At 33.4% G+C, this 129,306-nt stretch overlaps 9 protein-coding genes across 13 annotated transcripts; 5 read left to right on the top strand and 4 right to left on the bottom strand.

Annotated features, from left to right (window-relative positions):
• Positions 1-840: 840 nt before the first annotated feature.
• LOC134229000 (C-type lectin domain family 4 member M-like) lies at positions 841-2,170 on the bottom strand. The gene is made up of 4 exons (XM_062710709.1): positions 2,091-2,170; positions 1,813-1,892; positions 1,246-1,339; positions 841-1,141 (listed from the first exon to the last, which is right to left on the bottom strand). The coding sequence occupies exons 1-4, from the start codon at positions 2,158-2,160 to the stop codon at positions 924-926; spliced, it is 462 nt and encodes a 153-aa protein (XP_062566693.1). The 5' UTR covers positions 2,161-2,170; the 3' UTR covers positions 841-923.
• A 17,348-nt stretch (positions 2,171-19,518) lies between these two features.
• On the bottom strand, positions 19,519-29,874 carry LOC134229017 (cyclin-dependent kinases regulatory subunit 1-like). The gene is made up of 4 exons (XM_062710728.1): positions 29,794-29,874; positions 24,159-24,237; positions 23,763-23,890; positions 19,519-20,092 (listed from the first exon to the last, which is right to left on the bottom strand). The coding sequence occupies exons 2-4, from the start codon at positions 24,215-24,217 to the stop codon at positions 20,013-20,015; spliced, it is 267 nt and encodes an 88-aa protein (XP_062566712.1). The 5' UTR covers positions 24,218-24,237; positions 29,794-29,874; the 3' UTR covers positions 19,519-20,012.
• A 2,836-nt stretch (positions 29,875-32,710) lies between these two features.
• On the top strand, positions 32,711-44,817 carry LOC134229016 (succinate dehydrogenase cytochrome b560 subunit, mitochondrial-like). Its single transcript, XM_062710727.1, has 6 exons — positions 32,711-32,816; positions 33,634-33,684; positions 36,803-36,943; positions 42,790-42,851; positions 43,442-43,605; positions 44,208-44,817. The coding sequence occupies exons 1-6, from the start codon at positions 32,800-32,802 to the stop codon at positions 44,313-44,315; spliced, it is 543 nt and encodes a 180-aa protein (XP_062566711.1). The 5' UTR covers positions 32,711-32,799; the 3' UTR covers positions 44,316-44,817.
• A 2,139-nt stretch (positions 44,818-46,956) lies between these two features.
• LOC134229015 (zinc finger protein 567-like) lies at positions 46,957-50,553 on the bottom strand. Its single transcript, XM_062710726.1, has one exon. The coding sequence runs from the start codon at positions 50,508-50,510 to the stop codon at positions 47,673-47,675; it is 2,838 nt and encodes a 945-aa protein (XP_062566710.1). The 5' UTR covers positions 50,511-50,553; the 3' UTR covers positions 46,957-47,672.
• Positions 50,554-52,638: 2,085 nt separating this feature from the next.
• On the top strand, positions 52,639-68,201 carry LOC134229014 (nicastrin-like). 2 transcript variants are annotated; one of them, XM_062710724.1, is made up of 16 exons: positions 52,639-52,753; positions 53,822-53,920; positions 54,033-54,156; positions 54,497-54,612; positions 54,861-55,003; positions 55,219-55,470; positions 55,765-55,920; positions 56,223-56,411; positions 56,608-56,777; positions 57,014-57,212; positions 57,595-57,688; positions 57,900-58,057; positions 58,144-58,264; positions 60,329-60,435; positions 62,215-62,343; positions 67,123-68,201. In XM_062710724.1, the coding sequence occupies exons 1-15, from the start codon at positions 52,690-52,692 to the stop codon at positions 62,332-62,334; spliced, it is 2,112 nt and encodes a 703-aa protein (XP_062566708.1). In that variant the 5' UTR covers positions 52,639-52,689; the 3' UTR covers positions 62,335-62,343; positions 67,123-68,201. The 2 variants fall into 2 exon arrangements, with proteins under 2 accessions (XP_062566708.1, XP_062566709.1); XM_062710725.1 differs by lacking the exon at positions 62,215-62,343.
• A 10,662-nt stretch (positions 68,202-78,863) lies between these two features.
• Positions 78,864-84,290, top strand: LOC134228999 (proprotein convertase subtilisin/kexin type 5-like). The gene is made up of 4 exons (XM_062710708.1): positions 78,864-79,041; positions 80,098-80,292; positions 80,526-81,464; positions 84,044-84,290. Exons 2-4 carry the CDS (start codon positions 80,145-80,147, stop codon positions 84,253-84,255), a joined length of 1,299 nt encoding a protein of 432 aa, XP_062566692.1. The 5' UTR covers positions 78,864-79,041; positions 80,098-80,144; the 3' UTR covers positions 84,256-84,290.
• Positions 84,291-87,794: 3,504 nt separating this feature from the next.
• On the top strand, positions 87,795-102,104 carry LOC134229013 (bestrophin-2-like). 2 transcript variants are annotated; one of them, XM_062710722.1, is made up of 14 exons: positions 87,795-88,010; positions 92,073-92,322; positions 92,791-92,925; positions 94,259-94,425; positions 98,213-98,367; positions 98,450-98,527; positions 98,624-98,776; positions 98,866-98,946; positions 99,052-99,203; positions 99,286-99,420; positions 99,501-100,139; positions 100,761-100,793; positions 100,989-101,252; positions 101,370-102,104. In XM_062710722.1, exons 2-14 carry the CDS (start codon positions 92,144-92,146, stop codon positions 101,434-101,436), a joined length of 2,238 nt encoding a protein of 745 aa, XP_062566706.1. In that variant the 5' UTR covers positions 87,795-88,010; positions 92,073-92,143; the 3' UTR covers positions 101,437-102,104. The 2 variants fall into 2 exon arrangements, with proteins under 2 accessions (XP_062566706.1, XP_062566707.1); XM_062710723.1 differs by lacking the exons at positions 87,795-88,010; positions 92,073-92,322 and having other exon boundaries at positions 92,829-92,925; positions 94,254-94,425.
• Positions 102,105-102,922: 818 nt separating this feature from the next.
• LOC134229010 (signal recognition particle receptor subunit alpha-like) lies at positions 102,923-114,255 on the bottom strand. The gene is made up of 14 exons (XM_062710718.1): positions 114,061-114,255; positions 110,996-111,079; positions 110,160-110,359; positions 108,855-108,967; positions 108,023-108,176; positions 107,760-107,928; positions 107,487-107,596; positions 107,254-107,363; positions 106,005-106,091; positions 105,564-105,736; positions 105,094-105,307; positions 104,522-104,607; positions 104,108-104,284; positions 102,923-103,677 (listed from the first exon to the last, which is right to left on the bottom strand). The coding sequence occupies exons 1-14, from the start codon at positions 114,175-114,177 to the stop codon at positions 103,549-103,551; spliced, it is 1,923 nt and encodes a 640-aa protein (XP_062566702.1). The 5' UTR covers positions 114,178-114,255; the 3' UTR covers positions 102,923-103,548.
• A 222-nt stretch (positions 114,256-114,477) lies between these two features.
• LOC134229011 (upstream stimulatory factor 2-like) lies at positions 114,478-123,621 on the top strand. 3 transcript variants are annotated; one of them, XM_062710720.1, is made up of 9 exons: positions 114,478-114,650; positions 116,302-116,351; positions 118,549-118,644; positions 118,786-118,868; positions 119,034-119,208; positions 119,380-119,412; positions 120,022-120,159; positions 120,790-120,884; positions 122,526-123,621. In XM_062710720.1, exons 1-9 carry the CDS (start codon positions 114,619-114,621, stop codon positions 122,742-122,744), a joined length of 921 nt encoding a protein of 306 aa, XP_062566704.1. In that variant the 5' UTR covers positions 114,478-114,618; the 3' UTR covers positions 122,745-123,621. The 3 variants fall into 3 exon arrangements, with proteins under 3 accessions (XP_062566704.1, XP_062566703.1, XP_062566705.1); XM_062710719.1 differs by having other exon boundaries at positions 120,790-120,893; XM_062710721.1 differs by lacking the exon at positions 114,478-114,650 and adding an exon at positions 116,073-116,169 and having other exon boundaries at positions 120,790-120,893.
• The last annotated feature ends 5,685 nt before the right edge of the window (positions 123,622-129,306 follow it).

The following is a 129,306-nucleotide window of genomic DNA, read 5'->3' as shown; positions in this document are numbered from 1 at the left end:
TGAGGTCCGTGTTTGCGCTTTTTCTGATTTGAACAACTGGAGTGGACTTTTGAGCTCGAATACTGTTCTGTATCTCTATGTATTTCATTAAATAAGAAACAAATATACTGTATAAACTTGAGTAAGCTTCACCAAACTCATTAATACCGTATAAATTCAGAAGCTGCAATGTATTCAAATCATTCCTCTATTTTCTCAAATTACAATCAAGAACTAATAAGACCTAATATTTTTTTTTTTAGAGTTTTAAGTTAAAAAGCCTTAATGACACTATAATTGATATTCAGATTACTTTCTCTGTAGTTTTCAGTTATAATCGAGTCATTTAAAAAAATAAGAAATAAGTGAATATGATATTGTGTCCATTAAAATGAACTTCAATTCGTTTATTTAAGTAGAGAACGAAGAAATAAATGTTTATGAGAGAATGTAGGCAATATTAATACATTTCATTGAGATTACTTTCCCATTCACAATTTTGCTATATATAACAAAGGATTACGAAGATTAAAAGCGTACTTTTTATTACTCTTCTAAAAAAAACTCTCAGTCCGACTTAATGTTATTGTCCAAACTCAACATTTTCATTGGTTTTAGCTTATATGCTTTCACATTTATTTGAAAAATTAAAGGATTATTCCTTTAATAACAAACTATAGTGAATCAGCATAAATACTGCAGTTACATTTTTCACACGACAGTGGTCTTTAGATCACTAAAACTCCTACATCACGTAACATATGTTAAAAATGCTATGATTTCATAATTAAACAATCTTTTATTGTAATTTTATTCTTTATGCTCCAATGTTTTCAGAAATAAATACATCAAGCAAGCAGAATCGATGCATTGGAATTTATTTATTTCTTTTTGTACATTTACAATTTCGCTCTCAGAATTTGTTTTGCATGTTCTGTATTAATCTACATGAATAAGGGTCGTTCACAAGCAAACCCGTTCTTTGATTCACACGACAGGTCATTCCATTTGCCATCCTTCCATTCAACACAATGCTCCTTACCGGAATTATTTGGTTCTCCCGAGCCCCAATTGTTGAACTGAATGTTTTCGGCGTTGGAGAGTTTGAGAAACTTATTCTCCTTTATTATGTCCGAAACGCCCATCCATACACGTTCCATTCCTTAAAATGAGATTAATAATTAAACATAAAACTATTGTCGGCATGATATCCAGAGGCTGACCCCTACACAACACATTATAAAAGAACATATAAGAAACTTGTACCTCTCAGCTTAAACTGAAGTTGGAGCCATTCTTCTTCCTCTTCATCATGTACTTGAACAAGTCGACCGTCTCCTGTTGCTTCCGCACATTTTATCTATTTTGTATTTTAAGAAAAAAAACTATTTTAATTTATTACCTAATGAGTAATTATACATAAATATGATAATTATTTTTACTTTTTAATTAAGATCCTTTATAATGTTTCACTTGAATACGATCATCTTACATGTGTAAGTTCAGACAAATTGGTAAGTCTTTGTTTTCTACAGTACACAATTTACTAATGATTCACTGCAAATGTGAACAATCGATAGAGGATGATAATTCCTCTAAGGCACCTGATTCCATCACTGGATTTATCAAGGTCCGTGTTAACGCCTTTTCACAAATATTTAAAAAGAGTTTCTGAAGTCGATCACATTTCGATTTCTTTGCCTATTTCGAGTAGATATTTAAAATGAAGGCAGAAGAAAAAATGCCATAAAAATTAACCTCAAAAGTTTTAAAATAGAAAAATTAAACCTTCTTTATTACAATGCATCTCTTTTAAGATGCTATTGTGCTCACCATTGCCTGCTTGAAATTTACTTTTTCTTCGGAAAATAGGTAGCAATTCCAACGATATAATACCCATCCTTTTGGGCAATCTAAAAAATATTTTTAAAAATGTAAAAACATTTTTATTTGTTTTATATCAGACCATTCTTGTTTTCCTAAAGCATAATTATGCTAGAAGACAGAATGCACCTGACTATCTTCTAATAAATAAGAACAATAAAGTTTAAAAATATATAAATAACAAAAAGAAAAAAAAAGTTTGTTTCCTAAGGGTAAAAAGACCTCACCTCTGATCAAGAAATAACCTTGTACGGTCGATACAAGGCCAAAAGCTAAGAACACAGCTAGAGTTAACATCTTTACAAGAAATCTAAAACACAACGAGATTGTATTACAATCTACTAAAAATAAGTGAACAAACAAAAAAGTGTATTATTAAATATCTCAAAGCTTGTGCAATAATTATTGACACAGGCATTCATAAGTCTTTTCAAAATGCATGGCATTGGGTAAATTTCGATATAGCGAGAAACTTTTAGCACGCATTTGCTTTTTCTCTTTTTTCACAGTGATAGTGCTCTTTTGGAGCGCAGAATTTCAAAGCTCGGGATTTCAAAGATTAAAAGGGACATTATTACACGACCAGGAACACGTTTAAGAACGTGCTTAATGTTAAAGGTTTCTTACAACGATACTGTCCAGGAACTTAAATGTGTTCCTGATCGTGTGTTAAGAGCTCTTTAAAATTCTTTTGAAAAATAAGTTTTAAAAAAAATTAAAGCTTAGAGCACATTTTTGCATTTATTTATAGAAGATAGAATTTTGCATTAAGGGTGTTTGGTGAGTACGGATAATGTATGATATTTTAGAAGGGAATTTATCTGAGAAATTATGTTTTTCATGCTTGTTGGTAATTTAGTTATTTGGCATTCATTTGGATTCCCACTTAAATCATTCAGATATATCTGTACATTCTTAATGTAGTCGTAAATTTTGAATACTGTAGAAGTACAAGTTTTTGTGGGGAAAAAATTTCGTTAATTTGTCATCAAAATTAGTTTCGTGGTCATTTAATTTCGTTGTTTTGAAAGTAATACAATATATAGTCACATAGCTTTCGTGTGGGATTTAATTTCGTTGAAAATTGTTAACAACGAAATAAATGAAATTTAATCATAAACGAATATTTGTTCTTTTAAATAATGATTATATAGAGAGTGGTGATAACGGACGATGAAAATAGGGAAAATGCAAAATATCAGAGCAAGTGTTCTTACCTTTGGTAGATTCTTTGAAGCTCTGTCAAAATGGTTCATCTCTCATTTTTAAAGAGAAAAACATTCAATAAAATCGAAGTCTATATTTGCAATAACGACATATGGCGTGTCAAAAAGTTGATCGAAGGAACAAAAACAGGAGGCCGATGGGCAATGACGCTCACATGAGTTTCTTTAACCATGCATTCTTTCATGTACAATTCCTCTATCTATTTCTATGTAACTTTGACCACATATTTGGCCCCACATTTTCCCCTAAGTTTCCTGATTTGAACAAACTTGAACCTACACTACCCAGTTCTTTCTTATCAATATGACGGAGGAATTTTATAAGAAAAGAAGAATTTTTCTGGTTTTTTACTCTTTTTAAATAACTAATTTTGATACTTAGTTACACAGGTCTTAAAGAGGTTTGCTCCTCAGCTTTTGAGCAGATTTTTGTCCTTACCTCTATTTAAACAACAATAGATTTGGATTCTATAATGCTAATTGAAGTATATGCAGTTAAAGGTGCATGGACACCGATTTGAAGTTAATATTTTCTGTATAATTTTACGACTTATATATTTTAATAGCATATAAATTCAAAATCTTATATCATCCAAAAGTTATTAAAACTTCAGATTTTTAGACGGGTTTAATTGACACATCCTTGCACTTTCACAAATTTAGATTTTATTCTTAATATTTAGGAAAAGTGGAAATCTTGTTGTGTATTAATGAAAAATATTAAATTTATAATCCAGAAAATTCAGAGTAGAAATGTTCGAAAGCAAAACATACACACAGTATATTGTCAGTCCGTGCAGGTGTGATGAGCAGACTTTGACAATTGAACGCACCCGATGAATCATAAACATCAACAATAACAGAGCTCGTGCCCTGTTTACAAAAACTGTGTACGTTTCACTGGAGTGATCAGTTTGCTAAACTCTGTACACAACATTTAGCTCGGAATGACGATACTTGTGAAGGAGTTTTGCTTTTTAACATTTCTACTCTGAATATAATTATTTTTCTGGATCAAAGTTTTAATATTTTTCATTAATACACAACAAGATTGCCCTTTTCCTAAGTATGAAGAATAAAAGAAAAATTTGTGAGAGTGCAAGGATGTGTCAATCAAACCCATCCAAAAATTTGAAGTTTCAATAACTTTAAGATGAAATAAAATTTTTAATATATTTTTGTGTGAAATGCTATCAAAATATATAAGTCGTGATATTATACAGAAAAAAATCAATAGATTTCAAATCTTTGTCCATGCACCTTTAAAATTCCATGATTAAACTCCACATAGAAAACATATAGTGAGGAACTATATTTTGTGTGGAACTATATTTTGTGGCGGAAGGTTTTCTTTTTTTAGGAAAAAAATCAATTTTTGTCTTTCAAAGTATTTAGTATTGTGAAGTTTGGATTCCTATTTTTACACATGCAGCCTGCACACAGAGTGATTTTGAACAGTGAATTGTTCTAAATTATATATTAAAATAACTGCCATGTCATGAATTCTTTCATAAATTTAGACTAATAAATATCAAACAAATTGTGTACGTCCTGGGAAAAAAGACAACCCAAATTAAGCTTAAAATTAACACTATTTTAATAATATCTCCAAAAATTAACATCACAGATCCCCATTTTCATTACATCCTCTGAGTATATTACATACAATGTAATTTTAACTATTTTTTTCCTTTTTTACTCTCCCTTTTTTATGCTCGCTAATCAAGAGTCAATGACGATCTCGCGAAAATAAGGTGTCGCCAAAATTTAGTGATCTACAGTAATTAAAATAATAAAATAAAACTAAATAAGTTATTGTAACCCCGTGATAATTAAAGGAATAAAAATCAGACAAAAGGCGATGATCCTTTAAAGAAAAAACTGCCCATGCGTATATGATACATGTACTTTAGAAAATTAATATTGAAGTACTAACAAACTGTTCGTTTTACTCTATTTCAAAAATATTTCCCTGGGAAAATGACGTTTATTCTTCAGTAGTGATTTTTGTATTATGGCGATTGTAGACTTTTTTATAACTTAAAAGTTAAATATGGGGATAACGGTCAGTATTCAAACTCATTGAAAAACAATACAGTTCGGAAGTAGAGTAATGATGGACTTCAAAAACATCAGAGATGGAATGGATCAGGTGCCTCGGAGGAGTGATCGAGCATCTTCTGCTGACCTGTCACATCCGCCTTGTGCTCCTTGTCATGATAGAGAAAAGCATAAAAATCCGTAGACAAGTACATGTAACATTTTAAATGGCCATTATTTACACAATGAGTTAATTGTTTTTTATACTTTCATAAAATAAAGAATAATTAACAAAATTAGAATAAGAAGTACTGAATCTACAATACATAATAATGATCAATGCCTCTATATAAATATAATTTTATCCCATTGTTCAGAACAAGATTTCCTATTCAGTGTACAACTCTTTTTCTGATGAGCTTCTGAAAAGCTACGAAAACAACTAGATAGCTTCTGTAAAAATAATCTGTAAATATTGTAAAAAATGGAATTTAAAGATAAATATCGACAAATCGAAAATATTAATATTCAGTAAAAGTAGACGTGAAGAAAAAATACAGATGCAGTATGATGATAAGAAAATAGATGTAGTAATAGAATTTAACTATCTGGGAGTTATATTATGTAAATCTGGCTCATTTATAATGGCAAAAAAGAAAATAGCTGAAAAGGCAACAAAAAGCACTATACGAAGTATTAAAAAAAAGGAAGATTACATAACCTCTCAATACAGTGTCAACTAGATCTACGAGGGGTGATCAAAAAGTTCGCAAACTAATTGAATAACTTCCATACAAGAAAAATATTTGGTTTTAATGTTGATTATATTTTAAATTAATCCTCCCCGATTTTAATGCACATCAACCATCGTTCTGCGCATGCGCGAATCACGTGATATTGGCGGTCACGTGACCCCCTCCGTAGCGTTCTGTCACAAAAGTTAAAAGATTTTTCCGAGTTTTATATTTCTTTCCATGTGAGTTAATTTTTATGACAAGAACAGTTAATTTGTCAGAAATGGTCATATATCGGCAACAGAATGGGTGGATAATAACATCCTTTCCAAAAATAAGCATGGCGACCATTAAAACACAAATCTTCTGTCTCAGGAGAGACCTTTATTCAAGGTGGATAGAGAATGGGTGCATCCTTTTTATCATATCTAATATGTTTAAAATCTAAAGTAAACGATATCTTAGGTATTTAATACTTATATCATTGTTCAAATATTCAACTATTTTTCAAAGTGCTAATTGAAGGTCTTTGATAGCAAATCGCTTAATTAAAAATATCTATCTTTTCAAACTTGCTTTCACTGGGCAAGATGACAAGTATCATTTTTAACCATCAGCCTTCCTTCACTAAAACGATTAATCCAATCATTAATTGAATTTATAGGAACTCATTTATCTCAATAAACTGTGTACAAATTATTATATGATACTGTAGAGGGATTTCTAAGATATTACAATAAATTGTACAGTCGTTTGTTGAACGAGTTCGACAGAGACAACCATTTTTCGTCACAAGTGACCTAAATAGTGACGTCATTTTCACATTGTGACGTCACAAACAAGGAGAGAAACTTTATTCAGCAATGTGTGTACCGAATTTCATTCTAATCTGAATTGTGGTTTTGTAGATATAGAGATAGTTTGCGAACTTTTTGATCACCCCTCGTATTTGATAAAATTGTGCAAACCTATTTTGTTATATGGATGTGAAGTTTGGGGATTTTCAAATAATGCAATAATAGAAAGGGTTCACCTAAAATTTTGTAAACTTCTAATTCATTTAAAAGATTCAACCCCAGATTTCATGATATGTGGCGAACTTGGCCGACACCCCATGGAAATCCAAATAAAAACGCGCATGATATCTTATTGGTCAAAATTAATCACTGGAGAGGAAATTAAAATTGCAAATTTATGTTATAAATTAGGCTTCATTATAAATCAAGAAATAGGAAGGAAAATTGTTTGACTTGAAAATATTAGAAATATCTTAAATACATGTGGACTCTCAAACGTATGGCTTGAACAAAACCCAATTAATATTAAATGGTTAAAGGCGAAAGTTAAACTCACATTAATGGATCAATTCAAACAAAGTTGGCAATCAATCCTTCAAACCTCACCTAAAGCTTTAAATTATAGAATATACAAAGACGAACTAAAATTTGAAAACTATTTTAATATTTTATCAAAAAAGGACTTAATAACATTCTGTAGATTTCGAACGTGTAACCATCATTTACCAGTTGAAAGTGGACGCTGGCTTAATATATCAAGACAAGATAGAATTTGTCCCCATTGTAATCTAAAAGAACTCGGAGATGAGTTTCATTACATATTAAAGTGCAACTCGCTACAAACAGAAAGAAAACTATGCTTAACAGAAAAACACATAAAATTCCAGAATATAATTAGTTTTAAAAACATTATGAATAACAATAAACACTGCTTTCTAAGAAAATTGTGCTCCTTTGTAAAGAAAATAAATAAAATATGCTCCCCGGCCTAAATTCCCATACTTCACATTTATAGTAACCTTCAATTTTTTTTGGTTTAGTTTCTTATTCACGCATGCCTTTCTAGACCTATTGTTGTATATAAAATCGCCTATATGTTTTTGTAGTCTCTGTACGCTATTGTAAAATGGTGAAGAGATTTAAATAAATGATTGATTGATGTGATAAAGCTCTTTGAGTAATATTAGTTATTTGAACAAACGTGAATTTGTATTTGGAAACGAATGTACTCCACCTGTTCCAAAAAATTTTACGGGCTTCTCAAAAATTGGTAGCCCTCTAATTGAACAAAAGTAGGTTCCCGATATAAAGTGATACAGCACCTTTGTTTGCCAGAAATATGCTGATTTGAAAACTCGCGTATACGCCAAAAACTCACCCGTCAAAAATGGTATTTAAGATTCCGGTTCATGTCAGCTAAAATGAAAAGGTATCATCCTCAAACATATGTTGGTGATGCTGTTTAAAAAACATAATACGGTTAGTCATGCGGTTCTGTAATTGTGTAATTGTTTAAAGATTATAGTTATTACCAATGACAATATCATCTTACATGGAAATTTAACAAAATATTTTAATCTAACAAAAGCAGAAAAGACAGATGACACTTCTAGTTAATAGTAAACATATGTTCGTGTTTTTTAAATTTTATTTTATCAATACATTTTATCTAGAAATAAATTCTGTAGGATGAAGATCATTAATTCAATTCCCACCTTCAAATAATGTGTATGTCCGGTAAAAATCATGCGAAGAAAAAGAGGATGTTTGCAAATTAATGACTAATAATTATCCAGACCCTGCAATTCTAGAGAAAACAATGATACAAATTTCTTTCTTTATCGATTTACATTTCAATGGGTTGGGGCATCCAGAGAAAAAAAATTCAGCTTGCCTGGAAAACCTTAACAAGGTTTGAAAGTTATGCAAAGTCGAAAATCCTTTTACGGGGATGGTGTGGGTTGGGAGGGGGTGTCCTCTACATTACCCTTATTGGACTACGCAGCAACAAAAAGTGGAGATTGGCCAACCGCCTTTTTAATGAACATTTTCATTAGCAAAATGTTATGGTTGGAAATTTAAGAGGCAAGTACCACTTATGCTACGTGCCTGCCTAAAACTGTTTAAATTTACACTCGAATAAAACAGTCAAACATTAATTTTATATTTATTTATAATAATTATAATATTGTTTATATTTGATAAGGTATTAACAATCTATATTAAAAAAAAATGTATGTATATTGTGTCCCAGTTATACCCATAACCCGGTGATTATTTGAATTCAACTGAATCTTTGCATGATGCTTCTGGTGCAATGGAGGGAAAGGGCAAATTTTAGCTTAAATAAATTATATATTTGTTTGCTTTTTGTTATGGACTGAGTCTTGGCAGTTTCTACTGGCCTAGAACAAGCACCAGAACTATCTGCTGGCAGTGCTCCCTAATATACTATAGTTACTAATTTAAAAAAAACGTGCAATTATTTAAAGATTGTCAAGAGCATCTGGAGGGGAAAAGAGGAGTGGTCTCGGCTGAGACTCGGTTGACAATGCTTTTCCTGGGTTGAAGATTTTCAATGTTAGACTAACTTTAAAATAATTTGTGTTTGCCCTTTCCCAACTCTGGATGATAAAAATGGGTCGGAAGAAAGGTATGATAATTTTTTTTTTGAAAAAAAAAATCAATTCCTTTTCGCATGAAACATCTTGTATGCAGTATTTAAAAAATTGCTTCCTGGAGGTTGAAAAAAGTTTGAGACGGGACAGTTAGGCCAGTCGGTCAGGAGAGGGCAACCAAACAAATTTTAAAGATGGTCCTACCATCAACTACATACATTTTTATACAATAAGCTTTGTTTCCTTTAGATCAAATTTATTTTTATCATTACTTTTGCATTTCAATGATAAACTTACATGTTAAGAAAAATTACACCGGACAAGATAAACTTAACAGGTACTAACAATTCTACAAGAATTTTATCTACAAAAATCTTTCAGTTGCGTAATACATTTAAAATTAAATCTTTTCATATTTTTAAATAAAAGTACCATTTTGATAAATTAAAACATAATATATATAGTTTTCCAGTAGACTATGATGACTTCTATGCCTCTAAGATTTGCTCCTCAAAAATACATTTTATATAGAATCGAATAAGGCACTGCATCCATGGCACCTGATCCCACCTCTGATGTTTTAGAGGTCCGTGTTTGATCTGCTCCTGCATGATTTATATTGTTTAATGGACTCGGGGGTCGCAGCCATTTTTAGACTATTTCAACCTCCTTTAAAAGGAGAGCTCCATATAAAGATATAGAAATTGATCAAATTTTAAAACTAAAATTTTTGAATTTTTTCTTTGTCAAATGATAGTTCACAGATAAAGATACCATATCTAAAAAATAAGTTAAATCTGGTGGTTAATTTGGGATTTATTTGTTGACCCTCCAGCCTCCTTAATGGACTTCTGAGCTTCAATATTGCCTGTTATCTCTATATATTCCATTCAACAATTAAATTGTGAACTAAAAATAGTACAGATTTATCTCATACTTATATAATAGATGTACAGGTAAAACATTCATAGAGACATTACAGTGATTAAGATATTATTTTTATCTTTATAAAATCATATCTTAATAAATCTTATTATAAAATGAATTCCAAATACTGCGATACATTTAGTACAGCATAGGAATTGACATTTTTCTCGTAAATATGGAATAATTCAACTTTAAGGTAATGCAAGATGTGTTTGTGAAACACTGATGCCAGATGCCCACGTATGGCAGCTTAAGTCGAAGGTTGAAGTTTTTCAAATGCTAGTAGACTTCTAAAGTCAAAGTCAAAATGCAAAAATTGTTGGTATCCAAAGGAAGGTCTTTTCACAAGGAATACAAATATGAAATATGAAAACATTAGTATATCTGTTCAAAAGTTATGGCAAAGGTCAATTTTTTTACGACATCGATCCCGATACACAGGACATATAACCCACAAACGTACATCCTCTTAGTCACACATCCACTCACCACCTCCCCCTGCACACGATTAGTTTACAAAATCCCCTCCAACTCCGTTGCCAGGGGGATAGTTAGGATATTAATACGACTGTCTGACAGCAGATCGTTACATTCTTTTGTATATATCTAAATGGACATCCAGTATTAAAATCATGGAATAAATTCCAAACATAGATTGAATCAATCTAAAGTTGAATACTTGTATTCAGTATACTGCTATAAAGGCACAAAAGGTTGGGCGGGGAATTTTTCGGGTCTCTTACATGTACTTCATATAGTGCATATGTTAGTAAAAACATGCAATAGTGAAATCCATTGGTCCTTGGTAGGCCAGTGGTTAGTCATACGTATAGAAATGCTAAAAATAAAAATTCATCCGCACGGTTGTATTCGAATGACAATGCGCGCCAAACGAAATAGGTACTTGATGTTGTTCAAAGTCTTCGTATATTTAATGATGATAATTTTAATTACAATAGTAACACAGAGTATAAGAAAAATCTTAAGGATCAGAGTAAAGATATGGTGATTTTCTATGGCATATGGCGTTCAGTTGGTCCCGTATCAAATCCTGATCCCTAGCTATTTACGCACCTTCTCGAATAAATTTTTAAAATAAACATTTTGTAATACTTTGATTGTGACAATTTACTTTTCTTACTTATTTATCGCATCAAAGTCTGATCTTTTCTTGACTTTACGACAGTGAAAATTAAATGTCAATTTCGTTTGCATTGTCATATAAGGGAACACTTTTAAAATGTAATAAACTAAAAATATAAATATAGAATTTAAAAAAGATGTTCCAAGGGAGGAATGACGACAAGCAACAAAGGTTAGTCTTAAGAAGAGTATATACTAACGTGTACTTTACGAATTCAGTGTTCTAAGCTGAGTGGGCAAAGATACACTAAAGTAAATGAGATTAAGTTTTAAATAGAATTGAACATTCAATACACAGGCCACATCTGAGTTCAGACTTGTAGGAGGTAAATTATTAACTACTTGATTAGCATATTAAAATTGGGTAGGACCAACTCAAAGATGTTCATGTATCTTGATGTTAAGGAACTGTGATGACTTTTCAATATTTTGAGTGATGAACACAATGCTGTTTGATATACATGTGTTAAAACATAACCTTTAAAAATTAAGATATACCAAATATATCCAACGGACGTATCCTTCTTGCTCACACACACCAAACTCATTTAGACTATCTTGCAAACAACGTATCTTGCAGTATTTTTTTTTTATTAAAATTTATGACAAAAAATACTTCAAATTACATCCGTTATTTGACCTAACTGCACTTGTTAAAAATTAAACATTAAAAAGCAACAAAATCATTTCAAAGTAAAGACATTTTTCTGAATATTGAAGCAGAATGGTTTAAATCAAATAAAAATTCTTATATATTCAGAAAATCAAATAAAAATTTCGGGCTTTAATATATATATTTTTTTATGATTATTACTTTTATTATTTTTGAACGTGTTAATTTAAAGACTGCATGTAAAAATGGGTTAAAAATACTGAATACTTCGAAAGAGAAAAATTGATCTTCCACGATATATTTGATATATTTTGCTGATGATTCATGACAGTTAATTTAGTATATGTTTATTATTTTTGACCAGCATAGAACATTTTACTGCACAAAATTACTCTGTATACAGACAGCATGTAAAAAAAAAAACAATTTATTAGAAAAACAATTTATTAAATCCAAACTTTTTTAAAGTACTGAATACTTCGTTCAAAGAGAAAAATTGATAAATCATTTTCTAAATTGTACAAACGATTTAATTCCGTACAAACGACACAAAATTTATAAATTGTACAAACGATTTATTAAATTGTACACTTTAATATTTTCCGTATGGAATTTAATCATGGGGTTTTAATTGAATATAGTTTAATGATGGCTCCTTCCTGTCATCAAAAGGATTGTGAATTTTTTGTCAAGTATATTTTTAAAATATACACACATATCTTAATAAAAATAAAAACAAAAATTGGGGGTTAATGTATCATGTTGTAAATTTTGAATTTACTAGGGGGAGGTAAATGTAAAATTTACAACATGATAACTTTTTTGCATTTACCTCCCCCTAGTAAATTCAAAATTTACATGATAAATGTGCATATGTTTGCACTACGGAGCAATTAATATGACCTTTTTGCACTGTAACTAAGTCTATCACATATATAATTTTTCAAAGTTTTTCCTTTGATATTTTTAACCAAATGTATTATTGGGACGAACACAGTCATTTTTCCTCGTAGTCACATTAAATTTGTGACATCGAAATTAGTTTCAAATTACTTCGCATAGTCAATAATTTGACCTTTCGAATTCTGCACTCACAATGTTATTTTTCTGGAGTTAAAATATAAAAAGAAATAAAATTATTTGAAAGTAATGACATTTTTCTAAATTTAAGCAGAATGATTAAAATTCCTTATACATTCAGAAATGAAATAAATAGTGGGGGTCTGTGGTGTTAATTTTTAGATATTATTAAAACAGTGCTAATTAAAAGCTTAAATTGGACTATTTTTCGGAGGACATGCATGATAAATTTGATTTAAGAAATGAATGTAATATTTTTTCCTTTGATCGATGTATCAAAGAAAAAATTGGACGGAAAACTTCATCAATGCGCGTAGCGTTGTGCATTGATGAAAAAGTTTTCCGTCCAAATTTTTTCTTTGATACATCGATCAAAGGAAAAAATATTACATTCATTTCTTATCATTTAATTATGATTTTAAAATTATAAAACGAAACTTTCTTTCACTTTTCTATTAAATTTACGCATCAAAAACCGTGCGCACGAATACATCACAACAACGTTAACGTTGCTGAAATTCAAAATGGCTCTAACAAAAAAAAAGTTCTCAAATAATGTTGTGTCATTACTTGGATTTCCTGAGATAATTTACAGTTCTTTAACACGAAAAACTTACCTGTTGTGTTATCCCAATGGGTATATTTTCCCCGGTAAGTTATCTAAGTTCGTAAATGTAACAAAGGGAAGCTACTCAATATGCCGACCGGTCTCACATGCCGTGTGCTCCTTGTAATGATCAGGAAATAACAGGAAAATCCGTCGTCAATTCAGTGTGTAAATAATAAACAATCAATTAGTATGAAAAACGTCAGTCAGCATTTTACATAATGATAAATTGTATTTGCTGTTGTATCTACCATAGAACTTAAGAAATGATGACTTTAATCGAGACTGCTGATATTCTGGTTTCATCAACTTGTTTGTCAATAATTTAACTCGTTTAAGAAATTGTACATACGTAGAGCATGCTCTTGCGCATGGAATCAACTGAGAGATGTAAACCCCGTATGCAAGTGATGAAGGTATATAGCTGCATAAGTAAGGGAATTTGTCGATTGAAAAGTTAAAAGTCATCACGTGTATCATAGAGCTTGGTATTTAGATTACCATTAACGTCTTTTTCAAGTAAAATATCTAAATATGAAACAGATCTGTCAGACTCCGTGGTATCTTTTATCTCAAGCTCACCGGAATATGTCGTTTCGTCATAAGAATAGAAATAACATTGTTAATTGACAATACGTCGTCGATTTATCTAAATGTCGAGTTGAAGGCCACAGCAAGTGTTTTCTTTTCACGTATAAGATTTTGGATTAATTCTGCTATAAATACAAAAATAGGTCTGCTAATAACGTGCACAATTGGAACCCATGGGAATTCCAATAGATTGTTGGAAGACCTGGTCTCCAAAAACCGCATAGATATTGTCAATCAGAAACTCAAGCATTTTTTTTATGTCAACTTCAGAGTTTACAAAGCTGATGATACGAGTCCAATTTTTATTGAAAAGAAGTTGTCAATGATATCAAAAAGTCTGGACTATGATTTATCGTAGAGAATGGTGGTATATAAATTTGAAAAGTTTTGAGTTTTTAAGCTGCTGATTTTGATAAAATTTTGTGATTTCAAATTTTCCAAAAGTTTCTTGGAATTTTTTAGTGTCCAAATCTTATTTACATCGCTTCTGGAATGTATTGTTACACAGTATACTCTTGAAGTTTCTCATTCATTGCTGCTAATTTCTTAGTGAGGTATAAAGAAAGAGGCTTGGTTGAACATTTACTGGAATCTGCTATGTATCTTTGATTGTAGGGATTATTATGAAGTTTTGGAATTCAATATAGATATGGTATTTCAAAAATCATTTTGGTTGTTAGGAATATTAAAAATATCCAAAACTGACACATGTTTTTGAAGAATTTCTTCCTTAGAAATTATGAGTATAATTTGGATTACCACTTGAATTAAATCCAAGTTCTTCTAAAATACAAGTTACTGAGTATATAATGAGCCTTACAAACGAAGACAATGCTGTTACCTGCTTTGTAAGAATGTGAAATTTGAAAGCTATAGCTCCATCCAGCCAAAAGTTATGAGCAAGGTTAATTCTCATTAGACAGCATACAGGGCAAAAACGATGTACCCCGGAATCTTCGATTAAAGGGGCATAATAATCAGTTCTTATTCCTGTAGAATGATGGGAAAAATTCAAGTCTTAGTTATTATTTAATATTGTAAAGTATACATTTTATGTTACTCTTTGCACTATCAATTTTATCACTAAGATATTTTGGTGGTCGTTGTCATTTTTATAGAATATTCAAAATCCTACTATACTCGTGGTCACGTGTTTGGCCAGAGAATCCACCTGACAATTGTATTCACCGATAGTACAATAAAGGAATTTAGCTAGAGAAAAAGTCCTTTAGTATTCGTAGTAACCCATTATGCAATTCTCATTCAGCTGATTGGTCAGTTAAAGTCACACTGGTGCCTCATTTGCTAATCTGACGCCAAAAAAAATAGTCCCGGTTCCCATGCAAAAACATTTGTCAAAAAAGAAATTTTAATTCATGATAGCAGAAAATTGTATCATAGATAATACTTATTATTTAAATTTGAATAAATTCAAGAGAGATCAATTGAAGTACATTTCTACAGAATGATATTATAATTTATAGGGTGGTGAAAACTAAAATGCAACATAACTTTTCTGTTTACCATGTCTCCACGTGCTAGTCACTTCCTAGCCACATTTCCGTGAATAATTTACCCTATCTCGCTGTAGTCTCGCGAACTCTCGCCAGAGCCACTGCCAGAGCTACTCTGAAATCACCGGGTTTTATTATTTGTAGAACACCGAAAAATAAAAGGTTCCGAACACATTAGTATGGGTGTTATTGGTTATCTTGAAGTCATTACAAATGTTTGAGATAAAATCTTTTGTTTTCGTTTATTTAAATCGATAATAATGAACACAAATCTTCAAAAATTTCTTACATGCTGGTGAACGCGTAAATTTTGGTTATATATCAACGATTTTTTTTTATTTGAATAGTTTTTATTTCTTGTTTTAAACTCCTCTGCAAAGACAAATAAAGCTATTAATGTCTACAGTAAAGACATTCAACTTTTGACATGTCTAATCTTATTACATGTAAAACTTTAGTAGATCTACCCAAGACGTCATCTTTTGGTCTTTTAATACTTTCTATTTCCAAAAAGCTCAAGACAGTCCAATAAGTTCCCCAATCATAAAAAGGAACACCTGTTGGGTTTGACCGATCGGCAGGGGATGCTCACCCCTCCAGGGCACCTGATCTCATGCATTTCTGATGTTTTAGAGTTCTGTGTTTGATCTGCTCCTAATTTGTATTGTAGGAACGGACTTTTGAGCTAGAATACTGTTATCTCCATACTTTCCTAAATCCGTCCAATATTAATTTGAAATTAATAAAAATCAACACGAAAAATAATAAATCGTTATTTAAAACTCATATTTGTTCAAACTTACTGAATGGTTATATTATGGTTAAGTTATTCACAACTCATTCCACTAATTAGGAATTTAAAATTCTAACTCATCATCTAACTCACAATACAAACTGAAACTTAATAATTGTTCCATCAAAACTCTCAAAAACACAAACTTTAATAATTGTTCTATTAAAACTCACTTTAAAAAATCACAGAAACTTACACTTGAATGACTGGACTTGAATTTGATTGAAGTAAATTCCAATTCAATTTGAATAATAATTATGTCACTTGCACCAACGACATAGTCGGGAAAGGGACGTCTTCTTCTTAATTCTACTCACTTTCTACTGAAGAGTACCCTTTGTTCCTTTATAGGAATGCACCGTGGGTGTTTGGGTGGTAGTCTTCATCCGTTAGTTTTGTTTCCGACCTCTCCCTTTAAAAAAGTTAACATTTTTTAATCATCTATCACTTATCATTATGATCTTCCTGGGTATTAAAGCATCAATTTTGAATTCTGCGTTCTAGCTCTGCCAATTAAGGAGAATACAGTCGTTGATTATTTACATTCTGTTCCGTTTTTCACCCATGAAAACTCTTTTAAATTATCTGAAAATATTCATTCCTGTTTCAGTTGCAGAAAATTTTCTATCACTGTTCATATCCTTTCACTGGCTTCATTCTAGTGTACTAGTACTACATGTATATTAAAGTAAACTGTTTAAAGTGCCATGATTTCCTATATTACCCCCCCCCCCCAAAAAAAATCTCTAAATAGTTCATACGGGTACGCCACATCTCAAATCAATGATATTGTATGTAATACATGTATTAGATATGCTCTTCAAACACACAGAGTATGCTTATATATTACTGGTACGTATATGTATGATCCGTATAAAATTCATATTTGTTAAATTTCGTATCCTGCATGTTCTCATCAGCAAATTATATACTGCAGTTTTCGCTGCCAGACTGTGGCCATTTATTGCATGCAATAGAAACTGAATTCATAAAAGCTTTAAAAAAAATTGAAGATATCTTCAATTATTTGGATTCTATTTTGAGCTCCATAAAAGACTTCATGCAATTTTAACATACTTTTTGACTTTTTTGGATTATTATTAAAGGCACAGTGCTTCGGTAGATTCTGTCTATAGAAGCTGAATCAGGTTATATCAGAAACATGACAACCAGAGAAAGTACCCTTACCTTTAAACAATTATTTATTTATATACTAGTATTTATTTCTTATGAAGCATAGCAATCAAATCAGTTTAATTTACAAGAACTTTATTCTTTTGAAAATAAAGTTACACTGAATACATGTAAACATATATACTGTATTTACAAGTGTTTTCTTGTAAAACATTAAAGCTAAACATCATGAAACTGATTTTGATGATTGTTCACTGGCCAATGATAATTTTACATAACCATCCAATCATATTTAACATGGGCCAAAAAAATATAAGGACTTGAATTATTGGATGGTATCTAGCATAAAGCTTTATATTCAAACTCATTTTTTTGTTTTTCCAAACAATAGTTTTTCCTTAAAAAATGGAAAATAAAACAAAACCAAAAGATTTTATATTTTAAAACTGAAGTTAAAAACAAATAACATTGTATATCTGTGTAACAAATAACATTTTTTTTGCCATTTAGAATTTGACAAAGACTTTAATGCACATAAGCAATATAGATTTAGCTTTGTCTTTTAACCAAATGTTTATGAATGAATAATGTAATTAGATTTGCAGTGAACAGGAAACAGAGGCTTAAACATGTGACATATGAGATTCCATAACAAAATTTAAAATATTGAAGCCTTTGGATGTTAAAATTCACACTAAAAATGCCAATAAAAGCATTACTAAATTGCTATAACATGAACACTGACCATGTAAAATTGTGAAAACAACCAAGTGAAACAAATGTCAAAAAGTATTTCTGGTACTTTCACATAATAGTATTCATAAAATCAACTATAGGGATATTCTCTAATCAAAATCATCCCAAGGAGTGAAAAACTTTTGATTTAAAATACACAACAGAGCTTTTGGGATTTACCAGCTTTTGATTCATCATATATACTTTAAAAGCGGTATTACTGTATACAGGGTTATTTTCGCCCTTTCATACTTGCAAACAATTTTGCCCCATTTTAAATTCACCCAGTCACAGGTCTGTTTAAGAAATTATACTGTGTTCTTTGAATTCGTCCTGTTTTAAATTTGCCCATCTGTGGGTAGGGCTAAAGGGGCAAAAATTACACGGGGGCAAAAATTTCCCTGTACACAGTAATATGTTACTGGCTGTTGAAGACACGACTGGTAATATACCAATAACTGGTATGCAGTTTTAAATTTCAAGGGGAGGGGAGGAGGGGGATATGATTAGAATTTTTTTTTATTTAGTAAAATACTTCCCAAAATCAAGAATATTCAATTTCTTAATAAAATCCACAACCAAATCATAAAAAAAAATTCTTTCAGTCATTTTCTAAAAAATATTACAATGTGTACAGGGTTCGAAATTAACTCATGTCCGTAAGTCCGAGACTAGTAAAAATTGTGTCGGACTAGCAGATTTTGTAAGGTACTAGTCCGTACGGACTAGTGCAAATCCAGATATAAGTCTTGAGTTGGTTCACATTTTATTAATTTTATTTCCGAGTCTCTTAGATGTTTGAAAATAAATGAGAAACGCAACCGCGATAAAGCGTTTTCTACATTGTGATCAATAGACAAAGACGTGACCATGTGGAGATTTCTGAAAGTTGAAAACCCTCTTTCTTTCACCACATGCTTCCAACTGATGTGTGGACACATATTTCATTGAATTAATTGATAAAATTTTAAGATTTGTATTGTTCTTTTTACATACTATAGGGCGGACTAGTGGAATAGTTTGCGGACTAGTGGAAGCTAGAAGTCACTAGTCCGTGCGGACTAGTGCTAAAAAAAGTTAATTTCGAACCCTGGTGTATACTCAAGATTATCATAATATTGATGTTACATGCTTACATGATATTACCTAATGTCAAATTCAAATGAAAATATAGAGAACCATTGAATAAATATAAATTTCTGTTAACAAGTATGAAAACAAATTTTGGGAACCACTAGTACCTCTAGATCTATGGTGCAAAGGACTTTGATGAAATAAAGGGTTGTATTAATTACCATTAATTTCTAGCTCCTTTTCAATTAGAAATGCTACATTCAAACATCACTATGTAGCCAAACCCTTCAAAAGACCCCCCACAGCAATGAATTATGTCAACAACCTCCTCTCCATAAAAAAAAGTTTCCACCCCTTCAGACAATTTTCCAGGAAATATCCTTTCAGACAATACACAAAACAACAAAATAATATAACAGCACTAGATGTATACACTAAAATACCACTACTTGCGTTGTCAAATATTAAAAATAATACAAAACAAAAGGCTTAGAATCACAGATCTTTGCTTCAATGACAGGTCCTACTTGACTTTGGTTGCCATGGCTGCTGGGTGTGGGGTTGTCTGTGGCAATGGCCTCCTGAACAGTAGAATGTGAGGTTCTGAAATTAAAATTATACAAGAATTTATAAAAATTAAGTAACTATCGTTCAATAACTGGTGTTGCTAATTAATAAATTTGCCTACTAACACCTGATAGGTTTGCTGCTAGTGGAAGTTTCTAGCAGCTTGACAATTTAAGGGCTTGCTTTGCGTTATGATGAACGTCTGTCGTCATTCTATAGCTGTAGATTACAATTAAATGATAAGAATTTAATATTGAAAGCAGGCCTGAGGGAATTGCCCATCTACAAGAAAACGATGCAAAACATTCAAGAAAAAATGTAAAATATTTTTATTTCCTACATACTTAGGGATGGCAATTCTTAACCGGTTAATCGATTAATCAGTCGGAACGATGCTAATTGGTTAGAACATCTGAAATCGGTTAGTTGGAAAGAATAAACATAGGTAATCAGAGATTACAGAGCTCACCTCAACTATGTTGTCTTTAAGTAAGGCAAAGTCACACAATAACCCAACAAAAAGTGTACATTCAAAATTTATGCAATTGTGATCTGATACTTTGGAATAGACCTATATAAAAACTTCAAACTAGTTCTTTGTCACAAAAATGTGATTAAAATCCAGCATCTGTAGCAAGTTTGAGAGTTTTCATCCCTTGATGCATCATTTGGGCAAGTTTGGTTTATATAAGCCTTATAGTTTCTTGGTAATAGAACTGCACCCATAACTTTTACCTGGTACATTATCTGAAAGATGTATGTTGAATTCAGCATCTAGAGCAAATCCATTAGTGTGCATCCTAAGATGTATCATCCATGCAAGTTTGAACAACATAGGGCTAATAGTTACTAAGAAATGAAACTTGCATGAAAATTTAACCTCTTCACTCATCCAAAAAAATGTAAGTCAGATTCAGCATCCAAAGCAAGCCTGGTAGAATGCAACCTTAGATGTATCGTCCATGCAAGTTTGGTCATTATAGGGCTCATAGTATCTTGGAAATGAAACCTGCACCAAAAACTTTAACCTAATCACTCAACTGGAAAATGTAGGTCACATTCAGCATCCAAAGCAAGCCTGGTAATACGCATCCTTAGATGTATCATCCATGCAAGTTTGGTCAACATAGGGCTTACAGTTACTTGGAGATGAAACCTGCACCAAAAACATTGACTTGTTCACTCAACCGGAAAATATAGGTCACATTCAGCATCCGAAGCACATCTAGTAGTATGCATCCTAAGATGTACCATCCATGCAAGTTTGGTCATTATAGGGCTCTTGTATCTTGGAAATGAAACCTGCACCAAAAACATTAACCTGTTCACTCAACCAGAAAATATAGGTCAGATTCAGCATCCGAAGCAAGCCTGGTAATGTGCATTCTTAGATGTATCATACATGCAAGTTTGGTCAACATAGGGCTTATAGTTACTTGGAGATAAGACCTGCACCAAAAACATTAACCTGTTCACTCAACTGGAAAATGTAGGTCAGAGTTAGCATCCGAAGCAAGTCTGGTAGTGTACATCTTTAGATGTATCATCCATGCAAGTTTGGTCCAAGCAGGGCTTATAGTTACTTGGAGAGAAGACCTGCACCAAAAACATTTACCTGTTCACTCAACCAGAAAATGTAGGTCAGATTCAGCATCTGAAGCAAGTCTGGTAGTGTACATCTTTAGATGTATCATCCATGCAAGTTTGGTCAACATAGGGCTTATAGTTACTTGGAGATGAAACCTGCACCAAAAACATTAACCTGTTCACTCAACCGGAAAATGTAGGTCAGATTCAGCATCCGAAGCAAGTCTGGTAGTGTACATCCTTAGATGTATAATCCATGCAAGTTTGGTCCAAGCAGGGCTTATAGTTGCATGGAGATAAGACCTGCACCAAAAACATTTACCTGTTCACTCAACCAGAAAATGTTGGTCAGATTCAGCATCCGAAGCAAGTCTGGTAGTGTACATCTTTAGATCTTGAGACCTACACCCAAAACTGCACCAAAAATGTTAACCTGCTCCAAAAACATTAACCTGGTCATTCCTTTGCTGAAATTGCAGCATCTGAAACTTTGACTGGTACAATGAAACACATCAGAAACATCTTCCATGCATGTCTAATCAATATAGGATATACTTAAAAAGAAAACTGCTCCAAAAAACTTAACCTTAACCCGGGACGCCGACACCGACGCCGAGGGTATTACATAAGCTCCCCCAACTTCGTGGAGGTGAGCTAAAAATGTATGTAAAATTGAACATATTTTCTTAAAATTCACTTTTAAGAAAGGAAAACATTGCTAAAAGTTCATTTAGCGTTTTTACATATCTTGTAATTAAATAATTTGGACGTATTTATAGCTCTCCTGATTGGGGTCACGGGGTAGTTGGTCAGTTTGTAAAGTGTTACGGACAGATGATACAAACAAAAAATGGATGCCTGGATTGGTTTATATTTTTTGGCCTAATTTCATTGAAAATGATGCAAATAATATATTTCTAGAATATAATGAAATCGTAAACCTTCTATGATGTTCAAAAGTCTGCCTCTCTGAAACTATCCTTATAATCTATACAAATATTTTTCACTTCAAATCCCATTTTTGCGGAAATTTGACTAAAAATTTAAAAACTACGCGGTGAAACTTGTTCAATTTATTCATTAAAACATGACTCAAGTCGTTATTTTCAATTTTGTTGACAAAAGTTTGTTTGTATCATCTGTCCTTAATTGCTGTTTTTTCAAACATCATGTTGTTACCCCGACTGCCCTGCATGCATGTGATTTTTTAATGATAGTAAAAACATCACCATTTAGGGCTTGAAATTAGTATGTCTATATTTTGCCATTATCTATTATTAAGTTTTGTCATATTTTAGAAAAAAAAGTGTAAATAAAGTGAGAGTTCAGACATAGTTTTGATTATGGTGACAATGCAGAATAAACTTCTTTCACATCTGCATTGGACAATTATCTGTGTCTGATTCTCAGGCAAGATTCATGGTTTTCTTCATTTTTTTTTCTTATATATTGAAATTAAAATAAAATATACTCCTATGCACATAAAATATACCAATCAAGATAATTAACAGAATATAACTTCTGAAGTCTTTTTTAGCCTTCTTGTGTATATGAAGAAATGTCAAAATGAACATGTTGATACGACTAACCGATTAATCGGTTGGAACGTCTTGCGGTTAACCGAATAGCAATTCTGTAATCGATTGCTATCCCTACTACATACTTAAAGTATTTTCCCCCTAACTACCTATTTTAGCATATTTCTTCCTTCATTCTTTTGCTCACCTGAACTGTGAATTTAGGGAATTTCCTGTATCACTGGTTGCTGTCATTAAGTGTCAATCTGACACATTTTTCACTTCCCTTGAAAAAAATTGTAGGAAAAAAACACAGCAATGCCATATAAGTCATATTGAAAGTGATGCAACCATGTATTATTTGGATTCAAGTTCAATTAAATAGGTCATGATCCCTTAAGCTACAAAGAGATCTATCATTTGGAAACTATCATTGGGGGGGGGGGGGGGGGGGGGGGGGGTAAGTTCTTTAAAATGTTTGTTTTTTTTTCCTGAAGAACAGCAGGGCCAAGGTGAACATTGTGGCTCATGGGCCTCCAGGCTTTTTTTTAATATCTAGTGTACTTTTTAGTAGCCTTGATTTTCTATCTGATTAGGTTTACCTGGTGTATGCACCATGTAGTGAATCCACCCTGGTGATTGCTGCACCCCTAGGTTTCTCCATTCTGTCTCTGTCATCAAGTGATTCTTGGGAACCAGTTTTGCAATGTCATTTGGAAGAATAACGTGCCTACAATATCAACTTCAATTAAACAAACATTCGAACAAAGACTTGTCAATAAAGAAATCAACATAACTGATATGAAATTCAAGACTACTTTTAGCATTAATCTTGTATGCATGAAAATTAGAGGATATAAAATCTAAAATAAATTTAAATTTATCTCCCCATTGACTATAAATGACAACAAAATGATCAGAATTATTTACTACCAGTACGTCATGATAACAACATAGCGACTTTTAAATTTTCTAAATAAGAAATTCTGGATGATTACCTGTACTCATACTTCTCATCGTTGTACTTCTCAGAATACGAAATTTGATCAGCAGACATATTTCAGGTTTTAATTACTTCTCTTCAATCTGAAAGATAATCGAGATTTAATTAATATTAGTTATTCTGTCAATAGGTATCTTAATAGGCTAAGAGTTTACAGAAGCAATTACATGTAAACTTATCTAGAAAGAGATCAAAAAATGTTATGAACTGCATAAAAGAATTAGATCTGATGAATACATGTACAATGATTGAAAGCCTTCAAAAGCATTGGTAAACGGGTAATACATGTATTGCTCTTTTATTTTTGCAAGGGCTGTTGGTTGAGGTTGCCCTTGCAAAATGTCATTCCTGCAAATATTATGTTTACTTTCAGTGCCGGACAACTCATCGAAAGACAGTTCATTGACAAAAGTGAAATTCATGAATGCTTGCAAATTCTCTGAATGGACAATTCATCGACAATAGTTTTCACCCATGTATTTGTTTGATGTTGTGTTAAGTGTTCAGATATAATTAACATAATTAAAGTTATATAAAAAAAAAGTTTTCTGTGTCTTTTTTGTATTCATCACCGTTGGCCTAGCACATTCAAATTGCTTCTCTAAAATTTGAACATGGTCAAAGGTCAGCAATATTGGGTGAAGTTTTTGATTTAATGAAAAAAAGGTGCAAAATGAAATTCAAGAATTTTGAAAGTTGTCAGGAATTATGAAGAAAGGACAACAGATTTTTTCCTACTGTATCTGGAATGGTTGGCACACATCTTATCAAGAGGCCCACGGGCCTTATAGGTCACCTGAGTATTGTGTAACAACTTTTAAACAATTAAATTTGGTTTGTGTTTTAAACCAGAGGCCATGAAATTCCTAATTCACAATTTTCAAAGAGGCACCATTGCTTATCATAATTATAGACTTAGCATGCTTGCTCTATTAACTTAATACCCAAAGGTAGATCAGAGTAACAAAGAGAAAATGCATTTCCACTTTGTAACCAGTTGTGCACCTCACTCTAAAGGAACCACTGACCTTGGGGCCACATATTTCAAAATTTTGCAAATTTTATCATAAAATGGTTGATTAATATCAAAGAGCAGATTTCAAAACATTAATTTATTTTCAGACTAACTCCCCCCCCCCCTTCCACCCCTGACCCAGGAGGGGAGGGGGGATAAAAAATAACCATTTTGCTAGATGCACCTTTCTTCATCATAAATATATATTCTTTTATATATTCTTTTTATAATTTATATTCATTGGCATAAAACCCAGGAGCAAAAGAAAGATTTTCAAAGAATTAATGTATTTTCACTATATAATCAATAGAGCCCCCCCCCCCTAACACCAGAACCCCTGACCCAGGGGCCATAAAATTCACAATTTGGAAGAGGCACTCTTGCTTATCATAACTATATACTTAATTAGTTTATTTAATACCCAGGAGCAGAGAAGAAGATTTTTCAAAGAATTAATGCATTTTCACTATATGATCAATAGAGCCCTGCCCTTAAACCAGAACCCCTGACCCTGGGGCCATAAAATTCACAATTTTGGAAGAGGCACTCTTGCTCAACATAATTATGTACTTACATAGTTTATTTAATACCCTGGAGCAGAGAAGAAGGTTTTCAAAGAATTAATGCATTTTCACTATATGATCAATAGGGCCCCGCCCTAATACCAGAACCCCTGACCCTGCGGCCATAAAATTCACAATTTTGGAAGAGGCACTCTTGCTCAACAAATTATGTACTTACCTTGTTTTTTTAATACCCTGGAGCAGAGAAGAAGGTTTTCAAAGAATTAATGCATTTTCACTATATAATCAATAGGGCCCCGCCCTAACACCAGAACCCCTGACCCTGGGGCCATAAAATTCACAATTTTGAAAGAGGCACTCTTGCTCAACATAAGTATGTACTTAGATAGTTTATTTAATACCCAGAAGCAGAGAAGAAGATTTTCAAAGAATTAATGCATTTTCACTATATGATCAATAGAGCCCCACCCTAAGACCAGAACCCCTGACCCTGGGGCCATAAAATTCACAATTTTGGAAGAGGCACTCTTGCTCATCATAACTATGTACTTAGTTAGTTTACTTAATACCCTGGAGCAGAGAAGAAGATTTTCAAAGAAATCATGCATCTTCACTATATAATCTATATAGCCCCACCCTAGCACTAGAACCCCTGACCCTGGGGCCATGAATTTCACAATTTTGGTAGAGGACTCAATGCTCATTACATTCATGCCACAGTTTGCCTGCTTGACGTCCAGGAGTAAAGAAGAAGATTTTTAAAGATTGCAATAATTTTAGTGGTTTTGGTCCCACCCCTCAGGCCTTAGGGGGGCGGGGACCATAAAATTCACAAATTTTGTTCCTCTTCACCCATAGATGCTGTATACCAAATTTGGTAGAAACTGGTTCAGCGGTTTCAGAGAAGAAGCTGAAAATGTTCAAATGTTAACACACGACGCACGACACACGATGACGGACGAAAACGGATAGCATTAGGTCACCTGAGTTACTCAGGTGACCTAAAAATATGAACAAGAAAACAATTTCTTATCATGTTGTGCTATGCACATTTGATCTCAGGTCTTAAGATTGCTTTTATCTGACTTGCACAAAAGTTGGGGGGTGTAAAAAAGTATGAAGCCTTTCAGGTATGGAACTCCTTACATGGAGTACCCACATTTGTGAATAAAATACTTTTAAATCAAACAATCTTAAGTTTTACTTTTTATTCATGTCTCTTTATAAACAATCTACAATACTACCAACCCCATTCCGAAATTCTATATCCTTCCCAAAATTTGCTGAAATCATTTCTAAAATTGACTTTTTCTTATTATCATTAAAGATAATTATCATAGTATAGTCTACTTCTGTGCCAAATTAATTAGAAGGAGGAAAGTATTTCACAGAATTTTCTATTCTTAGTAACCATGGCAACATTGTTTATGAAAATTGGAAATCAATAAATAGAATTATGTGTCTTAATTAGTGTAGTCTACTAGTGTGTCAAGTAATACTGAAATCACGCAGACCTTAACTGTAGGAGGAGTATGTTTTTAAAAGTATTTCATAGAAATATCTATATTTTTAGTAACCATAGCAACATTGTTCACTGAAATAAAATATGGATAAACACTCAGAATCATGTAACTTAATGTAGTCAATTTGTGTGCCTAGTAATACTGAAATCAGATAAAAACTGTAGGAGTAGCATTTTTAAAAACTGCTTACAGATTGGCGGACAACTGAAACAGGACTTTTATTGAAAAGAGCAATGTCATATTGTCATTTACTAATTCATTCGTAACTTGTATCTTTTCCTTATTATTGTCATAATTTCATACTTGTCTGAGCTCTAAATTAGAAATTGGAGGTACTCTGAGCACTAAGCTCACTAGCTGCAATAATGTAGCCCTTTTTTGTTTATTTTGGGAGAGGGCTACAACTCCTTAGGATCTCCGCAATGGTGCAGCTGCGGTAGCGATTCGCTCCCGCACGGATTTCGGCTCAAATTGTCAGTAGATAGCTATTTTATTAACATTTCTTACCTAGACTCCAAAAATGTAGTTATCCAAGACATAAATCAATCCAAAAATATACAGAACGATCCATATATCGGTTATTTTTCATGTATGTCAACATCACAACTTGAATTTATCTGCCATGTTTACTGAGCTTGATAGATTGTATTTTGGGACAGCCAATGAGAATTTAGGTTCTATAGGAGCAGATCTTTTAGGAATTCCCTTATACCCTGGTATTAAGCATAAATATCGCTGTTCGCATAAAAATAACACTTGAAATGGTTTTATTTATCGATGTTTTTGTGATACAATTCAGCACAATTAATCATAAACACTGACATTTGCTTTATTAAGTTGTTCTAAATTTCAAGTGAAAGTCTCAGTACGCCACACGTGAACTGTCATGGCTGCTGAGTAGACCAACTGGTACACATGCAGAGTTATTTTACATCAAGTTTTTCGCATTTAACGGGCTTTGTTGTTGACAGTGAATAAAAATTTCATCGTACTAGAAGTAAGTTGAATGTAAAAACAATTTACTTTACCTGCAGTCGCCCGTATTTAAAAAAAATATTTGCACAATTACAGAGATGCTGAGGAATTGTAGCCCTCTCCAGAAAACATCAGATTAAAAAATCGGAGAGGGTTACATTATTGCAGCTATAAGCTCACTAAATGATACCCCCTCCTCCCATATGTTTTGCTCTGGGAGCCATGACAAAATAAGTCAAGTGTCAGATCAAAACGTGAAATAGGGATGCACAATGGCATTATATTGTAATAAAGAATCTGTGAAAGATCATTCAATTTTATTCTGTGGTATGGGAGGAAATGGTTCCCTTCAATATTATAGAAATAAAGGCAGTGTCCATGTTTTACTTCAAGAAATCAAAATTAATTTGTGTCAGATCAAAAAGTATAGTAAGGCCCCAAAAAATTAATAAATTGTTTCTCAGGCACCGCCGCATCAGTTCAAAAACGGCCGCATTGATCAATTTTATTGACATTTTGAAAAGGGAAATAACTCAATTTTCTATTTTTCCAAGTTGAAAAAGAAAATCGAGTTATTGCCCTTTTCATAAATGCTAAAATAGACATTTTTACTTAGAAAAACAATATCTTTATTCAAATCCACAGTATTTTATAATTTAACTTTAAAATAAATGTTTGGAATAACATTATTTAAAGTTGAATACATATTATAATTAATTTCAGAGAACAAAACTTAAGAATTAGTAGATATCATTTTATTGAACAAATGACTTTAAAAAAAAGGTGTATACTAAATCCTGCTTCAAAAAAAAAAAAAAAAAAAAAGCCTGTCTGTCGCATTGAATTTTGTTTTTTTTGGCCTGAGAAACAATTGATTAACTTTTTTTTGGCCTAATAGGAGATGTACAATGCCTTATGTAACAAAGATTCTGTGAAAATCTCATTTAATATCATTCATTGGTATAAGAGTTGTGGATCATAACAGATGTGTATTCTCTTTAGAGAAGTGGACAGGCGTTCGCCTACATCCATGCGAAATCCTGTTCACTGTAGGCGAAAGCCTGTCCACTTCTCTAAAGAGAATAAACAGATGTGCACCCCGAAGGGTAACAGACAGACGGACATCCCAATCATGTACCCTCTCACTTTTCCAGGGGTATAATAAATGTTCTGTTCTATAGACAACTGATATATACAGCTAGCTAGACAGATGGACGAACAAAAAACATCTAATTATTATTACATAAGCTCTTCTGGTCTCTGATCTGTGGAGCTTTATTAAACTCTTAACCCTGCCTCCAAGTCCTTTCCAACTAAGAAAATAGAATCGGCCTACACAAGATCTACAATCTTGCAATTAATGAATGAAATCTACCTATTTATAAAAGCTATTTCCTAATTTTGACACTGGCTCACTTTAGGGTGCTTGTCCATGTTGACAGTTGTGCGCAAGTTGCTAGTTTGCAAGTTCTATGCAAATCAAAATTATCTAAAGTTATGCATAAATTAGGTCATAAATTGATTGGCTTTAGGGGATTAAAAAGATGCAATATTACATTATTACGTTAATGCTTATCCCATGTACATTCTTACTTTCTTTCTCTTTTATCTGTGAAATAAACAGAATATTTTTGTTTTCTGGCGGTCTTTTTCTCAAATTGGACTAAATATTAATATTCGTATTTATTTGGAAATATTTAACAACCAAGAATTATTTAAGATAAACATTTCAACTTCTACACATACTTGAATGATATTTTATGTTCTAAAGTCTTTGTCACACTTTTCAATACTTTATTTAAAACAAACTTAACATGGAAATTATAAACGTTTTATTTCTATCATTACTCTTTATCCGAATATTTATATTTTAGTTAATTTGGACCATTTTAGGAAAGCGGTAAATCTAGTAATGCTGTGTCCCGACTCTCTCGGATAAATGTTTTTCTGTGATTTTCTCCGCATCGCTAAACAGATTCGGTTCACACTAACCACACAAGAGGCACACGGGTCTTAATAGTCACCTGAGTATAATGCATTAATGTTAAGGGTGAATATGGTCTAAAAGTATTCGAATCTGAAGTTGGAATAAAATAAGATGATAGATAGATTGATTGATTGATTGATTGTGTTGTAACGGGAGAGGAGAAAATGCAGCGGAACAGACCGGGATTCGAACCCGGGCCCCCTGAAACTCCGGTCAGGTGCTCTACCATCTGAGCTATCTGGCTACCGGCGATCGAACCCGACTGACCGCCACATTCCTCCCTCCTTAAAGGTCTTTGGCCCTCCAAAGACCCCAACCCAGGCTCATCCCTGGCAGGTCTTTCACCTGTCAATTCCAGGGCATGGCACGGCACCAAATGTAACGGGAGAGGAGAAAATGCAGCGGACCAGACCGGGATTCGAACCCCGGCCCCCTGAAACTCCGGTCAGGTGCTCTACCAACTGAGCTATCTGGCCACCGGCGATCGAACCCGGCTGACCCCCACAGTGTGTTCATGTTGTTTAACGTCCCTCTCGAGAATTTTTCACTCATATGGAGACGCTAACACTTGCCGGTGGAGAGCTGCAAATTTTGTCCTATACTCTGCAGTCAGGGCCATTGAGCATTAAACTCTTTCTATTCATTGTCAGCAACATAAAACGCATCCTTCGTTTAAAATAAGGAAAATAAATCTGCATGTTTAAAAGTTGTTCTCTACCGCAGTTCTCGCTTGATATACTAGCTGAGATTTTCAGTTGAGATTTATGATAACTTGATAAAACAAATGTCGATACTGATAACTGAAAATTTTGGTGTATGGTACATGTATCACTTAAACATCGATAAATAAAACCATTCGATGTGGTAAGTTCCAATTTTTCCTCGATATAAATTGGAGTTCCTAGATAGATCAATCTAATTAAAATTAGATGTCAGATCCGCTCGCATACTCGCTACACTAACAGTGTAGTGAGTTTGCGAGCGGATCTAGCACCTAACTTTCATTAGATTGTAGATAGATTCGCTTCATAGATCCTGAATTCTCATTGGCTGAACAACACATCAGTAAACATGGCGGATAAATTCAAGTCAATAGGTGATGTTGACATACACAAATAAATAAATAAATAAAAAATAATAACCGATGTATGGATTGTTCTGTAAATTCTTATCGATTTATTATGTTTTGCATAACAACATTTTTTGAATTTTAATAGAATAGCCTTTTCGGATCATTTGAGCCAAAATCTTTGCGAGACTGAATCACTCCCGCAGTTGCACAATTGCGGAGATCCTAGAGAGTTGTGCCCCCCCCCCCTCCCCCAAAGGGAAGGACTAAATTATTCCAGAGCTCTGTCCCCATAAGGACACAACACACCAATAGTTGTTGAACAAGAGTCTTCCTTGAACGTGTACAAACTATCTCACCCTATACAAGGACGTAGTACATGTATTCTTGTCCTATTTTTTCTTAATCTAGGCCTATTATTTTCACGTCATCCCAACGATTTAAAATCGTGAAAATATTTCTTGCATATTTATTTATATTTTATATTAAAAAAAAAAGCTTGTATAGTTCTGTTATTCAAGCTGTACAGTGATAAATTACATGTATCACGTGAGTGAATAGAAAAAGGGGTGATTTCTTTTATTTAAACATACAATAAATAGATAGCTCAAGTGATGCAGGGTTGAAAAAATCTAATAAAAATATCTTTGCTTAAGGTATTTCCACCCTAGTGTGATGTCATGGTTTTTGCATAAACCATTATTAATTCAATTTGAAATAATGCTTTTAACATGTATAAAGAAAAATATTGTTTAGATATAAATAGTTTATATAAATATTAAATAAATAGAATGAATATTTCATTTTTTCAATTAAGTATTCAATCTGTGAAAAATGTACACATGGGCAATGACTCCTCCTCGTGTGCATTTATCTTCATTCAGGAAATTTCTTTATCGTGCTTCTAAAATAGAATGTTTTACTTGCATGATATTCATAATTCAAGCATATTTATAAAGAAACAATTATTTTGGAACTTTCAGAATCAGGTGTATATTTTAACTGGATTTTACATCATTATTTTGGAACTTTTTTATTTAACTTCATTAAATGTACATATTACTTTTTATGCAGAAATATACTTTTGTTTATGTAGTAGGTCCTACATCTTTTAAAAAAATATATATATGGCAACCTATACATTTTTGACAATAATTTATTAATTCAAACTGTTTTTAATGAAAATAAATGCAGATTTTCTACTTTAAACCGATGAAATTATGAGAGTGGATCGTGGACCTAAAGCTTTAGGTCATTGGGTGGATGTACCTTTATCATAGTCGGGAGTCGACGGTCCTAGATTTACCGCGTGTCTAAAGCTAGTAAATCTAGATCTAACGAATCCCGATTCGCTGGTAATAATATCGCTGGACAGAATCACTTCATATTGGATAATGTGAATAAAGTTTAACACAGATAATGTTCTTGAAAATAATGAACTTAATTTGGTAAGCTATACGGAGAATGCAAACGGAAAATATTAATCCAAAGAGAGTCGTAATTCAGAAGTCCTAGATTTACCGCCTGTTTCGGAAAAAAGAAAATGGCTATGATTCGAGGGTAAGTTGTAAATTTTGTGCATTTTAATATTGACAGTTTATTTTCTTTAACATGATCATCACTAGTACTTTTGTAAACTAATAAATAATTGTTAAATAGTAGCATAATTAGTCACTGACTCTATTTCTTTAATTATTTATGAATACACTTTCATCAAACCACTTCTGATTGACCTTGTTACCTAACTTTTAACCATGATACTGTATAAGAAGTTATTGGTACTGCGTAAAAGATGCACATCAGAAAATTTGAGGAAAAAAAATTTATCAACAATATTAGTGGAGTATGAATGATTAGTGTGGAATCTTGAAAGGAATAGAAGGAAGATATACTTGATAATGTAAAGAATTTGCTTTAAATTTCCTTGTACAACAGGTACAGAGCACCAATAAAAACTTTATTTTTGAAAACGTGTACTTTATTTACAAACTTACAAACTATAGTTCAAAAACCAACTTCTTCACACACACCCACACAAACTCCCACACAAACAATTAACATAGCTGCAGATCTGTAGCTCGCTGGTCTGAAAAAATTGGGATGGATGCACCAGAAAGCTACAGTGCTTTGCGGTATACTGCATCCCCCATGGCCAAATTAAAAATACTGAAAATAATTTGCAGGCTTAAAGGGGGCAAAAATTTCCTACTGCCGCAGAACACACCTGTTAAACATATAAACTTGCATTAAAAATCGATATTATGTCCACCAAAAAATCAAATATGACTCCGGGAACATAGGAATTATTTCATGTTCATTGACTGAGGAAAATGCCCCTTGTACATTTCATACTGATATCTGTCAATTTTTCTTGCAGTTTTGGGAAGGGCACTACCCTGTTGAGCAATAATGCTGCTCTTCTGTCAAGGTAAGCTATCATTTACATGCTCTATAATCATGATAATAAATATGTTATTTTCCCTCTTGATACTAGAAATACATATGTGTCTTAATTTCTCTCATGGTATTCAGATACTGTAAATTCCTAAATATACGCGTGGAATTAATTATTGCGCAATTTTGCGAGAAGCATCACATGTGAAATAAAATTACTCGCCTTCATTTTTGTGGTGCTGAAATCTATGTAAAATATCTTGATCAACCGTCCATTCGCGAATCATTATTCTCGTGATTTGGCATTGAAGAGTCCATTCGCGATAATAAGTACTTCCCAAAAATAAGGAATCTATAGTATAAACTATTAAAATGAAATCAGCATGTCAAATATTCCTTTGATTATTTATAAACACAAAACAAGGATGAGCTCAATGTAAAGGTCACTTATCAGCTTATCTTAATGGTTTCCAAATCAATCATGTTTACAGATGTAGCAAACCTATCGATTCTTTATGGCAAGTTTATTCCTAAATCTGCATTTGACCAATCTTTTCATAATGGTTCCATTGATTCAGATTTTTTGCAAGGTTAAAGCCACATTCTCACTTCTGTACTAAACTTGGTATCAAACTAAACTTGAGGATGTGATGCATCTTTGCCAGTTTGGATATTTAATATAGGGAGGGTATGTTGCAATTGATGCATGCATATAGGATAATGTTTTAATCTTATGAATTCATCAGAACTTCAGGTAAAGTGCATATTTGCAGAAATATGCATTGAATTTTACGAAATACGCATTGAAAATTAAAATAGGGCATATAAATACACATTAGCAATCATAGATAAGCATTACACCACGAAAGTACTGCGTACATCAGGTTGAAAAATAGAAGTACGACCTACTTAATGATATGAATCGAGGTTAACTCAGTCTTTGATTTTTCTCAAAACGAAGTACAGATTGAAAAGCCCTTAAGCGACCAGGAATATTCTAGTAATGGCGACGTCGATCTCCATTTTGGGAGGAAGAATCAGAGATTTAGATTAAAATCAATTTTTTATCGTGTTCATAGCCAATTTTTCATTTCTCTCAACTTGCCATATTAACGAAGATTCTTTTCTCTCAGTTTACTCTTGATACCATATCATCTTAAATGGAGGAAAAGTTTCTGTGCCTCTGACTCTGTGGTACCTTGACCTACTGTATTATCTTCCTTGTCAAAAAAGAATACTTCCCAATTTTAGCAAAAAGTCTTGTTGGTATTTTCAAAATTTATTTAAATAAATGCAGGAACTGACTTTTGTAGCTTTTTCCCTCTTGAGAAATACTTATTTTTCGATTACAAGCTCAAAATCAATGTCAAAACATTTATATATAAACAAAATACTCTTCAATCATTTTGCTGATAATCAAAATCTGCATTGATTTGAAGATCATGGAGTAAATACACTTTGGGGTAAAAAATTATCTGGAGCTCTACTTCATTAAAGTACAAGTTTAAAGCCAGCTTTGAGATAATTTGCTGATTTATCTCAGTGGATGAATTTAAACTGAATTTTCAGATATTGTGCACCTTGTTCAAGCATGCTAGAGGTTCTCGGTAACTTTAATGTACTTTTGACTTGTAGCTCAGGTATAGAAGCAGTTTGGGGATGTTTACCAAGACTCTTACTTGAAGAAGTAGTGTGCATCTTTAAATGCTTCATATGAAGCATATTTCAGATGCGCCATGCTTCATCTTCAATTCAAGTTTAGCTCTCAAGTTTTCAAACCAAACTTGCACAGTTGATGTATCTATGGATTTTTAGTTTGTTGTATACCCCGGTACTTCAAAACTATACTGTACATTATCTGCATTTTATGGGTGATTATATTTTTTTACCCATAAGGTCTTATTCTAGCTGACATGTATCTTTAATTGTTTTCAAAGCAGCTTACCAAAGGTTTTTATGCCCCCCTTCGAAGAAGGGAGGGCATATTGCTTTGCTGCTGTCGGTCGGTAGGTCTGTCGGTCTGTCGGTCCATTTAGTTTCCGTTCATTTTCTTCATAACCATTGCACATACTGAAATGAAATTTGGTATACAGGTATATCAGATAAATATCTAGGTCAAGTTCTGTTTTGGGTATGATCGCACCATAATTGACAGAGTTATGCCCCTTGGACTTAGAAAAATTCCATATTTTTGCAGTTTCCGTTCATTTTCTTTGGAGAGGTTGCACATATTGAAATGGAATTTAGTATACAGGTATATCAGATGAATTTCTAGGTCAAGTTCTGTTTTGGGTATGATTGCATGATAATTGACAGAGTTATACCCCTTGGACTTAGAAAAATTCCAATTATTTGCAGTTTCTGTTCATTTCTTTGGAGAGGTTGCACAAATTGAAATGGAATTTAGTATACAGATTATTCAGATGAATATCTAGGACAAGTTCTGTTTAGGATACGCTTGCACCTTAATTGACAGAGTTATGCCCCTTGGACTTAGAAAAATTCCATATTTTTGCAGTTTCCGTTCATCTTCTTTGGAGAGATTTCACATATATATATTGAAATGGAATTTTGTATACAGATTATTCAGATGAATATCTAGATCAAGTTCTGTTTTGGGTATGATCACACCATAATTGACAGAGTTTGGACTTAGAAAATTTGGACTCCCCTTGGACTTAGAAAAATTCCAATAATTTGCAGTTTCCATTTTCTTTTGAGAGGTTGCACATATTGAAATGGAATTAAGTATACAAATTAGTCAGATGAATATCTAGGTCAACTTATCAGTTATGTTTTGGGTATGATCACACCATTTTTGACAGAGTTATGCCCTTTTTGACTTAAAAAAAAACAATTTGTGGGGGAGGGGGGCATAAGTGTTTTACAAACATCTCTTGTTACTGAATGGTTAGAGCATTTCAACTGTATTCAACATGTTTTTAACTATACCTTGCATATTGGAATCAGGTTCTGATGAAGATTTTTAAAAAATTTTATCATTGAGTAGAGAAAAACAGAACTTAGACTTGATCTTAGCTAATCCAAATGGCACATAATGAATATCTGCATACTTTTGTATTGATCACCATGCTTTAGTTTTCTTTAGACAATAGTTAGTCCTATCAATAAGTTTTGGTTTGTTTCTATAGACTACAGCCAGTAGTAACTCAGATGTCCCTCACCAGCACCAAGGCCGAGACACAGGACATTGCCTACAAGGAAATGGAGGAATTCTGGGAGAAAAATAGACGTCTTAACAGACCACTCTCACCTCATCTTAGAATCTACAAGTAAGTCACACCTGGTACTGTGAAAGCTGTGATTCAATAGTTATGGCATGCAGCTCAGCTTAAACTCAATCAAGCTTTACTGACTGAAATGTGTCCATTTCTGCTTGTCATCCCTTGGTCTTTATGACATTGCTCATTGTCTTACATTGAATATGGCCGGGGCATATAGCGTTTGTCATGTCCGTCTTCCGTCCTTCCGTCACACTTTGCGTTTAGCTCTGTTCAAAGCTAAGTTTCAAAGAAACTCTCCAAGATATTTTCATCAAACTTCATATGCTGATAGATATTGATGAGAGCTATGCAACTGCATCAACATTTTTTGACCTTGGCCTTTCCTTTGACCTTGACCTCACTTTTCTTAAATTAGTGTTTAGCTCAGTTTTAAACATACCATTCAAGATGGTGTTATCAAACTTCACGTGTTGATACAAATTTGCACAGATGATGCATCTAGGGATGAACACTACAAGACTTGCTTCGGATGCTGGATCTGACCTACATTTTCCAGATGAGTGACCAGGTTAAAGTTTTTGGAGCAGGTTCATTCCTACTGAACTATAAGCCCTACTTGGACCAAACTTGCATGGATGATGCATCTAAGGATGGATACTACCAGACTTGCTTCGGATGCTGGATCTGACCTACATTTTCCAGATGAGTGACCAGGTTAAAGTTTTTGGAGCAGGTCCATTTCCAAGGAACTATAAGCCCTACCCAAACCAAACTTGCACGGATGATGCATCTAGGGATGGACACTACCAGACTTGCTTCGGATGCTGGATCTGACCTACATTTTCATTCCCAAGTAACTATAAGCCCTGCCTGAACCAAAATTGCATGGATGATGCATCTAGGGATGGACACTACCAGACTTGCTTCGGATGCTGGATCTGACCCACATTTTCATTCCCTAGTAACTATAAGCCCTGCCTGAACCAAACTTGCATGGATGATGCATCAAGGGATGGACACTACCAGACTTGCTCCGGATGCTGGATCTAACATACATTTTCATTCCCTAGTAACTATAAGCCCTACCTGAACCAAACTTTCATGGATGATGCATCTAGGGATGGACACTACCAGACTTGCTTCGGATGCTGGATCTGACTTATATTTTCATTCCCAAGTACCTATAAGCCCTACCTGAAGCAAACTTGCATGGATGATGCATCTAGGGATGTACGCTACCAGACTTGCTTCGGATGCTGGATCTGACCTATATTTTCATTCCCAAGTAACTATAAGCCCTACCTGAACGAAACTTGCATGGATGATGCATCTAGGGATGGACACTACCAAACTTGCTTCGGATGCTGGATCTGACCTACATTTTTAGCTCACCTCAACGAAGTTGGGGGGAGCTTATGTGATACCCTCGGCGTCAGCGTCGGTGTCGGCGTCGGCGTCCCAGGTTAAGGTTAAGTTTTTTGGAGCAGTTTTCTTTTTAATTACTTCTGTGTCCTATATTGATTAGACATGCATGGAAGATGGTTCTAGTGTGTTTCATTGTACCAGTCAAAGTTTCAGATGCTGCAATTTCAGCAAAGGAATTACCAGGTTAATATTTTTGGAGCAGGTTAACATTTTTGGTGCAGTTTTTGGTGTGGGTTTCATTTCCAAGTAACTATAAGCCCTATGTTGACCAAACTTGCATGGATGATACATCTAAGGATGCATACTACTGGGCTTGCTTCGGATGCTGAATCTGACCTACATTTTCCGGTTGAGTGAACAGGTTAAAGTTTTTGGTGTAGGTTTCATTTCCAAGTAACTATAAGCCCTATGTTGACCAAACTTGCATGGATGATACATCTAAGGATGCATACTACCGGGCTTGCTTCGGATGCTGAATCTGACCTACATTTTCCGGATGAGTGAACAGGTTAAAGTTTTTGGTGCAGGTTTCATTTCCAAGTAACTATAAGCCCTATGTTGACCAAACTTGCATGGATGATACATCTAAGGATGCATACTACCGGGCTTGCTTCAGATGCTGAATCTGACCTACATTTTCCAGTTGAGCGAACAGGTTAATGTTTTTGGTGCAGGTTTCATTTCCAAGTAATTTTAAGCCCTATGTTGACCAAACTTGCATGGATGATACATCTAAGGATGCATACTACCGGGCTTGCTTCGGATGCTGAATCTGACCTACATCTTCCAGTTGAGTGAACAGGTTAAAGTTTTTGGTGCAGGTTTCATTTCCAAGTAACTATGAGCCCTATATTGACCAAACTTGCATGGATGATACATCTAAGGATGCATACTACCGGGCTTGCTTCGGATGCTGAATCTGACCTACATTTTCTGGTTGAGTGAACAGGTTAAAGTTTTTGGTGCAGGTTTCATTTCCAAGTAACTATGAGCCCTATATTGACCAAACTTGCATGGATGATACATCTAAGGATGCATACTACCGGGCTTGCTTCGGATGCTGAATCTGACCTACATCTTCCAGTTGAGTGAACAGGTTAAAGTTTTTGGTGCAGGTTTCATTTCCAAGTAACTATAAGCCCTATGTTGACCAAACTTGCATGGATGATACATCTAAGGATGCATACAACCGGGCTTGCTTCGGATGCTGAATCTGACCTACATTTTCCAGTTGAGCGAACAGGTTAATGTTTTTGGTGCAGGTTTCATTTGCAAGTAACTTTAAGCCCTATGTTGACCAAACTTGCATGGATGATACATCTAAGGATGCACACTACCAGGCTTGCTTCGGTTGCTGAATCTGACCTACATTTTCCGGTTGAGTGAATAGTTAAAAGTTTTTGGTGCAGGTTTCATTTCCAAGGAACTATGAGCTCTTTAATGACCAATCTTGCATAGATGATACATCTAAGGATGCATACTTCCAGGCTTGCTTCGGATGCTGAATCTGACCTACTTTTTGTGGATGAGTGAAAATGTTAGTTTTGATGCATGTTTCATTTCCAATGAACATTTCCAATAAACTATGAGCCCTATAATGAGCAAACTTGCATGGATGATACATCTAAGGATGCACACTAATGGACTTGCTTCGGATGCTGAATTGGACATACATTTTTCAGATAATAGACAAGGTAAAAGTTATGGTTGCAGGTCTATTACCAAAAACTATAAGGCTTATATAACATTGTATAAACCAAACTTGCACAAATGCTGCATCAAGAGATGAAAACTCTCAAATTTGCTTCAGATGCTGGATTTTCATTACATTTTCATGAAGAAGAAGTAGTTTAAATTTTTTATGTAGGTCTATTTCAAAGTATCAGATCAAAATTGCTTTTAAAAATATTTTCATTTTTGGAATGTATACTTTTTGTTGGTTAATTGTGTGACTTTGCCTTACTTAAAGACAACATTCGTTGAGGTGAGCTCTGTAATCTCTTATTACCTATGTTTATTCCCTACTAACTATAAGCCCTACCTGAACCAAACTGATCAAATTTTATTCACATATAAATTTTCATGTTGCTTTACTAATATATCCTCGGCGGGGCATTCATGTCCTATGGACATATTTCTAGTTTTTCCGTTGCTTAATCTCTTAGATCTCTTACTCTTGGACTATTTCATGATTTAACTTATAAGAAAGAATGATTTGGTCAGTGAAGCTAATGATAAAAAGGTCTTTTGATCCCTCAAGTAGATTGCTGGACAAATTATTTTACAGTACATGTATTTGGTTTTGTTTATTTTTGCAGACTGGCCTTTCTCCTCTTTGCCCTTTTAACTGTTGTTTTGAGTATTAAAGTGTATTTAGGGATGAACTACTAGAAATAACAATTAGTTACATTAAAGAATGACACAACCTAAGGCCACACCAATTTGTAACATAGTTCTTCGGATTTTCAAAAATAAAAAGAGAGGCGAGCGAGCGAAAATATTTTACAAATATTTATTTTTTCAGTTTTCAAAATTATGAGGCGAGCGAATATAATTAATATTAGTGGCCAAAATTTCTAAGTTCTTCTATTATGAGTACACAGGGGTGTGCAATTGAGAAAAAAATCTCCTTAATAGCCCCTAGTAAAAAGTTACTTACCCAAACAGAGGGGCAAAAATTAAAATAAATACTAATCTGGAGAAGAAATTAATTGCTGAAAAAGTCAGGGTACTGGGGTCATTCTTTTTAAAATTAAAGTTAAAAGTTCTCACTATCAATATTAATCATGCATAAATTGTTATGAAAAAAAAAAATTAAATTAATTTAAATGAATTATCTTCCCTTTTTCTTGATCATTGCACTAGCTCATTTAGAATAAAATCAAAATCATTTTGTTTTCGTCTCAAATCATTAAATACACTGGAAATATATTTTATGTGAGTCATAAAACACTTATCTTTCAGTTCATTGGATATCCGATAATCGTAAATAATTTAATGAGATATCTGCATGTATTTACCATAAATGGAGGAATAGACGAAATTCGGATTAGGAAAAAACGATCGTTTTTGGAAGTAATTAAGTCAGATAGAACTACAAAACAGATAAGATTATGAAGATTTATTGACAATATAGGAGCACGTTGTCTGGAAAATTTTAACTGGTTGGGAATTTTATAATAAATACAAGTGAAAATACCGATTGTTCTTGTCATTGTTGCATTGCGTGTGTAATTATGTTTTTTACTAGCCCTACGTGCTACCTCCTTGCAGAAAACACCTAGCCTGATCCCAGAAAATGGTAGCCCCGGTTGTTTGGATATGCTAATTGCTCACCCCTAGTACACACAAACAGTTACACGAGCGTCTTGCAAAACTTCACAGACTGCTAAAAAGTACAAACAAACACTAAATCCCGCGCTTCTGTCATACAAATTTCCAAGTCTTCTATGTGTTTTGTGTAAAAAGTCGAGAAAAAAAAATTGAAATCGGATATTTTTGGACGCGCGCGCGAAATTTATTTTTTTAATATTAGAATTTGGATTTGTTAAAAATAGAAGCGGCGAATCCGACGAACTATATTAGAAATTGGTATGGCCTAATATTGGTGATAAATTGATAATGGCCAACACTCCCTGAAGTAGACAGAACTTTTCACAGATGGTGTGGCTTTAGTTTAATGTTAAAAGAATCCAAAACATGCTATATGGCAGCAGCTTCAGATGAAAGCAAACTATTTGTGGTAGACTGAATCTCAGTGCCATATATTTTAATGTCATAGACAATGCTTCCTGGCTTTCATTATACCCCACACAACAAGTTGCGTGAGGTTACTGAAGTATAATGTTTTTGACCATACCTTGAATATAGAGATATTTAGGAAACAATGTGTAGATGTGCATATAACCCGGAAATTCCGATTTCTTTATTTTTTCCGGAGTTTTCAGCACTTTGAGTTTTGGGGGAGCTTGGGGTGTGTGAGCTTGCTCACTTTTTCTTTCATTATTAGATAAAAACCATTAAAAGGGCAGTTTATGTGTAAGATGAATCAGAACAGAAAGGAAAGATTCTGTAATTGTGATCTTTCTAAGTGAAAAGTTCAGATTTAACTTCATCAATAGGATAAAGTCATGTCATACAAATTATTTAGATAATAATTAAATATTTTTTTCCTTCCAATGGTAAATATACATATACATGTAGTTCAAGGCACTGCATTAAGAAGTCTTTTCACATTAGGTCAGGAAGCTAGTTTGCATCATCAGTAGTGGCCTAGAGGTCCAGAATACTGTGTCAAGAATTTGAAGCAATTTCTTTAAGGTTCATTTCAAATGAACGTGCCTTGATTCTCACACTGAAGTTGTCAATTCAAGTTTTAAAGTGACTCTTGTGGCATATTAACTGTTTGTTAAATTCATGAATTTGATGCCTATTGTGAATTTATCTATTGCTTTGTTTCCATCTTGTAGTCCAGAGCTGACCTCCATGTTGTCACTGTGTCACAGAGCTACAGGAATAGCTATGGCTGTCAGTAAGTACAGTAAAGTTATAAAGGTTATAAATTTGTTAGCTGCATGACTTTCCTTAATGGCAGTGATGAACAGGATAAACTGTATTTGCAGATAACGTCTGTGCTAGGGAGACAAAAGCTTTGTTTAAGTTAAAACAATTTAAAATTGTGTAGGTGTTATTAATGTTTAAGGAAAAAAATGCCTAGATGTATAAAGTCAAATTTAATTTATCTAAAGAAAGTTTACCTTTGAAAAATGAAGTACAATCTTAAAATTTATATACTTTAAATATGATATACATTACATATGATTGCGGTAATTCATACTCATACAGTAGATATATTATGGTAATACTTTATACCAGACTACTTAAGATGTCAATGAATGTTCAAATGATTCCCTTAGGGAGAACAAACTGTGAAGTTCAGTATACAGATTTATGAATGACTCATGCAAAAAAAAAATATATATTGTGCAGTTTTGCTGTTGACGTAAAAAAAAAAAAAAAAAATAGAAAGTTTTGTAATGTTAATGACCAGCATGTAGTAAATTTGTTTTTGTTTTGTCAATGCAGCATGTAATTAATGTGGGAGTTTCTTGTATATTTCAGCTGTACCTGTAGTGGCTGCCACTCTCTTAGGTCTACCTGGGGATTTCCCTTCATATATCCAATATATCAAGGATCTGCAGCTCAACCCACTGCTCTTTACAGCAGCTAAATATGTGTTAGCTTTCCCTGTCTGTTATCATTACATAAATGGCATCAGACATCTTGTAAGTATCCTATTAGATTCTAAATATCAATATCAAAATTCATGTCTCACCTTGACCTCAAATTAGGGAGAGGGCTAAAGTAGGCTGAGCCTGCTCCCCAATCCTATTCATTTCTAGATCTGTGAAGAAAATATTGTTTAAAAGAAAAGAATCTAGAAGGTGTCAATCAGCACTTAGATTTGCCAATGCTTATGATTAGACAAGTAATGCTACAGTCTCATCAGAGATTTCCTTTTTTTTTTAAATGACAAATTATGCATGTACAGTTTGAAGAGGTTTCTAAAGTCAAAACTGATGTATTTGATTGGTTTTCGTTGTAAGAGTTGGACATGTATTGATCCAAAAATTTCAATTTTTCATGAAATCTTAAAAAAAACAACTACAAAAACCAAAAAATATTTCCATTATTTCTCCTTTCATAGGAAAAGATAATGCAATTGGAAAGAAAATCCTTGCATAGGAAAAAATAATGCATTTGAAAAGGAAAAAATTAGAAAAAAAGAAAACCAAAAATACTATGCATCAAATATTGAGAAGTTTGTGTATCATTAAAAGAAAAAGATTTAATAAGATTTTTTTTAAAAAAAAATCTTTTTTTGCAGGCTTGGGATTGGGCTATTGGATTCAGCTTGAAGGCCACCTACCAGTCTGGATACTTTGTGTTGGCCCTAGCTTTACTGGTATCAGCAGCATTTGTCCACCTCCTATAAAGAGCTTGTGAAAAGGAGAGACCTTTGACAGGGTGCCATAAACTTGCTGATTGGCTGTGCTTTATTGAATATATAGGCATAATCATTGATGTTTAAATCTCAGTGAGAGCATTTATGAGCAAACCTTGGAATAATTGTTGTTCAATTAACAATAACTGATTTTCTGTTGTTTATATTGTAATACAGTACAGGTCATTTATTATTGGTTTGTTCCCAAGTCTGAAAGATGTTTGCAAAAAAAAAATCAATATGTAGATATTTGAAATATTTTATCAAGATGAATACTAGCCGTAACACTCCAAGATCAGCAGTTAAAATAAATTTGCTTTCTTTATACTCATGCATACCTGTTTTGCAAGTAACTATTTCAGTGTTAACATTAGCATATTTTTAGTAAAATGAAAAATATAATGCTTTACCAGGAAGTATATTTACGTCTATGATTGTAGACACTGAACTACACTTGTTTTAATTTATTAAATCAAATTTTATACTGAAACAATTTTTATATGTTTTATGTACATGGATTGTAAAAAGAATGACAAAGTTCAAGAGAAAAGCTTTGATAATGCAGCATTCTGTTATGGTAATTCATATAGTACTGGTAGTACTGGTATATCTTTAAAGCAGCATTGTCTTGTATAACAAGAACAGCTAGAGTTCAGTTCAGAAGACAAATGCCAGCTTTTATAGACTGACCCTCCCCTTTCATATGAGTGTACAACTTACCGGTATATATTGGCTCAATTGAGCCTCAGTATCTTGAAACAATATTCATATGGTTGGAAAATGGAGGGTCAGCAAAATGTTTAGTGTCATGTAAATGGTAAAACTGTTACAGCTGGAACAATACAGGGAGGTAGGTACAGAGCAATCGGAACTCCTCCGATGTTTCGCGAACTCAACAATATTGTTGAGTTCTTGAAACATCCGAGGAGTTCCGATTGAGGTACAGAGGGGATCAAGTGGTTCTTACCTGAGTAGTGTCAGTCTTCCTAATTTTATATACATGTACTGTGAAATCACCAATTTTCCCGGGGGTTTAATTTCTGTCATTTTCATGGTATGAAGAGACCCACAAATTTGTCCACCATGAAATCATCCAAGAAAATTAAATCCCCACGGACTTATATTTTTCCTCAAACCAAGAAAAATTGACCCCTCAAAAATATATGTGATTTTACAGTACACTTTGAAATTCCCCTTAAATTTAAGGTACCCCAGTACTCCAAGCTCTGAGTTTATAAAACAACACCCTCTTTCACTCATAGTACTAGTATAATCGCAAAGTGGATGTAACCCCAAATATAGATATGATCTAAGTCAATTCCTTTCTGTAGGTGTTGATGTGCAACTTTCAAAACATGGAAGGTGAGTTAGAAGGAGTTGTGATATCAATGCAATATTACCTGGTATGTTTGATTTTAACATTAGCCCAATACAAATCTTGTATATTAAATTTTTAGATTAATGATCCAAGCAGCTATAAATTTGCAAGACATTTATTTCACATTGATACATTTTGCATAAAGGCATACTTTATATGCAGTGTTGAGTAAATTGCAAAATCATAAAACAACATACATTTATACATCTACATTTATAAATGTTGATATTTTTTAAGTAATAAATACAAAATTAACAACATAAATATTAAATATGTATGTGAACAACATGTATTAAACTTTTGTTTCCTTTTTACATATTTTTAATTACATATAATTACAAGAGATTCACACTGGCCCTACTGTTCTTTCAGAATAATGATCCCTTCCTACTCCCAGAGTCTATGATTTGAACATATGAATTCTTGAATTTACACAACCCGAGGATGCTTAAAAAATACTTATACATTTATCATGATCATGTTCTTCTTAACAAGAAATTTTTAAAAAGTTAAAGCTCAACTGGGCTGTAAGCTCAAGTCAGCTTTTCGAACCACACACATTTTAGACTTCTCATCATGCTCATAATCCACTGGATCAATTTTTACCAAAGTCTCCACAATCATTGGATTACAAAAAAAAAACTTTATGAAAGATTACTGACTTTGTAAAGAAATCAAAGTTTTACATTGAAATATTTAGGAAAAACTCTGCTCAAAAGGAATTTAATTGGGACTGAAAGCCTTAAGATGATGGTGTATATTCTAAATTGTTCTTGGCCAAGGAGAATATGAATGGCATGGGCCACTATAGGGGGTCAATGTTTTACATTTTTAAAAATACATATATATGGAATTTATTCAAACAAGAGGCCCATGGGCCACATCGCTCACCTAAATAGCTTTGACCATGCTGTTCTTTACCAGGATTCCCCCTTGTAATACCTTAAGTGACCCCACCCTACCCCAGGGGGTCATAACTTGGACAATTAAAAATCAACACTACCCCACGATGCTTTCACATAAGTTTCAGCTTTTCTGGCCCAATAGTTCCCCAGAAGAAGATTTTTAAAGATATTTCCTATATATTTCTATGTAAAACGTTGATTCCCAATTGTGGCCCCGCCCTTCCCCCGGGGGTCATGATTTTTACAATTTAGAATCTACACTATACCAGAATGCTCCCACATAAGTTTCAGCTTTTCTGGCCCAGTAGTTCTTGAAAAGATTTTTAAAGATTTTTCCTATAAATTTGATGTAAAACCTTGATTCCCTATTGTGGCCCTGTCCTACCCCAGGGGGTCATGATTTGAACAATTTAGAATCTACACTATACCAGGATGCTTCCACATAAGTTTCAGCTTTTCTGGCCCAGTGGTTCTTAAGAAGATTAAGATTTTTAAAGTTTTCTCCTTTATATTTCTATGTAAAATCCCTATTTTGGCCCCGCCCAACCCCCGGGGTTCATTATTTGCCAGATTTTAACAATTTAGAATCTAAACTACCCCAGGATGCCTCCACATAAGTTTAATTTTTTCTGGCCCAGTGGTTCTTGAGAAGAAGATTTTTTAATGATCCCACCCTTTTTTGTCTTTTCTTGATTACCCCCCTTGTGAAGGGACTTGGTCCTTCATTTAATTCAAACTCCCCTTCACCCAAGGATGCTTTGTACCAAGTTTGGTTAAAATTGTTTTGTGATTCATGAGGATATGTCGAAAATGTGAAAAGTTTATAGGCAGAAAGACGGACGGACACGGACAAATTGTGATCAAAAAAAGCTCACTTGAGCCTTCAGCTCAGATGAGCTAAAAACCTTTTTCTAAAAATTTATTTGAAAAAAAAAGAAAAATAGAGAATCTGCCAGATATAGTGTAGCTCTTAAATTATTTTTAAAAATCATGACCCCATTAAATGAGAGTTTACATGAGCTAAAGATAATTTGCTGGAAACAAACATTATAACATTTTAAAATACTAATGATTTAGTTCATAGTAGTTTGACACCTGATCTCCAGGTTGGGTATTTTCCTCAATGTCTGTTTTCTGTGTAGAATTTTCAGAATTATTTACTCCTGACAGATTGTCTTCCTCACCCTCATCATTGGACTCTAACTCTGATCCTTTATTTGTAGTTTCCTCATTAGATTTTCCTTCCTTCTTAACTGGAGACACATTTTTGCCTTCTCCTTTGAGGTTCCGAGCATGCCTCTCTGACTGGCAGTGCTTAGCATAGGACTGTTTGTAGTTGAATGTTTTATCACAGCACTCACAGTAAATCATCTCCTCTCCTGTGTGAATTTTCTTGTGTTGGTTGAGCTCTGAAACTTTGTAGAAACTTTTACCACACACATCACAGGTATGTGGCTTGAATCCCATATGTTTGTTCATGTGGTCCCTTAACTCCACTTGAAACAGAAACCCAGCATCACAGATTTTACAGAAATGATTTTTTACACCAGTGTGGATTGTCTCATGTCGTCTAAGATTGGATTTAAAGTGGAATTCTTTATTGCAGATTTTACAGTGAAACCTAATATTTTCATGAACTTTCCGTCTGTGCATTTTAAGTGATGCCTTGTCGATAAAACGGTCTTCACAGATTTCACATACATGGTTTTTCTCTCCTGTATGGGTTCGCATGTGTCTGTTGAACTCTCCTCGGCCAAAGTACTCCTTCAGACAAACAGCACACTGGAACTGTTTCTCCCCCGTGTGTCTTTTAACATGCTGTGTCAGGTGGCTCTTCATCATAAAACACTTTCCACACTGACCACACTTCCAAGGTTTATCTCCCTTGTGCTTTCTTTGGTGTACATATAAGTTGGAGATTTGGGCAAACTGAGCATCACACTGGTCACATTTATATGGTTTGTCCTCCCAGTGAATTCTCTCATGCATTTTTAGGCGATTTTTCTCAGGAAATTCCTTACCACATACATCACATACCCATGGTTTGTACCCGAGATGAACTTTTAAATGGCCTTTGAGATTGGCATTTTTATTGAACCCTTTGTTGCAGAATTCACATTTGAAGGGTCTATCATCAAGATGTGTCAACATATGCTGTTTCAGATTTGTTTTTGACACAAAGCCTTTCTTGCAAATTTTACAGAAATCACTCTTTTCACTGCTGTGGGTACGTATATGCTTACGTAACTGTGTACAGTCAATGAATGATTTCTCACACAGTGTACAGATATAAGGCTTTTCACCTGTGTGAGCTCTCTTGTGACGTTGCAGGTTTGAATTATGTTTGAAACTTCGTTCGCACAAATTGCACTGATATGGCCGATCTCCCAGATGTCCACGGACATGCATTTCCAAGTCGGAATATTTCAGAAACACCCTGCCACAGATGTTACAGCTGCAGGGTTTAGAAATGTCCACAGCTTCCTCTTGTTCCTCTTCTTGCGAGTTATTTTTATCTTTGTACAGACCCACAGGAAGTCTGGGGGCAGATAAACTTGGATCTTTTAATGGATTAGCCATTTCATCCTTTACGAAACCAATTTTATTTGTGAAATGTTCTTTGGGAAGTATTTGCACCAGTTCCTTTTTGATTTTTTTCTTCAAGAGTTTCTTTGTATTTTGGTTAACAGTCTGTGACTTCAATCCCCGTTGTCTGGTCCTTCTTTTCTTTGGTTTTATTTCCTCATCTTCCTTGGTTTCTGTTAAAATGCTTCTAAGCAAGACAGTTTGAACAGTCTCTGAGTTTAATGGAGCCTTTTCTGATAAAATTTGAATAACAGTCGGAAACTCCTTTGGTGATTTGGAAGTTTCTACTGGCTTCTCCTTTGGACATTCTAGCCCAGATGTTTGAACAATTATACAAGAATTATCCTCCTCCTCCCTTGGATTTGACAAGTTCTCAAGTTGTTCAGGAACTTTTTCAGACTGTGGAACAAGAACAGTTAAACTTGTAGTGGGAGATTCAGATTGATTTGCTTTAACAAGTTTGGTTGGGGATTGACAATTCTCTGTTAAAGCTCCAAAAAGCTTGGGAAACTTCTTCTTCTTTGCATTTTTAGTTGTGTTTGGTTCAGAAGTGCCTTCTTTCTCTGTAGCTGGAGTTGAATGACTGTTTTCACACAGATTAACAACTCCCTCATTGATAAGACCTTTTGTTACCAAAGGTTCAACAGCAGTTTGTCCTAGCACATTACTGTCATTCATCAATTGAGGAAAAGTTTCACTGATATTTTGACTTTGAACCACATCACTGTTTTCTGAGTTATTTGAAGCTAATTCAGTTCCAAGATTAGCAGTTCCAACCAGAGATTTATCTTGGACACACAAAAACATGCCCACATTTCCTTGTTCATCTTGTTGATAGTAAATTTGAATATTTGATTTTTGTTGTTCTACTGGTGCCACTTCTCTAGCAATTAAATCATTACCACTGCTTTGTACTTGTTCATGTTGTGTAGCAGTCACATAGCAATCACTTTCAGTTTCACTGTCATCCGAAATGTGTATAATGTTCTCTTTGGGGCTGTTATTGTCGAAAGAATGTAGACCATTTACTGTCTGTGACCTACTAAGAAAGTCTAAATCAATGTCAATGCATTCACAAGAATCTTCTGATCCTATATTAACATTTTCTGGTTCTGATGTGTGTTTAAATGTTGAACTGGTATTTTCAAGAATATCACCCATATCTTCAAATAAACACCCATCCTCCTTGGCAAATGAATCGCCCAATTCTTCAACTCCATTTTCAGAAAGCCCACTCCAGTTTGTTTTTATAAAGTCTGTGTTGTAGTTTAGTTCATTATCTTGTCTCTGCAGAAATTGACTTATATCTAAATCCATCTTTTAATGCATGAACAGTGAACCGCTGATCATCATAAAAGCCCTTGCATTGGCCCACATAACATTTCCTGAAAGAAGAGATGTTATATAGTTCAAGTATTTATAATATCATATTTAGACAATAAGACATTGTATACAAGAGGTGCAAGTAAAATGCAACATGGGTTAAAAAAAGAAATTTCAACACAGGCTTTTGATCCTTCCAAATTAAGAGATGTTTGTAAAACATTTCAACTTAATTTAAATTTATACCAGTTTTTCCTCAGTGTAATCTCATATAACCGATTTTGGTATGATTTAACAGTTGTGCAATGTTACCAGAAATTTTTTTTATCAAAATATTTAACTGAAATATTGATGTAACCATCAATAAAATAAAGTAAACAATGGAAATGCAACCTCTGCAAAGAAAATGATAGAGACGATAACCGAGAATATGTTGAAAACTTTAGTCGGATGAAATCCAAAAAATGCCCTTTTTAAACTTTATCATCCTTAAGTAAATGTTGGATGCATAAAATATAAATTGAAACTAGACTCATGCAACACATATTTTCAGAAATGTACATGTACACTTATTTCACTTTAAGAATATTAAACACGATCTGTGTAGATTATGTTTTTATGCGATTAGGAAAATTCGATGTTCTAAAAAAAAGGGACCTGTCATTTTTTCGATAGTAAATGAGAAGCAACTTTATTTATTAAATATCAAAAACTTATATATTTTTACAAATTCACTTTAAGGAAATAAATATATTTTGTATCTCGTAATTTATAAAGGGAAAGAACATTCTGATTGACAATCTTTCTAATTTAATTTAATTCAATATTCTCCAATCTCCCCATACACCATAGAAAATGTAAGAATACAGCAATACATGGAATTTTTCGCAAGGTCCACGATACGCATAACTCGTGTCAAAAATGTCTGTATCATGATACAGTACACGTTAATGTTCATTGTCTTGTTTGAAAATTCTTCATCAAAACTGTGAAAATTTAATGTTACAAAATGATTGAAAACAAGGTAACAATGAAAATTATAATGCTAAGACTATATGCCCACCTCTAAATAACTGTGATTATGGGTCTCAAGACAGTTTTTAAAATATTTTCTTTAACTGTGGAGGTTAACAAGCAAGAATAATTAAAGATATCATTAAATCTAACTGTTGACAGCTGTATCATAATACATGTTGTATTGCAAGACCATATCGTGATATGTATCATATCGTTAGATAGCTTAAATTGCGATACTCAGGCCTAATACACCAATACTTAAACTTATCATGTAAACATATGATAATGAAGAAAAAACTCAATATCATTAAAATTGCTCATGCAGTGCCAGCAGGGACCTGTATATGTCCCTGGAAATAGAGTGCATTTCAAACTTAAACATTTAATCATCAAGTTTGATGGACGTGATGAAACGCTGTAATATATATAAGGTGTAGATGCAAAATGTCAAGTTGTCAAAGTTCAACTGCATAAATTTGAATTAATGTGGAGATGGATGTCTAATTCTGGTTTTTTAATCAAATATGAATACATGCTGGCTTATAAACTCCTTTAAAAGTTAAATGTTTATTTGTAATCGATCAACATTTAAATTATCAGCATTTTTGTATGAATTACCCAATATAGCCAGATTCCAAAAAGAAGTACAATCTGTAAACGGAGTGTTTTGTCAATGATAATAATAAAACTGAGAGGCGTTTTTCCGCAACGAATGCCACCTTTCCATGACAATAATTAGCCAGGTAATGACATCTAAATATGATTATGTATGAATACTCCTCATGTTGATAAAAAGCAACTTACTTTTATCCACGGTCATCTAAAATACATCTTAGCAAAGGTATGGGAACATGGGAAGAAAGAAAAATAAATTATCAATGCATTAGGAAATGCACAATGCTCTCTAAATCACAGACTTTGAATTGTCGATCATATAAATCCGGCCTTCGCGTTTTCTTCAAATTAATAAGTATTTACGCATTATTTCATTGATAATTAAATACTGTAATCAAGCATGATTTTAATATTTTATTATATCATCTCTTAAATGAATTAAAAAAAGATATTTTTTTGTATTTCATATCAAATTTAATTGTATCGGGTTCGGGATTCTCCTTCTGAGGCTAAATCAACATAGGGAAATGAAAGAAGGAAGATGACACATTATTATCGTTTATGTGAATGTTTTATAGCGTATCTCGTCGCTTTTATTAGTTTGAGTAAGTAAGAAATACGAGCAGGACTTATTTATTTTTCAGTACCATTTTTTTCTGTAGCAGATGTTTAGAAATGACTCTGACTCATTGCTGTAATAATATTGCATGAACAAATAATGACAATCTTGATCTCCAATGTTATACACAGATTCAGTGAAATATCGATCGGTTCAAGAGACAATATATAGTTGTAGTTTTTGGTTAAAATTTTATTTTTTTTTTTAAACACTTGATTTGGCTGTTATATAGTTCATGTAAAATGGTCACATTTTGGGTAATTGAATACTCTCAATGTTAAACTTAAAAGACTTAAATATTATTGAAAGTGCTTTACTTGCATTTTGTGGCCAAACGCAGGAACAGCGCAACATGGTGAGCTCCAAATTTCTTGATACAGTCACACTAATGATGGATTTGACAAAAATTTGGCCAAAAAATGATTACTTCATATATTATCAATTTTGCATAGAAACTAATGTAAAATTGCCAATTCAGAAAGTAATCATTTTTTGACCAAATTTTGTTGTATTCATCATTAGTGTGACTGTATAAAAAAATATGGTATTCACCGTGTTGCGACGTTTGGTCTTTTGGTCACAAAATGCAGGTTTCAACTTTCACTTAGCTATTAATAACTATGTTGGTATAGTCTTGTATGTTGAAAGGGTATTGGAATTGAGAGAAATTATTAATTCTTTGATTTATTCATACCGAGATAAATTTGGCGACCCTAACAGTTCTGATGAAAAGGGTTTCAACTTATAGTCTGTATTTTACGGCGTTAGTAACATCACTGTTAACTGTTGTTTAAAGCAGTGATAGTTTTGGTGATTGTGATATCATATTAATCATATGAAACTGAGGGAAAATCTGTATTTCCACTTATTAATGATTGATTATGTTAAATAATTACGAAGAAAAACATTACTGATCGATATAAAGATTATAAATTTTTTTGAAGTGTTATGGATTATAAGGATACCTAAGGGCACGTAAGGGATTGTCTTCTCCTGCAATTCCTTCTTGCCCCCAATTTCCTCATTTCGAAGAGACATAAATTTTATGTTTCAGGTGTGAGTGAAAGAATTAGTAGCAAAACCTATGTAATAGTGTCAGGAAATGCAGCTTGTATTCGACGACTAAATGGAACCCATCAAGTCGGATGTAGTTGTAAGTCAGATTCATTTTTCATTTGAAAAACTTTAAATTGAATGCATTTAATACATTTTATTATATAATGAAATGTGTTTTTCTCTTTTCATTCTTTGTCATTGAATTTCAGCTGAAGTAAGTGGAAATGTTGGAGTGCTTCATTATGTTAATGATACAGACTCACTTGATTGGCTGATAAACAGTGGACCTCATGAGCCTTATGTAGCCCTTCTCACATCATTAAATTTCAACAGGTATCTCTACGAATGATGCATATCAGTAAAACCAGTTTATTGTCTGTCATCCAGTTCATTTTGTGCATTTTAAATGAAGTTCAAAAATTTTGCAAGCTAGACTTGCGATTCATTATGTTGGATAACCTAGTATGTGCTCCTTAGTTTGCAAGGAAACAAAAGAAAAAGGAAGTAGAGATGGATTTGGGGGAGAATTTTTGTAAAGAAAAATTTGTATATAAATTTGTATATTAATGTTTATATTGCATGGTGTAAAAGTAGCTTAAATAAGATTGTACAATTATTTCTTGAACATATATGTACTCTTTAAGACGTATAAATTATTTACCTTTTCTTGCAGAGATACAGTTCAGAAACTGAGAAATTCCAAGAAAATTTCAGGCATTATTGTGTCAGCAAGGACACCTGTCCCAGATAGCTTCTCTCCAGCAGACCAATGCCCAGGGAATTCATATGGTGAAAGAAATTTACAACTTTTTATAAGTGAACTTTCTTAACATTGTTTTTCCTTCACAATTCATTTTCAATGAAGCATATTATTGGTAAAGAAAAATCAGTAACCATTTACATATATTCTATATTTTCAAAACAAAATATAAAACAAATATTGTACAACACTTTATATACATATTGCCAGATAATAAATTGTATTGACTCACAGTCCCACAGACATTCTTTTGTTTACACATGTTCATCATTTTTAGGTTTATATCACAATGATAAAGACTTTGGGAATTGTAAGAAAGTGACATGGAATGAGGATGGGAATGGAATGTTTTTTGAGGACTTTGAGTTTCCAATATCCCTAGTGACAAATAAAAATGAAACTGACTACCTCATTAACAATGTAAGTTTTTTTTCATCGATGTTTGCTTCATCTTTTATGATTTGTAAACATTTAGCTGTTATAGCCAAGTGATCTACTCCACTTCTCACATAGCTACTACCTATAAGTACATGTTTGTGAGAAATAAAGCAAAACCACTTGGCTTGAGAAAATATTGAATAATACATGTACATCTATGTTTGCTGAATTGTGATTAACTTGCTGGTCCTTGACAGTGCTACCTGAAGTTCAATGAGCCCATACAGGGAGTACCCAGAGAATACCCCCTGTGCGCAGTACAGATGAAATCCAGAATGTCTGCAGCCAAAGACTCGGAGACCTGCATGAGACGGACATTAACAGCCACTAATCTTAACCCTGATAAATATTGTGACCCCCTTGGCGATAAAAATGTGATCGGATTTCTCAAAGATGTTCCAAATGAATACAAGCCAGATAGTAAATCTATCATCATGGCTGTAGCAAGGGTGAGTTTTGTTGATTTTCCTGGGCATCGTTTTGAGTGTATCAGTTATTAAACGCTTGTGTCAAATATCATTCACTGAGTAAAGTTAAGGTTTTTGATGTAAAACACATAATCATATTTTGTTAAATGACTGGGATATACATTCATAGCAAGAACGAGTTGTGCATTCTATGTTGTGTAATTATATGAGTTGTTTAAAACTACAGCACTATTATATATTAATCTTCCATTGAATACCAATCAGTAGGACTATGTATTATATAATTGGTTGCTAATTAATGGTTTGTGTTTATAGATGGACTCGTACAGTTTGTTTGAAAATATTTACCCCAGTGCAGACAATCATGTCAGTGGAATCGTTGCTTTACTGGCTGCAGCAGAAGCAATAGGGAAAGTCAAACACCACTTCACCAATGATTCTAAGGACATTCTTTTCACATTTTTAAATGGGGTAAGTTACATGTATTCAGATGCCAAATCATCACTTGTGCAATTTGCTGTATTTAGCTTTAAAAATCTTTTTATGTCGTCTACAGTTCGAAACTGCATTATTCAATGTACAAGCAGTCCAAAAGATGAAAAAAAAAAGCTTTTATCAATATGCAATTAAATTTCATTTGACAAGCTATTGACATGTTACAAATCATTGAAATTTTTATATTAATCTAAGATTGTTTCACTATCCAAGGACAGGTAGTAATAAGTTTTAAAAAGTATTGAATCTCAGAGACTTGATGTACTTTTGTTGTGCAGGAGGCCTTTGATTACATAGGATCTAGCAGAATGATTTACGACATGGATAACAATGCTCTACCTCTGAAGCTGAAGATGGACCACATAGATAAAATTCTGGAAGTGAATCAGCTAGCATTTAGAGACGAGGGAAAAATCTGGATCCACTCTGATCCATTAAGCAGAAGAGAGCCCAATATATCTACTGAAGTAAGTAATCATGGTACCCATATTTCTATGAGAGTGAGTAAATTAAAACAAAGAAATTTTCAGTTACAGGGAGTAATAACCTTATACAGAATGAGGTTGTATAAATGCAGGAATTCCTTATAAAAACAAGTTCCACTGTATCTTGTAAATCCTTCATATTTTACTATGGTGTCATTGGAGAACAATTTTTATCTAGATTGACGAGATGATCAATTCTATTTTGGATATTGGAAAGAATCTTTCTGACCTTGTTGGAGCTGTTGATCAATCATTGCCCCTCCCACCATCTTCTACACAGAAATTTCTTCAGAAACAGAAAATTCCTGCTATAGTTCTGACAGACCATAAGGGAACTTTTACAAACAAGTAAGAATGATTAAAGATGAAAAACTGGCATAATCACATCAAGCATGTATAATCAGCAATACAAACCAATCATTTTCAAATTAAATACATGCATATAAAAAGGTGACATGGATAAAATATTATTTTGTAAAAAATGAAAGGATTCACATACAATATCCACAGTGATGTAAATGAACATTTAACTATTGGAAGTGATGTATGTCATACTGCTATAATGTACTTTCTCTTTGATATAGATATTACAACAGTCGCTTTGATCTGGCTAGAAGCATCCATGCAGAGGCTCCGGACACCAACCGATCAGATGGTGGCTATGACTACGTGACTGACCAGGCCAAAAATCTGACCGATGCTGCTACACTACTGGCCAAAAGTTTGTACACACTGGCCACTAACTCTACTGCTCCTGACACTCTTACAGCTGATGTATCAAGTGTAAGGAGACCAATGACCTTTATCTCTTCCTCTAAAATGAAACAGAATATTTACTGTATAATATTATCATGACTACACTGTATGTGCTAGAAAAAAGTATACAGACGTGGAGACTGGGCGTGGCATCTTATGTTTGGCATGTCTATCTGTTGGCATTTTAACCATAGTTTTATTGAAACCAGATTGTATTCTATGTGTCAAGGTCATTCTTTGATAATAAAGGTCAGGTGGAAATTTGCTTTCTCTTCATATGTCACAAGCATAAAGATAGGGGACTTTTGATATTTACAGTAACTACCTGAAAAAAGGTATATTGAACACTAAAACATGTAATTACTTAAGGTACCCTGGGTACGTTGTATTCTTTTTGCTTTTATTTCAGGTCCAGCACATGCTGTATTGTTTTCTTATCAGTCCAAACTGTGAGTTATTTAAGGAAATCATTCCACCAGCCAATGAAGCTTTTAATAATTTAGGTCAGTATGTATTGATTATATTTTCAATTAGTGAATTATATGAATGTAACAAATTAACAATACATTTTCAAAAGAGAGCAATGAAAATTACTTTTGTCATTAGAATTTTTTCTATTTTAAGGAGGGGGGGGGCAAAACTAAGCATTAACATTAGTATCAGGATTATGATCTAAGATTTTTTTGTACATGTCTTGGCACCATTGATTTTCAGTAAGCCGTACCTCTCCCTACCCATTCTATGTAAGTGTGTACAGCAGTAGTGGCAGTAACAATGTGACCAGACTTATACAGCGACTCCTCACCCGCTACGTCGGAAGTGAAGTCAACCAGACTTCTGCTTGTACCAGCATCGAAAAAGTGTCCACACAGGTAAGATTTTTTTTAAATGTGTACATCTACTGCATTTTCCATCTTTTTTTTCAAAATCATTGGTATATTCATTTATATATTTATAGTTGTACAACTATTTGTGGATGGCTGGACCTCTTAACCCAGACAATAGAACCAGGAGTGTGACTTGTATGAAGAACCGGGTCACTCAAACCAAAGCTTACTCTCCTGCTTTTGAGAACTCAGGTATGTTAAATCATATAAAAAATCAAGTATTCCTTTGTAGAACATATGAAAGAAATGTCCACTTTGGTACCCTTAAACTTTTTAGCTCACCTGAGCCGAAGCTTTTCTGATCAAAATTTGTCCGTCGTCTGTCGTTGTTGTCGTTGTCGTTGTTGTTGTCGTTGTTGTAAACTTTTCACATTTTCATCTTCTTCTCAAGAACCACGGGGCCGATTTCAACCAAACTTGGCACAAAGTATTCTTGGGTGAAGGGGATTCAAGTTTGTTCAAATGAAGGGCCACGCCCTTTTCCAAGGGGAGATAATCATAAATTTGTTAAAAATTAATGGCATTTTTAAAAAATCTTCTCCAGAACCACTGGGCCAGGAAAGATGAAACTCATGTGGAATCATTCTCAGGTAGTGTAGATTCAAGTTTGTTCAAATCATGACCCCCGGGGCAAGGGTGGAGCCAAAATGGCCGACCCAAGTTTTACATAGGAATATATAGGAAAAATCTTTAAAAATCTTCTTCTCCAGAACCACTGGGCCAGGAAAGATGAAACTCATGTGGAATCATCCTCAGGTTGTGTAGATTCAATGTTGTTCAAATCATGACCCCCGGGGCCAGGGTGGGGCCAAAATGGCCAACCCAAGTTTTACATAGGAATATATAAGAAAAATCTTTAAAAAATCTTCTTCTCCAGAACCACTGGGCCAGGAAAGATGAAACTCATGTGGAATCATCCTCAGGTAGTGTAGATTCAAGTTTGTTCAAATCATGACCCCCGGGACAAGGGTGGGGCCAAAATGGCCAACCCTAGTTTTACATAGGAATATATAGTAAAATTTTTAAAAATCTTCTTCTCCAGAACCACTAGGGCAGGAAAGATGAAACTCATGTGGAATCATCCTCAGGTAGTGCAGATTCAAGTTTGTTCAAATCATGACCCCTGGGGCAAGGGTGGGGCCAAAATGGCTGACCCAAGTTTTACATAGGAATATATAGGAAAAATCTTTAAAAATCTTCTTCTCCAGAACCACTGGGCCAGGAAAGATGAAACTCATATGGAATCATCCTCAGGTAGTGTAGATTCAAGTTTGTTCAAATCATGACCCCCGGGGCAAGGGTGGGGCCAAAATGGCCGACCCAAATTTTACATAGGAATATATAGGAAAAATCTTTAAAAATCTTCTTCTCCAGAACCACTGGGCCAGGAAAGATGAAACTCATGTGGAATCATCCTCAGGTAGTGTAGATTCAAGTTTGTTCAAATCATGACCCCCGGGGCAAGGGTGGGGCCAAAATGGCCGACCCAATTTTTACATAGGAATATATACGAAAAATCTTTAAAAATCTTCTTCTCCAGAACCACTGGGCCAGGAAAGATGAACTTAACAATACAATTTCTAAAGAGAGCAATGATGTGGAATCATCCTCAGGTAGTGTAGATTCAAGTTTGTTCAAATCATGACCCCCGGGGCAAGGGTGGGGCCAAAATGGCCAACCCAAGTTTTACATAGGAATATATAGGAAATATCTTTAAAAATCCTTCTGAAGATCCACTGGGCCAGGAAAGATGAAACTCATGTGGAATCATCCTCAGGTAGTGTAGATTCAAGTTTGTTCAAATCATGACCCCCGTGGCTAGGGTGGGGCCAAAATGGCCGACCCAAATTTCACATAGGGATATATAGGTAACCCTTTTAAAATTCTTTTCAAGTACTTCAAAGCTATGATTAGTGATATTTATATGGAATCATCCTCAGGTAGTGTAGATTCTAGTTTGTTCAAATGATGAACGCCTGGAGGGGGGGGGGGGGGGGGGGGGGGTAAATTAAAGCCCGATGTGCTCAGGTGAGTGCTGTGGCCCTTGGGCCTCTTGTTTTTTGAATTCTTGGCTCATTAACTTCCTGTTTTCAAGTTATTATGGTATGTCCTTTAGAATTTCAGATAAATATGTATGCATTTTAAATGCATACATATTTATCCAAAATACAAGCAGTTACTCCACATCTTGTTTATGATGTCCAGAGTGAAAAAGTTTTAGACTTTATTTGAAGTCTTTTAGCTTTTATTTTTAAGATTACCATGGCTGGAATACTTTTCAATACTCAACATGGACAGAATCCAGCTGGAAAACAAATGCTATTTTGCTGCGAATTTTTCTGATTCCAAGTAAAGCAATGGAGGTAAGAGTTATCTGCCTTATTTGATTTTTATGTACACTAGCACCACTCATTGCCTTTATCACTAGTGTATATTTATTCATCAGTGTTTAAAAATATTTGATGGAAGATAAATATTATTTGAAGAATAGGTGCATGTTTTTTTGTTTTTGTTTTAATCAATGACCATTCAAATACAGTTTGATTTTTGTAAGCTGCCAATACCATGTATAATAGAATTAACATGACTTCCCAGGTTGGGAAACAGCTTTTATAGTAATCATGCTCATAGATACCAAGAAAACATTTGTTGTGTAATATACATGTACATGTATATGTTCATTTTACCATTGTATTGTATCACTTCTTCTTTCCTCATATATTAAGTAATTCCAAACCAGTAGACCATGTTTTGAATATTAGCCATACCTGCTTACATCATACAATCTCATTATGAAGTTATAACCCCAGATTTTAATAGTAATGTAACTCTTGACAGGAAAATATGCAATATGTATATCATAGTTTTTTTCTACCTATTCACTGTGGCTATCTGAACAGGTTTATTGATATATATATACACATCAATTGAATATGATTAAGAAAAATTGTAATTTCTGATAAGAATTTTTATTTCTATACTAAAGAAACTGAAAAAAGACTATTTTTCTTCTTTTTAAAGAAGTGTTTGGAAAGCTAATAATTAAGTTTGCTCTTGAATTTACTTTATTTTGTTAGCACTTGGTTTGAAAATTTTTCCTCTGTTCTTTTTTATGCATGTTTTTCAGGTTTCAATTACAAGATTTTTTTCATTTGATTTAATTATGCTAATGAGGATGAAATTCATTTTTCTTGTTTAATTTGTTTGATAATTATTTGGAGTTATTATTGTATTCATTCTGCTGTGTTTCAAAAATGAAAACTGCTTTCAATTAACACATCTTCATTTCATTTCATCATTTGTGACATTTTTTTTTGTAATCATCTACTGCAAACATGGATATTTGTGTGTTGTTGTAGTTTAATGTATGGGTAATGGGAGAAGGGGATATATTTCCTAGTACAACCAAGTTTCAGAATTTTTAACAAAATGAAACTTATGCCCTGTTCACACGGAGAGTTTAATTCTAATTAAACGTAAAGTTACCGCGAATTAGCTTCGCTTAGCGTTCACACGGAGAATTTAATGCGAATTAGTTTAATTCGAATTAATTTACTGCGCATTAAATTACTTCGCATTAGCTCCGTGTGAACGCTAAGCGAAGCTAATTCGAATTAAATTTTGATGCATGCGTAATGGCGAAATTTAGTCAAATCCCACTTGTCGGTGGTCAGCTATAGGTACTTGTGCTATTTCTGAGTGAAAAACTAAGGAAAACTTTGTTAATCATTAAAATGTGTATACAGACACTTTGCCATTATGTCAGATGGATCTGCTTCTGCATAATGTGACGTGATTTGCAAATGACGTCATAATAGCCATGCTGACGCTGGGCTGCAGAAGTAAAATTTTTATTCGCATTAATTTAGTTCGCATTAGCTGTCGTGTGAACGCAATTTCATTCGCATTACTTTGATTCGCATTAGTTTACTTCGAATTAATTTACTGCGAATTAAACTCTCCGTGTGAACAGGGCATTAGGTAGTACTTTTGCGTGATGGAGGGGAATATCAGACGAGAAAAAAAAATCACATAATTATATAAGTTCTAAATTGTGTACATTTGTAAATTTTCCATGTTTAAAGTACTTGAAATTAACAGGGATTGTATTTGTTTGACTAATACATGCTTCCACCCTTTAGGTGGGCATTCTCTGTGCAGGTATCTTTGTCACTCTGGCATCATTAGGCCTTGTTTATCTCATCGCAAGAAAATCAAGTTCTCTATTTTCATTGGATAATGAAACTGAAGTGACATCCTAATTTTCTAAGGTTTGTAACATTGTGTTGGACCCATGCATGAGTTTTAACCTTGTCTAAGTGCTGCTAACAATTGAGACTGAATGTTTAACTTATTTTAATTCTTTGCAAATCATTTAACAGCTGTGTTTAGCAATATGAATCATGAATAACTTACTAACTGATTAACCAATGCTTCACTAAATCTGGGAATGCAGATATCTAGATATATAATCTTTATATTTATGCTATTGCTATTTTTTATACAGTGGACCCTCATTTATCCGGATGCTTTGGTTTCCAGTCAATTTGTCCGGATATGTGAAGCATCCGGATATCTGAATCACCAGTTAAACAAGACAGAATAACATTTTATAATTTCGTTCCGATGAAAAATCGTCCGGATACTGAAGCATCCGGATATCTGGCGTCCGGATATCTGAAGGTCCACTGTACTTTAAATTTCAACAGGTGAATATATGTAAATTAAAAAATTCAAACTTGAAATATGAAATTCAATTTATCCTGGTATCCTTCATTTAGTGTAAGTGCAATGTAGAACTTTAACTTTTGAAGTTAATACTTACAAGTAAGTTATAAGTTACTTAATACTTGAAAACTTCCTGAAATGTGCTGAATTCAATAAATTGTATGAGAAATATAAATTAACAGAAAATATTATAGTGTCAAAGCAGTGTATTCACAATTTTTGTTTTTATGACGTCACAAACTAGTCCGATTTTATATTCTTTTTCAGAAAGAGGACAAAATGGACAAAATTTAAACAATTTTAGCTTTAAAATTTATAGAGCGCAAGGTTGTTCAGTAACAATATTGACATATTTCATTGATATTATCATTCTACACATTATATCAAAATATTGATCCTGAACACACATGCGCTCAGTGACTTTTACTCAAAATATCGACATATGTACATTTTTCTGTAAAATTCATAAAAAACTGAAATTTACGTCATGTTTGTGACGTCATTACGTACATATGGCATCATTACTTATGAAAATATTCAGTGCTTTGAAGTCAGCATATACTCCCCTGTTTAAGAACTTAATTAAATATATCTCCATCAAAGTTTGATTTGGGGGGCGAATATTGTTTATTAACGAATAAAGTTCTTTATATTTAATCCCCTTAAATGTAGAAATTAATACCTTTTTGGTTAAAATCATATGTGTTGTCAAATGTAACTAAGGAGGCCATCGTGGATTTGTTACTTAGCATCAACTATTTATGCTAGCTCTCCCTACATACATGTAGCAGCTAGGTTAGTTCTCCATTCAGAAGCTAGCTTCAAAGCACTGTTAAGGCTTACTATGATGAAATCAATTGAATATAGACGTGCAAAAAACAGGAACTTTTAAAACTGAATTTATTTTTATAAAGCGGTTTTATTAATACATAACTTAAATACTTATTGAAATAATATAGTATACCCCACTCTTTACTGAATTGAGTTCAGTCCCATCAGTGGACAGTCACGTGATAGATGCATAATGGTTGCATTTCATTTCCGGAATTTTGGGTAATTATCAACTTTTCATTTCCGACATTTTTTAGTTTTCATTTCCGACATTTTTTTGTTTTCATTTCCGACATTTTTCAAATACATATGTAGTACCTATAGTAACAGATTTGATAACATTACTTATGAAAAATTTTAAGGAATATATCATACATAAATCATTGAAATCCAATTTTATAAATCTGTGAGTGACTTGGACATTGATGTATGGTGCTGTCTCTGACATTTAATTTAGTGCACATTGAATGTGGTGAAAAAGTTTAATGCTCATTGATCTCTATATACCTAGATTTAGTTATACATGTATACAAATAAGTATAGATGTTTTTTTGTTTTTTTTTTTTTCCCTAAATATTAAATATTTTGGTATAAATACTTTTAAAATTCCATTTTCTTTCACTTAAAAAACATTGAACTGCCGCACAGGTAAATTCCGGAAATGGAAAAAAAAATATGTCGGAAATGAAAACAAAAAATGTCGGAAATGAACTAAAAAAATGTCGGAAATGCTATGCATATTTCCGGAAATGAAATGCAGCGATGCATACCGTAATATTTGTGTACTGAATGGAAGTCATAAACAAATTTCAATATCGCAAGGCATACCTTAGTTTGAATTAAAAATTTAAGTTACCAATTGTTTCTGCATACTTTGTACTTTCTAGAAAGTGCTGCTGCTTTATATAAAATTTGCATTTTATTAGTTATAAAATTTCAAGTAAATATGCTCATGTCGAAATATGTTTGACTTTTACCAAGTATTTTATGTCCTTATTAAGTAACACTCTCAATGTAAAGAAAGCAGTAGCACTTTTCAAGTTAAGGAACACATCCTTTATTTATATTCAAAAAATCGCTAACATCTATTAAGTGTATGCCCTTGCAAAAAGGCGATTTAATAAGCCACGTTGATGTAAAACGTGCCAAACCTGTACACATAAACACTGTAAAATTAATTAAATACATTCTCTTGCGAGTCATTGAATAATTGTACTAAACAAAGGTTTTACATTGGTATTATACCTTATCTATAAATTGTAAATAATATTCTGTTTAATAATAAAATGCATTTTTCACTATAAAAAATATACTTGATCTGCCTTTCACAGCACATTTTTACCAATATGATGTCATGTCGACAAGTTTGTTGCGATCAGTGATTTGTTTATAAACTGTTGTCTGGGATTTAACTAGCAACTATTTTCTATGTAATTGATAAGTTTTAATGTTGCTTATTATGTTTTTTATTATGCTAATACAGTTTAATATTGCAAAGTATATTATTTTCTGGTATTATGAGAAGTAACTTTTTAAAACATTTTTGTGTGATATCATAGTAAACATTTCCTGTATATATTAGGCCCTGCCCCATTTTTCAAGCCTTAACAATGCTGCGTTAGAGTAGCAGCTACGTAGCAGCTATTCTGTTCAATGCAGCTATCACCAAGGAAAGACTCTGTAAAAATGCAGTTGAACAAAGTCAATGTCAAGAGTATAAATTTTTAAATTCATCTCTGGTTCAAAACTTTGTAATAGAGAAAAATTAGCAGGTTAAACTTAGTAGAAATACTGGTTTTTATTATATACCGAACTGTGAATCACTGAATGTCAGTGTTGATTTCACATAGTTTCATGTGAATTTGTGTGATTTGACATTCCACAATATTGTGGTTTTCTGAATCTATATCACCCCTCTCTGAAACTGATGACATAGTACACAACTAACATGTACAGTGTAGTTCATTTCTTTCTTGCATATCAAAATGTTCCTAAAAATCTAGGTGCTTTGTTTAATAGATAAAGGTTTTATTATTCAATATTGATCCCAAAAGTTCTTTTTATTTTATTTAAGACAGATAAGTGAAGAGGTCTATCCCAAAAGTTCTTTTTATTTTATTTAAGACAGATAAGTGAAGAGGTCTATACAATATTTTTTTCATTATAACTAACAGTAACTTGATCCCACAAGTTATATCGCATCCCATTGACCAACACGGTTCATTGGATCAAACTGGACACATTACATATTGTTTGAACTAATAATAGGCATCTATTAATGAAGTATACACTAAAATTTTATATATTTAATATAAAAACATATATCAGAATTTAATTTGGCCACACTTGCAGTTTTACTTCATGAGCAGATATTCATTTCATTTTGCCTGGAAAATGTTAAATTTTTACATGAATCGTGGAAAATTTTAAAAGATAATTAATATAGGAAATGTAGTACACTTGTCATAGAAAATCTAGAAGCTTTATGATTGATATTGTCTTCTTGTATTTCTTCTTTTTGCTACTGAATTGTATAAACATTAGATTTTGTAGCTTGTTGCATGTACATTATTTTTCAGTGAACATCTTTCATATGTCTTATTTAAATGGTGTAGTATGCTAGTTCATGTAAACAATGACTTTAAATTGTGTTTATCTTCATTTAATGTATTCTGACTCTTTTAATTTAGATTCAATGAAATTCAGTGCATAACAGATAGATTGTTGTGTATTTGTAAGATACTATGTATATTACGACTATTTCTAATTTACTACTGTCAATTCGCAAAAGCAGACTGTGTACTAATTTTATCACCTTATTCTGCCATTGAAGATTTATCTCCATTTGTTTCAATCATGAAAAATCTTAAACAAAATCTATCCAGTTAAAAAACATTTTCAATCCATATTCTGTTGTCAATAATAACTATAAAATTCTTTTAACATAATTATATAAAGTAAGATTTAGCTGCAGCTGCATATGTCCTCCATACACTTATGTTCTAGTACCTGGTGTTTTCTTTTTATCACAAGTGTATCCAAACCTTTTTAAATTGAGTTGTGCAGTCTTAGAGAAAAATCTGTAGAATCTGCATACATTGCCTTTAAGATCATAATTGATATCAAAATTTCATCTGGAATTATTACTATTATCTATAGTTATGATGTTGAGTTATGTGGACTATTCATTAATGAAGGTCTTTTTAATATTTGACCAAATACATGTATCTGCATGCTGTAAAAAAAGCTTCTATAAAGTAAAGCAGTCCAAATAATGTTTATTTCTTGTTGGACTTGTGTTCAGCAGTATATAAAAACACTTTCTAATTTTTATATGAGGCTTTTATTAACAGCAAGGTGGAATCAGGTGATTTTTTTTTTAAAAGCTACTTGTTTTTTGAATAAAGCTTATTTCTGATCTATCATTTCTGCCCTTGGTTTGCAATGTGTGTGTAACTTTAAAAAAAATTAATGTTATTATTTCTTTACAGACCTCCATTTTGTCAGGGGGAGTAATTCTGACTTTGGTTTCCATGGTGCTAATTTACTTCCTGAACAAGAAGTCGGACATTTTGTTTGCCCATCCAGGACCAAGCAATATTTAGAAGGACCAGTATATCTTTTGTCTCTTAGAGTTTCAAGTGCTGTGATAATTTTAATAATCCCTTAGTGGTATTTTTTGTCCCACTGTCATCTTTATAATTCAAGCTACATTTACTTTGATCCATCATACACCAAGTTTGATTTTTAAAAAAATATAATTTGTACATTGGGATTTATCAATAACAGGGGAAAAGTTGTTACTTATAAGTGAATTAAGAAATAGCAGTAAACATTATATCATCTGGATTCTTTGGCCTTAAATTGTTGGCAGTGAGAAGACTTAGCTGATTTTTTCTCCAAACGATGTCATAATATACATGTATGTACATGTTTCAAACTGACAAAGTTTTCATGAGATTTCAATATGAGAGTGGTTATATTAAGAATGTTTGTAGTTCTGTGAGAGTAAGTCCATACATTTTCACAGATTATTTATATTTCATACTGTATTTAAGTCATCCATCATTATTTTCCTGATATGCTACTAAATACAACTATTTTTAAGGTATTCTACATGGATTTTTTATTGTTAATTTGTTATCCTGTAACTTTCCTTTCATTTCAATATTTTGTATTTGCATATGTAAATTGCATTTTTATGTAAAGTAACATTTTATCAAGTATGAAGTGAGTTAATGAGTGGCCTATGCTTGATCATCAAATTATTACATGATTGCAAAATGTCATCATTTACATGTAAAATATAGAATTGTTGTAAGCTTTTGTTCAACGACTGGATTTTACTACCAGACAGTAGTGTGTTGTTTTAGTTCTCATTGCTTTATTGTGTATACATTGTATGTAGGTACATTTTTCTTTGAGGAGAATCACTAAAATTTCACTTTTATGAATCATGACAACATAATACATATTTGTAAAAATGTTAATTGTATGCTTGTAAACTTTGTAATCTATAATGGTAAAGTGTTATGGAAAAAGCTAAATAAAGCATTCCAGTGTACAAGTACATTTGAGATTTTTAGCTCTACTGGTCAGAGACCAGAAGAGCTTATGCGATAGTAATGCGTCCGTCGTCCGTCCGTCTGTCTGTCTGTCCGTCTGTCTGTCCGTCTGTCTGTCTGTCTGTAAACAATTTTTCAAAATGCTACTCCTCCTACAGTTTTGGTCTGATTTCAGTATAACTTGGCACACAAGTAGACCACACTAAGATACACAATTCTGTATATCGGTTTTTGATTTCGATGAACGGTGTTGCCGTGGTTACTAAAAATAGAAATTTCTGTGAAATTCTTTCAAAATGCTACTCCTCCTACAGTTTTAGTCTGATTTCAATATAACTTGGCACACAAGTAGACTACACTAAAAACATAATTCTGTATATCGGTTTTTGATTTCGATGAACGGTGTTGCCGTGGTTGCTAAAAATAGAAATTTCTGTCAAATTCTTTCAAAATGCTACTCCTCCTACAGTTTTAGTCTGATTTCAATATAACTTGGCACACAAGTAGACTACACTAAGATACATAATTCTGTGTATCGGTTTTTTATTTCGATGAACGGTGTTGCCGTGGTTACTAAAAATAGAAATTTCTGTGAAATTCTTTCAAAATGCTATTCCTCCTACAGTTTTAGTCTGATTTCAATATAACTTGGGACATAAGTAGACTACACTAAGATACATATTTCTGTATATCGGTTTTTGAATTTTATGAACGGTGTTGCCGTGGTTACTAAAGATAGAAATTTCTGTCAAATACTTTCAAAATGCTACTCCTCCTACAGTTTATATTTCAATATAACTTGGCACACAAGTAGACTACACTAAGATACATAATTCTGTATATCGGTTTTTTATTTCGATGAACGGTGTTGCCGTGGTTACTAAAAATAGAAATTTCTGTGAAATTGTTTCAAAATGCTATTCCTCCAACAGTTTTAGTCTGATTTCAATATAACTTGGCACACAAGTAGACTACACTAAGATACACAATTCTATATATCGGTTTTTGATTTCGATGAAGTGTTGTTGCCGTGGTTACTAAAAATAGAAATTTCTGTGAAATTCTTTCAAAATGCTACTCCTTCTAAGTTTTAGTCTGATTTCAATATAACTTGGCACACAAGTAACTACATAAGATACACAATTCTGTATATCAGTTTTTGATTTCGATGAACGGTGTTGCCGTGGTTACTAAAAATAGAAATTTCTGTGTTGTTTCAAAATGCTACTCCTCCTACAGTTTTAGTTGATTTCAATATAACTTGGCACACAAGTAGACTACAATAAGATACATAATTCTGTGTATCGGTTTTTGATTTCGATGAACGGTGTTGCCGTGGTTATTAAAAATAGAAATTTCTGTGAAATTCTTTCAAAATGCTACTCCAAATACAATTTTAGTCTGATTATAATATAAATGTGGCATGCAAGTAGACTGCACTAAGAACATAAAGAGACTTAATCAAGGATCATTATTCTATTTATCGCTGTTGAAAAGTTTCAATTTCCAACTGCTTAAGAACTTTTCTCTTCCTTTGCTATAAGTACAAACCAGTAGAGCTTCAGTCTCGACAGAGACTTCTGGTTTATTTGGTTTTGACACACATGTATATTTTACTATGAGAACTGCCCAAAGAAGGTTCGTTCTTTTATATTCCTGTTGCAATACAAATATTCCCTGAGTGGTCCATGTTCTATTAGATATATTCCTAGTTTATTAATGATTTCGGAAATTTAAAAAGTGTTACAATAACTTGATGCACTGCTGTAAGGACAGGATTGACTACTGGTATTAAGTAGACCATGTAAATAAAACTTATTTAGTTTCCTAAATTAAAATTGATTTAAACAATCAACACTTTTACCTAATAATATAGCATTCAAAGGGACTTTTACTGTCGGTCTAAACATCAAAGATTTAGATAAACATAAACAAAGAGATACTTCCCAGAATAGTCATTGTTTGTTGACTTTTACTAAGGCTAGCTTTGAGTATTGGACATTCATTCATCAGTTCATTACACGATACACAATTTACTGAATGAGTTAGATTCAGGATTTAGGCATCTGTTGTTCTTTCATCTTTAAAGTGCAACTAGGGTTAGGCTCAATGATCAAAGCTTTAAAAATAAAAGTGACAGTTGATCATCCAAATCCTTTTACTTACTTATCCAGTCCATGCACCGGAGGACGCATAAGGCCGTTCTGTTCAACAAAGAACACCACTTATGGCGTTCACTGGCAACAACTAATTTACTTACTTATCCAGTCCATGCCCATTTATTCTCATGCTTTTTGCTTTGTCAACATAAATTTTTAGGCCTGTATATTCTGCGACATCATGTAATCTCCTGGTCTTTTTCTGCATGTTGCTGTGTTTGCTGGAAATAAGTGCAAGGTCGTCTGCATAATCCAGGTCTTCTAAGGTGGACATAAATTTCCAAGGTATACCTCTCTTCTTATTGTTGGTATTTCTCATTATCCAGTGTACCACAATGATGAACAGGAACCCAGACATAACACAACCTTTTCTCACTCCTGTCTGTAATTTGAACCAGTCTGTTTTTCTTCCATTCTCTATGACGCAACTAGAACTTCCATCGTATAATTTCTTGATGATGTCCACAGGTACACAAGGAATTCCATACTGCCTTAATATGTCCCCCAGTTTCTCTCTTATTATGCTGTCAGATGCCTTTTTTAAGTCTATGAAGCTTATGTACAGCAGGCTCTATAATTGTTCTAAAATATTTCTTAGAATGTAAATCTGTTCTGATTTTCCTCTTCCTCTTCGATATGCAGCTTGCTCTGGTCTTATCTGTCCTCTAGTCCATCTCTTATTCTGTCAATCACTATTCTGCAAAATACTTTAGATGACACTGATAGTAGTGATATTCCTCTATAGTTGTTACATATTGTCTGATTTCCTTTCTTATGTATTTTGACAATGAGCGATCTCTTCCAGTCTGTTGGTATTTCCTGGTCTCTGATGATTCTGTATAATAAATTTGTAAGCTCTTATGTTGAATATGATTCTCTCTCCTTTAGTAGCTCCGTATTGATGTTATCTATGCCGGGACTCTTTCCATTCTTCTTTTTAATTGCCTTTTTAACCTCCTCCTCTCTTATTGGTGTTGTGTCAATTTAATCTATTTTGTTCTCTTGGGTGGTGCATTCTTCGGGTAATTCTGTTGTTTCTTTTGGGACATTAAGGAGCTCTTCAAAATGCTCTTTCCATCTCTCCAATATTTTTCCAACCTCAATGATTAGTTCACCATTCTTGGACCTTTTGCCACTTGTCCTGTTTTTTTTCCCCACACAGCTGTTCAGTCAGTTGATAAACTTCACTCAGACGGTTTGTATTTGCTGCATTCTCTGCTTGGTTAGCTATATCTTCCCGTTTTTTCCCTTTTATCAGCTCTTGCTCTTCTTTTCAATTCTTTGTCTTTGGTCTTGTTTTCTTCTCTCTTAATTTCTTCTTTCATCTATGGCTTTGTATGTATTTGCAGTAAGCCAGTCTTTGTGTTTCCTTTTCTTCTGGCCCAAGATCTTTTCTGCTGTTTCATTGTATTCTTCTTTCACAAGGGTCCATTTTTCAATGATTGTGTTTTCGTCATCAGCCAGTTGCTGAAACCTATTCCTTAGTTCAAGTTGGAATCCTTTGCTTATTCTTGGATCTTTCAGCTTGTTGACATCATACATCTTCCTGTTGCTTTCCTTTGGCTTTAAGTTTCTACAGAGCTTCATCTTTACCTTATCCAGTACTAGATGGTGATCTGAGTTGGCATCTGCACCACGCATAACCTTTACATCACCTACTTCCTGTATCTGCCATTAACCATTACATTGTCAATTTGGTTCCTATCTCATCCATTAGGTGACTCCAATGTAAGCTTGTATATGTCAAGGTGCTTAAAGTGGGTTCCGCAGATGATTGATTTATTGTGTGTTGTTTAACATCCCTCTCGAGAAATTTTCACTCATATGGAGACGACACCACTTGCCGGTGGATAGCTACAAATTTTATCCTTTTCTCGGCACTCAAGGTCATTGAGCAGTGAGGGATCTTTTTCGTGCCAGCACCTACTGCGACACGTGACCTCGGTTTATACGATCTCATCCGAAGGACCGGTCTCCAGTCGGATTCGAGCGGGCGCCGTTCCGCAGATGATTAAGTTATTAAGAGTGCAATTTCGCATAACCTCATGCCGTTTTCATTCATAGTCCCAATGCCCTCTTGTCCCATGACTCTTTCCCAACCTTCTTGTAGCTGTTCATAGAAGGTGTCCTTAACCAATTCGTCTGCTTCGTTTGTTGGGCTGTATAATTGTAATACATGTATTGTTAGTTTAGCAAAGCGGGAGAAAAAGCGCGCATGGATGATTCTGTCATTAACAGGATTCCATTCCATCAAGCTTTGTCGGCTTCCATCAAGCTAAATATAAGTCGTATTCCTCTCTGATGTTCCTCAGCTCCGGAGTACAAGATGGTCTCTCCATAGGTTGTTCACCAAAGCCTGTCTATCTTACTTCGCTCATTCCCATTATATATGTCCAACTTATATCTGTTGGTCATATATAATGGGAATGAGCGAAGTAAGATGGACAGGCTTTGGTTAACTAAAGACAACCTATGGAGAGACCATCTTGTACTCCGGAGCTGAGGAACATCAGAGAGGAATACGACTTATATTTAGCAGGAAAAGCCGACTTAACTCATATCTGTTAAACTTTCTTACGATGTTAGCTGTTTTTCCAATTTGGAATATTGTTCGTACGTTCCAACATCCGATCTTGGTGATGTTTTTAGTTGTTGTTAAGGATGGCATCTGCGTTCCTTTCAGACCGTTAGGGCCCTCTCAGCTTTTCCTAATTGACGTCATTCTCTGGAATTCCAAATGAAGGTAATCCTCTTCTGGAATCTCGCATGTCGAGCTTGCCCTTCCTTCTGTGGTATTTATTGTTGTAACGGTTTCCGTAATCAATTGTTTTTTATGGAAGGAGGTGATTTTCGAAAGCAGGGAACAATAAAGTCTATAAAATTTGTATAACAGATGGGAGTCTAAGCCACTGAGTCGCCCGTATGGCCTAGTGGCAAGAGCAACTTCACTAAAGGTGCAGATCGTAACCCTCGGATAGTGAAGATGTGGTTAGAGCGTTGCTCTGGAGTCGCAAAATAAGAAGTTGATAAAGAAACAAAACCATTAATCAGATAAATTGTGAAGTCTATTAATTGTTTATATGAGACTCTTTATCTAGTCTAATAGCACATAACATCAGTGACCTGGTAGTCAACATATATAAATAAAAATAGAATAACTTTTCTGTAAAATGTTTATATATCCGAGTAGTAGATTTTATAACCAATGTTCCACGGTTAAGAGGTGCTCGTAGAAACCATTAGATTTTTCTTTGTTTATACAAAGTAAATTTTATTTTATGTCTTTTAGAAATTCCATTGATTGGCTATTCACTCATCCTTCGTCTATTGTTTAAAAACCGGAATTGGTCAATCTGGGAGTAGCGAGAAATGGGACCACATGCACTCTTATTCCAGTTTAAACCAATGAATTAAGAGAATTCCGAAAATTTCAATAAAATTAAAATCCTCCGGAAAATTTCTGTGATGGCTCAGGAGAAGTCGAATGACCAGTGTTGTTTGAGCTTTTAATAACAATGTACATACTGTTACACACAGGTACTGTTACAAGACTCGGACATACTGACCAGGAAAAAGGAAACAAATATCCTGAGTACACAGAAAGCTGATGGAACTCTGCTAATATTTTAATTCACACAGGACTGATCGAGTATTAAACAGACTTTAGCCTACATAACAAGATTGATATAGAGGGTTTTTTCCCAAAGTGGAATAATCATTTGTCCCCACACCTTTTGTTGAGGTATAGTCAAATTGTCCCATTGTTATGTAGAAATAAATTTTGTTTTGGGGGTGAAATTGATTTCAAAATCTTTAATAAACATTCCTTTAAATTGGTCGCACCTTTTAAAAGAGAAAGATGCATGTTGCCCATGTACATGTATATTACCCGTGACAAAACCCTTCTAAAACATAATGTTTTCGAGCATGCTATGATCTTTTTTTACCCCTGGACCTTAAAATACCGGTAAATGGGCGGGGGAATGACAGTCTATATTAGGGCATTTATAATTGACACAATTTGCCATAAATATTTATTGACATCCCTCCACTGAGACACTGAAAGCACAATTCTTTAATGCGTATACCGTGTACATTTTGGACGTGCAGGAAAAAAATTCTCAGTTTTCCATTATTTAAATTGTGAATGTTAAGTTGGCATATTATGCACGTTTTTAAATTATTTTGCAGATTACATCAGATAATTAATTTCCCATACAAAGAAAAAGAATTTGAAATATCAATAAAATTTAATTAAGCTTTGTTCCCGTTTTCTAGGATAAAAGATACAAACCTGTTAAATATACACGGTTCTGTTTAATTACTTAAAGATTTGCATTTGATTGGAATTTGTTCGTTTTAATGAAAATGTTTTAAAGAAAATGATTTTTTACTCGCACCTATACAAACATTAGTTCAACTACTTTTTTGATACCTTCAGATGTTTCTTGAATTATTAATCGGGCAAGATTGAAAAAAGTTAAAATTTCAGGATCGGAATTTTTTGATATGCATATATATACATATATACTATAGGCATTGTATATATATATTAATTCATTGCAACAAATTTTTTTTTCATCCTTTTTAGGCAAAAAGAAAGACGTTCAATCTTTTGAAATAGAAGGCTTGATGAAATTTCTTTTTAATGTAAAGGATAAGAATAATAAAACGATTCTTCATTATAAATTTATCAACCATTCATTTAATTTGTTTTTCCTAAATCTTTATTTCATTGGAAAAAATTTTTATTGATTTTCTCCATTTATATTAATTTATCATTGTCATTACAAATTTTTTTTATGTAGCAATCAATTGATTAAATTCTAGGCAAAAATTGAAAGACGTATCAATCTTTTGAAATAGAAGGCTTGATGAAATTTCTTTTTAATATCAAGAATGTAAAGGAAAAAAAAATTAAAATAGTCTTTGAAAAGGCAAATTTAAAACTTTATAAGTGTTATACCTGACCTTCAAAAAGAGAGTATTGAAGGTATAAAGGTCAGCGCATATATCAACTGAGCTAGGCAGACTATAAGAAAAAGGGCATAAATTTAAAGCAGATTATGAAAATCTGGTTTCCTTATTTTTTGTAGGTTTTTTGTGAATTTCGACTCCAGGGCAGGGGTGCCCCTAAAAAAATCTTACCTTATATTATATTCCTTACATCCTAACCCATCAAAATATCACAATTTTATTTAGGGGCAGGCCTGCCCTGATGGACTTCAAGGCCAAAATTCATGCAAAAATCAACGCTTTAAAGGACAAAATGGTGTTTCATCAACTTTGTTTATTGTAAAGTTGTATGGTATAAAATACAAATTTAAAAAATTTAGACATATATACGGTAGAAAACAACAAATAAAGATTGATTTTTAACTGTCATTTTTCCGAAATTGTTCTCTCCTATAGGTAATTCTTTTGTTATATAAATCATAACTATTATGTTCCTCTTCAACAAAATTTCCATTAGATGTGTTTTGTGAAACACTGGCCCCGTACTGCAACATAGCGAAGATTAAACTGTTCTTAAATGCAAATCAAATATCTTTGAAACCCAGAGTAGGGTCTTCTCACAAGAAATACAGTTGTGAAATATGAAAGCCCTAGCACCATCTGTTCAAATGTTATGACCAAGGATAAGTTTATGAAAGGTAGGTCAAGTTCCAAGGTCAAAGTTGTTGGTTTCTTAAGAAAGGTCTTGTCAAAAGGATTACATTTGTGAAGTATGAAAGCCCTAGCCCTACCCGTTCAAAAGTTATGGCCAAGGTTAAAATTTTCAAAAGTAAGTCAAACTCCTAAGTCAAGGTCAAGGAGTAAAAGTATTTGGTATCCAATGAAAGGTCTTGTCACAAGGATTAAATATGTTAAATATGAAAGCCGTAGTCCTAACCCTTCAAAATTTATGGTCAAGGTCAAAGTTCTTGGTATCCAATAAAAGGTTTTCTCATAAGGATTACATATTTGAAGTATGAATGCCCTAGTCCTTCCTGTTCAAAAGTTATGGCCAAAGTTGATGTTTTTTTAATTAATACAGAAATTTCAAAGATCAAGGACAAAAGGTTGTTTGTATCCAATGAAAGGTCTTGCCAAAAAAAATACATATCTGAAGTATGAAAGTCCTAGTTTCCACCATTTGTGATTAAAATTATGATCAAAGTAAAAGTTTGGAATTTTTGTGTTAAAGTGGGTCAAACTCCATAGTCAAGGTCAAAAAATCAAATTTGGTGGTACCCAAAGAAAGATCTTGTCACAAGGAATACACAATTGAAATATGACAGTCATAGCTCCACTAAATCAAAAGTTATGGACAAGGTTGAAGCTCTTGCGGACAAACAGACAATCAGAAAGACAGACAGACAGACGGACACGACAAAAACAATATACACCCGAACCTTCCACTGCGGGACATAAAAATCTCTCATTTTAAAAGGGAAACACTGTATGTACGTATATCGTGTTCCCAGTCTCACGACGACGAATCTGGACTAACCACGTGTAAGAATCGTAATACTGGTTTCTCTCTGGCATATTTTCTATCTATCAGAGAAAATATGCATGGTGACTACTTTAAAGTAGTCCCACTGCCCTGACCGTCCTTCGAACCAGCGTCAAGGCGAATGGAATAAGGATGCTGTCGTTAGACAGATTTTTTAAAATTAGTCTTTTCTGATTTAATATGGCTACAAACCTATCACAACTTTTTTTGCAAAATCTTGTTACTACTGGCGCAAAAAGGTTTGACATGATAATTTAAGTAGTATGTCCGAGAACTAGTTGCAAACAATACCTTTTTAGGCTACAATGTAACTAATTTTAACACTATTAAAGGTCCGAAAATAAACAAGATGTTGTAATTCAACAAACAATCACAGATTGATGTTCTTTCTTGCCAATAAAATCTAATGGACGTACTTGTTTGAACAATTCATCTTGCATTGACCATTCTATCCTAAAAAGTCATTCCATCGTCAATACTTTATGGATAGGGTTGTTTGATATAAGTAGATCTTCAAAAGTACCTGGCTGGTAGTCTATGAATATTGCTAGAAAGTAGAAGATGGGATTTGATTTAAAAAGTGATTGTATTTTAATTGCAGAAAATCAACACCATCACCAGATCCTAATATGTGGGATATGTTTGAACAAATAATTATTATTTGAATGCATTGTGTAGATATTCAATCATCAATTTGATCCCAGTACCAACGGGAGGAAAATATAATTTTCTTTTCAGAAATGGAAGTTGGTTCCATATTTTTATTATCGTTTTTCTGTCCTTTCATATTTTTGGTACGTTGTGACAATTGCACCCATAATTTGTTCCAAGGATACAAAGTGGAGGGTTACACGGTTGAGACATTACGTGATATTGGTGTAAATTCTTGTATCAAGGAATGTATGTTACGTCCGCACCATTGTCAGTCTGTGAATTATGATAAAGATAACTTTATATGTGAATTGAATAGTGAAGCAAATTTTGATATTTATAATGTTGGAACTCCAATGTCCAGTTTCACGTATATTCCCATGACCAATGCTCCTAAGGTTGGTTACGCTATTTCACAATGTCAAAATCTTTTACAATAATGATTATATTTTTGTTCAGAAACAACGAAACGATATTTCTAAATAATTGCCTTAAATCAAAATCTGCATTCACAGGTTGATTTGGGTAAATGCAGTTCTTTCTCATGTCCAGAATTTTACAAGTGCATAGAGGATACAATTCAACCTTCTTGTATTGCTACAGGTAAGTCTTTTATTTCTTAAGGTATCCGATCCATAATAGCCTCACATTCAATGAATCTGAATGCATAACAGATATATATTGACTTAATACTCGGTATATGGAGATGTAATGTTTTAGTCTTAATATGTAGGAGCGGAATGTGTCCTCATTTTTTTTACGTTGACCTGTTCTTGAAGAGTTACCTCCTTTGCTTTAAATCAATAAAATTCATTTTTTTTTTTAAAAATCTATCTGGTGAAAAAAATATTTTTTAAATCGTTTTTCTATTTCTGATAATTATATGCATCTTTCCACCACAGCTTTTTTAAAATACATTCATAGTATTTAATTATTATTTTAAAAAATTTGCTTGTTCCCGTAGACCTCAATGCATTCTTAATTTATTGATTACAGCTTGAGTAATTATATTTTTTAAAATTTCTCGTGGTAAACCCTTTTCTACTCTAAACTCCTTTGAATTAACTTCAGTGTATTTAATACAGGATGGATACATATAATTAGAAAATAAAGTCCTTTTATGGATCGGAAGATGTGCACATTTAGATTTCTGATGTCTTTTTCCTGAGATTATTCCTCATGTTATCATAAACTATAAGTAATAAATGTTAATAATTTTGAGTTTGCTTGATTTCCAACAAAATTAAATTAATTCATGACAGTTGCTTAATGGATAAATTGATTTAGTACTCTATATTTGTGGAACTATAAAATGACTTAGTTCTTTACTTTTGTGGAACTACTTTAATGAAGCATGCACTGCTGGATTCTACGGCAAGGACAGAAATTGTCTCCCCTGCCCACCTGGCCAATATAATGCCGGGTTGGGAAAACAGTGGTGTGATATTTGCATCGCGGGAACATACCAGGATCAATGGCAGTCAACCGCCTACATACCATGCAGCCCTGGTTATTACCAAGATCATATAGGCCAAAGTTAGAAAAGTTTATTATTATCATCATTTATAATTATCAATATCAATTTTGAATACATTGCATTATTCCCCACGTCTCATTATAATGTGTCTCGTTACCATTTTAAGATGAATAAGGAAAAAATAATTATCAAATAGGACAGATGTAATAAATATGGAGATAACAAACCATAATCAAGTTCAAAATCTCATGTAACAATACAAATCAGGAGCAGAGCAAACAAGACCCTCTTAAAATATCGAAGAAGGGATTAGATACCATTAAGGAGTAAGAACCCCCTGTTGTCCGATCACACGCCATGTGCTCACTGTCATGATCGGGTACACGAAAAAATGCGTAGTTGGTTAAGTTTATAAATAATGGCCTAACATTTAGTATGAAAAACGTCAGTCAGCATTAGACTTACTGACAGATTGCATTTTCAAATAAAATCATTGTACCGACTATAGAACTCGCGAAAGGATGTCTTGAAATGAGTGCTTGTTTTATCAACTTGATTGTCAATAGTTTGCCTCGTTTTAGAAATCGTTCGTATACGTAGCACATGCTCTTGTGTATCGAATCAACTGAGATACATACATTATTGACAAACAAATTGATAGAACAAGAATATCAGCAGACGCGTTTAAAGTCATCATTTCGTAAGTTCTATGGTCGATACAAAGACCTTGTCAGCAATACAATTTATCATTGAGTCAAATGCTGACTGTCGTTTTTAATACAATTTGTTAGACCATTATATACACACCGAATTTCCCGATCATGACAAGGAGTACACGTTGGGTGTGACAGGTCGGCAGGGGATGCCAACTCCTCCATTGCACCTGATCCCACTTCTGATGTTTTGGAGGTCCGTGTTTGCTCTGCTCCAATTTTGTATTGCTAAATGGATTTTTCAGCTTAAACACTGTTCGTTTACATATATTTCATGCATGCAGATGATAAGCGTATATTGCTGTACATCAGTAATGGAAGTTGACGATAGTAAAGTTAATGTGTAAGGCAAATGAAAAACATGACTTAATTTTTACATATCGCCTATTTTTAATTTTCAAGCCTCTTGCAAACCTTGTTCAAAAGGCCATTTCGCAAACAATCAAGGTATGCAGTTTTGCAAGACATGTTCGGGTGGAACCTATCAAAATAAAATTGGACAAAGTACGTGTATACAATGTGGAGCAGGAACGTATTCGAAAGCTGCGGCTTTATCTTGTATCAGCTGCAATGTAGGAGAACATCAACCTGATGCAGGTAAATTGCATGTATATTTTTTTTATTTTCAGTTACTGTTATAATAATGCCTTTTGAAAACATAAGCATGTCTCTGTGTAAGATTTTTTGTGTAAATCTAGCAATAGTTAAATTTTTATATCAAATATCAATATCTGGATTCTAAAAAGGGATAGAAAAATAAACGTCCAATTCAAGTTGGATTTATCGAAAGAAATGCACAAAAGAAAGTGACATTTTTTTTTAATATTTAGGTAAATCAAAATGCCTGATATGTATTCCTGGAACTTATCAAGATAAAACAGGACAAGCAAATTGTATACAGTGTCCAAAAGGGATGTACCAACCTGATGAAGGAAAGACTGGTTGTTTTTCCTGTACTCCTGGAAAACATCAGGATGAAACTGGACAAACCACGTGCAAGACCTGTAATCCGGGTACTTACCAGCCACAGTCTGAGCAGGCCCAGTGTTTGGCCTGTCCAAAAGGGACGTACCAGCCAGACCAAGAACAAACCAGCTGTTCGGAGTGCACGCCAGGGTCCCATCAAGATCAAACTGGCCAAACTGAGTGTAAAAAGTGTACTGCAGGTAATTATCAGCCACAAGCTAAACAGGCCCAGTGCCTAGAATGTCCAAAAGGGATGTACCAGTCAGACCAAGAACAGACCAGCTGTTTATCTTGTACAGCAGGATACTATCAGGATAAGACTGGCGAAGCTGAGTGTAAAATATGTAAGGCAGGTACATATCAACCACAAGCTGAGCAGGACCAATGTCTGGCATGCCCGAAAGGGAAGTACCAGCCAAACGAAGGAGAGACCAGTAGCTGTCTGTCCTGTTTAAAAGGAACTTATCAGGATGAAACTGGACAGAGCTCGTGTAAATTGTGTAGCCCAGGAACATTTCAAAACGTGTCAAACCAAGCGCAGTGTATAGCGTGTTCACCAGGGACGAAGCAACAGAACGAAGGACGTTTTCAATGTGTACCTTGTTCTCCTGGGCACTATGCTGATAGGACTGGAATGTCTACCTGTACACAGTGTAATCCAGGGACTTACCAGGATTCCTGGAGGCAGACTCAGTGTCTGGCATGTCCAGCTAATCAGTACCAGGACCAGTCAGGGAAAACACAGTGTAAAGACTGTACAGGGACGAACAAGTGCATCAACCCCGCCAAAACAGTTTGTGGAGGTATCTCTTTCATGCTTAGATTATACATTACAAGTGAATGGATGATTTTCTTACTTATAAGCCATTTGCTAATGCTAGTTTAATCTAGAAAAATGAGATTCTGAAAGAATTCGAGTTTTTTTTCTTGTTTCCTTTGTCTTCCATTTTTCAAATGCACAAGCTATATTGAAAATGTGAATTATCTTGAAAATATCGACATTCTATTATTTTCTCAGTAACTGATCATTAGAATACGTAACATTTTTGAAAAGCCCATTGTTACTGGACTATTAATTAAAAATTTTAATTTAAAATTCATATGAAAGAGAACATTCATATATAGATAAAAATCCATTCAGTCGGTTTTTCGGGTTTTTTTTTTTTTTTTTTTTTGTTTTTTTCAAAACACATTTTTTAAAAAAGTACATTCTGCACTGTAGTGATGTCCGATAAAGAGAAGTTAAATTCTTTTTACAATAATCAATATTAATTTTCTTGTTAATAAAAGGAAATTCACTTACGAGGGGTTATCAAAAAGTCCGTGGACTAGTGCCATATAGAATCAAAACCGCTCTAGGTACATAAATGAATTTTAAAATATTAAGTTAGCATCATCTTTTCTATCTAAAGAATAAGCCATAAATCATAAATTTTATTTTTTTAAAAATTAGTAATGTTTTTGTTAGCAATGGATTGTCCAGGCGGCGCAACCTCGAATACATTGTTTTTGCGACCTATATGTAACTGAGAAAAACTCTTTTAATATCAATATTTGACATCCAAAAATCCCGTTAATTCATGCATGTGTTGGGACACAATTGTTCCATAAAATTTGAAATTTTTACTTCATTCTGGAAGTTCTATAAAATTTTATTGTAAATTTTACATGGCGCGTCCAAACAAATAAGGCCTTGGAAATGACGCCAAAAGGGGGAGGGTTTTCCTTTTCCAACATTCTATAAAATTTGGCACTTGAAAAACTGGTATAAACCTAAGAAATATTTAAACTGGCTACGGAGAAATAATATGCATCCGGAGTACTTGTCTTTTAATGTCAAAATAGATTCAGAGAGAAAAGGGATGCACAGTTAATGTCGATTTGTAGTCAAGGTGTGAAAAATCAATCACGCCAAAAAATGACATTGAGCATGTGTTGTAGATATTGAACTCCCAAAAGCGAAATATACTGGCACAATCAAGCTAGGATCTCTCTCAATGTATAAATTCATTTGGAATATTATATTCTTTGAAAGCCACTGTTCATGTCTTTGTAAAGTCATATAAACAAGGCGGATTTAATTCCTTACTCAGCTCCAGGGAATCTCATCAAAATAAGTGTATGAAGTAAAAGAAGCGGACATTGAAAAAGAATGACGTTGTCGGACGTCATAAAACTAAACAGCGACAGCGCCGGGTGATCATATAATGTCGTTTTTATTTTATAATAATTTTGCAAAAAACAAAGGTATCGAGCTAAAATTTTCAACATTTCTTTACTTTTTGTTGTTTAATGTTCCATATAAATTTTGAAAGCACAGACTACTTAGTACTAATTTTATAGCCTCAGTCCACGAACTTTTTGATAACCCCTCGTATCAGTCAAAAAGAAGTGTTCATGTCTGCAAATGGTTCGAGCATAGTTAACCTAGTCACTCAATTAAAAAAAAAATTCATCAATGCATAACTTTGTTGAAATTTTTTTTTCAAAAACAAAATGTAGATTTTGCACTGCAGTAAAGTGCAATAAAGTGTATTTAATATTTTTTAATATACGCAATATTATTTCTTTTACAAACAAAAAATCTACTTATCAGTCAAAGAGAAGTGTTCATTTCTTCTTGATGTTTTACGCATACCCAAACTAGTCGCTAGAAAAAAACTACCGGTAGAGGTACTGTGAGTACTGATCTCACTAATTGATACCCCTGCCTCTCACATAATTATATTGACAAAGTCTTTGTCTTCCTCTGGGAAACCCGAAATAAGTGTAAGATCAAAAAGTAAACTAATAGGTGTACAATGACATTATGTAATAAAGAATCTTTGAAAGTATCATTAAATTTTATTCAGTGGTTTAGGGGGAGTTGCGGATAGGAGATGTACCGGTCAGGTCTTGTAGAGTAGGCTTTCCCCCCTAAAATATTGGAGTAATTGAGATCAATATGAAAGAGAACAACCACATATAAGAGAATGTTACTGAGAAAAAATATTCCATCAAGTCTTTTTAAAACTTTTATTCAAAATACAAAATTAATAAAAAAAAATTTTTTAAATGTGGATTTATTAACTATATTTTTGGGCAAAATCGTTTGTCAAACCAAAATTTTTGCATTTGATCTTGAAAAGTCTACTGGCAAACATTTTGGGTCTTGGTCCGACAAAACGCATGTTGCCCCCAAAGTCATCCAATAAATCTGTATTATTTATTTTGTTCTATTTCGTGTGTTGCATTATAGTTCAAGTTAATTAAAAATGTGATACATTTTTACTGCACTTAAACAATTTAAGTGAATTTAAAGTTGTTAGGAAGCTCTTTTTTATTACTGACCCTTTGTATTGGTTTCTTTTTTCATAGATATTTCTTCTTTTCATTTTTTTAGATATCATTCAACACGAAAAGACTTACTGCACTTCGGAAGTATTTGTTGGATATAAAACATTCGAAGGGTGCAAGCAAGAATGTTTGTCACAGGCTAACTGTAAAGGGATATGCTACTCCCGAAAAGGCGAAACTTGGTGTTACACCTGCCCAACGAATACATTGAAGGGTTATAAAGATGGGGACTATTGGGACATGACGAGTTGTAGATAGTTATCACGGCAATATGTACAGTTATTACAACATTGATGACCGTCTAGGGAATTACTAACTTACATGTTGCAAAAGTATTTTAAACTGATATTTTATTGAAATGAATGAAACTATGATTAACCGGTGTGATTGATTGTTAGCTATCGTACTACTTTAACTACAGGCATCATCCCTGAACATTTCAGAAAAGTAGGAAATCTGCGATCATGTTTTGATATAAGTTATTAAAATTTCAATAAAGTTCAGATTGAGAACATAATTAAGAAATACCAACATACAAAAGTGTTTCAGTGTGTTTATGTTCAGTGTTTTGTAGCAAGTTGAACACACCTTTATAAATAAACAATGATAGAGTTCATGTCCATATCTACAAGTACATATGTATGATTGTAATGTCATGAGGAATATCACTCTTTATAAGTATTTTCTCATACTTGACTTGGGGAGCATAGGGTTGCAACCAAACCGCGCCATCGGACTCTGCTTTGGGGCTATGCTTTTTTAATTGGGTCCAGGGAAATCCTGCCTCTTTTGCCTCCATTTCCATGGACCTTCTCTAGGAATGCTTGGGTCTCTCTAACTTCCTCTTTCCTGGTGGATTCCAATCCAGAGCCTGTTTTTGATGTTGTTTGAGGGTTTGCGTAAAGTGTGGCCTATCCAACCCCATTTTCTCTTCTTTATGTCAATATTTATGGGATTTTGGTTGGTTATCTCCTATAGACTGCAGTTTGATATGGGGTCAGATCATCTTATATTAAGGATATGGCGGAGACGTTTATTGACGAAAGACTGTAGTTTGTTGTTTGTATTATTTACCTTCCAGGTCTCAAAACTAAATAAAAGAACTGCTTTAACGTCTGTGTTAAAAATCACTAATTTACTGTTTAGAGAAAGTGCTTTAGAATTCCAGATTTGCCTGGGGGTATTAAAAGAATACCCTGTCTTATTATTTCAGCTATTGATGTCGTCATCTGCGCCGCTGTCCTTGTTGACAATACTCCCAAGATAGGTGAATCTGTCAGTTTCTTTGATGTTCTCCCCATTTTACTGGATTGATATCTCGTTTGTTGTTGATTCCCATCACCTGTATTAGACGAACTGTCTCTTGTCCTTCCTAGCACTCTTTTTGACTTGTTTGTTGGCTTCTCTATATTCTGCTGTCAGTTTCTTCATTTGTTGTGTTTTCTGACATTGGTTGATTTTTTAGGAGGGAATATTTCTTTGCTGCTGTCTGTCTGTCGATTCACCATCAATTTACGTTCATTTTCTTCGCCTTTTATAATCAGAATATCTAGGTCAAGTTCTGTTGGGTACGATTGTGCCATTTTGGACAGAGCTATGTCCCTTGGACTTAGAAAAATTCCAATTATTTGTTATCTGCAGTTTTCATTCATTTTCTTCGCAGATGTTTAACTTATTGAAATGAAATTTGATATTATACAGATTCATAATCAGAATATTTAGGCCAAATTTTGTTTTGAACAGGGTAATGCCCCTTGCTATCATGAAATCAAAGATTCTTATAGTTATTCCTTATATTTACATGCTCTTTATTCCGCAAATCCACGTGTTCTAAGCCTCACTTCTGTATATATCTTTATTCATACCGCCCGGTACGGGTATGTGATTTTTTTTAACGCGCCTATTGATAAACCAGTAGATTTATGTAGAAATAGTGTACATTTACTACTTTATTTGTAATTCTATCTCGGACAAAGACAATGGAAATGTAAATATGTGTGATTGAATTCTTTGAGTTTCATCTCAGCGTAGCTGTAACCAGTTGGTGATCTGAGGATGCGTCTGCTCTTTGTCTTGTTCTTACATCTATCATACTTCTTCTCCATTTTCGCATGATGGTGATATGATCTATTTGATTTCTTTCCATCGGGAGAAATCCAAATTGTTTTGTGTATCTTCTTATGTGGACAGATGGTACCTCCTATAACTAGATCATTGAAAGTGCAAAATCTGTAACAAGTTTTCCATTTTCGTTCAAGTTACGGATGCCATGTTTTCCCATGATGAGTTTTTTGATCGTGTTGTCATCTCTCACCTTTGCATTCATATCTGGTACCCATGTGAATTCCGATAGATTGTTGGAAGACCTGGTCTCCAAAAACTACAAATATTTTGTCAATATGAAACTCAAGCATCTTTTAATATCAACATCAGAATAAGTGTGTACAATCGAATTTTTGTTTAACAAAATAATTTTGCAAATATCCAATGACAAAGAATGTAAATTTACGATTTAAATATCCATTGAAAAAACAACTGTCAGTGATATCAAAAAGCCTGAACTTAATTTTTACTTGGAAAACGGTTTTATGTAAAGTTGAAAAGTCGTAAGTTTTGATGCTGTTGATTTTGGTAAAATTTTGAGATTTCAAATTTTCAAAAATAAACTTCCTTTGAATGTTTTATTATCCACGTCTGATTTACACCACTTCTTGAATATATTGTTACTCGGTACTCTTCAAGTTTCTCCTTCACTACTGTTAATATTTTAGTTAAGAGTAAAGAAAGAGGCTTGGTAGAACATTTACTGGAACTCGCTATGTATCTTTGTATGGATTTTTAAAGAAGTTTTTGAATCCAATTAAATCAAATTAATAAAAAAGTTATTGATGGCATTTGAAATCATTTAGTATTTCCTAATATAACAAAACAACAAAGCAATGGTACTTTCTGATGAACAAGTCTTACAGGTGCCTGAATCCATGCGCATACTTGAGAATCTTTAAGGGAAAATGTATCTTGAGAAATTTTTCCCTTAAAGACAACCTGATATCATCAAAGAGAACAAAAAAGGTATCTGGCATGGAACAGGAAAGTTCAAATGACTTTGTGCTTCAAGAAAGTGATTTCCTATCAGAAAGCCCTAAAAAGAACGAAAAGCATTCAAGATCCAAAAATATGAACAGTATGGATACTTACAATACATGTATATAAAAATATAGAACTATATAAAAATTGTTACATCTACAGCATATTGAAGACGTTACGATCATCTCTAAATTATCTGAATGTAGTCTGAAGAGAATAAGTAATTATGAGAAGTCGTTTTGTTGTTACACTCGTGTTGTCTTTAGACGTGACAACTTGACAAGGGTCAAAGAAGAGGCCATTTGCGTCATCTGTAATACATATTTGGTGTAAAATTGTGTAGCTTCAAAAGGCCTCAGGCTACTAGGTAATGAATTTGCAAGAGGCGTTAAATTACAGCAATAAAACTTGCACGTGTCAACTTGTGCGAGATGAAAAATATGCTGATGTATTTATGGTTATTTTTTAAGTATCAAAAGACAATGATTAGTAAATTTTGCCTTAAAATGTTGCTTTTTTTATTGTACTTTCATAAATATATGCACTTTAAATTCTTATTTTAAAATGCTTGAAAGTTGATTTTTTTTTTTAAATCTGAAATTGACAAATGGAACATAGTGACATTATGCATATTTTGAATATTTTATTTGCAAACACGTGATTCTTAACTGTTAACAATTTCTGAGGTCAAATGGAATGATTTTATACTTATATACCTGTTTCATTCATACGACCATGCAGGAGTGCTAGGGGAAATTATTAAGAACAAAATTCGTAGTTTTACCTTACAGGTAAATACCTTCTTCTTGATTTTGGCATTATGTAGAGCTCTTCACAATTCTTGTGGTCATTGTCTCGAAGTACTAGTACTTGTTTTACCAAAAATAACGAAATACATGGTGAAGGAAGGAAAAAAGTACATTAAGGTATGTAAGAGGAATTCAATTGTATTTTAAATCATTTTTAAAGTAGATATTTGCCGCATTGTGACATGCTTTAAAATAGTTTTTTTTAAAAGTTTCTGGAATTTCCCCATTGCAACGTGCACAATTTTAGGTCCCTAATAGAAAGTAATGTTTACAGTGTAAATTAACTTTTATTTTACATAATTCAAAATTCTTATCGTTATCAATGAAATATGGAATGACTACATGTCGTTGACCTGTCCGATCTCTGCTAGAACAAAATGGTATCTGTCTGTAATATACCATAATACATGTATTTGTAAACCATGCTTTTAATTAATGAACTCCTGTGAATATTAATGTTTTTGTTCTCTCACCTCTTTCTTAACTCGACAACAACAGAATGAAACCTGTATTTCTTTTGCCATAAAATTGTTTACATGGTCAAGAAATGCCAGAAACTGGGTCGAAGAAATGATGGCGATTCTGGTGAGGCGTAGATAAATTGGCGACAAATTTATAGCCAGAGCATAGATCTTTCTGTCACTGTTTAAATACTACCTAAATATTAATTAGGTCAAGACAGTAAAGCTTCCACAGGATATGTCCATTAATTACAGGTCTTGTTTTGGCGCCTTTCAACAATAATACATATTTCTTTTATCTCTTAAAGACAATGTTTGTGATTGGGATTTCTTTAGGGATAATTTAAAAAGAAAATTTGTTGAAAAATGGTAAGGATAAATGGGATAAAATTATTTGCTTCAAGCTTGGTAAGATATGTAGTCTCTATTGATTCCACTGATCTACATTTTATGTAAATTTATTTCGTTGAATATTTGTTTTTGCACAGAATTTTCAGGTTTTGCTTGTCAAAATTTTTTTAACAAAAATGTATCAATTTTTGGTATGCCGAATCAATTGTACATTCGTTTGGGACATAGTTGTGTGATGTAATGCATTTATAACAAAAGAATCAATGTTTTAAAGAAGATATGTAGGTCAGAGATTATGTTAAAAGTAATATAATATGATCTTTTTCTTTTGAAATATATATTCATATTTTCTGGTTCTAATTCCTTAATGACACTTTTAACTAATGACTGAGGTTAAGACCTAATGACTGAAGTTAAGACCTAATTTCTTGAATGAAATTCATTCAACACTGTCTGGTTCTAATAAATGTCATTTCACTCATTTATAATACAAATAATAAAACTCTTATTATAAACCATATAGCTTTGTGACTATGGCATAATTATTTATATTAGACGTAACGAAGTTTTTAAAAGGGCAGGAAATAGGTATTCAAGTGCAACTACTTAATAAAAAGGAATTTTTTATTGAAATTCACTGCTTAACACGTACAAAATTATTGATTTCAGAATAAATGTATATGATATAGATCTATGTATATTTATAAATCATAAAAAGAGGTCACACAGTCTTTACATGTAAATACTTTATTAGTCACACACCTTAATTTTTTAGTTGCGTTGTATGCAATTGTTTTCGCTGACTATATATATATAAAATTGATTAAACGTATGTTGTTCTATTTCCAACGTAAAAGTCAGTAATTCATTTATTCCACCAAATTAACTGCGTAAGTTGATTTTCGCATTAGTGTTTCTTAACTTCCATTTTTGCCAGTAAGCTGGTTCTTACATTAAAATATTGTTTCTCTGCGTCGATTCTTGCCAGTAAGATGATTCTTGCATTATGGGGTTTTTTTTTTTTTGGCTTCCAGTTTTGCCAGTAAGGTGATTCTTGCATTATTGTATCTTTACATCGATTCTTGCCAATAAGGTGATTCTTGCATTATTGTTTCTTTGGGTCGATTCTTGCCAGTAAGTGACTCTTGCATTATTGCTTCTTTGTGTCTATTCTTGACAATAAAGAGATTCTTGCATTATTGTTTTTTTGCTTCGATTCTTGCCACTAAGGTGATACTTGCATTATCGTTTCTGTGAGTCGATTCTTTCCAGTAAGTTGCTTTTAGTCTTATTGTTTCTTTGCATCGATTTTTGCAAGAAAATTGATTCTTGCGTCATTGTTTCTTGGTGTCGATACTTGCCAGTATGGTGAATCTTGCATTATTGCTTCTTTGTGTCGGTTCTTGCCAAAAATTGAATATGTTATTATTGTTTCTTTGCTTTGATTCCTGCCAGTAAGTATATTCTTGTATTATTGATTTTTTGCGTCGATTCTTGCCTGTAAGATGATTCTAACATTGTTTCTTTGTATCGATTCTTGCTAGAAAGTTGATTCGGCTTACTGTTTCTTTGCGTCGATTCTTGCCAGCTTGCCAGAAATTTGATTCTTGCATTATTGTTGTTTAGATGTTTTCGGCCATTTCTTTTGTTCTATTTCAGAAACAAAATTCATTTATTGATTATACAATCCATCTTTTTAAAAATTCTCCTTGCCTCCTTCTATCTAGTGACTTATGTCTGGTTATATTTGGATATTGGTATATGTAAATGAATGACTCCAATCACTCTCCAGGTTACTAGTTTCTGCTAGTTTACTCTTGTCATGTCTCCATCATCTGTTTTGTTGCCAAATTGGGATGTGTCTCTGCATTTTTAGTGGACATTTGTCCAATCATGGTCTCCACGGAACCTATTTTCCTGATAACGCATATCTCATTTTTATGAATTTTACCAAAGAGAGTATACATATTGTATAATATATGTAGATGGAACGATTTGTGAAATTTTTCCCTTTCTGCAAACACGCTTGTTGAAGCCTTTTCTAACACGTTCTATCTATCCAACTTCTCTTGCAGACTAAAACGACTGCCCTTTGTATTTTTGTTCATAATAGATTTCAAAGTAGTTTGGAAGCATAGATGTTTGCAGCAAGAGCATGCTGGTTATATGATCGCTGATGTTTCCTTTCGTAGTTTTTCAAAACTTCTGGTCAATGTACCCTTCTGACATAAAGTCAGTGTATCTGTCAGGTAATGTCACCCCTATTGTCTTGTTTCCCCTCTTAATGTACGTGCATAGTTGTTATATCGTGTTTTCCTCCACATACATTCTTCTTGACCGTAAGCAAGGATCTGTGTCAATTGCATCTTAAATTCTTTGACTATCCTGCATTCTAATCTGAGTACTAATGGTGTAGTAAATCTCTGATTTTTAGAGTGTTTCTTTCCTTTGCATTTTACATCAACTAAGTTATCAGACATAGTGTACGACATTTGTTTTGTTTATTATAAAATAGCGAAGACAACCAACAACGATCAAACCTATACGTACAGTAACGAATACAAACTGTGAACAGGTTTTAAAAATCCTGACACCTGAAAAACCAGCTTATTGAGTAGATGCGTTTAGTAAGAGGTGTAAGCTTTCTCTGTCAACAGGTCAAATTTGCTGTGATCAAGAAGACTGAGAAATTCAAAGTCAGATTGGTACAAAATCAATGACCTAATAACTGATGGAAAAGTCAAACAATGATAATTTGTATTTCTAAAAAAGGTCATAAAATCATTAAAATCAATCAATTTTCATTTGCACATTTATTCCTACCTTAACATTTCACCAGAAAATATGAAAATTTCCCATCCTCATTTTTACTCCATATTTCTTTCTTGCCAAGACCGAAACAATGACAAGTCTTTCAAATTCAGGATCTTCAAATCTTCCTTTTTCTAAATACCCTTTTATCTCTTTTACCTATTCACCAAATTTCCCATTGCAGCTGTCCAATATCTCTGCTGCAATCCAAGAAACTTCTTCTAAACATTGTATTTCATATTCATTCGAAGAGTAAACGATGTTTCTCCTTGATACTTGTTCATAATTCATTGAAATTTTTCCACTGTCTCTATATGGTTGTAATCTGGAAGTTGACTAGTTCCTCTTTTGTCTTTCCTTAGGCAACAATATTGTAAGAGCAAAGCAGTCTGGTATCCAGTCTGGTATAACAAGGAGATAAAACCACAGTAAAAGTCAGGATTACACAAATCTTCAGCAAATCAGCCGTATGTTGCCTTGTATAGCAGGAAATTTTCCATGCTTAAATTTATTTAAATACATGTATGTTAAACTTTTTTTTATGTTTTTTTTACAGCAGCTTAGAGAAGAGGACACTTTTTAAAGCCCAAGAAAATACTGTAGTTCGTTTACATTATCCAAGTAAAGATGACAATAACTTACCAGTACAGGGTTGCTAACACGACCCTGGGAGGCTTCGTGAAGCTGTTGGGGATGTGGAGGGGGAGTGTCTACAAGCTTGTGTATAAAGAAATGATCATCTTCTCCAGTCTGTATGCGGCCATCAGTCTGATTTATAGGCTAGCTCTTAACGAGGAACAAAGAGTGTACGTATGAAAAGGAAAAGAAAGACATCTTAGTTCTTTAATTGGCAAGATAACAAAGACTACAAATCAAGATAGTGATGAATTCATGATATTTCCATTTCTATTTTTTTTTTCTTTAAACTTAGAAAGTTATAACTTTTACAAATCAATGTAAATTAGTGATGAATTCATTATCAATACATGTATATTTATCATTTTGAGCAAAATTTGACTAATGTGATTTAAATCTATTTATCTATATAAAGCTTTTTATTTCACAATGAAATTATAAAGAATCATTATCAAAACAAATTAGAATAAATAATAATGTGACTAGAAATAAATAAATGTTTCTTTTCTTTACCCTAGAATCTTTCAGAGTATATTTATCATTTTGAGCAAAATTTGGCTAATGCCATGGAAAAGCTTGATTCATTATCCAAACAAATTAAATAAATGAATTAAATAAATGGGTTTCTATTCTTTTAGAATCTTTGAGAGCATTGCTCGTCACTGTAACAACTTTACTAGTCTGATCCCGGTGTCCTTTGTTCTTGGTTTCTACGTCACAATGGTGGTGGGCAGGTGGTGGCAACAATTCAGAAATGTACCGTGGCCTGACAGGTAAAATATTACTTATTATTTACATCTCTGTTTACCTCCCAGAAACATTTAAAAATAGAATGCATGACCTAAAAAATGCACCAAGATATTTGGTGCAAGAAAAGGTACTTAGCAAAGCGAAGAAAAGGTACACAAACTAATCCTGGCGGTTTATTTAATTTAGAAAATAGCCTTAAATGCATGCTCGAAGCAGCTATATTCAAATAAGGCATTTCCTATTGGATAGTTCACGAGACGTTTAGAATTTATAGTTGTAAGGTACAAAGTTTCATGTTGAGAAAAATGTCAATAGGACGACTACATGATACTAGTATGCTAATGCAATAATGAGAGGACAACGTAGAGCCAGACCGACATTAACATTTATTAACGTGAGGTCTTAAAGTACATTCTGGATATGAATTTTTATCTTCATACCATCTCTTGTTCTACGTCAGAGTATGTAAAATGCGTTCATCTTGCGTAACTTTTTGTTGATTCATTAATTACTTTTATACATTTGGCCAAGATAAAATAAACTTCAAATCAATTTGCAGATTACATTGAAACACAATCAACATAGAGGAAAAATGAAAGTTTAATTTGCAATCCATGCATTACTGATTAATGGAGTATTAATTGAGAATCTTGAAGACAAGTTTTACAAAAATCATTAATTTTAATCCTAAAAGGTTCTTTCTATTCACGTCACTGCATGTACTTCTTTGCCTTATTCTAGAATTCTCTCTTCCTTATGGCCATTATTTCATTGGTTTTCTTGATATGGCCCTGGCGTACACATCTTAATTAGTACTACTTAAGTAAACATATATAAATATCTTCAAATGCTGTTAAGAAAAATGTCAAATACAGAGAAAACCATGCTAATTAAGTTACTTAAATTTGTAACTAAAACACGTGTACAAGGGTAATTAACACTTAAAGATAATGATAGATGACGCACGATCTTTCTTTTTCGCACATACACATACCTAAATAGCTACCTACCTCATTATTACTACCTAAAATATAAGCATACTAAGTACTTAAAATAATCAGGAGAAGCTAAATTTCCTCTGTTCAGTTCTGATTAGTTCTGTTTAAAGTACATTTCCAAACTTCGGTCACTTTAAATACAGTGGAGCCTTGATAATCCGAACACCGATAATCTAGACGCTGCACATTTCGGAGGAAACTAAATTAAAGATACCAAATTTGTTTCAGTATTTCGGACGCCTCACAAATCCAGATATTTGCATCGGAATACTAGCGTTCGCATAAGCGAGACTTGACTGTATGTATACATATACACATGTTCAAACAATATCTTTTGTATTTGTTTTGCTGAGGTTAGAACCCTGTACCTGATGTGCTGCTATCTCCAGGGAAAGGATGACAAGCCCCGAATAATCCGGAGAACTGTAGCCCGTTATATGATGTTTGGCCTCATTTTAATCTGTCGGTCTATCAGTGTAGCCGTTATGAAGAGGTTCCCAACTCTAGATCACATTGTTGAGGCAGGTAATCCTTTCCAAGTCAACTTTATAGACAATATAATTGTCATTTGAGCTTATGTGCGCTGTAAAATTATACTGACACTTTCTGAAGATTGTTATATTCTCCTAGGCGGTCCATAATTTTTTTTTCTCACAAAATCATGTTTTGGAATATGATTTGTGCTTTCCGTAGTTGTGCAAAACGGTTTTGAATTTTTGATTTCATTACGGGACCAACTGCGTTCCAAATTTAAGACGCCTTTTTAGCTCACCTCGACGAGGTCCAGATGAGCGTATGCTATAGCCCCGGCATCGGTGTAAGCATTAGCGACGGCGTCCTAGTTAATTTTTTTAGGAGCAGGTCCATTTCCAAGTAACCATAAACCCTACTTGGACCAAACTTGCATGGATGATGCATCAAGGGATGGACACTATCTGACTTGCTTCGGATGCTAAATCTGATCTATATTTTCCAGATAAGTGACAAGTTTAAAGTTCTTGGTGCAGGTCCATTACCAAGTAACTATAAATCCTTTTTGGACCAAACTAACATGGATGATGCATCAAAGGAGAGACACTATCTGACTTGCTTCGGATGCAAGATCTGACCTCTATTTTTCAGATGATTGACAAGGTTAAAGTTCTTGGTGCAGGTTCATAACTAAGTAATATAAGCCCTATCTGAACCAAAATTGATTGGCTGAAGCATCAAGGGATGGAAACTGACTTGCTTCGGATGCTAAATCTGATCTATATTTTCCAGATAAGTGACACGTTTAAAGTTCTTGGAGCATGTCCATTACCAAGTAACTATAAATCCTTTTTGGACCAAACTAACATGGAGGATGCATCAAGGGATGGACACTACCTGACTTGCTTCGGATGCTGAATCTGACCTATATTTTCCAGATGAGTGACAAGTTTAAAGTTCTTGGAGCAGGTCCATTTCCAAGTAACCATAAGCCCTATTTGGACCAAAATTGCATGGATGATGCATCAAGGGAGACCCGCTATCTGACTTGCTTCGGATGCTGAATCTGACCTACATTTTCCAGTTGAGTGACAAGTTTAAAGTTCTTGGAGCAGGTCCATTTCCAAGTAACCATAAGCCCTATCTGGACCAAAATTGCATGGATGATGCATCAAGGGAGACACACTATCTGACTTGCTTCGGATGCAAGATCTGACCTCTATTTTTCAGATGATTGACAAGGTTAAAGTTCTTGGTGCAGGTTCATAACTAAGTAATTATGAACCCTACTTGGACTAAACTTGCATGGATGATGCATCAAGGGATGGACACTACCTGACTTGCTTCGGATGCTGAATCTGACCTATATCTTCCAGATGAGTGACAAGTTTAAAGTTCTTGGAGCAGGTCCATTACTAAGTAACTATATACCCTACTTGTACAAACGTTACATGGATGATGTATCTAGAGATGGTCTCTACCTGACTTGCTTCAGATATTGGATCTGACCTATATTTTAGAGATGAGTGACAAGGTTACAGTTCTTGGAGCAGGTCAACTACTAAGTAACCTTTAGCCCTACTCGGACCAAACTTGCAGGGATGATCCATAAAAGGATGGCCACTACCTGACTTTCTTCGGATGCTGAATCTGACCTATATTTTCCAGATGGGTGACACGTTTATTATTCTTGGAACAGGTCTATTACCAATTAACTATATGCCCTATCTGGACAAAAATTGCATGGATGATGCATCTAGAGATGGTGTCTACCAGACTTGTTTCGAATGCAAGATCTGATATATTTTCGATGAGTGACCAGCATAAACTTTTCGAAGCAGGTCGATTACCAAGTTGCTATAAGACCTACCTGGACCAAACTTGCATGGATGATGCATCTAGGGATGGACACTACCAGATTTGCTTCAGATGCTGGATCTGACCAACTGAGTATATTTTCCAGATGAGTGAACAGGTTAAAGAAGAAGAATAAATTTTAGTCATACTTTATCAAAATTAGTGTGGATGGTTTATCTACTGATGGAGACCTTCAGACAAGCTTTAGATTCTGAATCTGACAAACATTTTCCTAATGAGTGAACCGGATAAAGTTTATGACTAGTTCTAAATTTTATTGCCTATTATGATTAAACTTCCATGGATGATAAGCCTTAGAATGGATACTTCCAAACTTTCTCCAGATGTTTGAACTGACAGAGATTTTTCTTGATAAGTGAATAGGTTTAAGGTTTAAGCAGGTCCATTCTCAAGAAACTGTTAATCCTAATTAAACCAAAATTGCATGGATATTGATCTTGGGGGACACTCGTGCACTCGTTTACCAGAGAAAAAATTGATCAGATATTTGCCTTGCTGATAGACAAAATTCGTCGAGGTGAGCTTCGTAATCTTTGATTACTTATGTTTAAAGTGTATAGAAGTCCTTCCTTTGAAAACAAAAATTACACTTCATTATATTCTTTTATTTCAGACCTAGTGAATATTTAATAAATAAGAATAATGCCTAAATACCCTTGAACCCATATGCACATTTGAGAGTTTTATGCTCCCTTTTATGCATGTCACAGTATGCTTACCGGTACGTCAGTTGTAAAATGATTTTCGTTCTTTCTTGCTTATTACCTTCGTACGATGTAGAAGCATTGAACTAAGTGTGGGTACCACTGTAATGGGAGATATACGAGGGCTGTTCGGAAATTATTGAGACATTGTGTATATTTTGCTTTCTTATGAACGTCTTTCGGTGAAATTTTGCATATACGTTTGACATACACTAATAATTAATAAAAGCAAGAAATATTTTATAAATATTAAAAATTTTACGATGGTATACAAATGCGTTAATACTTGCAGTCACGAAATCAGATATTGATAATATGAAACGCCAACGTTCTAACTCTTCGTGGATCCATAATAAGAGCGAAAATAAATCAGTTTAGGTGTATAATATTTCAGCTTTATTTCAAATTCATGTTGTGCAACTTTGATAGAATTTGATCAGAAATACAGAGATCGTAATAAAATAAAGCGTGGTAGAGAAATCTGCAAACAACGACAATATTCATTTTGACGTCTAGGGCGGAGCAGCCGGTATACCTAAAATTTTGTGTAGCACAATTTAGAACCCTTTACCAGACTGAACGACCTGCAAAACCAATAACATCGAGAATAAAATAATGTGTTATAGTTTGTTGTTTCATTAGTATAATTTTATTTCACAATTAATTCAACCAGAGTAAATTTGAAAGCTCTGGACGACCATGAGTTTTTACGTACGGTATTAATATTGTTACGTTATTAATCCCGCACTGCATAATTCGGCACTGCATGATTCTAAGTCATCATTTCCCAAAAATTAAAATTGTTTACTGGGGTAGCAACAGCATACATCTTTAAAGAATAATTTAAGTAAAGATACTGTTTGATTTTTGTAACTTTATATGTAATAACAAAGAAAGAAGAGTATTAAACACTTCCCGATCACTTTGCATGCGAAAACATCTCCGACTGACGTGACGGTAAAATGACGTAGCGATGCTGCTCCGGGTCGATAGACATATGTATGTTTATCGTTTCACCGAAACTTATCTAATTATCAAAGGAATAAGAAATTTTGCATAAGTGTTTTATTTGTTCTAAATAAAATGTGGATGAACTTCTGCGAAATTATCTCCGTCCTTTATGGAGTTAATGCAACTATCTCAATAATTTCCGAACAGCCCTCGTATTTAGATTGAAGATTTGAAAACTTAGATAAAACTGTTTGTCCTCCCCAAACAATTATTTCTTTGATAGTTTGAACTTTTCTTACTATTTGCAGGTTTTATAACAAGCGAAGAAGCCATTATGTATGAAAAAGTAGACTGTAAATATAACAAATTTTGGGTACCACTCATGTGGGCAAACGCAGTTTTATCACACGCACGGAAAGAGGACTACATTAAAACTGACTGGGGACTCCGAATGGTCATTGAGGTAACTAAACATCTGATATTCCATGTCTCTCTTGTTTAATCGTTGAAATGTATCCTAATTTGCTGCTATCCATTGATTTCAGTCAATCGCCGATTTTAGAGATAGATGTTCGTTGTGTTTTGTGTACGACTGGATAACAATACCATTAGTCTACACACAGGTATAATAAAACTAAGCTGATAATATTTTTCAATAAGATTAACTCACCATACTGCCGTTTTACCGATGTATTGACCTTATTACTGTCCTTTCTAAGGTTGTGACGCTTGCAGTTCACTCTTTCTTCCTCACGTGCTTGATAGCGCGCCAGTTTCTGGATCCAACTAAGCGCTACCCAAACTATGAGTACGATATATACGTACCCATATTCACACTCCTAGAATTCTTCTTCTACATGGGTTGGTTAAAGGTATTGTAATTTTTCCCTTTTGAAAACAAAATATTACTTATCTTGAATTGTTAATCTTTTTATGCGGTTGTTAATTCCATTCCCTGAAGGTTGCTGAACAGTTGATCAATCCTTTTGGCGAAGATGATGATGATTATGATATTAACTGGCTCTTAGATAGACACTGGGCGGTAAGCATATGTTTTTTAACTGGAAAACTAATTAAATCTTCCATAAACCAACGTTTTCTGTCGTTTCACAGATGTTCTGATGTAGACCCACCTTGTCCATTTTAGGTAGCTGTCACACTCGTTGACGAGATGTGTGGCGATTTCCCGCCATTGATTAAAGACGTCAACTTTGACGAAGGTGTAATCGAATTACCGTATACCAATGCATCACTCGCATCTAAGAAGCCAATGTTCCTTGGTTCAACATACAATTTATCGTGGGTACTTTTAAAGCAACACATCGTGAATACTGCTGAAGCCAGGACTTTTCTGTAAAATTAATCGGTTTTCTTCTTGAAGGACTGTTCCTCTCCAAGACCAACGCATTATCCATCCAGATGAAATGGTGGACTACAACGATAACCATAATCGTCGGCCGTCTGTGTTCAGCAACAACTTTGCAGGGTCCATGCTAAGCCTTATCAGTGGAAAACAGTAAATTCTTCTTCAGCAATTCAATTTGTATAATGATTACGTTTATATACACGTATTTATAAGTTTGGACTTTATTTCAGACACTCAAAATACGGTGATCAACTAAGCATCCCATCGCGGCGTTTCTCTTCTCACCTAAATCCACACATGGACCATCTTCATTATCCTGAACAGGCAAAAAGAACCCATTCAGTGATAGGAACAACAGAGAAACCAAAGAGAAAAATTTCATTCGGGGTGTCCGAAGCTCGCAGAGGATCTGCATGGTCGTCTGACACCCGACTCAATCAAGCAGATCAGGATTGGCAGGCAAGGTCACGTGCCAATACAACCGGCAATGAACCAGAAGACATCCCTGTTGACAAGAATCAAAGGAAAAGAAAAAGAAGTTTTCCATTAAGTTTTTTGTTCAAACTGGCAGACTCCAGAAAGAATTCTTCAGGTTCCCTTGGTTCTTCGAAAACTGTGAGATTACGTGACGCTAACGAAGTGGATGCAGATGCAACTCCAGAATATGTTCCATTAAGAAGAGCCACGACTATTGGTCCGTTTGCAAAAAAGAACTCTATAGACCAAAGAATGAATGATAGGAGAAGGAAAAAGAGTGCTCCTTTGTCCATAATGAAGACTCAGTATGAGGAAGATATAGCAAATAATGACTCTACTGATTCACTTCCTTCCAAGCTAAATAGCCCAGCCACCAGGCATAAAGCTTCAAGGTAAATGCAGAAAAAGGGTTTCGAAAAAAACTCATAAGATTATCATACAGATGGAAGAAATTTTTTAATGCTTTGTTCTCGGATAACGGCAAAATCCTATGATTTGAAGTTAAAGGTAATCTCATAGGCGTCGGAACCGGAGGGCTTAGCCGCCCCTACCCCCATCCCACTTTTTTTTTGCAAAAATAGACAATATACAGTGTATAGGCATTAAAAATTGGGATTTACCTTTTTTGTTGGTTTAGCCCCCCCCCCCCCCCCCCCCGCTTTAAATTTGCTTCCGACGCCTATGAATGTTCCTATGATATTGTGTATTAAAGTAATCAAACATATATATACTAACAAATATGATACATGACTACATGTTTATCTATTCCATATACTTTAAGAAATAGAAGCAATAATATTGATGCTGGTGAATAGGACTTGTCACAAATTCGTTGTTTAGCTCGATTTCTCGTCACCTCTAGCAATCATCCTAACAGGAATATTACATAATTCATTGCTTTGCATATATATACTTGTATTGGAACAAAAACGTCTATTGTATTTGTATTTAAAAAACGTAATTCAGTGTATTTGCTGGTTTCTAACTCTGCATTTACTAACACGCTTTCACAGGTTGCGTAGGAAAATGTCTCTAGACAGCAAATTGTGAGTAGAACTAGTGGTTTACATTTTTGTTCTTTTTTCAGATGGCGTAAAGGGTGTGAGGTGTCTTTTGGGTGGTGGTGGTTATGTTACTGGGGTCAGGTTGCATTTTTGTGCTAATTTTGTAAATTTATAATTATTTTGGAGAGAAAAAAATTAATTTATCTTGTTACCTGAAAGAATCTCTAATTTTGGTAGGTTCACTATAGAACAAGTGCCAGATGACGTTCCTATAGACGAAGAATCAATTTCAGTTCATCAGAGAAATGCTCAGAAAATAAAAGACTCCATGAGCGGTAAAAATATTTCTCGTGCTCCGAATTTGTCCGCCATTGAAGAAGGCGGGACAATTACCAGCATCACGCAGCTTTTACCGGAAGATGACGCAGTTCCTACCCCGGATGTTATAGAGGAAGTACCAGAGGAGAACATGCCCACAGAAGTTTTTATTGACGACAACAGGTGAGAAGAAAGTACTAGTAACTGAAAATAAAGCATTAAATATTTTAATTACCGGGTAATAATTTTTTGCAAATGTCTATCAAAAATTGTTGATGAAGACACAAAATCTTTTTGTAGGGAAAAAGAAGAAGCAAAACCACTGTTAGATAGACCAATACCAAAAATTGTGATAGAGGAATGGTGATTTAAGAACTGTAACCCATATTTTGTTAATTGTGTATATCACTTGCATTTAATTTCTGTATCATATGATTTCCACAGAGGTACCAGTTTTGTAGAGAAGGATAAGGATAAGGATTTTCTCCATGGTCACCTATTTTCTTCATATAATTAGGAGTCCCTTGGCTTCAAGAATGTCAAATTTAGCATAAAATCTTATATAGTTTGATAATTCATTCATTAAGAAATTGAAGTAAGGCCATGCCTCACTGCAGGTTTATTGAAGAATGTCACACACACACACCCTCACTCTAAAGCACACATCTATTTTTCATGGAATTTATAAAGTAATAGAAGAAATAATGCCATTGCAGTTAAAAATCTGAAACACTCATTTACAATTTTATGAGCCCTGACTATTGGTATGTGAACCTGAAGAAGACAGACATAGGACATACCTTAATCTGCATACATCTCTAGTCTAGAGGAAATGTGCAATATATAGTTACAGGTTTATTCATCAGATTTATGTCATGCCTCCTTCAGAATGTTAAATTGTATATCAGTATTCTTCAGGAAAAAGAATTTGTTTTTCTTAGACTTGTGGAAAGACTTCAGAAGAATAACTTTAAAATGTATGATTGACAAGTGTTTATGTACAAGCAACTGCTTTATCTTGATTATTCTCATTCTCTGTTGAAAATTATAATAACTCTATGAGTAATATAATAAAGGGTTTATAAAAATACATGTGATAATATTGTACGTAAATGTTATCTTTTTTAATTATTTCATACATAACAGTATGGTTATTCAAAATTTCTTTTTAACCCCTCAACTTTTCACTTAGCTGCAGGTCTGTAGCTCTCCGAAAAAAATATATTGATAGACCGGAGAGCTACAGTGCCACCCATCTATATTTATTGCGCACAAAAAAGTATTTATTTCTCCATGTTTTTCAAACTGTAATCTCAAAATATTTCTAACCGTGTGTTCCTAACATATTCTTTTGCTTTTTCCACAACCAAACATTCCTCATAATTGTTGTTAATAGTCCTCCTGACCCTGATATTGTAATCATCGAACATTTCGCTTATTTATACTGCCATTTTGGTTTTATTCGATCCAATATGCTTCGTTATGTCAACTACAGTATGATAGAAGATAAAGGAATTTTTTGAAATCTTTCCTTATTTGCAATTGAGGTAAGAATTTGGAAGAATTAATTAGGAACCGAGTGCACTTTTTTGTGCGCAATAAATGTTTTTTCAATGGGTGGCACTGTAGCTCTCCGGTCTATCAATATATTTTTTTGGAGAGCTACAGATCTGCAGCTACTTTTCACTATTTTCTATAATTACATTTATAAAGAATCTCCTAAGGAGGTATAATTTTGAAGAACGATTCATCTCCTTATAACCAACCAAGTTTTCCAGTATATTTTAAAATATGAAATGTCAGCACAACAAATATTTACTCCACAATGATTTTAAAAATTAACAAGCCTTAAACATATTTTCAAGTTTAAGATTTAATCTTTCATAACTTACTCTCCACAACCACATAATTCATAAACAAAACATAAATACCGAACAGTTAAACAACAGAGGGGAGATAACTATTACAATGTATATCCATTTCATCCATCACAGTGGGAACATTATAATGCGTAAAGGCACGAGAAACACATAGAAAATACCTAATATACGTAAGATTCTGACTAGAGAGTAATATCAGGGATGATGAAATGCAGTGACATAATATACTTAATTTATGCAAGTGAGTCTTTTTTTTTTTACAATAATGATTTTTGATTTCAATAGTGGACATTGTGCAAGTACGCAGAGTTGTGATTTGTGCATATTCATGAATTAAATGACAAAAAAATAACCAGATGAAGATACAAGGTACTTGGAAAATGTACAAAAATGATCACTAATGCCTTTAATGATTTTGCAATATCTCTTTGGCATCTACTGTTAGTATTTTTTACACATGTAATGCAAGTCTGTCTATTTGCAAGGAATGTGATAAAATTTTAAAGGTAAATATTATGTCTTCCTTATCAAGTAATGTATTAAATAAATTTTCTACACCAGTGAGACGAAATAATCTGGGCTTTGTCAGAATCTGAAAGTTAGGCCTTCAGGAGAGCATTTACAACAGCTTTGGCATTAAGGTTGCGCAGGTCTGTGTAAGTCTGTCCCGTGCCCACGAACACAATGGGCTGACCCGTAATATACGTCATAGAAATGGCAGCCCCGACCTACAATAATAATAGGCTTTTATTAAACAAAAATATCAACAGAACTATACATACATTTATTGTTAAACAAGATGTGGGAATGAACTGATGAATGAGCAATATACTTATTCAAAAACACTGTCTCATTGATGATATTAGAATAACTGTCCCTAAAATTATTTTACTATTCATTAGCAAAAGATTTTTACATTTGTTAAACTTTATAAAATATTTTTTATTCAATATTATTTTAATGTACATGTAGCACTTTTTCAATTTAATTTTCAATATTATTAAATAAAAATTCTCTGATGAATAACCAAATTTATCCAAAAAAAGTAGCTCAACGCAAATTAATAATAAATAATTAAATTTTATTATGACAAAAGTAAATTGTAAAACTACATGTACTATAAGAGGTTCATTGGTACTTCCTTAAGTGAAACGTTACCTTATCATCAATGGTGTCAAACTTGGTGAGGATGATTCCATCTATCAGTCTGGGGTTTGTCATGTTAGAGTGGTCTGCCAAGGCCTGGTTGAACTTAGTCAGCTGATCCACAGCCTCGTTTCCAACCAGGGCTTCCCCCACAAACAGAACCAGATCCGGCTGGTTCACCTTTATCAGCTGTTTACAAAAAAAAATAATAATAAATAATCAATAAATTTGTTATATACTATTCTCTCAAATAGTTGTATAATGATTCAATGACTTTTAATTTTATTAAATGTCAGACCTGAATTAATGTACACTTTAACTTGGTTTTAACGAGAGAAATAACAATAACACACACACAAACTTCTTTACCGAGAAAGAAACAGTTCAGCTGAGAAAACACACAGCTTTATACTTAAAATGACTTGCCTTGGACAAAGCCTTCATTAAGGGCTCATTGTCCTGCATTCTGCCTGCTGTATCAACCAACACAACATCATGCCTACAGTCTCTAGCTGTAATAAAAGAAACAGTATATTAGAGCAATGATGCTGTAAAAGAACCTAGGAAGCTTTTTGTTGCATGCTTAATACCCCTAGCAGAAAAAGTAGGGCATATATAGTGAAGGGATTGTCCATGCAGACTTCCTCATAAGTCTTACATTTGGGTAACCATCCCTTATCAGCAACTCCTACCCTACCACAGAATAAAATTTGATCCAAGACTTTCATAGAATCTTTTACAAGTGTCATTGTGCACCTCCTATTTCTATGTTTCAATCAGAGAGATATTTGGGGTTTTCCATACTAAAACATGGATATTGCCACAAAAGCTTCCTATTTTATGTTTTGAGTGGACAAGAAATTTGGGAATTACAATAATAAAACATGCACTTTCCCAAAATACTCATATGAAAGCAGGGGGTATCATTTTGAGAGCTCAGTACTCAAAGAACATCTAGCATAAACATAAGTTTTGCTGTTTGCAAGTGATATTCTTACCATAGTTAATGGCCTCCAGTGCTATGCCAGCTGCATCTTTTCCATAGCCCTTTTCATACAGATGCACCATGGTCTGACCATTGTGAGCCTCTGGGGGGTGGAGGGCATTCAGTTTCCTGGTGTGGGTTCTCAGCTGTTCTACTGCTCCAGCTCTGAAGGTGTCACAGGCTGCTATCAACACACGGAAACCATTCTCCACCAACCAGAAACAGATCTAGGAAAGAGTTTAAAAAGAAATAGTTAAGTAAAAGTATTTGTAAAAAGATTCTGGCTTGTAGGGACAATCTCATCTACCTTTTTTAAGAAAATCAAAAACTGCAAAAAAGGTATGGTTATGTGATTGAACTTTGTAATTTTCATGATAATATTCAACACAGTCAATGACATGGGAAAAATGTGATTCTCTAATTCTCTTGTAATAAAATTGTTTAGAATTGCTTGATTACTTATAGTGAAAACTACAGATATACCTTGGCCAGATTTGTAGACTTTCCCACACCATTTACTCCACAGAAAGTGATGACAAAGGGACGATTTTTCTGCTTGGCTTCCATGGCGTCTCTCAGGATGTCGATTCTTCTCTTGGGAACCAAAAGCTGGACACAGGCCTCCTCCAAAGTCTTCTTCACAGTGGTGGCAATGGCTGTAATGATGATCACATTATTTTTAATTCAACAACAAAATTACACGTTACACAACATGTACATTTAAATACAATTCAAAATTATTATCACAAAGGGCATTCATAATGTCTTCCAACTCAATTTCTTTTCATTTGATTTCTTTCCTGTTTTAATCAGATTTCTAATGTTAATAATTGTAAATACATGTACATATTATATACATGAGATAATTATTAATATAAAGTTTTTTGAAACGTTTCAAGTATTTCTGATACTTTTGAGACTTACTGGTGAATGTTCCCAGGACTTTGCCCTCCAGTTTGGCACCAACAGAATCACAGAGCTTCACAGCAATATCTCCAGCAACATTCTTTGCTGTAAAATAAACAAAGGACCTTGAAAATTAGCAGAATTCCTTGCACTTCTATTCCTTAAACTGTTACTCTAAAATTATGCAAAACAAAACCAAAAGTAATGTCTGGAAGAAAGAATCCACAATTTTTCTTGCCTTACAACAATTAACCGATTTCTTGATAAGAAGAACAAAATACTTCTGAACATGTCTGTCAGTTCAGTTTAAATTAAGGTAGGATTCTTCTCTGGTTTCTGACTAGATGAAACATTCAATGTATACTTGCTAACATGTCTTATATATTGAGGTGTAAGGGATTTAAAAGACCATATTTTTCTTTCTTCATCACAATTGTACAACTTTAAATAGAAATAGTAAACTGCATTTGAAAACTAGCAGGGACTATATTTTTGGTGGAATGGTGGCGTATGAAAATATCTTCTTTTCTGCCTCTCAAAATTTTAATAGAACAATGAATTTAGTTATAATTTTTAGACAATCAAAGACTTGGAGAAATTTTCAAATGTAAGTTAAATTAATAATGAGGGACTAAACTTTCAAAATATATCAAATAAATATGATTTTTCAAACAAACTAGAACTTTGTTAGCTTTTAAACGTTTCCTATCAAAGCGCAGATTTGAGCCAAAAATCCATAAAAAGTATTTTTTCTCTCTTAGTAACCGATCAAAACGTTTCGTTCTTGTATCATTTTGTACATTTATAAGACTACTTTATTATATGTGAAAATAAGAAAAAGTTAAATATAGGAAGAATATGCAAATAACTAATATATCCTAAAAAATTAAGAAAAACAGAGAAAATTCGGATTAGCTAATATCCAGTTTAGTTAAATTATTTATGTAAATTTGGTAATATCATGCTATAAACCCGATATAGTAATATGTTTTTAAGCAAAAAGAACAATCTTTAAACTATTGAAATAGAAGTAGGTATCACATAATTAGCAACTGTATTTTTTTATTCTTAATGTCAAGGGAAAAGATAATGACCTTGACCTGACCTTGCCTCTAATATAAAAACGGTCAAATTTAATCTCACTGATACTATCACTTACTGATATTGTCTTCTTGTTTTTGTGGAAATTTCATTAATTTTTAAATATTAGAAATACGAGAAGAATCCTACTTTAAGAACATATATGGCTTCTTTATGGAGTTCTTACCAATAAGATGATCCCTCATTTTATCCAGGGCCGGCTGAAGATCATCCGCAGTAAGGGCTTTAGATCCCACCAGATTCTTAAACATGCTGAACATTCCTCCCCCAGATGACCTATATATGAAAAAATATGTATATTATTAAAAACAATTCGAAAAAAAGAAATCATTTAATCTGCGAGATATTGGAAATCATACAGCAAATGCATCTAAATTTTGTGCTGTTAGAAACAGTTACCCAGAAGAACTGCTGGTCTTGGTTGGAGTTTCTTCATAATCATCTTCCTCATCTTCATACTGTGTCAGAATATCTTCCAGTCCTCCCTTCATCTTACCAACACAAGCCCTCTACAAAAAGTCAGTACAAGATTATATGCAAAATTTTATATAGTATTTGATAATATAAAAATTTCAAGAGCATGACGTGTTCAATTCAAACAATTATTTTTTAAATTGGTACAAATACTTTTTCAACATCAACAAAAAAAATAATTGTTCATTGAAAATGTACCTCTTCCATTGATGGTGTTTCATTCTGTGCATTAATAGCTGCCTCTTTTCCGCCCTCCAGTTTAGATGAGAAATCCAGACTTGACATGTCTTTTGTGGTTCCGTTCAAATCCCATTTGGTAGCCTGTTTTCCCTTCTTTTTAGGTGGCTCCATCTTCTTAGCTACTGGGCTACAAAAGTAAAAAAAAATTAGTTTTATAATATGTGTTGCTGATAAAGAGATGAAGTGATACATATCACAGAGTCAGGTGAGTGTTTGCAGACCTGCTGGGTTTTTTCTTGCCACTCATGGAGGCAAACATCTTCTCCCTGTTTCTCCTGATAGTCTCCTCATCCAGACCATCTCCATTGACTGCAGGTTCTGGCTGGGGCTTAGTGGGGACCTCCACTGGTGGTGCTGGCTCCTTAGCTCCCACATCTACACCGAAAAAATAAATTAATTTAGCTTTGTGAAATATACATTCATCTACACACCAGATATTGCAAAATCAACTAGATATCAGAACTAAAATATTCATATCCATAGGTCCAGGGTTCATCATTAATGCAACATGAAAAGAAGAAATGTACCTTGCCTCTTTGTATATATGATATGGGTAAATGATGAATAGTGAGGTCAAGGTCACAAGGTAGATTTAGGTCAGAAAATTGACAGTTGAATAGCTTTTACCAATTTTTAAATGTATGAACAGAAGTCTGAGGAAAGTTTATTAAATATTTTATTGTAAATGAATTTTAATTTTTAAATAAAACAAGTAGTTAAGTCCAAGGTCATGGGAAGATCAAGGGAACAAAAAATGGACAAAAAATGTATCAGCATACATGTAGGAGTTTTTTTTATTAATATTTCTTGTTGATGAACAGTTTCTTTGAAACTGAGCTAAATGTAAATTGTGTTTGACAGATGGATGGAAGGACAGAAGGATGGAAAGATGGAAGAACAGAAAATATGGACACAACAAACATTATATGCCCCGACCATATTCATGTTTGGGCATAAATGATCATAAATGTGTTTCAAAGGGAAGATCTTACGATGAGAGTATATTTTACACATTATCACTACTGGTCAGAAAAGAAATAATTAGTTTCTCACTTTTGACAGGTTTGTTTTCCTTTCCTTTGCCTTTCTTGTCTTCCTTTTTGTTTACAATCATGGAATCCACAGTCTTCTTCGATTTCTCAGACTCACCAAATGTTCTCATTTTTCTGTCAAGAAACACAACTTAAAATTAGGTAAATTAAAATTTTTCCAATGCGTTTATCCTCACAATGTCTAGATTTGTGATTTTGGAAATCCGTAAAAACCCTTGTCATAAGTTCCATTTCAAAGTTGGACTAGAAAGCTACTATTTCATTTGTTCCTTGTCTAGGACCAGAACCAATCAGAAAACAGCTTTTAGGGGGTAAGTTTTGTAAACAAATCTGACTCATCTTTAAAATGGAAAGCGTCAATACTATAGGATTTAATTGTGACTAGTTATGCTACATAAAACATCAGGATTTAATTTTTGGAAAATCTTCCTCCTTACAATTACAGAAGTTTGGTTGTTTGAAAAAGGCAAATTTGAAAAATATATTTTCATTCTCTGATTGGTTAGTTTATATTACCCATTCAACATGTGTAACCATGCAAGCCCAACTTTTAAATAGTGACTTCTGTCAATGGTTTGTGTGGAGTTCCATAATCACAAAACCTTGACATTGTGAGGATGCAATGCATTCAGCTCTACTTGCATTCAAAATTAACAAGTCATTCTTGTGCAAAAGAGCACATTGATCCTGATAAAAATTGTAACTTGATCAACTTCAACTTACACTCAATCACTTACTTATTAGTGTATTATTTTGTACCCTCCAACTTCATTGTGAGGGATACCAACTGCTGAGTATTGAAATATGTAATTATTAAAATGTCTTGACTCTTTAGAAACTTTGGGATACATGTATTAGTAGATATGAAACAAAGTTTAATTCTGAAATTTTGTACATATATACATGATATAACATGACAATTGAACCCCCCCCCCCAAAAAAAAAATGAAGCATATTAAGTAAACCAGTGGAGGATGTTCTGTTACACATGTAATTGAAGGAAGTACCACAGGAAACCAGAGTAATGAAATGGGTGGGGATGTATGTCTTTATGTCAAGGCATTCACTGTCAAACTACACAATAAACAGAAGATGACCACCTATCCAGGAAATACCAGAAAAAAGACACCCTTTAATATTTTGTGGAAGAAAATTGGTGAATTGCTGTAAGTTGCTAGATTTCATCATAAACTTTATTACTATGACTTTTTTTTATTCTAAGTTTGAGAGGAAAATTTAGTAGGAATGCGTAAACAGATGATCAACCTTAACTAAGAAATCAGTCAAAACACAAATAACTTTATACCTTCCAGCCTGGGCTTCCTTTCGACTCTCTTCTTCACAACTCTTCAGCATCTTATTGAAGGTCTCATCGAAATCATACCCATACACAAGAACATTCGCTTTGTTTTGTAGGACATTTTTGTATCTGTTTCTGAATTCCAGCTGAATATCGGTCAGGAATTTATCAATGTATGATAGCTGTAGTATTTTCTGGTAACCAACCTACAAAGTAAATAAGAGTTCCAGGAAACAGGCAAAATTATATATAGATTCTCAGCATGGTGGTACATAAAGATACAGACAGACAGACAATGCAGACTGATGAAGTCATCTGGCCCCTTAAGGCCTTTGTATCCCTTTGCACTTTCTGCTAAACAGACATCACAATAACTTTAAAAATGTGCAAATCTGTCCATGACATATGAAAAGGCCATGTCATTCTTTTAAGGACAAACATCGTATTTGCAATTCCAAACCTTTAAAGCTGTTTCTGTCACAACCTATTGTTACCTTGAAGCTTCTTAAAAATAATGTTATCTGAGGAAACATATATCAAAATCTACATAAATGAAATGATACCTTCTATGAGTATAAATGCCTCAAAATACAATGTATATAAATGTCCTACTCCTAAAACAGAATATTGCAAAATAATGATATTCAATTTGGACTAACAAGTTAAGACATTTTTTTTCCCTAAATTTGTCAAAATTTCAAGCTCTGGACGGCAACAAATGAAAAGATTTTACACCTCTGGCAAAATAATACAATAACCCTAAAATTGACCTTGATCGAGATGCACATTTTTTGTTAAATAGAAAGTTTTAATATGTGCTTTCGAGAAATAAAATTCCTTACCACAAATACCAGCTCAAATTCATTGTCAAGTTTGTACTTGAGAGTAAGTGCATCATGTGTAAAAGAGTTGTTTCCAGATCTCTCCTGGAATAAAGAAAAAGTTTCAGTATTATTATTAATTGGGAACTGGGATATAGTTGTAAAATGTAAAATGACATTTTTAAAGCTGAAAATTTCTATCTCAGACAACAATATCTCAGATACCATGAATGTATTGACCAATTTTATATGAAGCAACTATATCATGTATATGGAACATATTCTAACTAACAATAACATATACTTTAAAATATCTAAGTTTAAAATATAAAACAGTCCAATAAAATATACACTTTGGTCTATAGAATAAATAAATGCTGGGTTCAGCATATATCTTAGCAATATCAGATTTCTAATACATGTATGACTTGTCTTTGAAATGGGGTATCAACAATGTACTATTTGTGAAATGCTTCTTTTAATGAACCATTGGGAATTGAATTTTGGAAGATAACGCCTCCTTACAAACGACAAAAGGTATGCTCTGGAATTGGGCCATTTGAAAATGATGGATTTGAAAAAATATTCTCATAAGTTAGTTTTTAAATACCCATTAAGTAATGTATAGCAACAAGCCCAACTTTTAAGAAGTGACTCATGTCAAGGGTTTGTGTGGAGTTCCAAAATCACAAAACCTTGTTGTTGGCAGAGACATAAATAACAGAGATTGGCAACTCTGCCATTAGCATGCCTGTTTACCGAAATATGTGACGGTCCTGGCACTATCCTAAGAATAAATCTTTTTATCAAATTGGTCTTGTATTTCATTCTAAAGTAAAATTAATATTAATTAAATCATATTTGGGTGTATGATTTGTAAAGTTTTATGAATTTTAAAAGCAAACTAGGCAAATACAAGAGGTTAATGATCGAAAGTTGGCAAAATTGCTGCAATATGGTCGACCAAGAGTCACCTGTTGTAATTTTTGATTTCTTTGTTATTGTATTTCATAAACAAACTTGCGAGAAAATAATATCATGAATTACTTGTTGATATAAATTTTAAAAAATTACTAAGTAATCCCTGATAATTTTAAAGTTTTATGTGATTTAAGTTGCACGAGATTTGAAAAATTTAACAATAGGGAACGTGAGATTGCGTGAGACTTCGAACAGTTGTGGATCTTCAGTCTAGACGAACTCCAAAAACGGCGTGAACTCCAAAAAAGAAGTCTTTGGCTCCGTCATGCATTGCGGCAAAATGGCTTCAGCAAGTAAACAAACGATGGATTATCGTTCGCTTTCTCCACAAATACGACTGAATAATGGCTGTATTTAGTAAATTGTGACTGGATTTCAATTTTTTTAAAATAAATAATTGTACCCATTAAATTATTCAGTGGTTATTGGCTTATTTATCGCTCTGTATTCTTGCATAAAAGTGATTTGGGATATACATACGACACCGGGATTCAATAAAGTGGGTAAGAATTAATTTTCTAACTTTATTTATTGTCCCGTTGATTTAAATTTGATGCCATTCCTACTATAAAGATGCTTATAATTTAATTTCTAAGACACTTAATTATATATCGTATTTTTTTTTAATGAAAAAACGCACAACTTTGGCGGCAGAGCAGAGATATTTACAGGTTCGATTTGAGAAGACTTTTTATTATAACCGTAATTTAAAAGAATGGTTTTTTTAGTTCACACTCATAGATTATCACTAAAAATGTTTTCATGATTATATCTATTCATATGTGAAAACATTTGGTATATAGCGATGGTGATAACATCACTAACGCTCTCAATATTCAGATGTCATATAGGATTATATGACGAAATAATATTACAAATAGGTAAAAACCTACAGGTCAATGTTTAACAGTTACAACATATATATTACATTGTTCAATTTTACACATTTTCCCCTTTTATTATATATTTAATTCCCAAACGTTTATTTTTCTTTGTATTTGATCTAACTTGAATCGAAAACTTTCTTCAAAAAAGCCTCGGAGGAAATGTGGAAACTGAATTGATTCTCATGTAACTGTCACCTGATCGACTCTTATTTATGATTAAAATAATCAATTCAGTACTCTTTTAATTATTGGTAAGATGTATTTACAATGCAGTTGCTAATTGGTGATCTAAACATGCTGAAATTCATTCGTACACGATAGACATGAAAAACAGAGGAAATTCGAACTAAAAATTCGCCAGCGTTCCTTACTTAAAAAATAAACTTATAAAATCAGTAAAAGTAGTTCTAAAATGACTAACTTAGTCACTACAAACAAATTTTCAACCACAGAGATGTTTTCATAAGATTACGACTTTTTATTTTGTATTTTGTATCCTACTTCTACGATGTCTGGCTGAACCTCGAAGTTGGTCAACTTTGACTTGAAATTAAAAATTATTCGCACATGAAATCAAAATTCTAACAAATACGTTCTCTAAAACCATTTATTATTAATCATTTCTGAGTACTTACATTATTGTAAGGTAATCCAATTTTTTGCAAAAGCACTTTTTGTAAGAGCCCACTTTTCACCACTTTTCACTGTGTTTTGATATAACTGCGCATGCGCGGGACTCTTTTTTCGGAGTCTTTTCTAGACTGAAATTCTCACTTCCGTTAACGCCGTTTTTGGAGTTCGTCTAGACTGATCTTGTTATTTATGTCTCTGTCGTGAGGATGACCCCCGAGAAGTTTGAAGAACTTCTGAGGGATCCATTTTCTAATCAATGAACAAAATAACTTGTTTACATCCATTTTGATTTTATCCCAAACGGATTATTGCATCTCATTTGGGCGACTGGCCCCAACATGTAAAATATTTTGTTGAAGATATATTGAAATATAGGCCTTCCTAACTATGGAAGTACTTTAAGATTCATCGATTTCATAATATTTAAAAATAAAAGCTTTCAAGACTCACTTCATAATTCAAACATATGACAACCATTTACTTATTTATCATAACAGGACATTGACTAAGCCATGTGTTCTAAAATTAATAATCAACATTCCATATGTCCAATTTTAGATTGTATGAAAAAAGTTTTATAATTACCTGTAGGATCACACTTTTGATCAAGGCGTTGATTGAGGGTGTAAACAGTTGAGATGTCCCTTGAAAATACCACAATACGATACCCCCTTTACTAAAAATCGAGAAAAAGTCTAACATCTTGGAGTTGTAAGTGTAATGCGTGTAACCAAGTTACCGGAAGTTGCACAAGCTATGTACCGGTGATACGACGGCGTTGATTGGCTCTTAAAAACACACCGCTTTACAACGATAAATAAATATATTCATCCTCATATAAATTAGTGCATTGAAATTATACATTAAAAATGTAAATTTCCCTTAAAAATTCAATAACTACCGATGTCTTCAAAATTGTATATATTAAGAAAATATTTAATTCGTATCATATGGGTATTATTTCCAACAATAGCTTTTCAGTTTTCAGACAATTTTGTCGATATATCCCTACACAAAGTTCTGTGCAAGATCGCCATCTTTGTCACATGTTCAATTTTCCATCTCATGTGACCTGTTGTTTGGCCCCGTGATCAAGCTTGTTTTATTTCCAGGCAAATTCAAACCTTTGCCAAATCGTCCCACATGGATATGCTAGATCAGGCCTTAGAGGCCAGGTTTGTATAGGAATATTTATTTTTGTGTTGAAATTGAAAATAAGGAAGTTTAGACGAGGTGACATTCTCTAGAAAAGGCGTCAGATAGTTCCGTATTGGTTTTGTGCGCATAGTATGACATTGCGGGAAAAGTTAAATGTTGATTGAATACACGTGTGTTCATAGTTTTGAAATCAGTGTCATTTCTTCACAAATTATGGGCAAGTTGTGTATTCGGCCTATAAATGAAATGTGAAATGGTCTTGTTTAAATATCTCCTCTCTGACAACGAAAAAATGCAAATGCCAAATATATGCTCCGTTAGAACTTAAGAGTTCAAGGTTATAGCCTAATATGTTTTGTCAACTTTTGTGGATATGCCTCTTGAGAAATTTGTGTAAAAAGATACTTTGACATTGACACAAACTTAATGACTTTTTATTTTAAACTTTGAGCAATTATTAGAAGCAAATAAAAAAAATCAGTATCAAAACTGACATATTTTTACCAAGCATTAATCAATGATAAATGATTGTTACCAGTATTTAAAATTCTTAACAAAATCATATGTAAAGACCGTGAATTTCATTAAAGAAGATACTCAAATTAATTTTCTGAATTATAAACTAAAGATGATTTTCATGGGGTTTTAAGTTTAAAACTGATAATTGAATTAAATTATTAATTTAACCTAAATTTGACTAAAATATAAAGAGAAAAATGGAGGGGAAACATTTGAGGGACTCAAAAACTCTGAAAATGACATGAACCAGACATAAATGATGTTTGAATTTATAAAAGAAAAAAAAATCAAAAGTGCATTTAATGGACTGTCACAGTGACTGTTCAAAGGACTCCAATAAAAGTCATTTTATTCTGAGACAGGGAATATCTTAATGGTTTGCTCCTATTATACATGGGTCAGGATGTTCAATTTATTTGTAAAAAAAAAAAAAAAAAAAAAAAAAAAAAGAGGGGGGGGGGCAATTAATTCATTAGAGATCATACATGCAATAAGTAGTATACTTAATATTTTTTTATTTGTTTAAATTAAATTATTGTATTTTCATTGATTTTTTTTCCTTAAAAGAAACGATTATTTAAATAGGTTTCAATGTATAAACCAAGATGTGGTCTTTATCCGTTAAGTCTAATCTTTAACAAAATATATTGCAAAAATTATCAATAATTCAAATTGTTGAATACAGTGTACCTTTTATTTATGAATAATATTATATTGGGTGGGGCTTAGATTAAATTAAATAAATATGGATGAAAGAAGACAGTCATATAATGCAGAGTGTCACTATGGCAATCTAGACTGTATTTACTGTTATTAAAAATAAATACAAATAAGCACATAGTATACTCATGAGATAATAAGTCATCAGGTACTCAGTAATGAGTGTGTGAATTATTTGGACATGTCACAACAATGCTTCTAAGTTTGTCAGGAAAACAATGTCATTATAAATAGGGAAGTGTAATTTGTGGGGAAGTGAGAAAGAAAGTATTGAGACCAAAAGAATCAGATCATGATGTACATAGATTTTTCATTTTTTGTTACTTAAATACATTTATTATTTTAAATTTTTATGAATAGCCAGAATAAAGTTGATTTCATTTTTAAAAAATGAAATTTTAATTATTTGAATAATGATTTTCCTTGTAGTCATGAAGACACTAAAGATTCCACTGGTTCTGATGATGTCCAATTAACAGGTTAGTGTGTTTTAAAAGCCACAAGACTACTATTAAATCACATGTAAAATTGAGTTGTAAATCAAAAGTAAAATTGATTCTTATCACTGGTCAAGTCCCCCTTACAAATATCTTGACAATAAGTAATTGAAGAATCAGGGTAATTTGATTTAAGTCAGGTCTTGTCTCGATTACCAAGAGTATGCTCCAAAATTATGATAGTTGCACAGCATTCTGCCCCTGTATTAAATTCAAATCAGCTTGAGAATTGGAACATATAGTTTTTAGCTCACCTGAGCCGAAGGCTCAAGTGAGCTTTTCTGATCACATTTTGTCCGTCGTCCGTCCGTCTGTCTGTCTGTCTGTCTGTCTGTCTGTCCGTCCGTCCGTCTGTAAACTTTTCACATTTTCGACTTCTTCTCAAGAACCACTGGGCCAATTTTGACCAAACTTGGTACAAAGCATCCTTGGGTAAAGGGAAATTTAAATTGTTAAAATGAAGGGCCAAGTCTTCACAAGGGGAGATAATGACAAAATTGGGTGGGGTCATTAAAAAATCTTCTTCTCAAGAACCACTGGGCCAATAAAGCTGAAACTTATGTGGAAGCATCCTGGGATAGTGTAGATTCTAAATTGTTCAAATCATGACCCCCGGGGGTAGGGCGGGGCCACAATGGGGAATCAAAGTTTTACATAGAAATATACAGGTAAAATCTTTAAAAATCTTCTTCTCAAGAACCACTGGGCCAATAAAGCCGAAACTTATGTGGAAGCATCCTGGGGTAGTGTAGATTCTAAATTGTTCAAACCATGACCCCCGGGGATTGACAATGGGGAATCAAAATTTAACATAGAAATATATAGGAAAAATCTTTTAAAATCTTCTTCTCAAGAACCACTGGGCCAGAAAAACTGAAACTTATATGGAAGCACCCTGGGGTAGTGTAGATTCTAAATTGTTCAAATCATGACTCCCACGGATAGGGTGGGGCCACAATGGGGAATCAAAGTTTTACATAGAAATATATAGGTAAAATCTTTAAAAATCTTCTTCTCAAGAACCACTGGGCCAATAAAGCCGAAACTTATGTGGAAGCATCCTGGGGTAGTGTAGATTCTAAATTGTTCAAACCATGACCCCCGGGGATTGGGCGGGGCCACAATGGGGAATCAAATTTTAACATAGAAATATATAGGAAAAATCTTTTAAAATCTTCTTCTCAAGAACCACTGGGCCAGAAAAACTGAAACTTATATGGAAGCACCCTGGGGTAGTGTAGATTCTAAATTGTTCAAATCATGACTCCCACGGATAGGGTGGGGCCACAATGGGGAATCAAAGTTTTACATAGAAATATGTAGGAAAATTCTTTAAAAATCTTCTCAAGAACCACTGGACCAGATAAGCTGAAACTTATGTAGAAGCACCCTGGGGTAGTGTAGATTGTAAATTGTTCAAATCATGACCCCCGAGGGTAGGGTGGGGTCACAATGGGGAATCAAAGTTTTACATAGAAATATATAGGGAAAATCTTTGAAAATCTTCTTCTCATGAACCACAGGGCAAGAAAAGCTAAAGCTTATGTGGAAGCATCCTAGGGTAGTGTAGATTTCAAATTGTTTAAATTATGAACATTGGGGTAGGGTGGGGTCACAATATGTATTACAAGGGGGAAATCTGGTAAAAAACAGAATGGTCAAAGATTCTCAGGTGAGCGATGTGGCCCATGGGCCTCTTGTTGTGTGTATGTTTGTCCACAGAAATTTCTAACTTTGCCCATTGGCATAGTTTTTGAATGGGTGCTACCGTGCTTAACATGTACTCCTTGACAGTTGTGACAAAACTTTTCTTTGGATACCAACATATTGACCTCCATAACTTGGCTTTGACCTTTATTTGCATGAATGGTCTCATAGTTCACACTTGTACATGCAGTCAAACCTTATTATCTCCAACTTGATGATTTGGGACTGAGAAAATATGTCAAGATATCTGAGGTTCCCAGTTAACCAGGGTAAAATACTTAAGGAATAAGCTTTAGGGACTACAAAACCACTTCAACATATTCAGGGTATTCAATATATCAGTGTTTGAGATACTGAAATTGAACTGTATTCAACTTTGTGACAAGACATTTGTTGGAAACCATCATTTTGACCTTTGAGTTCGACCTTCTTTATTACCCAGTTGTATAGTTTAAGTATGGGTTATTTTTAGGAGATGGAGATGAGGGGATTGGAACAGTACAGAATGTAGGACAGTCTCAAATTACTCTTGATCCCAATCTGCAGTACCAATTCAGAACAGATACAGGTGAGCTTACCTTCAAACCAACATATTTTTAATTAAAATTGGTTCACCAGTATAAAATTAAGCTCTCATGTACTAGTTGAGTACATTATAACCTAGATTAATTAATACATACATTTACTGATGCTAAATCTGTATTGACAGGTCAGGTAACTTATAGAGTGGTCCAGGTAACAGATGGTACTGAAGGGGTTGTTGCTACTAATGCTTTCCAACCAGGTGCACAGGTAAACTCGCTGCTGCAAGTCATAATGATATTAAGCAAAAATTTATTATAAAATTAATGTAAAGTCTTAAGAGATGAATTAGTCATTGCATACAATATAAACTGCATAAAAAATTTCCATGAATATCAATGATAATTGTAAAAAGAACTGATATTTTTTTTACAGGCAGTTATACAGAGTCCATTCAGCAATGGGGGCAGCCCCACCCCAGACACTCAAGCCACCGAAACAAGGTTCACATATTTTCCAACAACAGTCGTCACAAATGCAGACCAAGTCACTTCACAAGGAGATGTTGTTGGCACAAATGCAGCTTTGGGTCAAGTTTCAGCCACAGCAGGTTAGATATTTACATTCGACAAACCTTTAATCTACTTTGCACATGTACAGGGAATGTCGAGATATGAATTCCAATACTGGCTTTATTAGCTTTTCTTGCTTGGGTAGGATTTACTTTTAACTCCATGTACTTTGTATATATGCATGTTGATGTTTTCATTTCAAATTGCAGGTGCTTGGACAGGTGATACAGGAGTCCAACAAGGTACATAAATATTTCATCCTTCCTATTTAGTATAGCAGCTTGTTTAACTGCCCTCAAACCAACTTTGTTGGTAAAATATCATATACTGTATCATTAGTTCTCCAATCATATCAGAGTGGTACAAATAAATGAATAATTCAGAGTGGTATAAATAAATGTTCATTATAAAGATTAGGAATTTCCTTTGTAAACTTTCATGACCTTGTATGATTATGATCAATCAAAGTATGGAAGGCAAAGTTTCATAGTATAGGAGCTTGAACCAAGATGTGTGAAGTGTATTCTTTTATCAGAATAGGAATTTTATTATACATCATGCAGATTTACATGTACTGTCTAGCTAGTACTATCATGCTGGATATTTAATGTATCTTTTAATATCATGTCCTATATTTTTATGCTTAAAACAAAGGAATAACAATAGGTTTACATAAATGTCTAAAATATTGGAAAATATTACTGTCACAGATAGATGATATAAATGATTTTCACTATATCATGTATATTTTCACATTTGATATACATGTATTTCCATCTTTCTTTCAATTTTAATATTTCAGCACATGTTTTGAGTTTTATTTAATTTCAGTGAACAATCTTTTGTAATAGGTCAGTTCTATGTGATGATGTCCCCACAAGAAGTCTTACAGGGTCAGAGAAATATAGCCCCACGTACAGGGTTCAGTCCAAAAGTGGAGGGAGTTAGGACTGGTAGAGATGACAGACGGAGAGCTACCCACAATGAAGGTAATGGAAATCCTAAAAAATTGTACATTACCAGTTCCTTTCCTGAATCATGCCTGGCTCGACATTCAGTGAAATATCTTTTTGTGTATCAGAAAAAATGCATCAGAAAAATTTCCAGCAAATGTGACCCGTCCAGTGTCGTTTTGTACTTTACCGACTCTGAACAGATACAAAGAAATGTTTAGACCTTTATTTTCAAGAGTCAAGAAGTTATAAATAATATTTGAAAAGATTGAAGTTTTCTTTTTCTTTCAAAATCTGCTAATACCCAGCACTTGTTCCCAGCTGAAGTCATGACTAGCAGAAAATACATATAAATAAGAATTACACTGTATTTGATGACATATTTTGATTAAAAAAAATGCTTTAAAAAATCCAATTTCATTTGAAAGGATGAGCAATGGATTAAGTCACATTTCAGTTTTGAGGTCCTTAGGTCAAAGGCTAAGGTCAACAGCAGACTGTGGATGGGTGTATTTCTGACTATGCACTTCATATTCATTGCAAAGGCTAATATTGTCAGAAACTATTGATTCAAGATTAAAAGGAAAAACTTATTACTGTAAGTATTAAACACATTTTTTTCTGATTAAGTGTATTTTCTTAAGCAAGTTTGATTTTGTTTTATAGTGGAAAGAAGAAGAAGAGACAAGATAAATAACTGGATTGTACAGTTGTCCAAAGTCATCCCCGATTGTTCACAGGAACACACAAAACAAGGACAGGTATCAGGGGTACATTTCCTTCAAAACACTTACAAAAGCTTAAATAAGGCAAAATATCAAGGTGTTTTCATTGACAGGAATGGTGCTTCCATTATTCTCCAGCCATTTTCTGAGCTCATTTTCTGGCCATCATAAAATGACCTTGATGACATGTTCTTGAATGAAAATCATGACATATGGAATATTAAGAACTTACGGATTATATAAAAGCTTTAAAAAAATTGACATTGAAAATTAAAATACAAAAAAAGCTCTTGAAATACAGGTGACTCTCGATGGCTCGAACTCCGATCTCTCGAAGTGAACCGCCGGTCCCATTTTTTTCCTCTATATAATTAAGCAAATTTACTCCTGATCTCTCGAACTTCTGTCTCTCGAAGTTCTCAATCTCTCGAACCCGTTAACACATATTTCATTGAATTTTACTCTCTATCTCTCGAAGTTTTGATTGCGCGTTTATACACGCTAATCAAGCTAAAGTTGATGCAGTTGATGCAGTCTGGACTTACCTGGAAACAATGAACTCCTTAGGCTGGCATGGAGGTGTTAATTGGGTGTTTACATAGATGACACTACACCTGTGGGTCGTCCGTGTTCTGATATAATTAATTGGTTATTAATTACAGGGTAGATGATAAACAAAGTCACAACTTAATTCGAATTGAAATTGAGACGATAATTTTTAGAAATTTAAAATTTATAGATTTTCGTTTCAGTAAGTTCCGATAGACTTTGAACTTTTATTATGATTAAATAGAGTCTAAATAATTCCAGCATGGCAAATATTGCACAAGAAAATTCCTTTCTCAAGGACTGAATACCAATTAAGAAAAATCTGGTGAACACTGGTGAAGGTCCCGATCAAGCCTCAGAATAGCCAAACCGACAATTGCTATTCGGGTTTCATGTAATCATGAAATAAGAACAAATAAATACTGAAACTTTAGAAATTCGTTTTATTCATTCGAAATACAATCATTGTTGTTGATATCACGTTAATTACCTGTCAACTATACGATTGAAAACGTGCAATGACTTTATTTACATATACTTCCGCTATCTTTAAAAGATCGGAACTGAAAATTCCGCATTTTTTTACTTTCTCTTTCTCGAACCCCTCGATCTCTCGAACTTTTCTTGCGGTCCCTTGAACTTCGAGAGACCGAGAGTCACCTGTACATGTGTTATAGGATGTAATTTGATTTCAATGTTTTATTTGGAAAGCAACTTTGCCTTTGAGATGACATTGAATCAAGATCTTGACTTACTATTAGGTTTGGGACTTAAAATGACAACATCAAATCAAGGGATTGAAATTTAGAACTGAGACATGATTTCTATGTCTCATTGGCCAGTGGCCTTGTCATTGAAGCAACGTATTTGCATTTGATGTGAATCTGATTAAGAGTTCTGCCTCATATTGTCCATTGCTTATTATTTAATCCAATCTATAGCCCTGTCTAGTGACAAATGGACAGACTAATAGATAACCATTGAAAAAGAATGATGTTGTTTAGCTATTAATTTAAGAAATTTAGAATTGTTTAGGGAAAGTGAAACAAACACAGAAGAAAATTCTTGAAAGTTTTGCCCCTTTTGTTGTAAATTTTGAGCTAAGATCCTTTTGTTCTTTTTTTCCAGAGTAAAGGAGGAATTTTATCAAAAGCTTGTGATTATATAACTGAGCTGAAGACTGCAAATTTGCGAATGAGTGATTCTCTGAAGGAAACAGAAAGACTGTCAGTGGACTTGGAACTTTTAAGACAGCAATGTGAGGAACTGAAGAACGAGAATTCAATTCTGCGAGCTCAACTTCAATCTCATGGGCTTATTCCTGACATTCCAGGCACCAACTCCTAACTAGTGCTTCACTCTCGTAAAATATGGAATATAGGATCTACTGTGTCTTTATTGTTTTCACTGTTCATGTAATAACTCAGCCATGTTGTGATTGAGATACAGACCATTCATACATTGGACAGGCATTCTGACATACATGTACATGCATTCTGTATCAATGCCCCAAACTGTTTGAAGCACACATTTGTCACATGATTTTATTTTTTTTAATCAGTCTTTATCATGAAATGGATTTTTTTTTTGATTTCTATGAAATCTTGCAATTGACATTGTGTAGCTTTTTTCATTCTCGTATAAGGGCATCTTCAGAAATTTTTAGTTTTCTTGCAGTTTCAATTTTACAATTATTTCATAGTAGCACTGACAAAAATTTCAATTTCAAAGTTCTCTTCATGCATAATTTGACTATCATCCTATTCTATAAAGTGTAAATACATTTTCAAAAAAATGCTGAATAATTTGTTGGTTACATATTCATGTACAAATTACCATGATTCGCAATGAAAGCTAGGTACATTCAACTTCAGTGAGAAAAATGCATTTTTATTGATATTTTTCCAAGTGCTAGCCTTTAATTTACAAGATGAACACAAGTTAATAGTTTCTGTCAACTTAAACAAGTGATTTTTTTTTAGAAGAATTGCATGTTCATATACTTCGAAAACATTTTATTGCTATTGAATTCGCTTTATATCTAAAATAATTTTTTTTTAATTTGGTGTTTTTTATTTTATGATATGCAGTTTTGAAAATATAAGATAAAACAAATTTGAAACAGACCTTGACAATCAATGAACTAGGCATTTTTCACTTGTACATAAAAGTTGCCTGACAAAGTGAAAGTAGATTTGTCTTATGATATCATTTTAGAAGATGCATGGTATGTGGCAACGCACTTTGAAAAAATTACGCACTTTGAAAAATTTTTTCAAAGTGCGTTAATTTTTGGGACCAGGTTAACGCACTTTGAAAAAAAACTTTTTTTTTCAAAGTGCGTTAATATGGACCATATTAACGCACTTTGAAAAAAAAATTCTGCATGGCTTAGTCAATATTCCTACAAATCTTAAGTATGATAACTTATCATTTTGAACCTGATTTGATACTTTTTGTCCCCCGCTTGAAAAGTGGGGGATATTAATTTGGGTCCGTCCGTCCGTCTAGCTGTCCGTCCATCCGTCTTTCTGTAACGCTTTCGTTTCCACACGATATCTCGACAACCCTTTGGGCTTTTGCAATGAAATTTAACATAACAGAATCCCTGTGGCCTTAGGAAGACAATTTGGGGTCAAAAGGTCAACATTCAAGGTCGTAAAGAACTACGAACGATAGTATTATTCTTCCGCCTATCTCTAAGTCAATTCTCAAAAGTTAACATCTTGGAATGATTCTCAAAATTTTTATACATATTTATATGAATTTTCATAAAACCTTACTTATTTGGGATACCAAAGAGAGATAACTCTATAATTTTGGCAAAACTTGTGTTTTCCACTATAGAAATCAACGGAAAACTGAAAATATTTTTAAAACAACTCCCCCCCCCCCCCGTGAAACAAAAAATTTACAAATTTATGCCAAAGCTTTTTGTGTTTCACGGGGGGGGGGGATATGTTTATAGACAAAAAACGAAAAAAAATGCTTATTTTTCACCAATTTTAAAGCTATTTAAAACTAAATAATTGTATTTTATTAATTTTTATATATGCTTTATTTATTGGCGTAAAACATGAGAAAAGATATTAGATACATGTTAAATGAACAATTCCTATGAAAATATCATGTAAGTTAAATACCTGGAGGTTAACAGAGAGAATATCAGATATGGTATCAAATTAACATCGAAAAGCAGACAGGTACTTAATATAATTAAATGTAATTAATGTTATTAATATTCTGATTTTCCTGAAAATGAACATAAATAGACTTTGAAATTTAAAAGAACAAAATTTCGATTTACTACAGACTTCCTTGTACAGTGCTTATACTGTATTTAGAATGCTCTTTTTTCCAAATATCATTGACACTTAAGTTTACGAGTTATAGAAATAGATACATCTGGGTGGGAATGATAAAGAGTTAAGCTGATAGACCTTAATTCAGCCAATTCCACACAGATAAAAAAAAACATACACATAAAGTAATAACACACATAATCGCATCACTATATCCCATCATACGTTGCGAGGGGGTAATACTGTTGTCTATTTCTAAAATATACATGTAAGTCTTATTCCTTTTGCTTCATGAAAATTTTTTCAAAGTGCGTTAAATGTTTACATGGTGTAAAATTATGATGTACAGTCTTAACGCACTTTGAAAAATTTTTTCAAAGTGCGTTGATTTGGTCCCAAATTTTGAAAAAATTTTTCAAAGTGCGTTAACCTGGTCCCAAAAATTAACGCACTTTGAAAAAAATTTTCAAAGTGCGTAATTTTTCAAAGTGCGTTGTAACAATGGTAATATATTGGAACACTGTTCAGAAAAGCAAGTTTTCCTTTTGAATACAAGGTATCATCTCCTTTTAGTTATGTGAAAAGCTTGTAATTTTCAATTACAAATGCAATACTTAATGTACAGTGTACAAGGTGTAACCTTTCTACAGACGTACAAATGCATAGAAGACCTGGCACAGTATAAACGTAAATGCAATATTGTGTGAAGAAGTATTTTTTTGTGAATATTTGAACTACAAGCTGCTCTTCACACCATGGGTGTAAAGGACGATGATAATGATTTGAACTACATCTGAAAACCACATTTTTAATACAGTACGGTAGTTTAACAGAAAGGAATTCATAAAATAAAAAGGAAAATATTCATGATCTACTCTTTTAACATGATGTTGTATATGACCAACACTAAATTTTGATTTTAGATGCATCTTTTAGTTCAAATTGTAGTCCATTGCATGACGAGGTCACAACAACAGTCTCAGGTTTCTATTAAAATTTTGCATGAAAAATCCTATTACATGTGGTTAAAAAGTCATAGACTGATTACATTTTGAAGATATGGTGAGGGAATGGATCATCTACCAAGAAGTTATATAATGATTTCTGTGAGCAGTCATAGATGTGAATCTTTTGAGTGCAGTTGGAGATTTAAAAAATTGTGATGACCATCTATAAAGATGGATTTACATTTAATTAATAATGAATTTTGATATCTGTTTAGTTTTTCTAAAGGTGCAATTTAGCTATTGACCATTTCTGCAATGAAAAAAAAAGGCTCTGACATTTTGAAAGTTTGCTGCAAAAGGACAAGGTATACTAATGGATGAATTAAGCCCCTTATTTCGTAAAAATCGGAACATTGTCAAAATTGTGAAAGTTTGTAGTGACAAACTTTAGATGATGCTTGTTTTAAAACCAGCACTAATTTTGAATCAAAGCTAACACGGAGGGGACAAGCAGGTGCAGAAAAAGGACATTTTCCAAATAGTCTTCAATTCTTGAGAAATTTCGTCATATTTTAGATACATGTTGAAAACATATAGCACAGGCTTCCCTATTTGAGATTTTTGTACATAAAATGCATCTGATAATAGTGTATGAAATATGTAAATTTGGTAGATAGGCAAGGTTGTGCTCTATGTTTTCTAATGCAAAGTGTGTTAAAAAATTTATGTACATAACTACACTGGCATAAAATTGAAAAAATTCAGAAATTGACATTTTCTGACCTTTCTACAATCTTTATGTATCGTTTATACTTGTGGCAGGGGTGACAACTGGTTTTTATCTATAAACTGTTGCATCATTCTAAACGACACCCCAAATCAGGGGCCAAAAAGGGGTCTCAGCGTATCTTGTCCTTTGTATGCCATTGAGTGCAGTCATCCTTTAGGCACCATGTCTATAGTACATGCTGAATATACCTGGTACATGAAAATTATGTATTCTGAGAGGCCTTTGAGATTTGCAAAATGTTGGTATATATTTAGTTGTACAATATAACAAGGTGATAATTCTGTAATGAAAATTTAGTTATGATTGAAAATTATGCACATTGAAAAACTGAAAGTCAAAAATATGAATTGTGTATGCAGTGGAATAATGGCAAATATAAACAGAAACATGAGCATATGTTGTAATTCACACTATGTATGTTTTTGTGTTTAACATATAGAAATATTATGAAAATTTGAATCTTCAAAAAATAATAAAAATAATTTTAAAGAATGAGTTCTTTAAATTTTGGGTTTCTGCTGGGACATATCATGATGGTGGATTGAGAGTTATACATCAGTATAGTTTCATGGTGTTCCATCATGGTTTATCCATTATGGCCACTTTTGGGGCCATCAAAGTTTACATAGAAATGCATATAACAAGAAAATCTTCTCAAGAACAGCAAGATCTTGATTAGTCATTCATTTGGAAGCATCCTCAGATACTGTAGCTTCATGCAGCTTTAATCTCGACTCCTGGGGGGTCATTTTACAATAGGACTTACGACTTAAGACCAAATTTAATTCTTCATATAACTTTTTAATTAATGTTATATCGAAAATTACTTTAAACTTTTTAAAAGGAATGTGGTAAGATATTTTTACACAAACAATTTCAAAGAGAATTATTTATTTTGCAACATTTTTTAAAAATTCATCTTAAGTTTTTGAACTTAGTCGTAAGTTCTTTTGTAAAAGTCATACCCTTGGGGGTGAAACCACTACCAGATAGCAAAATTTTACATTGGAATAGATAGGGAAAACTTTAAGCCACAATGAACATAACATAGGAATAACTTCAAAAGTATTCTAATCCATGATTATTCATGCATGGAAGCATCCTCAGATTCAAGTTTAGGCATATCATGACACCTTGTGGGTTTGGTCTGGGCAAAGTCTGGGACAAGCATATAATATTTTGATATTGCATAGGAATCTATTGGGGGGAAATCAGCTAAGAATCGGAAGGACATTTAGATACTCAGGTGAGTGTTGTAGCCCATGGGCCTCTTGTTTCTGGTAGTTTATTCAAATAAACAAAAGAGGGTGTGTCATGTAGATGTGAAATAACATATACATTTCAAAATTGCCTTGGGTTAATCCAAGTAAAAGTGATGGCTTTTTGTACAAAATCCTTGATAATTTTTTTTTCTTTCTTAAAAAAGCCTGGTTTTATGTACAGAGCCTCTTGCATTTATCACAGTAACCCAATATTTTGGTATAAGTCTAGAAGTGTCCTGTAAATGCGCATTTAAGTTTTAGAATCGATTTTCATCCAGTGTTTGTGGGTTGAAAAATTGATTTTTTTTTTTATAACAGAATTTTTTTTGGCTTCTTCTCTCGTTACCAGAATATAGTTAAGTCCATTTGATTGCAAACACCCATGTGCAGGTATTACTGTCATGTTACAGGTTATGACATCATCTTTTTTGGGGACAATAAGGCTACTGCAATATGAATTAAATCAAGGTTATAGGAAAGGGCAAGGTTAAAAAACAAGAATAAAGCTTTTTATAGTGTAAATAAATTTTAATTATTTTTTGTTTCACCAACAATAAGGACATCACATTCTACAAAAACTTTGCACCATCCTGTTTCAAGCATCTAACTATCTCATCTTCTGTACTATACATGTTAAACTTGAGCATACATACACAAATTCCAATCATGGGTTCAAAGAATGACATGTAATCGCCTACACTGATAACCAAAATAAATGAATAGGGAATGTAAATGTTTCATATAAACATAGGTAATCAGAGATTACAGAGCTCACCTCAACGAATGTTGTCTTTAAGTAAGGCAAAGTCACACAATTAACCAACAAAAAGTATACATTCCAAAAATGAAAATATTTTTAAAAGCAATTTTGATCTGATACTTTGAAATAGACCTACATAAAAAATTTAAACTACTTCTTCTTCATGAAAATGTAATGAAAATCCAGCATCTGAAGCAAATTTGAGAGTTTTCATCTCTTGATGCAGCATTTGTGCAAGTTTGGTTTATACAATGTTATATAAGCCTTATAGTTTTTGGTAATAGACCTGCAACCATAACTTTTACCTTGTCTATTATCTGAAAAATGTATGTCCAATTCAGCATCCGAAGCAAGTCCATTAGTGTGCATCCTTAGATGTATCATCCATGCAAGTTTGCTCATTAAAGGGCTCATAGTTTATTGGAAATGAAACATGCATCAAAACTAACATTTTCACTCATCCACAAAAAGTAGGTCAGATTCAGCATCCGAAGCAAGCCTGGAAGTATGCATCCTTAGATGTATCATCTATGCAAGATTGGTCATTAAAGAACTCATAGTTCCTTGGAAATGAAACCTGCACCAAAAACTTTTAACTAATCACTCAACCGGAAAATGTAGGTCAGATTCAGCATCCGAAGCAAGCCTGGAAGTATGCATCCTTAGATGTATCATCCATGCAAGTTTGGTCAACACAGGGCTTAAAGTTACTTGCAAATGAAACCTGCACCAACAACATTAACCTGTTCGCTCAACTGGAAAATGTAGGTCAGATTCAGCATCCGAAGCAAGCCCGGTAGTATGCATCCTTAGATGTATCATCCATACAAGTTTGGTCAACATAGGGC

Source organism: Saccostrea cucullata, unplaced genomic scaffold (genome assembly GCF_032062105.1).
Source record: "Saccostrea cucullata isolate Sc308-1 unplaced genomic scaffold, CSIRO_AGI_Scuc_v1 ctg253, whole genome shotgun sequence".
NCBI classification, from domain to species: Eukaryota; Metazoa; Mollusca; class Bivalvia; order Ostreida; family Ostreidae; genus Saccostrea; species Saccostrea cuccullata.
The sequence above is the reverse complement of the archived record's forward strand: the minus strand, read 5'-3'. Positions and strand labels throughout refer to the sequence as shown.

Excerpts from the sequence above, each read along its gene's own strand:
- LOC134229016 (XM_062710727.1), top strand. Across the intron at positions 33,685-36,802 it reads AATGCTGCTCTTCTGTCAAG|ACTACAGCCAGTAGTAACTC; the intron begins GTAAGCTATCAT and ends TTGTTTCTATAG. Across the intron at positions 43,606-44,207 it reads TAAATGGCATCAGACATCTT|GCTTGGGATTGGGCTATTGG; the intron begins GTAAGTATCCTA and ends CTTTTTTTGCAG.
- LOC134229011 (XM_062710719.1), top strand. The coding sequence starts at position 114,619 with ATGGATATGCTAGATCAGGCCTTAGAGGCCAG. Across the intron at positions 118,869-119,033 it reads CTTTCCAACCAGGTGCACAG|GCAGTTATACAGAGTCCATT; the intron begins GTAAACTCGCTG and ends TTTTTTTTACAG. Across the intron at positions 119,209-119,379 it reads TCAAGTTTCAGCCACAGCAG|GTGCTTGGACAGGTGATACA; the intron begins GTTAGATATTTA and ends TTCAAATTGCAG.
- LOC134229000 (XM_062710709.1), bottom strand. The coding sequence starts at position 2,160 with ATGTTAACTCTAGCTGTGTTCTTAGCTTTTGGCCTTGTATCGACCGTA. Across the intron at positions 1,893-2,090 it reads AGGTTATTTCTTGATCAGAG|ATTGCCCAAAAGGATGGGTA; the intron begins GTGAGGTCTTTT and ends AATATTTTTTAG. Across the intron at positions 1,340-1,812 it reads TAAATTTCAAGCAGGCAATG|ATAAAATGTGCGGAAGCAAC; the intron begins GTGAGCACAATA and ends AATACAAAATAG.
- LOC134229014 (XM_062710724.1), top strand. The coding sequence starts at position 52,690 with ATGACACATTATTATCGTTTATGTGAATGTTTTATAGCGTATCTCGTC. Across the intron at positions 52,754-53,821 it reads CGTCGCTTTTATTAGTTTGA|GTGTGAGTGAAAGAATTAGT; the intron begins GTAAGTAAGAAA and ends TTTATGTTTCAG. Across the intron at positions 55,921-56,222 it reads TTTTCACATTTTTAAATGGG|GAGGCCTTTGATTACATAGG; the intron begins GTAAGTTACATG and ends TTTGTTGTGCAG.
- LOC134229010 (XM_062710718.1), bottom strand. The coding sequence starts at position 114,177 with ATGTTAGACTTTTTCTCGATTTTTAGTAAAGGGGGTATCGTATTGTGG. Across the intron at positions 107,597-107,759 it reads AAACACCATCAATGGAAGAG|AGGGCTTGTGTTGGTAAGAT; the intron begins GTACATTTTCAA and ends GACTTTTTGTAG. Across the intron at positions 105,308-105,563 it reads AGTCTACAAATCTGGCCAAG|ATCTGTTTCTGGTTGGTGGA; the intron begins GTATATCTGTAG and ends ACTCTTTCCTAG.
- LOC134229013 (XM_062710722.1), top strand. The coding sequence starts at position 92,144 with ATGACAATAACTTACCAGTACAGGGTTGCTAACACGACCCTGGGAGGC. Across the intron at positions 92,323-92,790 it reads CTTAACGAGGAACAAAGAGT|AATCTTTGAGAGCATTGCTC; the intron begins GTACGTATGAAA and ends CTATTCTTTTAG. Across the intron at positions 98,368-98,449 it reads GACTCCGAATGGTCATTGAG|TCAATCGCCGATTTTAGAGA; the intron begins GTAACTAAACAT and ends CATTGATTTCAG.
- LOC134228999 (XM_062710708.1), top strand. The coding sequence starts at position 80,145 with ATGCAGTTTTGCAAGACATGTTCGGGTGGAACCTATCAAAATAAAATT. Across the intron at positions 80,293-80,525 it reads AGAACATCAACCTGATGCAG|GTAAATCAAAATGCCTGATA; the intron begins GTAAATTGCATG and ends TTTAATATTTAG. Across the intron at positions 81,465-84,043 it reads CGCCAAAACAGTTTGTGGAG|ATATCATTCAACACGAAAAG; the intron begins GTATCTCTTTCA and ends TCATTTTTTTAG.
- LOC134229017 (XM_062710728.1), bottom strand. The coding sequence starts at position 24,217 with ATGTCTGCTGATCAAATTTCGTATTCTGAGAAGTACAACGATGAGAAG. Across the intron at positions 23,891-24,158 it reads GATGAGAAGTATGAGTACAG|GCACGTTATTCTTCCAAATG; the intron begins GTAATCATCCAG and ends TTGATATTGTAG. Across the intron at positions 20,093-23,762 it reads CTACATGGTGCATACACCAG|AACCTCACATTCTACTGTTC; the intron begins GTAAACCTAATC and ends TTTTAATTTCAG.
- LOC134229015 (XM_062710726.1), bottom strand. The coding sequence starts at position 50,510 with ATGGATTTAGATATAAGTCAATTTCTGCAGAGACAAGATAATGAACTA.